The sequence below is a fragment of the Notechis scutatus genome, chromosome 1 (genome assembly GCF_049901735.1).
Source record: "Notechis scutatus isolate UNSWTSFEM ecotype Mainland chromosome 1, rNotScu1.2, whole genome shotgun sequence".
Taxonomy (NCBI): domain Eukaryota; kingdom Metazoa; phylum Chordata; class Lepidosauria; order Squamata; family Elapidae; genus Notechis; species Notechis scutatus.
The window spans coordinates 149,654,265-149,798,443 of record NC_142009.1 but is presented as its reverse complement, the minus strand read 5'-3'; the positions used below and the strand labels follow the sequence as shown (position 1 = coordinate 149,798,443).

Sequence of the window (144,179 nt, the reverse complement as noted above, 5' to 3'; positions counted from 1 at the left end):
TTTTGTTATCTTTTCAATTATGCAATTATTATCCTTAAAAGTAATTACATAACCTAATTTATCTAATACCCTTACTGAAAGCAAATTAAACTTTAGTTGCGGTACATACAACATTTTTATATCCTGGTTTATGTACGGACAACGTGCAAAACCTTGACCTTTCGCTTTCAGGTTCCAGCCATTTGCAAGAGATATATGTTGAGAACTTGTAGACATTTTTATAAATTTTGTCTTATCTCTTGTGATGCAGTGGGATGCGCCACTGTCAACCACCCATAAATTATTCTTCACATCAGAGTTGCTAAACGTGGCTAGTTCAAATGCTTTCTTTGGCTTTTTTTACATTCTGGCTTTTTCTCTTTTTGCAGAATCTTGCCAAATGTCCTCTGCCTCCACAATTAAAACACTTTTTAATTGTGTATGCCGATGAAGATAAATTCTCTTCTTCCAGGTGCTTTACTTTGCTTTGCTGGTTTCTTTCAAGCTTTGAAGATAATTTCTCTTCTTTCTTATCTTCTCTCAGCTCGTCACGCTCACGCCTCCTTCTGGCTTCTTCTAGTAGCCTGCCTGTAATCTCGGTTAATGAGAGGCTTTCTTTTGGCAATACTTCTAACGAAGTCACATAGTCATCATAGCTTTGATCTAATGAAGATAATATTATGTAGACTTGTTGCAGTTCATTAAATATAAGCTCTTTTTCTTGCAATTCTTGAAAAATGCTCTTCATACAGTTTAAATGAACTAACATATCTCCATTCCTCTGAAGATGCGTTCGAAAAAGCTTCCGTGTAAGATTTATATGTGCTCCTACACTGTCCCGAACATAAATCTTCCTGAGGTTCTCCCAGCAGTTTGCAGCATTTTCTTCTCCACGAATATGGACAAGCTGCTGATCAGAGAGAGTCAGTCCTATGATGCATAAAGCCTGCTCATTCTTCAGTTTAAAGTCTTGTAACTTTTCTTTATCATCATCATTAGCAGGATCCCAGCTACTCACATCTGGTGGGTTTGCTATAATGTCCCACAAACCTTCTCTACGTAGAAGTAAACTACATTTCATTGACCATGAAACATAGTTTGTTCCATCCAGCCTGGATATCATGGACAGTTGTGACAAATTTACTTGTGCCATTACTCTTCAGATATTTTGACTATTTTAAACTAATTAAAACAGTTTGTTTATACAGTAATGTGCAACTCACACCAACTCTCTCTGCTATATCCTGGTTAGTTAGACTATGCTGCTGGGCCCATAACCAATGTTAGGGTTTGAGGATTAACCCTAGCAGAGTATTGCAGCAGTAGTCAAGCCAGGCAACCAAAGGAGAGCGGAAGGGCCCCAGAGTATACACACACTGAACACAAACACTGTTTGTAGTTTAAATAGTTTTTAATCCAGTTAGAGTTTAAGCATTGTCATTCAGTCCATTAAGTCATTCACAGTATTTCCATCCAGTAAGACTCACTAGTATAGTCCAAGTTAAGAGTCCTTGCAATATCTTTATCAGCCGATAAAGATATCTTCTCCTCCTCCGGTTTCACTCTCCAGAGAAACAAACGCTGGATATTCAGCAAACAGTAGCAAACAATAACTGTTCAGTCACAGGCACTCACAGTCAGTAATCACAGTTAGTCGCAGTATCACACAGTAAGTCGCAGCAGCACACAGTTACAGCTACAGTCAGACAGTCAGTAATGCTTCCTTATATTGTAACTTCTAACCGCACCCTTAATCGGCTAATTGCCTGCTGCATTGTGCTTAAAGTGATAAGCACTTAAACCATGATATCTAAGTTTTATATATTTATTCACCCAAACCATATTTGGTATCAATGTTATACCTAACACTATGACTGAACCCATTTATTTCCTCCTCCTCCTCCTCCTCCTCCTCCTCCTCCTCCTCCTCCTCCTCCTCCTCCTCCTTGTTCTCCTCCTCCAAAGGAGGTTTGCCTTTGATTCTTAGAAAAGTCCATTTGTGACCTTCAAGAGAAGCTTGGCTGTCAGGAGTTCAGCAGACCAAATGGCATTGTATAGCAGTTGAAGGCCTTATGTTCCAAACAAGATTATTGTTGGCAGCCTATATGAGTTAATGGTGAGAGGGAAATTGTCTGTATGATGATGGACACACTGAGGGAATTCCTATTTGTTGAGAGTAAGAGGAGAGGAAACTTGGAGGAAGAGTTTGAATGCATCTGCATGAAATTATAGGCAAGTTATTCCCTCAAATTGCTGATTTTGTTCTATTATTTCACAGGGCTTTTATAACACTAAACAAGGTTAATCAAGGGACAAGGAAAAATTTACAATTTTAAATTCCTTTGGTCCTGAAAAATTCAGAGAAAATACATTTAAACTTTTCTTCAGATATGAATGCAGTTTGAAACATTCATACAGTACAGTGATGTTCGATTTATTTCCTTACCTTGATTATTAAATTCATTTCTTCAATTGAAAAGCATAGGAATCAGAGGTGGTATTCAGCAGGTTCTGATCAGTTCTGGAGAACTGGTAGCAGAAATTTTGGGTAGTTCAGAGTACCGGCAAATACCACCTCTGACTGGCCCCACCCCCATTTATTCTCTGCCTCCTAAGTCCCAGCTGATCAGCTGGTTCTTCTTTTGTTGCCCTGCACAGGAGAACGGATCTGGAAAGCAGGTTAGTGGGATGGGGAGGGAATGGATTTTGCAGTAACCTTCCCCCTGGAATGGGGTGGGAATGGAGATTTTACAGTATCCTTCCCTGTCACGCACACCAAGCCACACCAACAGAACCAGTAGTAAAAAAAAATGGAATCCCACCACTGATAGGAATCCTTGTTATATACATTTACTTTTGGTCTCTTGTGTCTGATTCTACATCCTTGGTTTACAGACTATTGTCAGCCAAACAACAATGGCAACAATGGCAACCACTATGTATTCTTCCCCATCAGGCATTGTCAGCAGGAATGAATGCTTGTAGAGATTCCTTGAAGATCAGTGAGAATCCATAAGAAGAGAAATATAGCTCATATTTTGTTCATGAAAAAAACCATATCTACTTTTAGGTGATAAATATTTTTACTTCATAGACTTGTCTTTCTTTTCTTTTAAGTGGACCTTGCCATGATGCTGGAATAACATTTGAAAGAAGAAGATTGTAATATTTTAGATTTATACTTACATAGGTAATTAACACACCATTATGGTAGCACATGTTACATTTTTATTGCACAGACTCCTTGTTATGCCAGTTTATTTTATCTCATCCATTTGATTTCACTTTTATGTTGTACATTTTCAAATCTTGCTGGTCTTTGACCAAATAAAAGCATTTCATTTCATTTCAAAAAAAAAAAAGCAGGGGAAATTTTCTCATTGTGTTTAACTTTGTAGACATTTTATTGGGGTAAGGCAGTTGGGATCAAGAGATGAAAAGAGATACAGGATACAATTATAATAAACACATGAATAAATAATAAGAGAAAGATGTATAACTCCTATTTGCATTTTGGATCAAAGAGAGTAGTGTGAAAATCCTGCCTTGCTGAAGCAGATGGAGAATAGTTGCCAAATCTGCATTTCCCCCCACTATTGAAGACTTTTAACTGATTATGAAAATTGCTCAAGTATGAACTCGTTCACTTGGCCGTTGTAGACCAGTAGGAGTAGAATTGATGTGCCATATCCAATCTACAAAATGGTCAAATGTGCATAGATGAAATATGCACTCATTTGAAAATTTACTCTGAACTGAAATCAGAACATCAAGCAACTCTAAGAAATTCTTTAATTCCAGTCTTGTGTCTGATTAAGCAGAAATCCTTTGGTATGAGACACATAGGTGCAACTTAATCTGTGAGGTTATATTTAATTTAATAGAACATAGAATAATAAAACTGGAAGGGACCTTGGAGTTCTTCTAATCCAACTCTCTACTCAAGCAAGAGACCTTATACCATTTCAGAGAAATGGTTGTCCAGTCCCTCTTTGAAAGCCTCCAGTCATGGCGCACCCAAATGTCTCAAGGCAAGTTGTTCCACTGGTTGATTGCTCTCAAATCACCCATTTGGTGAGATGGGGTGCTTCATTTTGAAACAGGGCCCAAAAGTTGGTTATGGATGCTTGTGTAATGGCATTCTCAAAGATCCATCTCATCCTGGGAACCCTTTTTTTGAACTATTACCATCTGGCAGACGGTACAGAATAATAAAAACAAGGACAAATAGGCTAAAAAACAGCTTCTATCCCAGGGCAGTAGCTCCTTTGAATTCTGCTGTATAGTGCAGTGTTGGTGTGGTGTCGGGGGTTTCCGGTTCAATGTGTGGAGGGTGAGGGATGTGTGTTTGTGTTTATTTTCATGGTCATGATGTGCACTGAAGATGGTGTTTGATTTCGTTGTGCGAGGTGCAATGACAATAAAGTAAACTAAACTAAACTAAATTTGGAATTATTGACTTAAATCTAAATGCAGTCCATCAAGCCTCTGCATAGCTTATTTTTCTGAAAACAATCAAGGCTAACTTGTCATCCTCAAGTTAGAAAGAAATTTTATTTAACAGCCAATTATGTCCTAACACTAAAAAAAACTTCATTTCCCTTTTCTTTTTGCCTGTTCTTTTTTCTTATTTTCCAGACTAGCATCCTATTGATTAATTTCTGTATCTTACTATAAAATTGGGTCTCTATTCAAATATTTTACTGGTGTGACAGGCCAATACATTTTGTTTGATTTCTGCAGGCTTTCCAGCCCCCCCCCCCCATTACCATAGCAACAGTGCCTCAATGTGTAATTCATCTTCAACATATACCCCGATGAAGGAGAAATACGCTTTGGTTTTAATTATCTCCTTTTGGAATACAAAGAGAAACTAAAAAAGTGCCTATCTCTAGGTCATAAGAAAAGATAAGAATGAATGAATGCTAATGACCCATAGTTAGCCAGAGAAGTTAGCATAAAACAACGTTGTTTTTTTTAAAAAAATGTCCTTGACTGTTTAAAAAGATAGGAAGGCATTTAATGTCACTGACCCATAAATGGCAACGAAATTTACCCTAATATCACCCAGTATTTATCATATGCTCTGTTGTCAGGGCTACAGTCAAACTTTGTCTATACGTTCTCCTTGACTTACAATCATTCATTTAACGTTTGTTCAAAGTATAAATAGTACTGAAAAGGGGGACTTGCGACCACTTCCCAAAGTTATAATCTTTGTAGCTGATCACTTGATCCAAATTCAGGGACTTGGCAACCAGCCTGTATTTATGACAGTTGCTGTATCCTGGGGCCACGTAATTGCCATCTGTGACTTTCCCAGCCAACTTATAACAAGTAAAATCAATCAGGGGAAGCCAGATTCACTTAACAATCTCATCATTCACTTAACAACTGCCATGATTTGCTTAACAGCCGAAGCAAAAAAAAAAAAAAAGTTCATAAAATTGAGTGCAACTCACTTAACAGTCATGTTGCTTAGCAATGGAAATTCTCGCCCCAACTGTGGTCATAAGTCAAGAATCTCCTGTATTCATTACTGCTTTGTCTGATAACATAGAGGAGATAAATCTTGTTAGGAATGTTTCTTACAATGTTCCCTTCTGGCTAGCCCTTTCTTAGAGAAAAAGAATTGGCAAGAGTCTTGTGGTTCTTTACCCGGATCTTACGGAGGTTGAACCAAGAGCCAATCTGATCTCACTAAGATGCACAAGGGCTGTTAAATGCCCATTAAAGACCAGTTCTGGGGACTTTAAAGACTTGGTTCTTCTCCCAACATTTGGTCTAGGGCGCTCTTATTGGGTGTAGGGCATGTTTGCTGTTGCTGTTGTCCAAATTTGTCATCCGTTTTACTGTTATATGTTCTATTTTTATATCTATCATCTCTCTCTCTCTCTCTCTCTCTCCCTATCTCTATCTCTCTATCTATCTATCTATCTATCTATCTATCTATCTATCTATCTATCTATCTATCTATCTCTCTCTCTCTCTCTCTCTCTCTCTCTATCTATCTATCTATCTATCTATCTATCTCTCTATCTCTCTCTCTCTCTCTCTATCTATCTATCTATCTATCTATCTATCTATCTATCTATCTATCTATCTATCTATCTATCTCTATCTCTCTATTTCTCTGTCTATCTATCTATATCTCTCTCTCTCTCTGTCTATCTATCTATCTATCTATCTATCTATCTATCTATCTATCTATCTATCCATCCATCCATCCATCCATCCATCCATCCATCATCTATCTATCTATCCATCCATCCATCCATCTCTCTCTCTCTCTATCTCTATATCTATCTATCTATCTATCTATCTATCTATCTATCCATCCATCCATCTATCATCTATCTATCTATCTCTATCTCTATCTCTATCTCTATCTCTATCTCTATCTCTATCTCTATCTCTATCTATCTATCCATCCATCATCTATCATCTGTCTGTCTATCTATCTGTCTATCTATCTATCTATCTATCTATCTATCTATCTATCTATCTATCCATCCATCCATCCATCCATCCATCCATCCATCTATCTACACACCATTAGATGGTGGGATCTAAGGTGAATAAAATAAATAAAAATATATTTTAGAGTTAAAATGTTATTGGTGAGTACAAAAGATATTGTTCACAAGAGCAGCCGCTTACTGTAGCAAAAACACACAACACTTTCAAGACGTGACTTTTCCATTCATTACACATTCTGATACATTTAATGTGGCACAACCTTCTATAGAAAAGAATGGATTTTCTACAGATAGTAGAGCGTATGTCCTACTGAATCAGAATGCAATGTGCCTATCCTCATTGTATCAGTACAATTATAGTTGGACTACCTCAGAAGAGGGATTCCCCAAAAATTTGCCATCACTCCTGTTTACACCTCCCCTGAAAATCAAAACACCAAAATAAACACAAATGAAAACTAAAACTTTATTTTTATAAAAACACTAAAATACAAAAGCAAACATTCTTCACACTTCCTTTGGATTCTGCCTACTCTCTGCAAGAGACATCTATCTCAATTTGGGATACTGTTTGACGTGATCCCCCCTACGCCTTGTGCCGGTCGGCTCGCTGGGCGCTGCCCTTTTTCCTCCCTTTTCCCCCCACTTTCTCAAAAGCGGCATAGCTGCTAGAAATGGCTCTACCGGAAAAGCTCATCGCCCCTCGCGCCCCCATCTTTGATAACGTGCTTCCGGTGGCTTTCTTCCCGGAAACTCACGGGGCGCTGGCTGCCGTGGCTTTCTACCAAAGCTCTGGAACGAGACATCTATCTCAAAACTTTCGCATTTGGGATGGACCCTGTTCTAGAAGATACCATGAGCAGAGGAGTTTGTGGATGGGGAGTAGGGTTGCATATATATATATAAAAAGACAAAGTGGCAGATACAACTGAATGCCTCAAGTTCCACTCCTTCTTAATGCACATTGGCCACGTGACACATGTAAAACCACTATCTTTTTAAATACCCTTCCTCCCCCTTGTGGACTGGTTTGGTTTGAATCTTACAATAAAGTTGCTATTGTTGTTGTTACTTGCGAAGTCGTGTCTCACCCATCGTGACCCCATGGACAATGTTCCTCCAAGCCTTCCTGTCCTCTGCCATCTTCTGGAGTCCATTTAAGCTCACGCCTACTGCTTCAGTGACTCCATCCAGCTACCTCATTCTCTGTCGTCCCCTTCTTCTATTGCCCTCAATCTTTCCCAGAATAATATTAGAATAAAGTAGTTACACTCAAACAATTCTATTGAAAAAAGTAATTGCCTCCCACTGGAACAACATTTAACATGGTGCAAATGTTTTGTTTTGTTTCAATCTAGAAACAACATTCTTGCAACATGAGAACTGGGAAGGCTCAAATAACCTGCTGGAATACTTTATTTCAAGGTTGCCTTGAAATAAACAGTAACCAAAACAGCCAAGATTCTGAGTTTTGAACCTGGGTCACACAAAGCAACTGTCTAAGGGTGAAACCTTTTGAATTTGATTTTTCCCAAAATCATTTCATATAGCACTCATGACTAGTCATCTTAATCTTATCTTCAATTAATCTATCAAATAAATCTTTAAATTATTTTCACTCACTACAGAAGATTCCTACGCCCAGACCACCCATCTTCTTGGGTTTTTTAAAGCTTTTTTCTATTTAGAATAGAATAATATTTTAAATAATATTTAATTTCTCTAATTTTAATTGACTTGTAGGAGTTTTTTTTTCAACTTTTTATTCTATTGTCAGCTGCCCTGAGTCTATGTATCAGTGAGATGGTCGGCATAAAAGTTTAATAAATAAAGAAATAAAATTTTGTGGCAACGAGTTCTGAGAAAAATTGCTTACTTTAGTTTATTCTGCATTTCCTGATAAACCATCTTATTGGGACATCCTCTCTACAGTATCTTGTATAATTCAGGAGAAGGAAGAAAACCTAATCTCTCTTTCTTACTGTCACACAATAATTCTCAGAAATGATTGGGAGATCATTTGTTATGGAGTACTTCCTATATAAAACTGAAATACAATTACCATCTTTAAAAGTGAACCAGAATGAGAAGTGTGTACAAATAGACTCTTAGCATGGATGAGGGAATAATGTAAATGCATTCTCTTTTTTCCCTTTTCAGGTTTTTCTTTGAGCAAACCTTTCTAGTTAAGTAATTTGGCAAATGAGTGACATTTTTACTTGCAATTATAAAGTGGCCGCAAGGTATTCTTGTCAGCAGGAATGCCAGCCAGAAGTCTTGTGGCTATAAAAATGCACAAACAGCAAACTTTCTTTTAAGAAACGTCATTTTTACCAAGCTTGTAGACTTTAACATTTTTATTTATTGGAGTGAAGAGCAATAGAAAACATCAGACCTATTGAAGTTCTTAAGCTTTTAGCACATTCTGTTCTCATACTTGATTTCAAAGGCAGGAAACAGGTCAATTGTACACATTCAGAAATCCCTAGAGATTGGTAAACACTTACTTGGTCCTTCCTAAAGAACTCTTTTAATTTACTTTAAACAAAAACTCAGCGTAAAAATAATATGTCCTTTTTTTGTACCTTCCATTCATTTTCTGTTTTTGTTTCTGATGACTGTCCTTTTGTAGAATACAATAGGATTCAGAAGCTTCAATTCTTCTGCTGTTGAGTGACTAGTATATATAAATACCCATCATGCTATTCCCTTTTTGGAATAAGCACTATATGTAAAGCATGGGGAAGGAGTAAGAAGGAGGGAGGGAAGGAGGGAGGGAGGGAGGGAGGGAGGAAGGAAGGAAGGAAGGAAGGAAGGAAGGAAGGAAGGAAGGAAGGAAGGAAGGAAGGAAGGAAGAAGTTTTTCACACACCACTTAATCTAAGATAGTACTTATTTAGAAACTGCCTTGTTTTGCATTGAGGACTTTTACAGGTCTATAAAGCAAAGAAAAGCTGAAACAAGCTCATACATACAGTTATTGTTTTACTCAGCAACCGCTTCACTCAACAGAGTTGCAGGTCCCAAAAATGGTTGCTAAACAAAGACTACATGTATTCTTTCATATCTTTCTGCTTTATCTGCTTCACCAATGGATTTTTAACTGTATTGATGTGTTTTTATTTATTTATTTATTTATTTATTTATTTATTTATTTATTTATTTATTTATTTATTTGTACATATAAGAAAAATAAAAAGAATAAGAGAAACAATAGGACAGGGACGGTAGGCACGTTGGTGTGACATGCACGCCCCTACAGACCTCTTAGGAAAGGGTGAGGTCAATAGTGACCAGTCTAAAGTTCAAAGTTTTGGGGTTTGGGGAAGAGACTACAGAGTCGAGATTGAGTATTCCAGACGTGACTTCTCTATTACACCAGTACAATATTTCCTGCAATCAAGTTGGTGCGGTTAACTTTGAGTTTATATTGTGTACTCTTGTGTTGTTATAGTTGAAGCTAGTATTCATTGTGGGTAGGACATAAATGTATATTTATTTAGGCGTAATTCAAGGTTTTTCTAGTTCTAGAATTCCAAGTTCTACCAATATTCTATAATGTTACTTTTATTGCTTTTATGAACCTTTTCTCACTTGCACCTACTGTAACACAAACATATCCCAGTAATGTTTTTGCTGTGCTCCAGGTTATTTGGCCTCTGATCCACACCAAAGGCAGACCTCAGTTGTCCTTAGCTGTTTCAGTTCTAAAGTAATGTATTTTGTCCCTTTTGTTCTGGCCACTGTTCTCTATATATTGATGAATTTTCCCATATATATTATTTATCTTACAGTGATACCTCAGTACCTGTCATTAATTGGTTCTGGGTGGCACAAGAGTACTAAAAATGAAGAGTACTAAACATACCACGTGACTTAACACATGACCCTTTGTTTCGACCAGGAAGGGCTTCCTGTCTAACCCTTTTCTTATGTCAGCAATCTTCCAAGATGGCTGACTTCCTGTCCATTTTCTGCAACTGATCCCCTCTTCCTATTGCAGAACATCAGGTACTGAACAAACAATGAATACCAGGACAACATTTTCACATAAAAATGCATCAAGTACCCAAATTCCACAATTTTTGAAGTCATTGAGTTCCAAGGTACCACTGTACTTCAGCAACTATTCTGCCAGTTATGAAGTCAGGTGACTTCTTGGGAAAAACAAAACTCCTACTGGCCACTTTAAATTAGTGCAATATGTCTCCTCCCCTCTGTTCTTTGGGTACTGTCCTCAATGGGTATTCTGGTTTGAGCAACAAGACAGTCTGGTTCTTTCTATTCTCCAACTTGGAGATCTGGATCAAACTGAACTGCAGCTCAACAACAACGGTGGCAGTATAGGAAGGGAAAGCATGAGGTGATGCAGGTGGAAACAAGAGAAGGAAATCTCTCTATCATTCTGCCACTTCACAGAACCTTGCCAAATCTTGCCAAAACGGCCAACTGTTCCTTGAGCTGCTTTGGAACATGGGCTTTAGGGCTCTTCTGGAGTAGTGCTAGGCATATGTTCAGCTTTTTAGTTCTCTTGTGGAAGAGCATGCAGTGCTTCCCCCTAAAATCCCTATCATCAGCTGATACACGGATTTTGACAAAGGGCTAAACCTGTGAATACTGCCATCTATTAAAATGTCCACCTCCCCTGCCCTATTCCATCTTAAGGCAAGTGATTGGTACACATTTTCTTAGTAACTGATGGTGTTTTATGAGAAGGAAACAAACTAATTATTGTCCTTGACACCAGGGGTGGGCTGCTATGGGTTTGCATGGGTTTGGGCGAACTCTTAGCTCCAGCAATCGGTTGGCCCTACCCACCCATCCCTGCCTTAGGATGTCCTTTATTTCTGCAGTTTTGAAGCCCAGCTGAGGTGCAGCACAGCGGATTACCACATCTCAGCTGTTTTACTCACCGGCATTGCAGTGGAAAGCAAATTGTAAAGTTGTAAAATGGTGGTTTTGTAATGTTCTGCATGAGCACAAAGCAAACCGCTTGTGAAACTGGTAGAAGCTCACCACTGCTTAACACACCCTGTACACCATAAAGAAGAGTGACACCATTTGTGGGCATTATGTGGAACACCATAGTACCATCATATTTTAAATCAATATTTTTATCTGGTGGCTCAAAGACAAATGGTTTAACTTAACCACAAGGAAGGCCTCTAAATCAGTGATTTACTTACATACTGATTTACTTCATTACAAATGCTGTCATAAAATATAAACATAGGCCTCTCGAAATTAGTGGCAGATGGAATGGTATAAAATAATAAAATAATGAAAAAAGATATTCTAAGAATAAATAATTCTTAAAATAAACTCCAGTTTTATTACTATAAATGCTATTTATCATAATAGAGTACTATGGAGCTGCATTTTTATCGGACACCATAACAGGTCAAGATGGATGGCTACATACTAACGTTTCTATTTGTCTTGACATAAAACATTTTAAAATGAGTGAAAACTTTAAAAAAAAAACCTAATGGAACAATCCAAAAGTAGGGATAAAGTCATAAGTCTCATTTTACATATTTCAACTGAAAATAAGAATGTGTGTGAAAGCTAGAAATAAGGAGTTGAATAAAAACAATATAATTTACAAAAAAAAAAGTAGCAACTACAGTGGCATATCCTTGTTTAACTTCAAGTGGCATTAAAATTTCATTAGCATGTTACAATTTGCATATAACATTTTTATCCAAAACAGATCAAAAGAAGCCAGTCAGTATTGAAGATGGCTAACTTACTCCAAAGCCTAGTCCTGGCCATCAAGTTATATGCAGGGAAGAAGGAGAGGTCAGCTAAAGTAATTGTGTAATGTTTCATATCCTGTTATAAAACCATCTTGTTCTTCCCAATATTGCTGCACCTAGCCAACTTTTTCTGGGCTTGAAAGGTGAGTAGAGTCAATCCTGGTTATTACTTGGCTAGGACACCAGTACAGAATTCCAGCCAGGAGGCTAAACCACAAAGCAAAAAGCCATCCTAAAACAAGGAAATAGCCAGCCACTTCTACACTGCTGCCATGAAAATTATATGATAATGTCCAAGGAGTTACTAAGATTTAACCTGAGCACATTGTTACCTTTTAATTCCCCAATTTATTCAATTGGTACTTGTATTTATTTTATTGTATTATTAAACATATGCTGCCCATCTCACCACAGGTGACTGTTTTGAGGCCAATTTAGTAGAAATATTTACAAGACTGTAATATAATCTTTCTTGAAAACAGGGGCAATGGTATTTAGGAAGTGAATTGTGTATGTTGATAATTGTTAAGGTAGCTAGTGCCAAGGACAGATGTTGCATCTGGATTTTACAATTTTTAAAATGCGGGTACAACATGAATGTTTGTGGACTCCTATTTTCCTTCTTAATATTCTGATCATGTCGATTTCAGGACTTTGGAGAGCTATAAAGGCATTTCTTTGTACTTTTCTCTGTAGCTTTCACTTGATGAAGGAGATCTGCAGAGGCTGCATATTGCTGATCTTTGAACAGGCTCAAGAAAGTTTGACTGAATTTCCTTTTTAGGCAACATCAGATAATTTATTGTACCTATTCTAAGGTATAGTATTCTATGGATTCTTGGTATTATAATAAAGGAAGGAAGGAAGGAAGGAAGGAAGGAAGGAAGGAAGGAAGGAAGGAAGGAAGGAAGGAAGGAAGGAAGGAAGGAAGGAAGGAAGGAAGGAAGGAAGAAAGAAAGACTTTTGGTTAATTCAGATTTATCTCATAGGGTACCTCAATATTAGAAGTTCCAATTTGTCCTCTTCTTCCTGGCAATGAATGCAAAAGCAACCATGGAAGTGGAATTTCTACACTTTTTACAATCTTCATTTGCTGTTGAAATGTTGAAAAACATGCAAAAAGAGTAAGTTTACAAATAACACCTGTTATTTAATATACTGAATTTAATTTCCTAGTGAATTGCAGGACCAAAACTTTAGGAGAAACTGTGATGAGTGAACTTTCTCTTTCAAGAACATTAGCTGATAAGTGTCATTGATGGCCAAGAAATCCCTACCCAAGTGACACAGCAGCATCTTGGCTTTTTTGCAAATTAATTTTCCTCCAATCCCAATGGCAAAATTGGAAAAGAATGGTCTACTGATCACATTTTGTGGGGTGATTACTCAGACAATGGAAAGAGTATTTGGGGACAGTTTGAAACATCTGTAAAACCAATCAAACAAACAAAAATCAACAGCTACATTAGTCAGACAGTTTTGTGAATTGTTTGCCATTTGAAGTTAAGAAATTGAAATTACTCTGTAATCTTCAATTGACACATGGGGGTTTTCCTTTGAGCTTTTACATCTGACAGCAACAATGATAACTGAAAAGCAAACCTGAATATGTTTAAACTCTTTCTTTCTCTCTCTCACATACAAATTAGCTATAGTGTGTCTGTAATATAATTTTTGCATGACAGAAGACAGAATTGTACATTCAATGATTTTAAAACAGTGGAATTAGTTAATAAACACTGGTGTTGGGGTGCAATAAAGGAAGGACTTCAGTTTACTCTGATTCACTGCAATGTTACCGATTCCTTCTCTTTTCTGATAACAGACTGGTGCTATTAGCAACTGATTCAGTGTTGAATGATATCTGGGAATGTGCTTATTTATATGTGGCCTGTCTGCTGACTAGGGAAATCACATTGCCAGAGCTGTAAATAATGCAGAAGTCTCACTAATAGTTAGCAATAAGATAAGCTTCACCCTGACATCCCCCTCTCCCCTCCTCCCAAGACTAAATGGGATTCTTGGTGAGACAGAAGTCTCCGTGTTTTCAAAGGTTCCTGGCTTAGTTAAAATGAAACAAATTGCTTTTCCAGTTACTCCTCTCCAGAGGGTAAAGGAGGCTGAAACTGAAGAAATATGAGTCTAAGGAGATTGTATACTCAAATATCTATCTACCGATCTATCCAAATGTGTGTCATTTAAATGGATGGCCTTTTAAAACAGAACCTTACATGCTAAAGAGATTCATTTATGTATATATGAATATATTGATATACTGCGTATCTATATCAAGACATTGATGAGTTCATTACAGGCACAGAAGGAAAATAATAGAGTTGTTTTGACAGATGTCCCATGAGATGTCCTTTCATTCTGATTTTTCTTAACTGCCAGTATGTTCCACTGTGGGTGTCCTTGTATAATGAAGATCTGAGGGATATAATATTTGATGGTTTGCTACTGTAGTGACAGATATGACAGAAGAATGACTGAACAGCATCATTGGTTGCTCTATCAACATCCTCGAACAACTTTCTTCATGTAACCATTGTTGAGTTGCCAGTTCTCCAGAATATCAGGATGAAGGAAAGAGAAATTAAGAGATTAAAAAAATCAGATAGATCCTAGTAATAGTGGCATTATTTATAGACTTTTGATTCCATTTAAATCCAGACTAGAGAAATAGCCTTCTCAGCCAGCCAGCCAGCCATCATGAAAGAACCAGTAGAAAACAGACAGGTTTAAATCTTTATGTTATTTTTTACTCCCTGGCCTTTCTGTCCACCTCATCACTTCCCAGCTCATGGAAATAAAGGTTTCTCAAAGATGATGCTGGTTACACATGAGTGATTGTGACCTTCCAACTTTCCATGGTCCTTTCCAGTTCTGTTATCATCACCTAGTGGTTAAAGTTATTTGATTTACCTAGAGGAGATTCATGTTCAAGACTCTTACGTCCATGGAAATTCACTTGGTGTCTCTGACCAGTCAATCATTTTTCCTCATTCCAACCTACCTCACAAATGAGAGGAATTCTCTGTGGAATCCATTTTGACCTCCCAGAAAAGAGCCAGCATATCAGCCTAAGATGAGGAGGTATAAGGACAGAAGCCATGGCTATTTTGTGTTTATTATGTATTTGTTTATTAAATTTGTACACTGTCCATTTTGCCAAGAGACAAATCTAAGCAGCTTACAATCATTTCTATTTCTAGTGCCATTGAAATTATAGTCTATAGAGTAGGCCTTGCTGTCATAATAGGACTAATTGTCACAAGTGAATTTTGGGAGCAGTCAAACAATTATAAAGCATAAAAAACAGAATGTCATTAATTTTTACAATACACTATTCTTTGGGCTTACCTGGCAAGCTTACTCTTTTCCCTAAGTATGAATGCTATCTGTGATCTCTTGCATAGCAACCCCTGTTCCTTCTCTAACACTTTGCTATCAGTACTTATTTTAATTGATTATATTCCTCTTTGCTCCTTGGGATCCGTGCATACCAGGATGTCCTTCTTCCCTCCCAACTTTCCGGTAAAATGATCTGCATAATTAAAAGTGAAAACTTACAAGCAATAGTTTGTCCTAGGAACTGACAATCTACAATTAAATTACTTTGGTGAATTAAAATAGATATTCACCCCAAGTGGACAGAAGCTCGTCACAGTATATTAATCTGAAGACGTGTAGATCCAACCAATCACTACCCTGCTCAGCTTCTGTGTGAAGATGGCCCCAGCCAGTTTGTCATCTGCTGAATCGTGTAAAGCTCTGCTCTATTCCAAAATAACATGATCTGAAACTATGATCAAATTAAAATGCTAATGGTCAGAATACAGTAATTTTAAAACACCAACAACTAAAGCAAATGTTGTTACAGAACAGGGACGATTATTAATCAACATTTCTGGGTAAAATTTAAGATCACAAAATTAAAGGTCTGTTCCAGAGTTCTATGTACTGCAGACATCAGGTAACACGAGATACTACATACACCATGTTTGGTATTCAAAATATTGTAGAACCATCAGGTAATTAAAAAAAAACTTTTCCGGGAAAGAAACAGGAAATGTTTACAGTAGAATAACTCTCTTTCTTTTACTATCATTCTCAAATAGCTGGTTAAGTAGCCCTATTAGAAGATGCTCCATAGATGTACCCATATCCATATACTTTCTCACAAAATGCTGAGCTCACTGTTACTTCTGAAGCTTGCCCAGCCAAAACATCCTATCGAGACAGGCTTCATCTGTCTCCTTCAGCCTTTGCTAGTATTAAAGATAAAGCAGATTCATCCTGCCTTCAATAGGGGATAAATCAAAGTGACTTCTGAGATGAGCCATAGAAAAAAAGGTTAGGGAAGGAGTTTGAGAATATGCTTCATAAACTTGTTTTGTAGCATCTCTAAATCTTGTTTATCTCATCCTCCATATTTCTGCAGCACAGAGCCTTTGAGTGTGATGCCTTGTGGTGAAAGCTTTAGTAAGATTTATTAACTAGCCTCCCCCAGAATAAAAGAACTGTGAGATGCCTCCACCATTTACCAAGCTGAGGCTTAATAGGGTCCAAACTATTGCTCATTCCAAGTATCTATCCCCAGTATCAACTGCTTGGCTAGGAAAGATGCCTTTCTGAAGTCCTATGAAATCCAGATAGATAAGTTTGGACTCAAAGAACCAAAAATCTGATTCACTATAAGGTAACTTTGCCAGTGGTCTGTACAGACATAGCCTCTCTCACCCATTCATCCTGAAAGAGAAAGAAGTAAGAGCATGTGGGCATACCTCTTGCTTAGTGTCTGGCACTAAGATGATTAACAGAAAGATTTAGATACCATCCCCTGTTCTACTTTGGCTTCACAACAAGATCATATTATAAAATCTGCTTCCTTCTGCCACCACAAAAGCTCAGGGTTGACTTTAATGGCCAAGGCAGGATGCCAGCATTTGTAAGAAGCCTACTAATCTAAAGAGAACCATCAGCAAGTGGTCTTGTATGAATATTTTGGTCTCATATGCTACCTTTCCTTTACTCTGGAGTCCATGCTGTAATCTGATTAACAGTTTTTGCCAAGTTGCTACATTCTCAATGGAATTTCCACTGCCCACTCAGCACAAAAAGAACAATGGATTTTAAACAAAGAACAATGGAATAAGTTCTGGGATAATGGAGAACCTGTTGCTGTACAGATATCGCTGAAATACAGCTTTGCACAGCCCTAGACACTATGATCAATGCTAAGTAATGTTGGATTTTAGAAATCTACCCTGTTTCTCCAACAATACGGCCTCCCCCAATAGGAAGTCCCAGCATGTTTTATAGGCATGAAATGAAATTAAGCCCCTCCCCCAAATTAAGGTCTATATTAAAACATGTGAAATGGGGGGAATGGTGGGGGGGGCTTGCCGCTAGGAAGTACTTTTGTTGCATACCCGGATATGGTGCTGCCTGCGTTGACCCCGATACGAAGTGCCCCACCAACGCCGAGGTCAACATCCAAGCTATCGCCGCCCACCCGCCTGAAGATGCAAGGGGGGGGGAATTAAGTCACCCCCGAAAAGACGACCTAGCCATTTTTTCGGGGCTCAAAAAAAAATAAGACCTGGCCTTATTATATGAGAAACACGGTATGTATTGTGGATAAAATCTCTTCACCTATTCTAATGATCAGTTTTTCTGCCTCTTTTCATTATACGGTTCCATGTTGAAAATGTAGCACTGCACGAAAAGTTATAGATGCCTCCCACATCTTTGTTTGCTAAGATTGCTAAAAATATTAATATAACAGGAGGAACCATAGCTGCCTAATACATTATTAATAGCTTAAAAGAAAAGAAACTTGGCCCAGAGTAGCTTTCGGATGAACCATTCACATTTAGAGTAATACCTCAGCTATCTATGAGGCAGGTTTTCCCATCCCCCCCCCCCCTTTTAATGCTGGTTTGAAAGTGAGTGATTTGTTAGAAACATGACACATTTAATGCATCCACTTGGGCCCAAATGACAAAACAGCAAGAAGCAGTTAAAAGCTTCCTGTCTGTCGTCAAAGCCCTGTAATTTGCTGCCTTTCTCCAATCAAGGGCTTTATTGACAAGGCCGGTTTCACTAATGACCTCGGAAAGAGCTTTTCATTCTGCCCTTCCTTGGCTAATCTGCTTGGGTCTTAGCAGGAGCTTCCAAAGAGCAGGTGTCACCTGCCCACTCTATCCAGAAGGAGGGCAAACAGATCTGTTTTGTTACCTCGCATAGAGGCTTTGTTGGACTGTCTAATTTCTCTTTTTTATATATGCACATATCCTTATCAGCCGGGGAGCATTTTGTTCTCCCTACCCTTCAAATGTTTATCTTCTCTCATTCCGTCTATTGGACACTGAAATTAGAGGTGTAGAAAAGCTATTAATCCATATTTCTACCCCATTTCAACATTGTTCCCCCAGGTAGCTTTTTCTATTAGATATCACTTTTAGTTCTTTGGGTGCAATTACTGCTAGTGCCTTTCCCAGATCAAATGACGCATACTTTCTCTCTCACATGCACACACTCCCCTTCATTTGATGCTTCATTTCAGTAAATTTGATTCCAAAAGGTGTGCTGGAAACAAGGCTGAAGCTGGTTAGCAATTTCATTTTGTTGCTCTATATCATTCCTCTTCCACCTCACTAACATGCAGTGCTAGATGGAAGAGATTGTGCCTAGCAGGAAGCATTACTCTCTTCCTTCTCTGGCATGATTGCCCTTGCTTTCCAACACCAAGGTGCCTTGCATAAAGGTGAAATTTGTTTCCTTTAGCAAGTACTTCCCTACCTGAGCCTAAGCTGAAATAAATCAAAACAGGGGACCTGATTGGCATAACAACTTTCTCCTGCTTGTGAAATAAAGCCTTTCTGTTATCCTCTTCTTCTTTGGCCTCTTTCTCAATAGTAGGTTAGCAAAATCATTTGTCCAAGGACTGAGGTGTCTAAAATTTATGTCAGCATAAATGGCTCTGTCCTGACATCAGATCTCCAGTCAGTGATAAGGCTGGGGACAATCTCTAGTCAGTGATGAAGTGTCAGTGATAAGGCTGGTGACTGGTTCAGTCCTTTCACTTTTAATCTGGGATACTGTAAAGGCAATGATTTATAGATTCCCCTGGCTGTGTTTTCCTTCCCATCAAGCATTACCCCTGATATGGAAACAAAATAGCCTTTCTTGGTGAAATGGGTTGGAATCACTATGGTAGCATGCTTATGTGATGTGGTGGAATATAGTCTGGATTCCCACGAAAGAGAGGCTGCTTTCCAGAGGGCAAAGAGACAGTGGAGCTTGGAAAGTTTGGCCAGCAGAAAGAGGGTAAAATGGCTCCTCCATAGCTTTTCCCAAAGTGCATTTGCAGTTACGCAAAAGGTTGCTTTAGTCAGGCAAGATTCTGTCTATAGTGAAAAAAACAATAAAGGAAACTACTCTTAAGTCATTCCACTGTCCTTCTTAGTCCTGATATGTGGAGGTTTTAACCACCTTTCAAATTTTCTGAGTAGCTGGCATCAGCAAGGATTCTGCTTCCTGCTGCACACTTTCTTCGCTCCATTAACCTGTCAGCTGGGCTATTTTGGGACATCATCTTTCAAATGATCACCATACCTCCCCCTCCACCCCCAAATCACTAGCATGGTGGAAAGACTGTGTGAAACAGCAGGTGAGCTTTCTTCTGTGTTTCTCCACTAGGATGTTCCAATATCCTTGCCTACCAAGACTTCTCCTCTTGGGCCAGCTTCTTGTAATGAGAGGTTTGATCACTAAAAAAAAAATTGGTTTGGACTTAATGGCAGCAGCTTGCCTGTCTGGTGCAAAGATTATGGACATCATAAGTCAGCTAGATAGGTTTGAAGAATAAAGTAGTGGGGGAGCACAATTGTGGTGCACATTGGCACCACTGATATTAAGTACAGGATTTCTCAAGGAGTATTCTCAAGAATGCTTTTCTGTTTATCAGAAAAGTCAGGTATGGGAGAAACGAGCTTGTTAATTCTTGGGTGAGATGGTGGTACCAGGATGGATTCAAATTTATTAGAAACATTCCTGGACATGCCAGCTCTATAGGCCTCTTCTGCTTAATAATAATAAAAAAGGTTACAAAGCAGCTTTTATACTGAACTTGGTTTGACAATCAATCAGAAGTTCCAACCAGTACTTCCTCTATGAATATTCCTCTGATTTGGGATAAAAGAAATAGAATTGGTACAGTGGGTCCTAAAGGAAATAAATATATCTGTAACGACCAGTGCATGGTAGGAAAGTAATACTGGACCAAAGGAATAACAGGTGGGCTAACAGAAGGAATTGTAGGAAAGGAATTATGCCTGTATGTTAATGATAGAAATCTGAGCAAAAATGGGAATATTTTTATTGAGAACAGTAAAAGTTTTCTAAGTACAAGCTACAGAAAGGATAGGGATGAGTCCACGGGGTAGCATTCAGTGTTACCAAGAAGATAGGTCCAATCAAATGGAAAGTATTGCAAAACAAGGCGACTGATAAGATTGGAAGACAGAATGCAACTGTTGAGTTTATTTGGCTTAGACAAAAAATGTTTAGGAAGCAACTTCAATTTATAAGTATGCATAGTAAAGAAAGTGGTAGTTTTCTCCATCTCCATCTCCTAATAATAGAACACCCAAGGACTAATAATTGGCCACCCTATGAAATTAACTAGTGTAAGATTTAGCACTAATAAAGAGGAAATATTTTTTTTTTCATATGGCAAATAACCAACCTGTGGCATATAATGCCCCAAAAACAAGTTCCAAGAGGAGAATTTTATCAATGACTGAGCTTGATGACTTGGAGTTTGGGGGCTCTCTATAACAGGAATACTGATGCCGCAATCTAACAGCTGCTTTGATGCCCTATTTGTGGGCTTCCTACACGCATCTGGTAAGCTACTGAGGCCTCAGTCTGTTTGAATGGGGCTGTTCTCATGTTTTCGTCACAGGTATTGTGTCAAGAATAATATTAGTTTAAATCAATTCATATAAAGGTGGAGTTAAATTGGCCCCACAACAGATTGGTGACGGGACAAAGGAAACATCACCAGGACACGTCTCTTAAAAAGGTTAGTATGAAAGTTTTGTGTTGCCAGTTAGCAGAATGTCAGGACCAGCCCTCCTACCCCCTCTTGGGGACATTTTCCATAATGAAACTTTATGTTGTTATTTCTCCTAGTGCCCCAATAAAACTTCCTGTGAAGAGATCTTAATGCATTTGTTATTCCCTTGAGTATCTTACAAAAGCACTTCTAGTCCCAGATTTTGACAATTTTGTAAACCGTATTCTTCATTGCTTTGATTAGAAAAGCTACTTTCTGCACCATTGTTGGAAACAAGCAAAAAGAGCAGCAATAAACTATTTTGTATCTAACATCCCCAAATCACTGAAATTTTAGCAGCAAAGTAGCAGAATTTTGGTAATGTAATTTTTGTGTCAAGATAGAAAAACGGAAATGCAAAGCATCTGGACTGTGAAATCCTTCAACTTCCATCCTTAAATCCTATGATGCTTCATGTTCATCAATAAGAGGCCAAAATGTGGCAATGGCTGTTTCCAGAGACACTACCAAATAACTGGAAGTTGTTCAGTGATCTGTTAATAGCCAGGAGACTAAGTCACAACCTCCAACTTTTATAGTAAAGTATGAACTGTAGGGGGGTAGGTCTATTAGGCTTGTGATGGGAAAAAATAGTGAATTATTTTGGCAGGAGAGCAAGGATTGCAGTTGGCTTTGTGATGATGCAAAATGGATTGGAAATTGTGCTTCTGGGCAGCATTGGAATTTCTGGGGCTTGGTCAGAATGTCTTATTTAAAAAAATAAAAACAGCATCCCCACTCCAATTGATCACCGGTTTTCAGTTTCATGCTTGCTTCCTGTCTCAATGTGATAGGAGACCGACATTCAGTGGAGTAGGTTTATAGATTGCTCATTCCTACTGTGATATATTGCATTTAAATTGTCCCCAAGCATTTGCTCTGAAAGGGATTACATACAAACCTCAAAATTTCAAAAATCCTTAAAATCTGATGCACATTCAATGCCAAATGTGGTACCTTGGATGAAAATCCCTTGAAAAGAATAAAAGATGCTGAATATTTTTTCTATGGTGCAAATATTGAAAGTGACATTATTGTAAATTACAATAGTACGTTTATAAAATGTGGTTTGAACTCAATTCTTCCTTTCTCATGAGGTCAAACAATATACACTAAAATCTCTATACTATTCTACTAACAGGTGGACCTAAACTTTGTTAACAGATACAACCAGTTTTTGTCAGAAGCAGAATGCCACTGACTTCAAATCGTTGGTCTTTTTAAAACAACCCAAGGATGTACCCCAAAGATTTCCGGGGTTGGTAAAATGAGGACCCAGATTGTTGGGGGACAATATGCTGACTCTCTAAACCGCTTAGAGAAGGCTGTAATGCACCGTGAAGTCTAAGTGCTATTGCTGTTATCATCCTCTGCTCCTACATATAAGTCTTTCTATCCTTGGACTGTTCATGAAACAGTCTTATATAGAAAATTTGTAATGTATGTATGTATGTATGTATATATATATATATATATATATATATATATATATATATATATATATATATGTATGTATGTATGTATGTATGTATGTATGTATGTATGGCATTCAGCTTTGTTCGGGTATTTTCCCACGTCATTGTAGTTGTGCTTTTAAAGTTGTAGCAACGTTTCGGCAGAATCTCATCTGCCATCATCAGGCTTCTGTATAGTGTTCATCTGTGAGTCAGACTTTGTGAGATGTGAGTCAGATGAACACTATACAGAAACCTGATGATGGCAGATGAGATTCTGCCGAAACGCTTGCTTGCTGTGGTCTTCTTTCATGAGCAATATCTAAAGCACATCAAGATTTACTGGTTTCCAAAGTCCAAGAAAGATTCTTATACAAGTGTTGGGATCACCCTCAAAATGTTGGGATCAACCCTCAAAAAGAAGGAATTCAAAACCAAACCAAATGAAAAACTGGAGGGTGGGGGAAGTTTTTCCTATTCAAAATTCTGTTTATTCATTTAAGACGGTTCAGAAGCATGCTGAAAACAGTTTAAGAACCAATTTCATTTTTATTTTTCTCTCAAATGTGATTATACACATTCATGTGTCTACTAAAATTCTACACTGTTACATTAAAGATACAGTACGGTAACATTCGATTTGAGGTACTTAGAATTTATAAACGTCCTTCATAAATAATGCCATTAGTTGCTATAGACAAGCACTATTCCAAACACAACTAGATCCAATTGTGTCTGAAATAACAGAGTTTAAATTTTTCATTTTTAGAAAAAAAACAACAGTGCTATAAGTACTGTAGAAATTAGAATTATTAGTTTAAATTATATGCAGATCAGCTCAAAATATATAGTACACTAAGAAATCCAGTAATAACTTTCTTTCCCTGTTCAGTTCAGCTTTGCAAGATGATATTCAAAATAATTTCAATATTGTCTATACTTTTTCTCAATCTCTGGCTCTTTATAGATAAATATATTGGATAATTCCAGAAGACTAAAGCAATATACAGGTAGTCTGTGACTTACAATCATTTGTTTAATGATAATTTTAAGTTATGACAGCAATGAAAAAAGTGACTTATAACTGGTCCCGGTACTTATCACCGTTGTAGCATCCCTGCAGTCACATGACCAGAATTCAGGCACTTGGCAACCAGCATGTCTTTAAGTCTGTCCCAGCATCATGTGATCCCCATTTGTGGCCTTACCAGGGGCTTCCAACAAGCAATGGGGGAAAGCCAAATTCACTTAATGGTTTTGTGATTCACTTAATAATCGTGATTCGCTTAACAACCATAGCAAAAGAGATCATAAAACTGGCATGGCTCACCTAACAACCACATTGCTGAAGGACAAAAGTCCCAGCCCCAATTGTGATTGTAAGTTGAAGACTACCTGTATTATAAATACATTATCCTAACAATTTAGGACATGAACTTTCAATTAAAGGGCATAGCCCTAATTTGGGGACAATTCTGTAAATCTCCCGAGTTATTTCTGCAGTACTAGTTGGATGCTGCAAATCTTCTCATTCTATCCACAATCTACATAAGGTAACAATAATCTGAGTTAACTGAATCCAATTTAGCTTGGATATAACAGAGTAGAAGATCAAAGTTAATATGCCTGATCCACTGCTGCTAGCAAAACACCACATGATGGAAACATATGAAGGACCATCCAGTTCAATTTTTTTAAAAAAACCCTCTCTGCTTCAGAAACGTATCCTCCATTCAGAACAACACTAAATTGAGTGAAGTGTAGGAAACTAGATTTGTTTTATTCTATTTGGCAAGGAAAATTTAAGTACTCAAAGCTCTTTCCAAGTTGCTCCCTGGGGGGGAAACAACAGATCAAAGGTTAGATAAATACAGTCTTAAAACTCATATATCACCTTCATAATAACATTGTTATTTAAATGGTTAAATCATCTTTTAAATTTCACTGTATAGTTACAAAACAAAATTTGAAAGTTTCTTCATTTGTAACATGCAAAGAAAACGTAGGTTTCCCTCTGCTTTTCATGTGTTCAAGAGCCAATACAGAGAGAGAAAGGGGGGGAGGGGCAGGGGCAGGGGTGGGGATTCTACCAGTTCGCACCTATTGGCTAGAACCGGTTGTTAACATTCTAAGCAGTTCGGAGAACCAGTTGTTAGAAGAAATTAATGTCCTAATCCTGTAAGGAAGGCAGGAAGGAAACATTCTGGTGTTGCTTACAGAAACTGCCTCTCCGTTAACCCTTATTACATTCTTGGCAGGACTAGATTTCCTGTCTCAGGAACTTCTCTTCTTTTTTCCCCTTCCTTGGCTGGTACTTTGCTTGTGTGGAGTGACCATTCAGAGTTACAATGGCACTGAAAAAAGTGACTTATGATCATTTTTCACACTTATGACTGTTGCAGCATCCCCACAGTCATGAGAGGCCAGGCGAGGAGATGCGTGCTTCAATGTGAGTGATATTGAGTTGGCCACACCCAGCCAATAACATGACCACCAAGCCATGCCCACCACCTAAGCCACGCCTACAGAACCGGTTGTTAAAAGTTTGAATCCCACCCCTGGGGCAGGGGGAGGGAGAGGGGGGAGGGAGAGGGAGGGAGAGAGGGAGAGGGAGAGGGAGAGAGAGAGAGAAAGAGAGAGAGAGAGAAAGAGAGAGAGAGAGAGACTGACTCATTACAGGTAGCTTTTTCCTGATCAGTGTATTAGTACTCAGACTCTTCGTTCAGATTTGATACATACTTCAAGTAGTCATTTATCTTAACAGCCTCCCAAAGGAGATCTTCTTGGCCCTATTATGCCTTGCTATTAGACTGGTAGTGAAGTCAATTTTTATTCCAAGCTTTTACAAAATACCCCTTTAAAACTGTCATTAACTGCAGCTACTACCTTTTAGTTTTTTAATTCTGATTTTCTCAATATTTTCTAATATTTAATATATGCTCTTTTAGAATTTAGAAAGGCAGGTTATGCATGCTGTAAATAATGAGCTAACATTAGAAGTCGTTCCAGATTCAACTAAAAGGCGTTATAATTGCAAAAAACAAACCCCCCATGCAATACACACTACATAGTTGACTGCTTAAGTTGCAGCTCCGCACACTTACTAAGGAATTATTCCTAGGGAAGCCAGCAAAATTGATGCCTGAACAGACATATGTAGGATTGCACACAGGGGCATTGAACATCAGGAAAAAAATACAAATATTCGGTGATATAAATATGGTCACACACTACTGCAGAGATCTTATTCAATGATCTTGTGAAATTCATTAATGTTTTTAGTTTTCATAGAGAAAAACTATAAATACCTTTCCAGTATTCATCCTTGAAAATAAGTCATTTCAAAACAAAACACAGCATGAGAACTGGAAATCTAAATTCAATACATTTAAACCTCTAACCCATCTCATTTTGCCCCCATTTGGGCTACTACAACTTAACTAGCTTACTTGGAGGTCTGCCTACTGCTCTATTTCTCAGGAGTAATTACTTGATTTTAGTGCAAGTAGGACATCCATGTGGCTACCATTTTTGACATCCGGGTGATACATGCTGATTTCACTGGCATTGCGTTTGTGGAAAAAATAGTCTGAAATGCAGGGAAGAACTTAAAGATAATTTAGGATTGCACTATTATATGAGAACTATTTATAAAGGTAAATTAAATATTTACCCATATTTATTCTGGCAAACTGGCTACTTGCAACACATTATGGGGAAAAACAAAGAAGGAAAAATTCAATAACACAGGTCTGTGGTCCTCTAAAAAAAGAGAGCTGAGCAATCTGGTGTCAGAGACATTTCATTTCTCTGTTCAGGAATGATTGTGATTATACTAATTCCAGTTTCATTGTTCATTGTCCACAAATATTTACCATAAATACCACATATTTTCCAGAATAAAACTGAGACCTGTGCTTCAGTGGGGGTAAAGCTAAAAGTAGCAGTGTACATCTGCCATCTAGAGGCCGAAAGGCCACAGGGCAACTGATGTGACCTATGTCTGGAAAATGGATTCATTTCACCTTAAGGTAATGTCATCAGTCTTCCTTAAATCATGCCATTCACAGTGCTTTTATTTGGCATATCTGAAACATGTAAATTAATTGGATTAGAGAAAAAAAAATAACTTAAAGAGAGGAGCATTTTCTCCCAAACAAATTATCCAGATGCTTTTATCTAGTAGTTCCTACAAGAACCTCGGGCAATATATGTGGTCTACCCAACTATAGCCTCATGTTGATGTGATGATGAGAGTTAGATTGAGACTAGCTTTTTCCATAAGAAATCAGGAATATGGAGCAAATTTTAGGTCTGAAAACAGCTTTGACCACTCCTCACTCTAGTCTAAATTCAGTGCTTGAATCATACTTAAAGTTGTGAGAATGTAATCCTTTACATTTCTTTGAAAAGCAACTTCATACCTCTGAGAAATGTAAATATTTTTTTAATCATATTATTTCTGATGATAAAAATGTAGGAGACACAGGAGTAACATTTGCTCTTAAGGACAGCTTCTGTTTTATGCTTTTAATATGCTGCACTGCTGAGAAACTGTTACTGCTAAATTTTCTCGTGTTCAAGTATTATTTGGGGTACCACATACACTTAATGAAACTAGGAATCAGGATTTCAAGACCCAAAATATTTACCGAGGCATTCTGCAAATGTTTTAGGACTCCTAATGGTTATGCTGGCCTGAGAATTTTGGACATTGCGGTTTGAATTCAATAAGAAACCGCAAATTAGGAAAAACTGATATGGGTTGGAGACTGGAGGCATCCACAAGGATATTTGGTAGCATGGGACGGGGGGCAGAATGACAAAAGCAATGTTGAATCACCATAATGGAAGCCCCATATGTTGTTACCTATACAAAGAATTAGAACTTGCAATGTGATAGTGTTTTTATTATTTTACTGAAAATTTCAGATTCTCTGGATGCCTCAGATAGAAATATTAAAGCTACTATTCTAATAGCTAGGACAATAAAATGTTGTGCTATGGAGCTACATTGTAGTGAGAAAACTGGGACAAATCTATTTCAAACTAATACATGTTATTTTCTAGACTGAAATACATAGGAGTTGCTGTTTTGAGAGAGTGCCTTTTATTTCACAAACATGGTACTCACCTATATTTTTACCATCTCTCTTTTTTTAAAGCTATCTGCCAACTTGAATCTTTTGTTAGAAATGCAGATAGTCCAACCAATTTTAAAAAAATCTGGAAAAGGAAAGCTTGACTGACAATTGAAAAATCTCTAAAAGTTAGATAAGAAATATTTGTCACAAATATCCCAGATTCTGCAGGGTTCCCAGTTCTGGGTTGCAAAAATCTCACTTGGTATTTTTGTTTGCTGCCACATGGCATTTTGCAGCCCAAATTTGATAGCCTTACTGTGTGCTGCACAAAACAAAACAGTAATTTACACTTGTGCTAAAAAGAATACTTCTGTAGTTAAAGAGAGAACTACCAGCAGATTCACAAGCAACCTTAATGGTCACATTTACACTTAACGATAAACTAAAAAATAAATATAGTTTGTTGAAGTCATAGTGTCTGATAAGTTAAGCAAATATTATTTTGTATGAGCCTGGCAGATTACAAATCCCTTCAATAATTCTGCTGCAACCTGTGTTAAATTACAAATACTAAGAATCCCTTCATCACACTGGCTGGAGATAGTGAAAACTATAGGATGTGGAGGGAATCAGATGAGGGGGGGAAAAAATAACATCTAGAAATTTGAGTGATGTTTCAAAATGTATAATTGGGTCAATATTCATATTCTAACCAAACTGCATAATGTGCAGTCTACTTGCTCATTCAAAAACAGAGCTTTCAAATCTATTTGCTTCAACTGTTTAAATGTCCCCCTAGTTAATTTAATATGTGAAGCATTAAAATATTCAGCTTTGAGTTCCATGGGAAAAAATGTCACTGTAGGGTACACTGAACAAATACATTCCATGGCAATTTCTAACAATTAAATGCTCCAAACATCTGTATCTTTACTAATCGGGGAAAAAAAACACCATGTATCTTCAAAATGGTATTTGGGCAAATAAAACTTACAAAACTCATTATCTGCTGATTGCTACACATTTTCTGACACTGGAAAAAACACAGATGATGCATGAAAGGCAGCCAGAATAATAGCTATTAGACTTGATTAAATGAAATGTATTTAATCCCTTGAAAAGAAAAGTAACTCTCAGAGAGATTTTGTACTAGTGTAAATGCCATTATGTAATACTTCAGAGCAGGCTCTCCTTGTATGAAAGGCTATAGCTGTCATCAATTCCTTTCCTGCATGTACACTGAAGATAGTAGGAACTGCACTAATACCAGCTAGGGAAGGCTACCCAGAAGTAATCATGGGCAAGCAAAAATGCATGAATGTATTTTTAAATATCAACAGTTTCCTTGAAAAAGAGCTTTCTAAAAAAAAAAAAAAAGATTAAGGTTAATTAAAAAGCAACTGTCCCCAAAGACCTTGAGTTTTTGCTGTTATCTTCTACAACATAAACTAAATATGAAATGCCAGTGTTTGCAAAGCAATTCATGGCAGATCAAACTTTTATCTTTTTTTCGATCAGTTGCTATGGCCTTCAAATGCTTTGCCATTTGAAGACCTCCTATGTTTCTTCTAGAAAACCTCAACCCAGGCATGGTGATGATGTAGCTAAACCAGCCTCAGTTCTAAGTTTACGTTGCATCCAAATGCCAAAAGACTAAAGATACTTTTAATTCCTAGTTGTTCTACAGCATAGAGGAGCAAAAATAAATAAATCATAAATCAAAATGACAGGAAATAGCAGCACAGTCGAGACCAGACAAGTTACGTCCCTTGACACACACTGCACAGAAAAAAAATGACAACTTTCTTCACTAATAAGGCATTCCATCTGTGCTAAAGCCGAAAATCTTTAACACTTAATTTGCTAGTTTGATCTTGGGAGCACGTAGTAGAAGAAATACATGTAGACAATAAAAAGTACAGCAAGATTTAAAACTGTTCACTGCATTTAGGAGTGTCCTACTTGAATTGACCAGACATATCTGCAGACAACAAGCTAAGCATGAAATTGGCCTGAACCGGACATAATACATTATAGAATCACAGAGCGTTCTGCAAACCCACCTTTTCCTTCAAGCATAAAAAATAAGTTCTGGAATTTGCCCTCCCTGAACCCCAGTGCCATTGGTGCTGTCTGAAGAACACTGGAATTGCACAGTCACTTTGCCACATTGGACTTCTGTCATTCCTTCTTGCCCAAAATAGCTGAGTTCATTACCATCCAAAATCACACTAGCCGTATAAAAGGTATCTGGTTCGATTTGCACTGGATACTCAAACCACACGGGGAAAGTATTACTAGATCCATCTGAGAAATACTTGCTCAAGTTTTGTCCAAGGATAACGCCTTGTCGCTTGAGTTCAATCTTAGCACTGTATTCTGCTGATCCGCAGCTGGAGCCATAGAGTCCAAACCCAGCAATGAAAACCCTCTTGTCAACAGCAAACTGGATGCTGTCGCAACGGCCCCTGTAGCGCCACTGGTTGCTGCGGTAGGCACATGACTGGAAGCGGTGACAGCGCTGAGGGACCAGGCCTTTGCGGGCATTGCTCACAAACTGCAACTCTGGTTTCTTGGCAGCTGTGTACCAAAGGAAGATATCGTTTGTTTCACTGAGGGTCAGAAGACCAGACTGAGCAGCCCCATTGGCGAAGTCATCCAGGGCCATGGTGGGTATGCGAATGAGATAGAGCGCCTTCCCGAGCACTTTGCGCTTATTTTCAATGCTAGGAAGCAACTCTTGCCGTTGACACTCCATTTCGGCCCAATTGAGGGCAGCTTCAAAAACCACAATCTCTTTGGCGTTCAGGGTCTCCCTCTGGAGAATGCTTTCAAGGGTTTGGAAGTCAATGTCACAGAAGCCTTCCGATTTCAGGGCCAGCTCGGCCTGTGCATCGATCACCTCCCAGCAACGCTCAGTCAAGTCCGGTTCCTCAAATAAGCAGCTTTGGGAAAGCAGCACACAAGCGTTTTTTGCACTCAGGCTCGTCTCTAGGAAATTCACACAGGCCCGGGCGAGATGAGGAACAATGTACTTCTTGGCGGCATAAAGAGTTGCCAGAACCGTATCAGCAGCCAGGTCAATTTCATCACAATAAATGTATCTGTAATAAATAAATATACATATTTTAGCAGATGGGGGCAGATAACATTTTTCTACAATACTGAAAATAGAAAGAACATGTCTGGGAAACACTAATATATTCTCTCAATCACAGCTTGTACACAGCAATTTAGGTTGCTGACCAAATAACATCCTCCCTATTTAACAAATTCTTTATCCTCAAAACTTGTCTGTAAGTGTAGGATAGATAATTAACAATCTATGCTGCAAATCACCAATAGAAGGCAAACTTTAATGTTTCCTTTTTTCTTCAACAATACTGTAATACATTGTTGGCTTGCATATACTTGAGTGATGATTCTTTTATATGGCTAAACTAATTTAGGCAGCAGCCATGACTTAAGCCATGACATAATGAATTTAAATTAGTCTGATGCTGTTTCACAAATCCAAGTGTGAGCTCACAGGAGCTTCTCCTTAGCTACAATCTGATCCTGCTTTCTTTGCACCTCTCTCTCGCCTTGAGCCTAGGCACAAAGGAATGGAACAAATGCAGTTAGAAAATGAAACTAATCTCCTGTATAATTCTGACTGAGCTAACCTAGTTTACTTGACAAGCCTGTCTCCCTAGCTTTGAATGGTGGAAAATTTAAAGGTAACACCTAATTGGTCTATTTACTGCACATATAACTTGATCCACCATAGCAGCTATTTTTGGCAAAATAATTTGGCAGCGACCACAATGTTAAAACTTCATTGTGGCCAGTTATATCACGTACAGCAGATTTTGCAGAATTTATCTTATGCGCCTTACAAACGAGCATATAATTCTCAGGATAGTTAAGAACCTGTCAGATTTTTTTTAAAAAAAGCCACATATATTTGTAGTGTTGCATGCTTACAGGGATGCACTAGCTAATAGTAAAGCAGAGGGATTTACGGTGATTTATCTGGGACTTTTTAAAGTAACATGTAAGATTTATAAATTCTGACAGGAACAACATGTTTTAAGATGTCGTTCACAAATCTCCCCATGCACTGCTTCTTTTGTATGTCAGCTAATAAAGGTGGTTGTGAGTCAACCATTTGAAGACCATAGCAACTGACTGGAAAAAAGGATTCTCCCATTTAATATCACGAATCTTTTGCATCAATTTGGTGAATAATGCCATGGTTCTGTAACTTGCTCTGTGTACATCTCTATATAATAGTCCATGGTCATATAGTAATATGCTATTTGACCTCCCCAAAAATGACAATGTGAGTTTAAGATAATCCCCTACCTACCTAATAATAAACAACTGTTTAGATGGTTAAAAAAAGAACTTTTGTAGTGCTGAATTTCTCCCTTTGTTAACCTTAGTTGCCGATTTCAGTTGAAACCAATGCTGGAGAAGGATCTCCTCTGCCATAAGTCTGTGCATGTGATGCTCTTGTATACACATATAAGCATGTATGGAATTTTTTTTTTGTCTTTTAATGACCCCATAATCCCTTACTGGGGTGGAGTAGAGGCAACTGAATGGAGCAGAATGTTTACTGGCCGGATGCCCTTCTTATTGCTAATGCAGAGTTTGCAGCAGATAATTACCGTATTTATCGGCGTATAACACGCACAGGCGTATAACACGCATCTTCATTTTAAGAGGGAAATTTCAGGAAAAAAAATTAAATTTCTAAATAAAAACTTTGAAGCAAAATAAGGGTAGCTCAGAACTTTTTTTTTTATTAATATTATTACCACTTATAAGGTAAATCAGTGGTCCCCAACCTTTTTGTACCAGGGACCGGTTTCAAGCAGAAATTTTTTGCAAGGACCGGGGGGAAGAGAAGAGAAGGAGGCTTCGCTTCTCTCGCTGCTCCACCATCCAAGGAAGAAACTGCTTCAAAGAAGCGGGGGCTTTTCCTGTCGCCGCAGCTATTCCAAGCGCCCGTTTCACCCCCACTCCCACCCGCGCGCGCGCTTCAATCCACAGTGTCCCATTCTGCCTGCCTGCCTGCCTGCCTTAGTTTCTGGTTGTTTGGGAGCAGCTTCGGCTGAGAATAATAACTATTCGCCTTTTACTCAGCCGAAGCTGTTCCGATTCAACCATTAACGAAGGCAGGCAGGCAGGCAGAACGGAGCACTGCGAGCGGGCGGGCGGGCGGACGGGGTGGGGTGGGGAGAAACGGGCGCTCGGCGACAGGAAAAGCCCCCGCTTCTTTGAAGCAGTTTCTTCCTGTGCTGGTGGAGGAGCGAGAGAGCGACTGAGAGAGCTGACCCAGAGAGAAGGACAGGCTTCGGTTGCTTCCTCCCTCCCCTTCTTTCATTTGTGTCCTTGATCCCGATCCCAGCAGCATTCACCGAAGGCTTCTTAACATATATCGGCGTATAACACGCATACATCATTTGCCCCCTATTTTCAGGGGGAAAAAGTGCGTGTTATACGCCGATAAATACGGTACTCATTGTGCCCAGATTGAGAAATATCTGCCATTACCTAGGATCGAGCTCACAGCCTCCTGATCGTGAGGCAAGAGCTCCACCTCTGGGTACTGCACCACTCATAAGCATGTATGGAAATATACCTGCCAAAATCTACATAACCTAAATAGGATTTTAAAAAATTGTATTAAATGAACTACAGGTGGGCTTGGGATTGCCGTCCCTAAGGAGTAAAGCCCAACATCAAGTGGCTGCAATCGCTTAGTGACAATCTCAGTAGCCACAGTTGCTATCACCACCCCAAGTTGTGTGTGGGGTTCATTAAGCGGGAGGCAGTGGGGAGTGGGGAAGCCCTAGGAAGCCCAGTAGGGAGAGGAAGATGTGGTGGCATTATGCAAGTGCAGGAAAAAAATGGGGTAGAGGGTGCAGCACAGGTGTAAAGAAAGGCCATGGGATAGAAGGCATAGTGCAGCAGAGTGCAAGAGGTAGGATTTGCAGGTATGAGGTGGAGGGCATGTTATAGCATGAATGCAGGAAAACCAGGGGAACTTACCAGAATGACTTGTGACTTTTCCTGCCAGCTTCCTCACTGATTTTCCTTATGAGGAAGCCAGCAGGGATGCCTGCAAATGTTGTAATTGTGAGCCAAGCAGCCAAGTGCCCAGATTGCAATCATGTGACTGCAGGAGTGCAGAAAACCACACAGAACTCAGAGGAAAGTCATACATATATATTTTTTCCAGTACCACTGTAATTTTGAATGATCGTTGAACTAATGGATGTTATCCAAGGACTACTTGTAAAAACTACTAATTAAGCCCAATTGCCTGTTAAATAAGATGCACCATTTCCAAAATCTGCATGTATGAACAGTGTCTCACAAAAGGAGATACACAAATTCCTCCAAAGAGGAAAATTAAGGATGGAGATCGGATAAGAAGGAAAAAGTCTTTGTAGTGAAAAGGGATGGAGAAAGAAAGCAACAAAACTGGATGGAAAGAAGAAATGTGGGAAGAGGTATTCAAGCAAGGAAGGAGAAAACCCTTGTCTAGTTGTTCCAAAATATCTAAATTTACCAAGGAAACAATCTTTTCAAAGCAGCACCTTCAGGTGATGTCTGGATTACTTGTACAGGTGAAACTCGAAAAATTAGAATATCGTGCAAAAGTCCATTTATTTCAGTAATGCAACTTAAAAGATGAACCTAATATATGAGAGACTCATTACATGCAAAGCAAGATAGTTCAAGCGGTGATTTGTCATAATTGAGATGATTATGATTACAGCTCATGAAAATCCCAAATCCACAATCTCAGAAAATTAGAATATTACATGCAATCAATAAAATAAGGATTGTACATAGAACAATATCGGACCTCTGAAAAGTATAAGCATGCATATGTACTCAGTACTTGGTATGGGCCCCTTTTGCAGCAATTACTGCCTCAATGCGGCATGGCATGGAAGCTATCAGCCTGTGGCACTGCTGAGGTGTTATGGAAGACCAGGATGCTTCAATAGCGGCCTTCAGCTCTTCTGCATTGTTCGGTCTCATGTCTCTCATCTTTCTTTCTCTTGGCAATGCCCCATAGATTCTCCATGGGGTTCAGGTCAGGCGAGTTTGCTGGCCAATCAAGCACAGTAATCCCACGGTCATTGAACCAGGTTTTGGTGCTTTTTGGCAGGTGCCAAGTCCTGCTGGAAAATGAAGTCAGCATCCCCATAAAGCTCGTCTGCGGAAGGAAGCATGAAGTGCTCCAAAATCTCCTGGTAGATGGCTGCGTTGACCCTGGACTTAATGAAGGACCAACACCAGCAGATGTCATGGCTCCCCAAATCAACACAGACTGTGGAAACTTCACACTGGACTTCAAGCATCTTGCAGTGTGTGCCTCTCCATTCTTCCTCCAGACTCTGGGTCCTTGCTTTCCAAATGAGATGCAAAAGTTGCTCTCATCAGAAAAGAGGACTTTGGACCACTGAGGAACAGACCGGTCTGTTTTTCTTTAGCCCAGCTAAGACGCTTCTGACGTTGTTTGTTGTTCAGGAGCGGCTTGACAAGAGGAATACGACATTTGAAGCCCATGTCCAGGATCCATCTGTGTGTGGTGGCTCTTGATGCACTGACTCCAGCCTCAGTCCACTCCTTGTGAAAGTCCCCAATACTTTTGAATGGCCTTTTCCTGACAATCCTCTCCAGGCTGCGGTCATCCCTGCTGCTTGTGCACCTTTTTCTTCCACACTTTTCCCTTCCACATAACTTTCCAATAATGTGCTTTGATACAGCACTTTGGGAACATCCAATTTCATTTGCAATTACCTTTTGAGGCTTTCCCTCCTTATGGAGGGTGTCAATGATGGTTTTCTGCACAACTGTCAGGTCAGCAGTCTTTCCCATGATTGTGATTCCTACTGAACCTGACTGAGGGACCATTTAAAGGCTCAGGAACCCTTTGCAGGTGTTATGGCTTAATTAGCTGATGAGAGTGGGACACTTTAAGCCTAGAATATTGAACCTTTTCACAATATTCTAATTTTCTGAGATTGTAGATTTTGGGTTTTCATGAACTGTAAGCCATAATCATCTCAATTATGACAAATAACGGCTTGAACTATCTTGCTTTACATGTAATGAGTCTATCTCATATATTAGATTCACCTTTTAAGTTGCATTACTGAAATAAATGAACTTTTGCATGATATTCTAATTTTTCGAGTTTCACCTGTACCTCATTTTAATTATTTTGTTTTCAGTATATTTTTACATTCTTAATACACATCCCAATTCACAGATTTAATTATCTGAAAGAAAAAAATAGGACAAATCTGCTTGGATGGCACAAAGTCCATTAGAGAAACATTCCACTGCCTTTTTGCTTCTGAATTAAGTTGCTGCTGGACATCCCATGGAGGGGAAGAAGAGAAGAAAAAGTTTTTGTTTTTACTTGCAACCAAAATCTCTGAGTACAGCACACAGATACACAGACCCATCTTTGCAGCCTCCTCATGGTAAAAGAGCTGAACATGCAGCAAAGTTATGCCAGTCCAGACTAAAAGATCGGTCTTGTCAAAGGACAAATCAAGATTGGACTTGGTTTTGCTCATGACAAAGACTGATTTGACTTCTTCGGTGGATCGCAGTTAATAGAAATACAAACTTTCTTATAAATGCAGCCACCATGACAGAAACAACCTAATAAAAAACTGAAACTAATTCCCTGCTCAACCAATTAATAAACTAAAGCTCTGGCAGCTCCATAAATTTTCCACTATGGTGAATTACTGTGAAAGTTAACACTGGGAGAGGGTGGTGGTGGAGGGAATTGATAACAATGTTCACTACCAACAAAAGATACTTCAGCCACTCAGTCATATGGATTGTTCTGCCACAAGACAATGCAAAGACCTCTGGCTTAGGTGGCTTTAAAAAGAGAGTAAACAGGTATTCAATGTCTTTCTGCATTCTTAGTTGATTTAATGGAAGCTATTAATGCTTCTGAATTCCAGGAGGAGTGGGAAGACAACAATTTCCTGAGTGACTGTCAAAATTTGCAAGACACTCAATTAATTTCTTCTCCTCCCCCATTAGGTGTTTAATCTAGTAGAGTTCTTATAGCCCTTATCAAAATTTCAGAACGCTCAAGGAACAGTATTAAGCTATCTCTGTCCTAACCAGCTTTTCTTCCTTATGAATTCAAGGGCTTCAGAGACCTTGTTTTATCACTGTCTACATGCACATTTATGAGAAATGCTCCAATTTGCCCTCTCAAGGGAAGTAGCTAGACTTGAAGAGATAGAGTAGGAGGATGGTATTCCCTAATGAGCTGTGCTTCAAAATGCCTGCTGTAAAGTAAGTACACTTTTACTGGTGCTTGTCATTTTCTGACTTCCAAATCCAGCCATGAGGCTAAAAGGAACATGGCAATTTGTTTGGATTCTTCTTCTGCAACAGTTCTGATCTTAGCTTTGCACAATCTTATGCAATCCATCGTTGAAGTGAAACCTGGCCAGGTTGCACACATTTAAAATTGGCATTCTATACCAGTTCTGTGGATTAGAATGGGAAATATGATTTATAACAAGATTAATGGTTACAAGGAAAAGATGGGAGAATCTGGTGTTGAAATTTGCTTGAGCACTACTGATTTCTTAGTGGGAAAAAAATGAAGACAACCATGCAACCTTTTAAACATTACTTGATATCTGGAAGTGGGAAAGGCTTCAAAGTGCAGAAGAAACGCCAATTTCAAGTAAGCTCTTATTTTAAAAAGTTCCATTCGTTTGCCTTTTTATTTCTGCTATTGGGCACTGATTGTTTATTTCTAGGGCAGTCCTAAGCTCCATTGAATACTGATGCTGCTGTAACCTATACCACCAACCTAAGGCTTTTCCAGAACACAAAGTTAATGAAGTAAAAGCTTTCCAAGCAGAGAAATTAACCTGAGTAAAAAGTGGGGCTTTCAGCTGAACATTCCTAAACATGGGTTATTATCTGCTAAAAATGATTGGAATGTAGTGAAGATGCTTCTTTGCTAGCTTTTGATGATGGGAAGAGCTATGCTACTGGGAAGTCTCCCATTGCATCTGCAGAAAAAACCCACTGTAGCAAAGCGTAAGACCATGAAATGAGGCACTCCACAATCTGTTTCTCCAAGACAGACTTGATTCAGACCCCTCAGTTATATGCCTGCAGAGAGCTGAGAGTCCCTCTCCGTTACCCCCAATGACTGGGAAAATAGTAATAAAAAAATATATATCTGCAAAGCTGAAGCCTAGCAAAACTGCTCCTAGACAAAATCAGTCTCATAATGGCTAGGAACTTTGAAAGTTGTCACTCTCTAATATATTTGCAGGGGTCCTGGTTTGGAAAAGCTGTTGACATGCAATTCCAACTTGTGGAATTGTGTTTTATTAGATGAAAAAAAATGTATAATACACCTAAGAAACATAATCAAGAGCACTGCTAAAGATTCCAGAACAATCCTGAAATCTATTATAGAAGTACAGTACGCTTGGCACATGTCAATGGTATCTCACCAAATACATTTCCTAATGCATCATAGAGCATTATGGTGTTGTTGAAGTCTACCAAGCAGTACTTCGGTTTTACTGAGAACATAACTATAAAAAAGTTTACTAAAGATAATTAGCTAAAGTTCATGCTTATTATCTAAATATATGGCAATGGTGGCAATCTTAGCAATTAAACCTAGCACTTATACTTAACTATTACAATCAACTTTGAGAATTCTCAATGTCGAGCCACATGTCATGACACAATGACATCTTATTGCTGGTTATCCTACTTTGTATAACTTATTTTCATGTTCCTCGCACATTGTGTGGTAACTGGTGATGCACTTGATTTTAAGAAAGTTACAAAGTACTTGTTTTAGTATCATCCAGACAATTTAATTAAGACATTAGTAGCTAAGAGATAGCTATCCAAAGTTGGGGGGGGGGAGGGGGGAAACCAACTCCCACAATGTTAAGATGTAATATGATATTTTTTTTTTAAATGAACAAATCGATGAATGTTTCTGAATAATAATAACTCTTTTCAGATACACCTTCTACTTGAATTTATAGAAAGCACAGTAAGAAAGCAACTTGTTTTTCTTTACATCCCACTCATCACACAAGAGAAGCAAGCCAGATGGAGTGAAGAATCGCTAAAAAAAAGAAAAATGCATGTTCTATCTTCAGTTCCATATTAAAATGCCTCAAATATATTTGAAGAAACCAATTGTTGTTAGCATTTTAGATTTTATGCAGCCGATAGGAAAAAATACTATCATGATGAATTCATTTGACAGCTTTATGTAATGACAATTGCACTGAAGAGGAATGGAAAAGCACAGTGTGCTTTACCCAAAAAAGTAATGCAAACATTTTTATCAGGAGACATATGAAATTATTTAGATTTTCTTTTCATGTTTTTAAATTTAGCATATCCCTCCTTTTGTATATAATATATTAACAATTTGCCTGAAAGTTGTAAGTGACATGCAAAATGTAGTGGGAGAAAGTGGGGGAAGACAGGGAAAATATAAAATTTACAAATTGAAACTAGTTTTAAAACTAACACAGGGACCATTTTTGGAGCAAAGATTGAGATATTTCTTTTTATAATGATACACACCTTTTAACACTGACATTTCTAGACCAGACAAACTAATTCATTTCTAATTCATTTCCAGCAACTGAGGAAAGATGCTTGCTTACTTTAGCATAGCGAGGAAAGCAGGAGGCTCCACATCTGGGATACGGATTTCATCTTTATCCTCAGCAAGCTCTCCGTAAAACATTGCGTGGAACACAGAACTTCCAACGGCTAAGACATACTGTTTTTTTTTCCAACAAAAGGAAAATATTAGTTCATGCTATAAAACAAAAATAAAAAGATATACTAGAGTCACAGGTGTATTAAAAAAGAAGGCCTAGTTGAAGGCAATGAAGATTTTCACCTTCAAAAACTAAGTAGGGGAAAGCTGGGTTTTTCTTTTCATCTTAAGAAATAGTTCTTCAATATATCTATTGCTTTCCTAAAAGAGCTTAAGGAAGTCATGCTGAGAGCCAAGCAGCTGTAGCATTTTGGAACAGGCTTCCGCATCTTGTGCCCTCCATGTCAGGTGGGCTATGATTTAACTCACCTCTAGCTCCCACTATCAATTACTATTATTAGAATTGAAGTCCATCTTACAGCACGTGCAGCAACCTTGGGTAAGACTATATCTCAGACTGTATCATAGGATTTTTGTAAGAATTAGAATTAGTTGTGGGGGAAAAGATGGTAGCAATCTGGAAGAACATTGGAATAGTGTCACAAATCACACATAAAATTCTGCAACAGATCTTCTATCAGTATTGCAAAAATGTGTTAACTAGAAAGGAAATTATTAGAACATTTCACAGGCAAAGTTATTTAACTATTTCTATGTATACCGGTTCCAGGATTCAAGCCAGTTATATGAATTTAAAGTGGGAATCATAGATATTCCCCTCACACTCCCATGCCAGTCCTGCTACTGCAGTTCTTGCTTACTTTGTGTCCTGGTAATCGCTGGGTCCCACCTGGTGGCCCAACTACAAAATGAACATCTGCCATCAAGTCGTTGTTGAACATCACTGCATTTCTATAAACAGAAGCAATATATTAATTGGGAGTGTTTAGCATCAAGCTTTACCTCCAAACACACACAATTCTTTTTCTTGGAAGCTCTTTAATGGTTTTCATTAAAAATCAAACCGAGAAAATTAAAACAGAAAGCAATGATAATTATGTAATTATGTTCAGTGTTTTTAAAATAAGGATACCATTACAAAAAACTTTGGGAAAAACTTTCATCAAAGTGAATGTGCCAAGCTGTGCAAACATCTGAAAGTTAAGACATAGAAAATACTTTTTTTTTTTATGAGCACAAACAATTATGAGCTTAAAATGGCTTGCATGACAATATATTTTTCATTACCAATAGACAAAAACTGCACTGTTGGAAAGGAGAAACCTTTCCCCTTTTCTCAGTTTTAATGAACAATCCTGTGCTAATAAAACATTTCATTACATGCTGCTCCAGGACTTATAAGCTCAAGAAAGAAATAGAGCCAAACTTCCTTACCTTTCTCGGATGGTGGGATAAAGCCCTTGCCAATTGGGAGCTGGAATAATATTGTTGTTATTGATATTTTGCTGGTGATACTGCTGGACAGCAGTTGTGTTACTGTTAGCCAGTTTCTTTCGGGGGAAAATATCAGCAGCCATCTTTTTCTTCTTTTTAGTCTTCAAGGTAATGATTTCATAGCACACTGGAGGTAATTTGCTGTTGCTGCTGCTGCTGCTGCCTCCACCGGCACCGCCGCTGCCGCTGCTACTGCTGCTGCTGCTGCTACTACTACTGTTTACCTTCTTCGAGCTTTTCTTGGACCTGTTCTTAACTGTCTCTGGAAGCATCAAGAAGAAGGTGAGACATTTCATGTTCTTTCCCTTGTCATCTACCATGAGTATCTCTGTCTGTGTAAGCAGAGAGCCTTACTTGGTAAACAGAGGGCGCAGAAGGTACAAATAAAAGAGCAGCAAAGCTGAGAGTGTGTGCTTCTTTCTTTCTTTTTTTTTTCCTAGCAAAGACAAGGTGACCTTTTCCAGGGTGCTGATCGGCTTTTAAGTTTGATCCAGGGCTTGACTGGTTAAACGTCTCCCCATCGTGATTCCCTTTTGCATTTGCTCTCCAGAGCTTTCTTTTCCTCTCCCCCCTCCCTCCAAAGGTCTGGAGGCTGATTCACCTGAAACCGCTAGGCAGTGGCAGAGCAAGTAGAAGAGCGAGGATGTGTGCTGCCTGCTCGTCAGCTGCCTCAACTTGTGTGCTGAAGGGATCTGCACACAGGAGGCATTAGAGCCCTGCAGATGGAGCCAGACGAGCAGCATCCTAGCCCAATCGCTGAAGTCACCAATAACAATTGGACTAGCAGCACAGTGACACCTATTGTAGATGTACAGTGCCCAAATATTAAAGAGCCAGCTATCGCAGTCGCACTTCACATCGTTTTTGAAAAGTAAGAAGCGACAGCACATGCAAACCCATGTGTGTTTTTCATGTAAATGCTAAACTAAATGAATGTGATTTAATGCCTCGCATGTGAGCAGAGGAAAATAATTTCAGAGAACAGCAGGATTCTGTCCTTAAAACACACACACACACTCCAGAAAAATATTTTCAAGCAGATGCGATAAGCCAAATAATGCAGTGCTAATTTCCCCCTCCCCGCATTTCCTCCCATAATTAAAATGGTTAAATGAAATTGGTATCCATGTGAAAGCCAATTAATTTGCAGCATAAAATGGACCGATACAATTTCAACGCTCTTTCTTCAAACGTAGTTTGTATTCCAGAGTCTTACCGAACAGAGATGAGGTCACCCCATTAGTTTTTAACTCACTATGTTTTCTACTAACAGTCTTTGACAGACATCTCAAATCACTAAGTACAGGCTAATTAGGCAAAACTATGCCAAAGATAATTGCAAAGCAGCCATTGAAAAGTATCTACAAATGTAGACCAGATACAAATAAATCAAATTTATATATGAATTGTTTAGAGAGAAAAAAATAATTTGTGTACATGCAAACAGACCATATTTTTGAACTAATATAATTACACTTCCATTGGAATGTAATTGCTAAAGTGGTCCAGAACACAGAGAGTAGTAAGGAAATTATATAACCACCGAACAAATTACAGGATCTGCACAGATGGCCCACACTTTTAATCATTTTCCTTCCCTCAAATAATAACAGCTTAACATGTAAGATTTGAACCGCAGAAAGAGCTACTGTGAGTATTCAAGCAGAGGCAGCCGGACAGCACCTCCACATATAACAGGATGTCACACAATCAGACAAGAAGAAGCAATGTGGCTAAGTTAGGGACAGGTTCTGTTCCTGCAGCCAATGAGTCCTAGACACAGGAGTTGGATTCTCACTGCAGCATATGCTTCATCATATTTTAATTTCTCTCTGTAATGTATCACTGAATGAAGGAAGCATACAAAGTGATAAAATGCTATTGTTAAATAATAACCTTTGCTGTGTGGAATGAAAAGGGGGGAAAAGGGGGAAAAACAGGTGAAGAAATGGCATTTGAACAAACAGCTCCTTGACTGTTTGAGCTAGCTGTTTTATTTTTAGCATCTTAATGCTATAGTACTTATTTACCTAAATACAATACCCTACATTTCAAGTATGAACCTGTACAGGTAGTCCTAGATCTACAATAGTTCATTTAGTGACCATCCAAAGTTACAACGGCACTGAAAAAAGTGACCTCTCACTGTTTTTCATACTTATGACCATTGCAACATTCCCATGATCATGTGATCAACATTCAGACGCTTGGCAACTGATTCTTGTTTATGATGGTTTCAGTGTCCCAGGGTCATGTGATCATGTTTTTTTTTGCGACCTTCTGACAAACAAAGTCAATGGGGAAATCAGATTCACTTAGCAATTATGTTACTAACTTAACAACTCCAATGATTCACTTAACATCTGTGGCAAGTACAGACATAAAATAGGGCGAAACTCACTTAACAATTGTTTCACTTAGCAACAGAAATTTTGGGCTTGGTTGTGATCGTAAATCAAGGACTACCTATATTATATCCTTGGACAATCCTATAAGCCATCCTGGCCATGAGCTGTAACTACCTAGTTAATGTAATGATCTACCTGGATACGTGATGGTCAACTCAATATCAAAATGTCATATAAATTAAATGGAAAAAGTACCATTTGTTTGCTAGTTATAATGTCAAGCAACAAGGAAAGATGTTCTGACTATTACTGCTGTAGTTTTTTTAAAAAAATATGTATTTCATTAATCACTTCAAGAATTTAAATCAGAGAACAAAAGCAAGGACACAATGCATCACTACATATAGATTGCAAATACAATTACCCATAATCCTATGGTTCTACATAATAGTAGAATGCAAATCTACCTTCCTGCTATAGCAGAAAAGTGCAGAATATACTAAGCAATAGGTAATAGCGTGGGATGTCTGTTTTCATTAACGGACTCCTCCAACTATAGATTAGTTAGTTCAAGATTTTGGACAATATCCTTATATTCTTAAAAGATCAGTTATATTATGAGAGAGAGGGCAATAATGACATTCACGCAATAAGAAATATCCTCCACATATTTTGGAAAGGTGTGTAAATTAGATATTGTACATGTTATATCTCTATATTTAGATGGATACAAAAGCATATACATTTAATTTAATTGTGTGTATTTAAAATTAGTGTATACTATATGTGTGTTAGTAATGGAAGTTGTATTTGGGGGGCTTCTATCTGCAGTTCTAATTACAAAAACATATACAAGTGGGCCTCGACTTACAGTCACAATGGAGCCCAAATTTCCATTGCTAAGCAAGACAGTTGTTATATGAGTTTTGCCCCATTTTACAACTTTCATGCCACCATTGTTCAGTGAATCACTGCAGTTGGTAGGTTAGTAACATGGTTATTAAGTGAATGTGGCTTCCCCATTGACTTTGCTTATCAGTTGGTCACAAAAGGCAATCACGCGCCCCTGGGACTGTCCTGAATACAGGTAATCCTCAACATATGACCACAATTGAGCCCACAATTTGTTGCTAAGTGAGAAATTTGTTAAGCGAGTTTTTACAACATTTCTTGCCACATTTGTTAAGTGATTCACTACAGTTGTTAAATTAGTAACACAGGTTATTAAGTGTATCATTCCCAACTGACTTTGCTTCTCAGAAGGTCACAAAAGAGGAACACTGCAAGAGCTGAAAATGTGAATCAGTTGTCAAACATCCGAATGTAAATCACATGACCATGGGGATGCTGCAATGGTCATAAGTGTGGGAAACGCTCATAAATCACTTTCTTCAGTGTCATTGTAACTTCAATTGGTCACTAAGTGAACTGTTGTAAATTGAAGACTACCTTGTATATGCTGGTTGCCAAGTGCCTGAATTCTGATCATATGACGTGGATGCTGCACCCGTCACATGTGAAAAATGATCGTAAATCATTTTTTTCAGTGCTGTTGTAACTTCAAATGGTCAATAAACGAATTGTTGTTAGTTGAAGACTACCTGTACCACATTTTGAACAGAATATAGATTAGACATATCTTGTTAGCAATTGATATTACTATCCAATCCATAAATATAAAATGTTCCCTTATTAAATTAAATCCTTTTTTAGGGCGATAGATGAAATATTAAGAAAATGTACATCTGCTTGTGGTTATAATTTTGTTTTTTGTGGGCTGTTGTTGTGGGGAAAATAGGAGGAGGAAGTTCACCACCTTGAGTTATTTATAAAGTAATAAAGGTGGGATAAAAATCTAATAAATATATTACAAACAGTAATGGAATCGCAACAGAGTCTCTCTTCTAAACTGAAATTTAATCCTGCTAAAATAAGAAATTCTTCCAGTTAGTAGAGTAACCAATCTAAGAAATAATAAGAGGATATTCCCCTTGAGAACATGGATTTTTCACTTGGGACACTCTTGGATTCAGCTTTGACACTTAGGTGACACTCAATGTCAGAAATACTTTAGTCATTACATATATAGGGAGGGGAAATCTCGCTATGGTAGAACATGCACAAACTACATTTTTCCAGGCCCAATTGAAAGTGCTAGTTATGACCTTTGAAACCTCAAATGTTTTAAGATGAAAGACTTTGAAGGACCATTTTTCACATATGTCCCTGCTAAATATTAAGAGGATTTCAAAATGATTATAAGGCCACATGTGCAAGAACAAAAAAAAAGCTTTTTGTTGGTGCTGTCAAAACTCTATACAGTTCCATATCTGAAAGTCTGTCCTTCCTTTTTTGAATTTCTGCCATCACAGGCTTATGATCTTTCTGTTCAGAATTTATTTTCTTTTGGAACCAGGGAGTGAATATTTTTAAAATAGATTTGTTTTCCCATTAGTACTACATTTAAGATTCAGTAAGTGTGTTTTATTGATCCCCCTATTTTTTCAATCATTTAACTTCAACTACTTTCAGAACTTTCATCTTATATATATTCTTCTACATTAAAAAGATGATATATTTCTAAAAGGCTTTGCATACTAATTGTAAAATAACTTTCTACTGATTTCTCTAATCAGTATCTTCCACTCTTGCTCTCAGCACTGGCTGTGTGCTGAGCTCCCTTTTGTATTCACTCTACACCCATGACTGCATTCCCTCTTGTCCCACTAACTCTATAATAAAATTTGCAGATGACACCACGTTGGTGGGACTCATATTAGGAGGAGACGAGATGGCCTATAGGTCAGAGGTTCTCAGACTGGTCTTGTGGTGTAAGAGTCATAACCTCACCCTGAACATCAAAAAGACCAAAGAACTGATTATAGACTTCAGAAGGTGCAAAGCAGAGCCTCTCCCACTATATATCAATGGAGACTGTGTGGAAAGAGTTCATAGTTTTAAATTTATAGGAACTCATATTTCCGACAACCTTACTTGGTCAGTCCACACTGCATTGCCACTGCAAAGAATTCCCAACAGTGCCTGCACTTTCTGAGGCTGCTGAAAAAGAATGGTCTGGGTGAGAAGTTGCTGGTTACTTTTTACCGTTCTACCATCGAGAGCATTTTGGCATACTGTGTAACGGTGTGGTATGCTGGATGCTCTGCAGTGGATAAGAAGACTCTCCAGAGAGTTATAAACACAGCACAAAAAATCATCGGTTGCTCTCTTTCTTCTTTGGAAGAGATTGCAAAGACCAGACTCCTCTCTAGAATACTAAAAATCTCCACAGACCACTCTCATCCTGGACAGTCATATTTTGAACTGTTACCATCAGGGAGGCATTATATGTGTCTTAAAATGAGGACTAATAGATTGAGAAACAGTTTCTTTTCCAAGGCAGTAATTGTCTTGAATCAAACAGTGCATTTATGATTTAGCCTTATTATTATTATTATTATTATTATTATTATTATTATTATTATTATTATTATTATTATTATTATTATTATTATTATTATTATTATTTTATTATTATTATTATTATTATTTTTAAATATTCTGTAGTCTGATTGTGATGTGGTGTTTGGGGCACTGTGCTGGAGTAGCTTTCAAATTTCATTGTATTCGTGGAATGCAATGACAATAAAGGTATTCTATTCTATTCTATTCTATTCTATTCTATTCTATTCTATTCTATTCTACTCTACTCTACTCTACTCTACTCTACTCTACTCTACTCTACTCTACTCTACTCTACTCTATTCTATTCATGTGTTTCTACTCTTTATATGTTCCCAGCCAGCATGGATGCTTTTTTTCTTCATTCTCCCAAAGGTGCTTTTTCCAGAGGCAACTGGATTTTCTTGTTTTTCTTAGAAGACATTCTGCTTCTAATCCAAGAAGCTTCTTCAGCTCTGACTGGATGGTGGGGAATGGAAGGATTTATACGCTTTGCAGACAGCTGCTCATTTGCATGAGCTGTTTGCAAGGTATATAAATCCTTCCATTCCCCACCATCCAGTCAAAGCTGAAGAAGCTTCTTGGATGAGAAGCAGAATGTCTTCTAAGAAAAACAAGAAAGCCCAGTTGCCTATGGAAAAAACACTTTTGGGACAACCATGTCCTGGATGACTGAGAATCTCCATTAACATTTTTTTAAAATTCTGTATTTCAGTCTGACATCTAAAATAACCTGTTTATATGATAGAATTCCCTCTATTCATCTAGCATTGTTCTGTATTAATTCCCACACCTTTCCCTTTCTTCTGAACAGGTTCATGCCTCTCCTAGCAATTGTCCTTTAGAAATATCCATGTCACACTTGGAAAACTTGAGTGGCACAAAATATGTAACTTTCAGAATTGAAACTGTTCATGGACTAATTAGCTTACAATCATTCTGTTCCACAAGACAGCACCAACTGGAATAGAATAATATTTTTAAGTCTCATTATTATGCTGCATGATTCTACCAGAATAAGAATGTACTTATCTTTCCATTGTGTGTTTGACAAAATTGCCAGAAAACACTTATAGTGCTAGTTATGCATAATTTGTTTCCTGACAATACAATTAAGAGGAAAGACAACTATTAATTTCAGAAACAAATACTGGAACAAAACAGATTTAGCACTATATAAATAACTCAAGAATTATTTTCATTAAAGTCCATAGACATTTTAAAGCAGCAGCAGTCATTTCTTTCACTTCAGGTGTGTTAAGATCCAGCCAATTCCATGGAATTAGCTTCTCAGTAGGTGTACATAGGATTGCACTGTTAGATAAAAGAGTCATTTTTCAAGCCACAAACCATTACACTACACTGCAATCAACTGAATTTATCATGTTCAAAATAATATCTATGTATTATTTTAGGAAAAGACTGTTCAGAAATGCTACTTTTACATCTTAACTGGTGCAAAATATCAATTAAATTTGAAAGGATCCTTATGACACTAAAGATACCTAAAATCTTTGACCTATGACCATTTATTTAGCAGTTGTTCAAAATTATGATAGTGTTGAAAAAGTGACTTACATCACTTTTAAATCCTGACTTAAGATGTGCCTTAAGCCCTTGCATTTATGACCGTTGCAACATCATGTGACTGCAATCTGGGTACTTTTCAACTGGCTGACACTTATGAACAGTTGGGATCACCAATCTTTCTAGCCGATTTCAACATGCAAAGCTGGCAAGTGCTCAAGTTGCAGTCACATGATGTCTCGTTTAACAAATGTGACTTAGACTTAGAGCTAGAATAACTTTATTGTCACTTTGAATGAACACTAATCGGCATACATTAAAATGAAATTTCGTTGCATACAGCTCTCAAAGGGTCCTTACCTCCAATATACACTACATAAACACTAAATAGATAGATAGATAGATAGATAGATAGATAGATAGATAGATAGATAGATAGATAGATAGACAGACAACCCGACAGACAGACAGACAGACAATTATGCATATACCCACATACCTGATATGACACAGAGAAACCACAACCTAGTTCGGATGTATACATGTACATGGCGAGAAAAATTAATCTTGTGAGTTCACCAGGTGGATGGCATAGGGAACAAAGCAATTACAGAATCTGGTACTCCTGCTAGATACTTCAAAAACTCCTCCCAGAGGGGAGCAACAGAAACAGACTATAAGGTGGGTGTGTGGAGTCTCTAACAATGCTTTGTGCTCTAAGCACATGTGGGTGATTCATTTAACTATGGTGGCAAAAAGATTGTACAATCTGATACGGTCACATGATACCTCACTTAATGATTGCTTAGCAATGAATTTTTTGATCCCTATCAGAAGTTGAGGACCATTTGATTAAGTGTAATACAATGCACAGTTTTGAAATGAAGTGTAGAAGGTCTTATTCTGTAGTGAGGCAAAGTTCAGTGAGAGTAGTGGTAGTAAAGAACTGCATATAGCCCAAGCTAGTGGGAACAATGAGTAGGATAATCTTTCAAAAATCCTCAAAATATTACCCTGTTTGCCTTTATAGATACCTTTTATACGTAGCCCCTGCCATTATTATTTTCAAAATGTTATAGTCATTTCCAACAGAATACTGTAATGTAACAGAATCCAGATCTGGATGAGCAAAAGGAATTGTATAGTTATTAAGCAGTAAATTTATGCAGAAATGTTTAGAAATTAATCACAAAATTGCCAGTACTAATGTTAAGTTTCAGGCAATGCTTAGCTGGCATGCATAATACCCAACTAACGAGATTACTAAAGGGATATTATTACATATTACCATGCTAAAATTAGGTCTACCATTTCAGAACTAAACTTTGGCTGAAAGCTTCTAACTATGACTCTCATTGTGGCCTGTCATATTTTTAACTCCTTTGGATAAGCAAATAGTACCAATACTTCTAATGAGAGATCTTTTGTGTGATAAGATGATATGGTCCCCTTGTTAGAATTGTTTTCTATATAGATGTTTACTTTTTTGTATCTTCTTCTTCTAAATATATAAAATGGGCGCTGGTAAATTTACCTGAGAACGCCCTTTCTATCTATGCTGCTAGAGAGCCCAGGATGGGTATGACTCCTCTTGATGACATCATCAAGCTGGGTCTGTCTAGTATAAAAGTAGCAGCCTGTGGGAGAAACCCCCCAGCTTTGGCGAAGATACTTGACAGACTTTAGTGAGTGTCTCTGAAAGCCAAAACAGAATCGTGAACCAAAACATACCTCCCCACAATCCAGACGCAACAAGGGAGGGGCTGGGCTCTCTAGCAGCATAGATAGAAAGGGCGTTCTCAGGTAAATTTACCAACGTCCATTCTCCTCCATGCTGCTGGGAGAGCCCAGGATGGGACATACCAAAGCCTTCATGTCCTCGGGAGGGTCCTCATCCGGTCTCTCACTCCGAAGTAGGCACCACTCACTGAAGAACCCGTCTGCCAAAAGCCACGCTTGTGGAGGCGTAGGAATCCAGGCAATAGTGTCTGATGAACGGAGACGGGGATGTCCATGTAGCCGCTCTGCAAATCTCCTCTAGGGGTGCCTGGGTGGCCCAGGCAGCCGAAGTTGCAGCACTTCTAGTGGAGTGTGCTGTCAAGCCGTGTGGTACTGGCAGAGCTTTGGCTTTGTAGGCTTGTGCGATGCAAGCCCTGATCCACCTGCTTAAGGTGGCAGGAGAGGCCTTGTTCCCCCAGTGGGAAGGGGAAAAGGATACAAACATAGTCTCTGTCTTCCTAAACGTTTGAGTGCATTTGATATAAATTCTAAGAGCCCTTCTAACATCTAAGGTGTGCAACTTGCGCTCTAAGGCATGGTGTGGACAGCAACAAAAATCAGGAACCACTATGTCTTGGGATCCCTTTTAAGAATCTCTGAACTGAAGGATGATGGGACAAGGAAGGAAAGGAATCCCAGGAGATGACTGAAGCAAGAGCCGCTACTTGACGGCGTAAAGTGTTAGGAGCCAGGCCTTTGTCAAGGCCATCCTGAAGGAAACGGAGGACCTGTGGGACCCCCGCTACTGTAGGAGAGAGACCTTCCCTGTGACACCAATGACAAAAAAACCCTCTAGGTGGCATTGTACATACGCGTTGTAGAAGATTTATGAGACGCCTGGATAGTAAGGATGACCTGGTCTGGGAGATTGGCTTCTCTTAACAGTTTTCTGGGGGTGGTGATAGAAATTCTAATTGTAACCCTGACCTTACTGTATTGAGTACCCAGGCGTCTGTCGTTGACTCCTCCCATCTGGAAGCTAAGGAGGCCAAACGACCTCCAATGGGAGGGGAGAATGAGAGATTATTTAGAGCGACAGAAGGAGTGACCCCCTCCCCCACAAAAGGGCTGTTTACCTGCAGCTTGTTGTCTGCCGGTAGCCTCATGGCATTGATCTTGATGCTGAGAATACGCTCTCTGAAGTCTGGAGAAGCGAGAAGTGTTTTCGGGCCTGAATGAGGGAGGCCGGTATGGGGTAGGGCGGAAGTCTGCCCTCTTTCCTGCTGATGAAAGGACTTTCCTTTTGTCTTTTGTTTCAACAACAAATGGTCAAGGGCATCTCCAAACAGCTTCTCACTGGTACATGGGGCAGAAGCTACTGTAGTTTCCACTTTCTCCGAGGCTCCGCTTGCCAATTTTGTAGCCATAGCAGTCTCCTAGCTGCCACTGATGATGCCATGGCCCTGGAAGAGAACTTGGCGGCATTGAGGGTGGCATCCGCTGAGAATTCTGCTGCTGCTATGATCTTATTGAGGTCTTGATGCGACCTACAGTCTGATGGAGGTATGCGGCCTTGAAGTTGGTGTAGCCAGCAGATGGAAGACCTTGTAAAAAATGATGCAGCAGTCGAGGCCCAGATGGCCCAAGGTGAGGCTTGAGGTTACGCTTCAGTGTTTGTTTGGAGCGTTTGTCCTCTGCCTTTAGTACGTCCTCAGGCTCAGTTGGAGTGCTTGAGGAGAAGGAGGCCACAACTGGGGCGTCTACTGGGGGAACTGCCAGAGCTATAGCTAAGGACCCACATTGTAGAACCGCCTATCTTGGGACGATGGGCAGGGGGGCTGCAGTGGGGAAGGCAAATTGTTCCTTGACTAAGTTAAGAAAGATAATGGGGGAGGGAAGGATCTCCGAATGAACAAAGGGTTTGGAGAAGAGGGAATCCCCATGCCTCGATTGTACCACTTGAGGCTCAGGGGCAATTTCCTCCACTGACAACTGGGCTGTTACCGGTGCCTTGTGTAGGAGAGGTTTGAATAAAGTGGATTTGAATACAGAAGCCGAAGAAGGCTGATCAGGCCTCAAATCTTCCTCTTCCTCCGAGAGGTTGGGGTCCCAGATTTCTCCCTCTTCCAGATCAGAATCAGGGGAGGGGCTGTGCTCAGATGATTCCTCATACTCTCCCTGAGTGAGGTCCACTCCTTCCGCATAGGAAAGATGGGCCCTTTGTACTACATGGTGAGGTAGTCCCCTTTGGGGAATCTGCGCTAGAGGAAAAGCTGGGAAGGAAGGCTGTGGTCTGTCTGAAGGCCTGAAGATGTGTTGAAGATCTGCCACTCGATGGAGGATCCGGGGGCCGAAGACCTGCTGCTGTTGGAGTAAAAGTAGCCTCGGGTCTTGATCGAGAGCTGCTTTGGGCCACAGATGGGATAGATGAAGAAGAAAGATCCCAAGGAGTCTGGGCAAAGTTGGGACCTGGCCTGCTCAAGTCTTGAGGTCCTGATTGGATTTCAGGTCGCTCTGGGGACCAGGATTGGAGGTGGCTAAGAGGAGCTGAGGTATCTTCCCTCTCCCTAGAAGTAGCTGGCTGAATAAATAGAGGATTGGCTGGTTGGGAAGCCTGTTGTAGTTGACCCCTCATTTGCTCAATAGTTTTGTTGAACTGCCTTTCTAAGGCTGCATGCCTTCGTTTCTCTGCCTTTAATTTGGTCTGGGATGTTTTCTTAGGGCCCAAAGCTCTGCCCCTAATCTTGGCCACCACCTTCCTTTGAACAGACTGGGAGCATTGTCTCCTTCTCTTTCTTTTGCCATCTTGGGGGCCTTGAGAGATCAGGCCTGAAGGCTCTATGTGGGCCTTGTCTTGATCCATAGTATGCATAAACTGACACAAAGGTGCTTGAAACGATCCTCACTATGTGTTGTCTGTGCAGTAGCCTGAATAGGAGCTTACGAATAGTAGAAGCTGGCCTTTGGGGGATGATGCCACCTAAAATGTCCGCTCGCTACTTTCTTTGGAAGAAGCAGCTTTCAAAATGGCCGCTCGCCACGTGCAGTTGAAGAAGAAGCCTCCAAATTGGCCGCTCGCAAGAGCTATAGGCTACGCAGGGGTTAAATCGCTCCTTAGGCTGTAAACAGCCCTGAACGGCAAAATCAGCACTTTGCTGAGAAGCGCTGTTATCGCTGATGCGATCTTTATGATTGTGGAGGCCGAAATCGGTGAGGGAAGACTATGGGGGAGGATCAAGGGTTACTCCTTACTTACAGTCTCCCTCGGTTGCAGGAGAGTGGATGCCAATGATGAAAATAGGTTTCACTTCTGCTGCTAACTAAACTGCTTTCAGAGATACCAGCTCATTGTCATCAAAAGAAACTGAGTCAAAGCTGGGGGGGTTTCTCCCATAGGCTGCTACTTTTATACTAGACAGACCCAGCTTGATGATGTCATCAGGAGAAATCATATACATCCTGGGCTCTCACAGCAGCATGGAGGAGAAACGAAATACCACTCACGCATCATCACCAAATCTCCAGAACCATAAAGCCTACAAACTTGAAATTTGGCACATACGTTCCTCTTGGCTTCTAGGTGCTTGCTAAGAAAGGATTTTTAGAAATGACCATCAGATCATTAGTATTTCTTATATTATTATTAACATGCTCTGATGCTAACGAGTTAGACATTCTACTCTCCCTCCCCATCTGAAATGAACTCTGTTCCAACTGCCAGTTGGGCATGGCCATGGCCAGCGTGTGACTCATCTGACCTGCGATTTAGAAATTTAGACATTCTACTCCCCCTCCCCACCTGAAAGGAAGAGAATGGGATAATAAAGGAGAGGCTTCTGTGAGGCAAGCTTGAGGGAGAAAAGGGGAGAGAAGAGGATCAATGGGGCCAGCCTGAGGGAGAGAAGGGGGATAGGAAAGGCTTCTGTGGGCATGCCTGAGGGAGAGAAGGGGAGAGGAGAGGCTTTTGTGGGGCAAGCCTGAGGAGAGAAGGGAGAGAGGAGGTCTTTGTGGGGCAAGCCTGAGGGGAGAAAGGAGAGGAAAGGGAGAGGAGAGGCCTATCATAACTACTCATTAATGTTCAAGCTTTGTCAATTTATCAAGCCCAATCACATCGTTCCATAGCGGAGTACAGGTATCCAACTGACTAGTATATTGTACTATTTTAAATTGTGAACCACACAGAGTCATTCTGGAGTCTGGATGAATGGCAATTGTTCTTCCTTTAGGCTCAAGCAGAGGGAGAAGAATTGCACTATTCTATTAGTTTTGCTGAAATACCAATCAATTCTGTCTGGTTTTTCTTTTTCTGAACTCAGTTCCCGCTGGGTTTATATTTTTGAGTATAAGGAAGAAAGAGTTGTTTTCGAAGCCATTTTGGGAGCTTTTTGGATGGAGAACAGGTTTACAATGCTATCTGCTTATAACTACACAAGCATTAGGATTTCTTCTTTTGCATCATCCTAGCTGTTATCCCTAGCAAAATTAAGGTCACACACTAAAACTAAGATCACAGAACTAGATTCAGTTTACACTTTTATCTAAACTTTCAAATAATGATAGGATATTTAAAAATGGCTTATGAGACAGTATCAGTAGGGAAACAAAGTTCATCCTGAAATTCATGGGAAAAATGAAAGAGTCCCGAGTTAAGTCAGTTAGATAAAAGTTTGCACCAAAAGGCAGCAGGATAACATATATCCTGTGCCAGATATAAACTAGGCAACTACTATACACATAGGCATTTCTATACAAATCTATATTTGGGTTTCTTTAGGTAAAGAAAATAGGCAATCTGAGAAATTCTAAATGTCTTTTGCAATCATAGAAAACATTAGCCTATTTGATCTTGAATTTTAATCATGAAAATTCTCACAAAACTAGCTTTAAAATGCCACAATGCAACATAAAGGAATCAATTTGCCATCTATAAAATGCACTTAAATTGTTTGTTTAATATTAATTTCATAATTTCAGGAAATTTGATAATTTCCAATTTGTATAAATCTCTGTTCAGACTTTGTTCTCACTAAATACTTCCAAGCAACACAGAATACTATATCAAACAGAATTTTCACCTGAAATGGAAAAAATTTAGCCTATTATTGTACATGTTAATGTTTTAGTCACAATCTTGTCTATTAATTATCCAACATTTTTATTACAATATCTCTTCGCATCACAGAATTGTTCATTCAATATTCAGAACTTACCAAAGATAAGGTACAGTTTTCTTAACACAATGTTTTGAAGTATGTGAAGATTATTGTAGAAATAATACAGCTTTTATAAATACAGTCTTCATGGCAAATCAACACATGACAGTTTATAAAAAAACAAATTTCAGACATGGATGAGAAGATTATTTTTTACATTGTGACCAGGTTCCTATAGCTATTTAATGACCAACAAATATAGGTTCACAAGATTCCTAAATGACACAACAGTTTTATCTTAGTAATTGCCTTATTGATGTAGTAAATTGTAAATTTCCCAATACAGTACATAATATGCTAAAATTCTCTTTTTGATGGGAATTCTGAAAGTTGCACTCCAGGGTAATTGTTAATTACAAATTGGGAGAAGCAGGACAATATTCGATGATCAAAGATTCTCTTACATTCAACAAATTACATTGCACAAAACCCAGTTAAAGAAACAAAAGAACCTGCCATACACATGGGGACACCACTCTCTTTTATTATGCAAGTAAACAATATCTCTGAGGAAGATAGAAGCTTGACTTTTAAGGTTTCAGTCCTAGTATACATTTACTTTCAACCCACTGGACCTTACAGTACCTCCAGTACTGTACTTTCTAAATTGCAAAAACTAGAGGACTGTTCATTCCCTGCACTAAAATTTATATTCTTATTAGCATTGCAATAGATGCAAAAAAAAATGCTAACATTTTTCAGGAGCATTTGGAACACAGTAAAATAGAGTGTATTTAGTATTTTCAACCAAATAAGGGTGTTAGTCAAATTAACTGAACCAGTTTGGTATGATAGAAAATGGCATCAGGATAAAAAATGGGAAACTATGAACTTAATCTTGCTTGAGGCCCAAAGTTGAGTAATTTTGGGCCAATCACTCTTTCCCAGCATTAAGAAGATAAGGACAAACCACTGTTGAAATCTGTCACAAAAACTGCGGGCAGTCTTGGTAGTCACTAGGAGTCAACACTAACACAGAGGCATAAACATAAAAGTGTTTTAAACTATCCCAAGACTGCTACTTGTACTGCTACTTTAATTAAAGCTTTGTACAGTGGAATTATTTTACTTTCTGATGCTGTAGATCTCTATGCAATCCTAAATCAAGGAGTAAACCACTGAACTCAATGTAATTCTTCTGAATAGACAAGCCTGCAATGCATCATTATCAAACAAATCTTTGTTGTTGTTTTTCTTGGTCTGTTTTGAAGGTGATACGGCAAATTTGTCTTCCCTGTACACTAATGTGACTGCCCCTTTATTATCGTAGTTCTTATTATTTTGTTGAATATCGTTATCTTGATACTCAATGTGTCTTGAGTTCTAACATGGACTAAAAATACAAAGGCTGATAACTTGGGCTGGTTTGTTGAATTCTACTGTATGCATATTGTTATATGCATGTATACATTGTTGTGTCTTATTATTCTAAAGTTAACATTCAAGAATAAATCACCCCCTCCCTTTTTGCAGCCCTGCACCCGTAGAACAGCAAATAAATCCCAAAGGGCAATACACTTATGTCTGTTTACAAGCTGCAAAAAAGGTACTGCTTGTTGTTACTGGACAAGGTAGTGGCAATTCCTAGAGAAAAATTGAACAACAAAGATAGTCGCATACAAATGGAAAATAGTACATCATGAACCCAATTGTTTTGTTTATCTTCAGGCTTGGGAGAGGTGCTAATTGAAAGGGATGTGAATGAGATTGCCACCTGCTCTGTTAATTTACTGGATCAACACCTCAAAAGTGTTTTTTTTTAAAGCACCGAAGATATGTTTCCAATGACACATTCTAATTTAAATTGACTCATTTTAGTAGGTGACAGTAGAGCTGGTTCGTTTTACTTCCATTTCTTTAATTGTTTTAAAATAAATATTTTTGCCAAATTGTCAAAAGGGAGGTAGTAGTGAATGTGAGTGTCATCTAGCTTTGGTATTCAAGAAAAAAACAAAGAAACAACGGGCATGGGGTATCCGCGTGATCCCCAACCTTCGCCCAGCCGGTACCAGCATTTCAACTATTACTATCTCTTTAATGTTTTAAAAATAAATATTGTTGCCAATATTTCTGCAAGTCAGTGTGTAGGTAGTAGTGAATGTAGAGTGTCAATCTACATGTTCTTATGGTATTCAAGAAAAAACAAAGAAACAACGGGCATGGGGTATCTACGGGATTCACTGTTTTCATAAAAATGTCAAAAAAGGCATTGCAACGCAACTTCCACCCCTTGTGTAACTTGCATGCAGTAACGTATCACAATGCACATACAAAACGTTAGAAACTATGGTACTGCATAATACTGCTTTCATCATTTGTCCCCTTTTTGTGCCTCCCCAACACTTCTGGCAATGGGTTGCTCTCAAGATCTCTTTTTTTCTGCTTCAATCACATGTGTTGATGTTTTCTTTGATGCTTGAGTTATTTCAACTTTTGTTGTTTTGGAATACTGCTAACTCAAAAGCTCTACAAAAAAAGTTGTTTTTCACTGTGTATGCATCCCAATGTTAAATATTACTTGTGTCTCTGTTAGTCACTGTATAAACTTCAAATTTTATGGGATATTTTTTTCTTAACTAGCATATGGAATCAACATTTCCGTACAAGCATTTGTATCCTTTCTATAATTTTAAGTGCTTCAATCCTAAGTATATTTAATATAAAATTAATTCTATTTCTTTGATTCTGCCATTATTGTTCTTATAAATAACTCAAGGGAGCGAACATGCCTGATATTATTTCCTCATAGAAACATAGAAGCCAACATTATGACTTAATGTGGAACCTGGAAAGAAAGTGAGCATGTAGTACAGAGGAATTAAGAAGGACAGGGGGTGATATGATAGCAGTGTTCCAATATCTCAGAGGTTGCCACAAAGATGAGCGAGTCAAGCTATTTTCCAAAGCATTTGAGGGCAGGACAAGAAGTAACAGATGGAAATTTATCAAGGAGAGAAGCAACCTGGAACTAAGGAGAAATTTCCTCACAGTTAGAACAATTAATCAATGGAAAAAACTTGCCTCCAGAAGCTGTGGATGCTCCAAAGTTGGAGCAAACTGGAAGTTTTTAAGAAGAGATTGGACAGCCATTTGTCTGAAATGGTATAGGGCAGTGGTCCCCAACCTTTTTTGTACCAGGGACCAGTTTCAAGCACAAACACTTTTTCAAGGACCGGGGAGAATCTGAAGTTTGGTGGTTTGCTTGCAGACGTTTCATTACCTGACTAGGTAACATCTGATGTTGTTACCTAGTCGGGTAATAAAACGCCTGCCAGCAAACCACCAAGTTCAGGGAGCGCCTCGGCCCTGCCTCCCTCAGCCCCATCCCTCAGGTGTCTCCCTCCCTCCCTCAGGTGTCTGCCTCGTTCCTCTCTCAGTCGCTCTCTCGCTGCTCCACCAGCCCAGGAAGAAACTGCTTCAGAGCGGGGGTGGCTTTCCTGTCGCCGCAGCTCCTCCGAGCGCCGTTTACCCCACCCCGCGCCGCGCGTTCAATCCCACAGTGCTCCGTTCTGCCTGCCTGCCTGCTTCTTCGCTTTGGAGCAGCTTCGGATGATAAAAAGAGGCGAATAGTTATTATTCTCACCAGAAACGAAGAAGGCAGGCAGGCAGGCAGAACGGAGCACTGTGGATTGAACCGCGCGCGGGCAGGCGGGGTGGGGGTGAACGGGCGCTTCGGAGGTGCTGCGGCGACAGGAAAAGCCACCACCCCCCCGGCTTCTTTGAAGCAGTTTCTTCCTGGGCTGGTGGAGCAGCGAGAGAGCGACTGAGAGAGGAACGAGGTGGGAGGAAACCGAAGCCGCTGAGCCAGAGAGAAGGACAGGCTTTGGTTGCTTCCTCCCTCCCCTTCTCTCATTTGTGTCCTTGATCCCCGATCCCAGCAGCATTCACCAAAGGCGAAGAAAGCCGCCATTTTTTTTCTTTTTTTTTTCTTTGCGGCCCGGTACAGAGTGCTCCACGGACCGGGACCGGTCCGCGGCCCGGTGGTTGAGGACCCCTGGTATAGGGTTTCCTGCCTGAGCAGGGTGTTAGACAAGACGGCCTCCAAGGTCCCTTCCAACTCTGTTATTCTGTAATCTTTTCTTTAAAAACCTCTAGTGATGGAGCAGCAACTTTGGTTATCTGTTCTCACTGTTATGAAATTTCTCCTTAGTTCTGGGTTGAATCTCTCCTTGAGACGTTTCCATCCATTACTTCCTGTCCAGCCTTCAGGTGCTTGGAAGAATAGCTTGACTCTTCTTTGTGACAACCCCTCAGGGGTGGGATGCTACCGGTTCTGCCCGGCTCTATAGAACCGGTAGCTCTGAAGAGCAGCAGACACAGAACCAGTTTGGCCCACCCGCCTGCCCGGGCTCTTACTTGTCCTTTATTTCCTGCTTTTTCAACCTCAGCTGCTTTGCGCGGCACAGCTGAGGTTGAAAAAGCAGGGAAAAAAGAGGCTTTTCAAATGCTGCGCACCTGCACGCAGGGCTTTTCAACTGTCCCAGTGGCACAGCTAAAGGTTTTCTTACATGTGCCCGCAGTAAGAAAACGTAATCACCGCACCAGTAGTAACACCGATTGAATCCCACCACTGCAATCCCTTAAACAAAACACTGCAGTGTGCTTCAACATATCCAGCCCAATTCTCTTTCTTTAAAATTCATACTGTGGGAATTATATTGCAGAAAGGAGAAAACATTGACCCTACAAAAGTTGCTGAATTACAATGCCCAGCACACGTGACAGTGCCAATATAATTCCATTCTGATTAGTGCTGCCAGATCTGGATTACACAACACTGGAAAAAAAATACCACATGCCAGAAAAGAGATACAGAAAACTCATAACCCTTAATGATCATCTGGGTTTTTCAGCCCAGTGCTAGTAGGATTTGACCTAGCTTTTCCCTAACATATTAATTTCCACGGCCTAGCCTTCATGAATAATATGTTCAACCTATATTGGAGCTGAAAATGGTGAGTCAATTACTACTTCTCCTAATAATTATATCTACATACCAACAACCAAATACTAATATGAGAAAAGGATTTTAGGGAATCCTTTTCCTTAACATGCTGGCTTCTATGCGCAGGAAAGTTGAAAATAAGTAGTTATTGATACATAGGTTTTCCTTGCTTCGTGTGCATTCACTTTATGTGAAAAAAAAAAAAGATGCTTGTATGCAATTTGTACTGACATACTGCATCAATGGTCTGGAAACATGCTAAAGTTTCTTCCCGCCATAAGCGCTTGAAAATTTTCCCACCAAATTCCTTAATCCTCTCACGCTTAACCAGTGTACAGTTATCCTAGTTGTGCATCCTATCTTCCTCTTATTTCTGTACCTGCAATCGCCATTACTCTTGGTCAAAGTTGTCATCAACTATTTGTCCAACCCCCTCATCCAAATGAGTAGAAACAAAGTTGGGCATACAAAATTGTGCTAAAACCAGTGAGCAATCCTTATTCCTAGGGCAAGGTTTTAATTTGGGTGTATCTATTGCAGCCAATATCATAAAAATGCTAATATATAAATGGTGGCCATTTCCTGGACTAGTCCCTGCAGTTTTCTTGGCAAGATTTCGGAAGTGGTTTGTAATGGACTCCTTCCTAGTTGTAAGACAGAATGACTGGTCCAAGATCATCCAAGGCAGGACTAGAACTCAGTCTCCCAGGTTCTGGTTCAGTAATTTAAGCACTATATCAAACAGGCGTTCAGACTAGAAATACAACTGTGAAAAAGATAGAGAAACTGCTTTTACTGAACACATAAAACAAGACAAGGAAGAAAACATGTTTATCAGCCTAGTACTTAAAATAAGGCTCTAAAAATATACCAACACATGTCAATGCACTTGAATAACGAATGACACCACACCTTGCAAAAACCATTTTTTTCCATTAGTTTTGTGTCTCTTTATGTAACGTTTTGGAAGAAATGTATTGGAATGTATTGCAGGATGGCCCCAATGGTCTTACTGATTATAAACAGATAGTCCTCATTGAGCAGCCATTCAAGATGGCGCTAAATTAAGGCGATCTTATAATTGATCGTCCTAACTGCAGCAGTCGCAGCATCCCTGCAGTTGCCAGCTTGCAACTGCAACAGTTGAGGCAACCCATGGTCACATGATCACCATTTGCCATCTTCACTGCAGACTTCTGAAAAGCAAAATCAATAGGGAAGCCAGCAGGTTACAAATATCAACCATGTGACTGCCAGATGATGGTCTGCACAGGACCCCATTTAATGAAGGCTTCAGGAATGGCTGCAGCTGCCACTATACATTAGCAGGGTCCTATGATGTTGTGCTTTATAACAATAGACTTGCCAGCCCCAATCACCACTGTTAATAGCAATAGCCTTTAGATTCATATACCACTTCATAGTGCTTTACAGTCCTCTCTAAGCCTTTTACATATTGGCCCCCCAATATGTATACATATGTATTTTCCTTCTATGGCATAGAAGGAAAAAAGGACAATAGCAATAGCATTTAGACTTATATACCGCTCCACAGTGCTTTACAGCCCTCTCTAAGTGGTTTTACAACCAGCATATTGCCCCTCCAACAATCTAAGTCCTCATTTTACCAACCAAAGGCTGAGTCAACCTTGAGCAAGTGATGGAACTGCGGACAGTGGGCAGAATTATCCTGCAATACTGCATTCCAACCCCCAGGGCTCCAGTGTTAAGCCAAGGCTATAATGCCCAGAAAGCATAGCCAGGGGCAGGGCATGCTGGGAGGTGCAGGTTATCCATTAGTATTGCAGGCTACTTTTTTAAAAAAAAAAATATTCTTGCAATCTGATCTCATTCAGACTCCGACCTCTGACGCGCAAAAAAACCGAAGCAGCTTGCCTTTGTCCGGCAGACCTAATCCGGTAGACCTGCACGGGACTTCCCACCTGCAGCCTCAACCAAAGAGGAGCCTGACCAAAGGCAAATGAGGCCCTCTTGGGCGGACAAAAAAATATCCCCGAAGGGAAGGGAAGGGAAGGCAGCGAGGCCTCCTGCTCCACAGAGGAGCTCTCCTTCAGCCTTCATTCTCTCCCTTCCTCCGGGTCGATCTGCCCGCTCCGCCGCGGCATCCCAGGACCCGCCATTTTCCGGCCGAGCCAAGGCCTCGCCTCCTCACTCTTCTCCGCACACTGCAGCCACCGCCGCCGCCGCCGCCCGAGACTTCCCTGAAGCCAAGGGCGGGCAGGGCGAAACCGCGGCACACGCCAGCCCGCCTCAGCAACCTACCATCTCGCTGCCCCGCCGTCCTCCTCCTCCTCCTCCTCCTTTTCCCGCAGACGGCGGCGGCGGGTCCCTTCCCCGGGCGGAGGGAAGGGGTGGTGGGGGTGGGGAAGGGCTGGCTGGGTTCGGCCTCGGGAGCGCGCCCGCCATCTGCACGTGCCCGCTCCCGTTGCTGGAAGCGAGGGAGTAAAAGCGGGACGGAGCGCGGGAGAGTTTTGCGAGCCGAGTCCGGGACGAGGGGAAACCTTGCGAAGCGGGGGCGGCTTTTCGTTTTTGCTTTTTGCTCGCCGTGGCCGCTGACCTAACCTGAGGGGCGAGGAGGGGGGGAAACACCGGGGCTAATGCACATCCCATCCCCGCTTCTCCTTTGCTCTCCAGCGGGCTCTTGGCGTTAAAGCAGATGCTCTCGGTGCCTCAGGGTGCGGGTGTCTCCGATTTCGCTTCATTTGTTTTCGGTTAATGTTTCGCGCTGCCGCTTCTTTCTTCCTCCGAGCGACGTTCCCGTTATGAGCCCTAGACTATTCCGTTTGGCAAAGAGGCTTGTTGACTATAGACGCACCGCCTGCAGTTCTATAATGTTGTTCCTAAATAAAGGTGGCCCTTGATTTACAACAGTTCATTTAGTGACCGTTCAAAGTTACAACCGACACTGGGGAAATAAATGACTCATAGCCATTTTCACACTTAACGACCATTGGGCAATTCCCTTGGTCGCTAGATCAAAATTCAGAAGCTTGGGCAACTGGATCATATTTATGATGGTTGCAGCAACGTGTCCTGGCATCCGGGATCACCTTTTGTAACCTGACAAGCAAAGTCAATGGGAAAGTCAGATTCCCTTTACAACATTTAATGAGTGTAGTGATTCATTTAACAATGGTGGCAAGAAAGGTCATAAAATGGGGCAAAATTCACTAAACAAATGTCTCATTTAGCAACATATGTTGGGCTCCATTGTAGTTGTAAGTCGAGGACTACCCGCACGCCAGTGTGATTTATAAGGCAACTAAACTCGTAGATGAAACCATCATGAACGACGCTTTAAAGGATAAAGTGCAGAATGCATGTTCATAAATTAGGCTGTCTAAAAATCAGCCAGAGTTTGACATTAATCCTACACAACTTCTAGAACAAAAATAAAGCTACCTAAGAAACGGTGGTGAATTCATCAATGGAAATGTAATAAAGTAAATGTTTAAAGTGTAATACAAGAAGAGATATGTGCAAGAGGAATAGAAAATGTGCATCAACAAGAAAATGTTGCAAGTAACCCTCCTCACAGTTCGTCAACAATCCCGTTTCTTCTTCAACTTGGGCTCCTGGACTTTGCCCACAATCACTTTTCTGAGTTCAGGATGAAATATACTTGTTGCTTCCAAAGATTTAGCCTCTGGCACATTATAGGACTTTCTGTGCTTGCTGACTCTTGTGTACATGCACATGGTGTTAGTCGGGATACAAAAACATCAACATTCATACCTAAACAGCAATAGCTATTATTAATGATTATTTAAACCTAAATTTTGAAAGTTACTGTTATGGTTTAATAGAAGTAGGATTGGGGAGATCTGGGATCAAATCCCCACAGTTAGGCCCTGGAGGTTTTGAGATCTCTCAGTACATCAGAATCTATTTATTTCACCTATTTACAGTGGAGGTAATACAGAATAGGTCAAATAGGAGAAGAAGAACTCTGTGAGTTATAATGAACTCAAAAGAAAAGCAAGACTTGCTTTGATTGATCTGGAAAATTGTACCTCCACTTGATTAAACCACTCCAGATGTTCCAGCTGCAATAGTAAGGTCAAATCTTTGTTAGCAATCTCTCAGTGGACAGTGTGACATAGATTGGATTGGATCCATCTACCCACTGATGGATTAGCATCTGGTAGTACTGTAATATGGTTTCTCTTTACCCTCTTTACTTGCAACTCCCCGCAAAGCTGTGCCATTTGCAGAAAGCCTCAATTTGGGGCATAAGTAGGGAAGTGCTGGAAAAAAACAGAAGAAAATAAGAAAAAATCCCATTGTAAGTGAGGGTTTGCTTAGGTAATGCAGCTGTGTGTTAATACCATACAGAACATAATCAGGTTTGGTAATAGGTATTTTTAAAGAATGAAATATGCATTATTTACCCAAAGATGCTGTTCAAAAGGCAACTGGACTTTCTTGGGGAGAGGGAGGGTTCCTTGAAAATGTTTCCCTTGTCATCCAAGAAGCTTCTTCAGTTGTACCTGAAGAAGCTTCTTGGATGAAAAGCTAAAACTTTTCAAGGAAAGAAATCCAATTGCCTTTTGAATGCACCTTTGAAACAACCATGACCTGGATGACTGAGAATATCTGTAGGCATCCATTATTTACAGACCACAGTTAAGACTATAATTGAAATCAAAGCAACATCAATTCCTATGCTGTATGGATATAATATAAACACTAGTTTAAATACAAGTTTGCCCTTTGCACCAGAATGTCAGGGACTTTTGAGAATAAAGCACTACTTTTTTCTTGAAAACATGGTCTTCAATTTCAGTATATATATGCTGTTGCCCAACAAAATTAAATATTTATTTATTTTATTTCTGGGGAATTAGATATAGTAAAAAAAAATCAATAGTCGCTTTTCAGCCTAACTGAAATATCAAAACCCATTTTCAGCCTACTAAAATATCAAGACCCATTTTTCAATAACCAGGATTCAGGTCACTTTAAAAAAAAATCCCAATTTTTAAAATTGCTGATGCTGTCTAAACACAAGGGAAATTAAAACATTCTGCTGGCAACTTATGTTGAAACACATGGCAAAATGATTGGCTTGTGGATTCATTTTGGAGAAGCATTTATTTCAACAGTGAATAGCCCTCTCAATTTAAATTACAACTGGCAGTCATTCACCCATATTACACATAAAATATTAGTGGATAGTTTTACTATTGTAGAATCATACAGTACTGTGTTGAATTAATAGTTTTTTTCTGTTTTATCTTGTCAGTTTTATTTAGAATCAAGTTACATTAAGCAGAAACCATCAAAATTGTACCGCACACTCACATTTTATAGCTATTGAGCCTCCTTACAAGATGAGTATATGTTTTGAATTACAGAATGAAAATGGTAGTTTAATTGAAGGCTGGCTAGCTCACAAAATATTCATTGTTTGAAGTGAATTTAAACTGCTTGCTTAAGATAACTGCTGCAATTTTGTCTTATTTTCTTATTGAAATTTAAAGCATTATTTTAAAAAGCCGAAATCACAGCAGGAGTGTCCTGTTAATAGTAGATGCCAGATGAATTTCTTATTAAATCATAGGATATACATACAAATGAAATATTACATGCTTACTTTTTTATTAGGCTATATCATAGACATAATTTTAACAGGATTGCTTCTTAAGCCTTTTATTGCTGCTTTCAGCTATCCCACAGCCATATGCACAGAATATGTTCCAGGTGGGTCTCCAGATTTTTGGGAAGGGGGGAGGCAGTAGAGAGGAGAGGGAAAGTACTGTAGACATATGTGCCATTTTGTCAAAAGCTGGACAAAGTTACTTTCAAGCCTATGAACCACAGGATATATACACATGGGGTACTGTATGTTTAGCTGTATTCTAAGCATTTTTAATCATCTTATTCTTATCCTCCTTCAAGATTAACTCTGCACTGCTAATTCGTATTCCAGTGAAAGTATGATGATTGTGTGGGAGGAATTGGAAAATGTAGAATAGCAAGTATTTCTTCAGCCATTTCAATATAAGTGTAAAAGGCCAAGTCCAATATCAATAAACTCAAAGTAAACTGCTCCAAACTCAATTGCAGAAAATCCGACTTCAGCAACAGAGTGGTCAATGCCTGGAACTCACTACCTGACTCTATTGTTACATCCTCAAACCCCGAAAACTTTAAACTGTCTACCGTGGACCTCACTCAATTCCTAAGAAGTCTGTAAGGGGGCATGCATAAGCGCCTCAGCGTGCCTACCATCCCTGTCCTACCATTCCCATTTATTCATACTCATTTATTATGTACATACTTACACCCATTTATACTTATATGTTTATATGTTGCGTTCATGCTTATACTTGTTTTCTCATGCAGGTTTGACAAACTAAACTAAATAAATAAATAAAATAAAAATTATAGATGTTTGGATTGCCTTTGCCAAGGCCTGTAGGAACCCAACCTGGTGGGAAGCACATCCAAGGAACCCGGTGAGGTAGAATGGTGAGGAAAGATGGCTGGGGAGAATTGCAACATCCCTACAGTCAATCATAAGGGTGGGTGGTTGCCAAGCACCTGAATTGTGATCACATGACCATGGAGGTGATACGGGTGCCATAATATAGGTTTCTTGCTGAACAAATGGTCGTAAGTCAAGGATTACTTACAGAATAGCACTTAGACTTATATACCTCTTCACAGTGCTTTACAGCCAGTGATGGGTTTCAAATAATTTAACAACCGGTTCTCTGCCCTAATGATTTCTTCCAACAACCAGTTCACCAAACTGCTCAGAAACTTAACTTCTCCCAGAGTGGTGCAAATTCGCTGAATCCCACCACTGTTTACAGCCCTCTCTAAGTGGTCTACAGAGTCAACAATCTGGATCCTCATTTTACCCACCTCGGAAGGATGGAAGGGAGTCAACCTTGAGCCTGGTGAAATTCGACCTGCCAAATTGCAGGCAGCCTGCAGGCAGCAGAAGCAGCCTGCAGTACAGCATTCTAATCACTGCCCCACCACTGCTATGGTGATAAATATCTACATTTACTGGTGATTGGAAGCCTCCTACAGACTTATACGTCCTTTGTCTCTCCTACATATCTTCCACTAGAAACCCTGAGTTTGACCACAAAATCCTTCAAAATGTTGCCACCGGACTGTAAAACTGTATTCGGCCTGAAATGGAATCTTTCAATACATGGGATGAGTACATTTATTCATTTCAATTAACTTTAACTTGCTATAATTTAAATTATTGTTACATAATTACATTTGTTCACCACCCAGAATCTCTTGGTGAGATGGGTGGCCATATGAATTAAATGAATAAATAAATCATTTTGTCTTGGTCCATATACAATTCCTGATATGTTACTCAAAAGCTCTAGGTTGCACTTACCTGAAATACGGCAGGAAGCCTATGCCTTCTGATTACAATTGGGGTTCTTTATTCTATGCTGAATAAATAGCATGCTCAGAAGGCAACAGTGGAAAATACATAGAGCTAACTAAGCCAATCTTGACTCTTATGTTGGACTGTCTTAGTCTATAATCATCTGTATACATGCATATGGTATATACACAATATATACCTTCATGTACCTATACGCACTAATCATGATGGATTCAATAACATAGTTTTTTTTCCACATGCACAGCATTCTAGATTAAAATATACCATGCATGAACAATGTTGCTAAGGCTCATGTTGTTATTTATGTGGGATGGCAACAATCACAACACTCCCTTTTAGGAAAGTGAATGCCAGCATTTTAGAATTGCCTGGGCTTTGCATTTTTTTTTTCTGTGTCAAAGAAGCCTGTCTGATTTATTCCTGCAGCATATGGACACAATCCTCATTAGTATTTCAAAGCCTACAAATGAGAGTTGCGGATAACCTGGACAGATCAATTCGTGATTGCCTTGTCTCTGTCAGGCTGTAATCCTAAACTACGTATTAGGCAGAGGCTGAAAGTGTAACTGAACTAATTAGGATACATTTCCAAATAAACATGTTTAAAATTAAGCTGTAAGTTCTGAAGATGACTATAGTATGTGAATGCTGAATGGTTTCTCTGACACCTCATCCATTTATGTTCAGCAGCCTGAAGATCATTCCCTTATATCTTATTGTAGTGCCTACCAGAGCTCAATTTCTTAAGACATAGAAAATTGAGTGACATACCTTCAACCTTCTTTTAGTTTTATTTATACTTCTAGTCCTTTCCCAAGCTCAGTGTCTATCAAGACTGTTGTCCTTTGAAGTGCTACATCAGCATCCATAGGGCCTTGCAATGTGATACTGTAAGCCACCTTTTTGAGTATGCAGGTAACGACACAATTTGCCTAGAAAAAGGGTGGGATTATGTTGTGACGCTGCAATATTGTTTACATCATTTGGGTAACCCCTTAACACTTCCATCATCCACAGAAAATGCTAATGGGATGCCATCCTCAGGGAAATATTCTCTAAATGAAAGTTCTTCCAGGAATGACCTGAACTATAGCAATCGATAGAGGAAGGAAGTAGAAACAAGATCCTGGAGATTATGCTTACTAGAACAGCCGGTCCTCTTGCTAAAATGAGATCAGGACTAAGGATCGAAGGATAAAGTTAAAGAGTTTTTAAAACCATAATTAGCAGCCATACTGGAACTGAGAGATGTGTCATCAGTAGCTTTATTTTAAACAACAGAGAGCACTGAAACTGAAAGCATTTTTGTAATATTTCACTTAACTGTAAAAGTTTTACATACAAAGATACGTCCCTAGACATAAACTTTCAGCAAGGACTGTAAGGTAAATGTAAAGGTTCCCCTCGCACATACGTGCTAGTCGTTTCCAGCTCTAGGGGGCGGTGCTCATTTCTGTTACAAAGCCGAAGAGCCAGTACTGTCCAAAGATGTCTCAGTCAGTTAGCTAGTTTACTTTATTGTCATTGCACCTCGTACAACGAAATCAGACACCATCTTCAGTGCACATCATGACCATGAAAATAAACAGAAACACACATCCCTCACCCTCCACACATTGAACCGAAAACCCCCGACACCGCACCAACACTGCACTATACAGTAGAATTCAAAAGAGCTACTGCCCTGGGATAGAAGCTGTTTTTCATCCTGTTTGCGCTTGTTTTTAATATTCTGTACCGTCTGCAAGATGGTAATAGTTCAAAAAAAGGGTGCCCAGGATGAGATGGATCTGTAGAGATGTGGCCAGCATGACTAAATGGTGAAGGCACACGGAATGCTGTTACCTTCCCGCCAAAGTGGTCCCTATTTTTCTACTTGTATTTTGTATTTGCCCCCAATTGCAGATTTCCCCTCAAAAAGATTAAGACAGATTTCTCTAAGTCGAGAGAGGCTTTCTTAGCTGGACCTTTCCCTCAAGCACCCCAGACATTTATGATCATGCTATAATAATTAATAAACACCGTAAAAGTAATGCTATGTGAAAAGAATCCTAGAATATTGTTTAAAAATAACTTTGTGAATATTAAATCTTCGTTTGTATAGGTACTCCTTGACTTGTGACAGTTCATTTAGTGACCTTTCAAAGTTACAATGGCTCCAAAAAGATGGTTTATGGCCATTTTTCAACTTATGACCATTGAAGCATCCCCATGATCACATGATCAAAATTCAGCAGCTTGGAAGATAAAGTGAGAGATATGAAGAAGTTACTATTGTTGTGAATTTTTTTGTTTGTACACATATACATTCTAAAATGTACAGTTGATTATTTAATGGATAATAGAAATGTATAATGAGAGTCAGTGGTGGGATTCAAATTTTTTTACTACCGGTTCTGTGGGCGTGGCTTGGTGGGCGTGGCAGGGGAAGGATACTGTAAAATCTCCAGTCAGAGGTGATATTTGCCGGTTCTCCGAACTACTCAAAATTTCCGCTACTGGTTTTCCAGAACTGGTCAGAACCTGCTGAATACCACCTCTGATGAGAGTACTTCATTCTGATTAAAATAGGGGAATGAAAAATTATTAAATTACATAGATTGAGGGGATATACCATGTGGATACTAAATATATTAGTTTATGTTAGTTTAGATCGTTTATTATATACTGGCCTAGAGAAAGCTAAGGATGATAATGATGTATAATGCAAATAAAATAGGTGGTAAACTGAAAATGGAAATAATACGGGATAAAGAATTGAAAATATATGTGTGGATGAAATGATACTGATATTGAATTAATGAATTGAACTATGAAATGGAAATTTATTTAAAGATAAGTGGAATGGATAATGACTTGAGGTGATATTATATAAGATAGATGGAAATGTAAGTATGACTATGTATAAATGTTGTAATCTGGAACCACATTGCTCATGTGAAGAGTTGTGTAAAAAGTAAAAATGAAAAACTCTTTGGAGAAAAAAAAAATCAGCAGCTTGGCAACTGGCACATATTTGTGATGGCTACAGGGTCCTGGGGTCATGTGATCCCCTTTTGCAACTTTCAGACATGCAAAGTCAACGGGAGAGCCAGAATCACTTAACAACCCCGTTACTAACTTAATAATTGCAGTGGTTCACTTACCAACCACGGCAAAAAAAAAGGTCGTAAAATGGAGCAAAATTCACTTAGCAAATCTCACACTTAGCAACAGGAATTTTGGGATTGATTCAGGGATGGGATTCAACCGGTGTTACTACCGGTTCGGTGACTACTTAAGGCTGTGCCGTCCAGACAGCTGAAAAGCGCTGTGCGTAGGTGCGCAGCGTTTGAAAAGGCTCTATTTCCCTGCCTTTTCAACCTCAGCTGTGCCGCACAAAACAGCTGAGGTTGAAAAAGCAGGAAATAAAAGACAGGTAAGAGCCCAGACGGGCGGGTGGGCCAAACAGCATCAAACACAGAATCGGTTCAGTGTCTGCTGCTGTCCAGAGCTACTAGCTCTATAGAACCGGGCAGAACCGGTAGCATCCCACCCCTGGATCGATTGGGATCATATGTCAAGGACTATCTGTACTGTTTTTTGAAAGGTGAGGTATAAATATAGTGCTGGCCAACATGCCACAATGAGAAAAGGGGATGTGGCTAGTTCAATTTTTTTTTACTTTTTTTCCTGAGTATTACACACAACTGATCCATTCAGTCTCTCACACCCATATATATTGCTGGTAGATAAAATAAAACAGCATGTACAGCCTGCATCATAATTTTTGCCAATATTTTCTTCTGTTTGCTAATCACTAGTGAGGCATTGTCTGAGGCAAAACATATAATTATTTAAGATGAGTCCTGAAGCTGACAGATGTTTCTAAATGCATTTGCAATATTATCATCATCTGTGTAGTTTTCTGTGGAATACAATAGGAGCTTCTATGACATTGCCCTGGAGATAAAGGTTTTCTTTCTTTCTTTATTTTTAAATAACTACTGGGGATATAGCCTGCCTGTCAAACTAAAGTAGTATGCTCTGATAATCAAACGTATCCCTACAATTTTCTGTTTTTTTGTCACATACACAAAGTCAGATTACTGCAGCCCATGTTAGGAAAAAAATAAAGCCATATTAAAGTGAAATACAGAAATCCATAGACAAAGGCTGGGTGTGATTTACTATCTCCCCAGGAGCCTTTAATTAAAGTGGAATCTTCCTCCCTAGCTGGCAGAAGCCCAGCTATATGAAGCATATAAAACAATTGTTTCAGAAGGTTTTGTATTTCTGTAGACAAAAGCCAAATGTTCAGCCAGGTATTTCCACCAATCTCATTTTCTATATCTTTCTGTAAATGTTAAAGAAACGAGTGTTTTATATTCAACTTTCATCCATCCTTTGGGCTATGTTCATTAAGTTATTATTTCTGTATTATCTTCCAAAATCTGAAATAGCAATTTGAAACTTATCCAGTATCTTCTCAGAGATTCCATCAGATAAATCTTCATTTGTATCAGACCACTGCTGTTTTGTAGTCTATCCAAAGCTTTATGTTTTCTTTGGTTTCATTTAACTAATTTACAACTTCTATATGCTATGATTTGAGCAGCTCCGTAATTCATCGCCCGCAAGATTAGATTTTTGCTTCTTAATAATTAAAATATAATTTGCATTTCCTTTTCTAACATTAATAATTTGTTTTGTTTCTTTCTTGTAAGATTGGTCCATCTCTTAAGAAGGAGAAGAAGGTCTGAATCATCTAGACGGCCTTGCTTCAATGTTTACCATTACAGTATTTCACTGTTTGATGTTTAATCAGTAGAAAGACAGCATATGGTACGAGAGTCTCATCTCTCTCACACAGCAGAGTTAGGATGTAGATGCAGAATGACAGAGTTGGAAAAGACCGTGAAGATCTTCTCATCCAATCTCCTGCTCAGCCAGAAAACCTTTACCCTTTCAGACAAATGGTTGTCCAATCTCTTCTTAAAAACTTCCAATGCTGCAGCACGCACAACTTCTAGAGGCAAGTCATTCCACTGATTAATTGTTCTAACTCTCAGGACATTTCTCCTTAGTTCTAGATTGCTTCTCTCCTTGATTAGTTTCTATTCATTGTTTCTTGTCTTGTGTTCAGGTGTTTTGGAGAATAGTTTGACTCTCTCTTCTTTATGGCAACCCTTTAGATATTGGAACACTGCTATTATGTCACCCCTTCTTGTTATTAAATTAGACATACCCAATTCCAGCAATCGTTCTTTATATGTTTTAGTCTCAGTCCCCTAACCATATTTGTTGCTCTTCTCTATAATCTTTCTAGAGTCTCAACATCTTTTTATACTGTTGTGACCAAAACTGAATGCAGTGTTCCAAGTGTGGTCTTACCAAGGCATTATAAAGTGGTATTAACACTTCACACAATCCTGATTCTATCCCTCTGTTAATGCTGCCTAGGATTGTGTCAGCTTTTTTGGGCAACTGCTGCACACTGCTAGTTAATAATTGGTAGCCAAGTCCCAACCTAAAAAAAAAAAAAAAACAGGTCAGGGAATGAAGACCCAGGGGGTTTCCAAGAGAAGAAATTATTGTGATGACCTGGGGCATGGCACAAACGCAACCCAGCCAGATAATAAGTAGAAGTCCCTTTATTAGCTGCAACTTTGCCCCCAATGTCCCAGTTATCTTCCGGTCTGGAGAAACACTCTCCCAGGAACCTGCAACCTCCTTTGGCTGCAGATATTCCAATCCAAAATGGTGTAAATAGAAAACTTTAAACTATAAATCCAACAAAGCAAGATAAGGTAATAAATCCAGCAGGGCAAGATAAGGAGTTTCAGAAGTGAAGTAACACGGTAGTAAATCCAATCAGTTGGGAGGAATTCAGGAATTCAGATAACTGCAGCCAATACAAAATAAACTCAATGTTTGTTCTTGACAACCACCCCACCTACCTGCCTCTCCTTTAAACACCATCCCCAGGTGTGCCTTGTGAAGGGAATCAGGGCCCTTTCCTCACTCGTAAGTCACACAACCCATGTTGCTCTCTTCTCCATTCTTCCCTGTGTGCCCTAGGATAAAGGGATGGGCCTTGGTCTTCCTCTGAACCCCCTTTCCCTTGTTCTACCTCTTCCCTGCTCTGTCCAGCCTGACTTTGCCCTTCCCCAGTTTCCTCCACAGCCAACGGAGCCACTCCCCCGCTCCCTGATGGCTGTTCGTCTTCCTCCTCAGATTCAGACTCTGGGGCATGACAATTATACTCCTCCATCTTTCTACCTATAGGCTCAGATATCCTGTATATCGGTATACCTATTTAACTACTAACTGCTGCTAAACTTATTATACAATTTTAAAAATGGTAAGAGAATATAGTTAGGCTAAGACTGAAACTTTTGTGGATTTCCTTTGAGATCTTCAATGAAAGTTAATGCTGAAGGCTTTCCAACTGCCAAAAGGCCATGACTTGTTTAAGTTTATGAAAAAACAAAGCACACAGAAGACCAGCTGATAATCAGCTTCTGGTATCAAGGTATGTGTTAATGTTCCCAGGTAAGCCAGACAGGAAACAGACTAAGTGAACTAATTCGGCTTTATTGTTAGACTGTAAGCCTCAAGATACAAACTTCCTGCTGTCATTTTTAACTACTGCAAAAATTAGGGCATGTTCTTCCTAAACGTCTTGCTCTGGCTATTAATCCATGGGGGCTCCTGCCTCACTTATCTGATAGTTTCTAATCAACAACGAGTTGACACTCCCTTCTTCCCCCAAGTTTACCCACTCATTCCATTACAGTATGAAACGAATGATAGAAGGAACATATTAAAAAAAAATAGCACTGTACTTTTTGTGATGCTGGATCTGTGCACTGAGATAATATGAATGTGAATTAATCAAAACAAACCTTACATTTAAAAACAGAAGATACCTTTTTCATCTCAATTTACAAAGCAGCAGATACAGTCTTCGATTTCATGAGGATTAAAAATGGAAAACAGCCAGAGTGTAGTCGGTGATTTCAAAAGCAGTAGTCATAAAAATATATATATAATTTTTCAAATATAGATGGTGACTTGGAATATAACTTCCCAATGTAAATGGTGACAACTTGGGACAAGAATGAACTAGCAGAATTTGATGCCTTACCCTAAGTTCCTCTAATTAGGGCCAATAAAAAAGAGTACTGTCATGATTTTGTCAGCCATAGTGTATCATTAAACAGTAAAGTGATTTTAGCACAATGCCATACTTCTTGCATTACCTTTTGTATTTCAGATTTATTTAGTGATAATACCTTTGTGATGTTTGTTCATTTTAAACTAGCTAGCAAAATTTCATGGCTTATCTTGATGCAGAGGGAATGGATATTAAAATAAGCGAGACAACTATGCAAATATTTGCAAAGGTATGCAATGTTCTGTCAGGCTACATGCATGAAGTTATCTCCCTGGTCATACACTGTAATAATTTTCCCTGGTAGTATTCAGTACCATATCAACACATTTATTTTGTCTCTATAGGAGAAGAGTTTAATCTTTGCTGGTTAAAGAACAACATAAAACATGATGGGAATTGATTGAGAGAATGGAATCACAACAATCCAGCTCTTCTCCTTCAAACTGTCAGAGTCGGGTCTGCCCTAACATCTCCACAGCTGAGGAGAATCCAGGCCATTTCTCCTGAGTCCCAGGAGGAAGATGATAGTGTCAGAGTATATTCATGAACTGGAACAGAGCATGGTAACAAGGTCAGTCAATAAATAGGCATAGCAACTAAGTCAGCCAATGAGGACTGTTTGGAAACTGAGACTAGAAGTAGCCTAGGCATGACTCTATGTTAAGCTCTAAATCTGTCTATTGAAAACAAAACTGCTTCTCTCCTCTGCTGTGTGTCTTGCTTGTCTGCTGAAGTTGAGTTGCTGTTCTGCTCTGAATCTGTAACATCTGCTTCTGTTTGAGTTTGCTCCATGTTGGAGAAATCTACAACTGGTATTGTAAAATTTACTGTATGTGTTTATAAAGAAGTTAAATGAAGCCTCAGCCATCTGTGTTTACTTATCTGGCACTGAATTTATGCTGCAATACTCTGAACAGATAGAAAAGGCAAATCCAATCACTGAACCATGTGGTCGATCAAGAGGAAGTCACAGGACATGGGTGGGCCATTCATTTAGGGACCATTTAAGGTTACAACAGTGCCGATAAAAGCAGTTTTCAATTAATCCTCTCACTTATGACTGTCATACTATCCCTGCAGTCACGAGATCAAAATTCAAGTGCTTCGCACCTGGCATATTTTTACAATGGTTGCAATGTCACGGGGCCACCTGATTGACATTTGCAACTTTCTCAATTGGTTTCCAACAAGCAGAGTCACAAGCAGATTCACATCGATGACCCCCCAACATGCTAATGTTAACAGCTACAGCAGAAAAGGTCTTAAAATCAAGTGTGATTCACTTAGCAACTACTTTGCTTAGTGATGGAAGTTCTAGGAGCGATTGTAGTTGTTAAGGTGAGGACTGCTTGAACACATCTTCTCACTAGACTATCCCCTCCAAGCATCTAGAGAACTGTAGCCAATCAGTATGAGGGAAGAAAATTGACAAACAGTAGATATCTTCTATGTAAGTGCATCATTTGAGATATTTGAAATTACACAAAATATTTTTTTTATGGCTAAAAAAGAATCAGCTGTAAGACTTGATTTTTTTTTCTCCCAAGAAAATATTCCTCCCTATATGACTAAAAAAAGCTTACAGAGGATGACATTGGCATTGATGGAAAAGAGCAGTTTTCTATTGAAATAGATCTTGATATTAGAAGTCTCTAAATAGATTTCAAAGCAATGTCACAGAGTCTAGAATCAAGAAGATTACATTGGACCAGAGACCTGTCATTGTACCATCCAAAGTATCATCTTGTACTTTGTCTTTCATTAATAAATACGTAGATACCAGTATTAGAAGAAGAATGTGGGCTTTGCTGAATTCTAATTGAACCTGAGAATGTTCAAGGATAATAAGCTGTTATGAAAACTGCCAACCTTTTCTCAGAGAAGAAGTTTTGGTTCTAGGATTTTGTGATATTTTAGAGTGCATTTTGCTGTCTCTTCTAAAACAATGAATAAGATTATTGTTTTTTGTGTCTCACATTTTTCCTAGCTATTATGTTGACTCATACTAAATAGCTCATTCAATTTAAAAAAATTAAAAATTACATTTTGCCATCTTGTATTGGATCCTTCTTCCAAAAGAATCCAATCTGAGATGGAGTATTGGGTCTTTTGTATTTCCACTATCCAAGCATCCTGGAATAAAACAGAATTCATGTTTAATTTAATGGATATTTTGCCTTTTTTGCTCAGGAGCTGAAGACAAGCATGCAATAATGCCCCCACTATCTATTTTCTCCAATAACAACAATAATCCTGTGAGGTAGATTCAGTGTAAGAGTGGGATTTGCCCAAAGTCACTTCAGTGAGATTCTGTGGCTAAGGATGGACTAGATTCTGTCTTTTCCTCATTTCTAGCACCTGAACCACTACACCATACTGGCTATATTAAACAGTAGACAGTCTTTACAACATCAGCAAAAAACTCCATAGAATCTTAAAAAGATTGATGCACATAATGCAAAATTCCTTGGCTCCAGACACCCTCCAGTGGGCAAACTGATGTCCTGGATATGCTGGCTTCCAGTCTAGGGAAATTCTTGAGGCCACTGATTCAGTCAAACATATGAATTTTGAAGTCCTGCATGCTTCCAATAGGAAGACATGTGCTTCAAATCCGTTGGAATCTCAAGGAGATATTTTGATTATCATTGAAATAGTTAATTAACCTTTAAAAAAAAAAACTAGATTTGGTAGGCTGGAATTCAACTTGGCACAATCTCATAAGTGCTGATTCAAAGGTAGCAAGTTTCCTTTGAAAATGAATCATGGGTGTACTAACCATAAGTGATCCTTTAATGAGCCCCCCCCCCCCCAAGCAAAATTTCCAGCTGGAAAACAGTTAGTGATGAGAAAAAGAAGGGGAAAAAGTGATGCACGTCATATGGAACATTATTTTAGGCTTCCAATACTGCCACTAAATTAGAGGAAGATGTGAATGTTCTGTTTGGCCCATAAAGTGATGGGAAATTACTCTTTTTGACATGGAAAGAAACAAAAGTTTTCTCTGCCTGAAGTTTAATAGCTGTAAGTGAAGGCTGGATGAACCATTTAATGCCAACTCAATCAGCAGGGGCTGTCTTGTCAGTAAATGGCATTTTCTGAAGATTTGCACAGCAATGGTTGTACCTTTACACATGGAGCAAGCTCCACAGGTGGGGAAGATGTGCAAAGATACTGCCTATCCCTTGGAAACCCAGCACAGGTGAACCACCAGACCTGAAATTCCATCAGACTTGAAATTCTAGACCTAGAAAACCTTGAATTATGCCGCCTTCGGTCCAATCTAAGTATATAGTATATAAAATCATACATTGCAATGTCCTACCTGTCAATGAATACTTCAGCTTCAACCATAACAATACAAGAACAAATTATACAAACTCAAGGTTAATTGCACCAAACTTGATTGTAGGAAATATGACTTCAGCAACAGAGTGGTCAATGTCTAGAATACTCTACCTAACTCTGTGATTTCTTCCCCAAACCCCAAAAACTTTAACCTTAGACTTTCTACTATTGACCTCACCCCTTTCCTAAGAGGCCTGTAGGGGGCGTGCATAAGCGCGCCAACGTGCCTACCGTCCCTGTCCTATTGTTGCTCTTATTTTTTTTATATGTATCAATGTATTCATAACTATGTTTTTACTTATACCTATTATCTTGTAAGCAATTGACAAACCAAATAAAATAAAAAAATTAAAATGAAACTGCAGACAGCTACTGCCTGCCAGAACTGATTGATGAGGATTGCTGATAAGAGGAACTTCAACCTTTTAGCCACAGTCAACCAAGTGGGAGATTGAAAGAAGGCTGGTGGCTAGGAATGATTCCATTCTCTCCTGTCCACTTCTCCAAGGTATGTTGAAGGAAGGAAGGAAGGAAGGAAGGAAGGAAGGAAGGAAGGAAGGAAGGAAGGAAGGAAGGAAGGAAGGAAGGAAGGAAGGAAGGAAGGAAGGAAGACCTACTCTTGTTTTCTAGCAAATAGCAGGGGTGGGATGGTACTGGTTCTGCCCAGCTCTATAGAACCGGTAGCTCTGAAGAGCAGCAGACACCAAACCAGTTCTGTGTTTGCTACTGTTTGGCCCACCTGTCCGCCTGGGCTCCTTACCTGTCCTTTGTTTCCTGCTCTTTCAAACTCAGCTGCTTTGCGCGGCACAGCTGAGGTTGAAAAAGCAGGAAAAAAGAGGCTTTTCAAATGCTGCGCCCCCACACACAGCACTTTTCAGCTGTCCGGGTGGCACAGCTGATGGTTTTTTTACATGCGCGTGCATCAAAATGTAGTCACCGAACCAGTAGTAACACCGGTTGAATCCCACCACTGTAGATAAGCAATAGCAGAGTGAGAGATTATCAGGCTTTAGACATTCTATTTTAATTATTTTGTGTCTAAAATAGTGTGCATACTTGTGAAGTTCATTACTTCAGAATAATATTAACTGTAGTTTCTTCCCCAAACCCCAAAAACTTTAACCTTAGACTGTCTACTATTGACCTCACCCCTTTCCTAAGAGGTCTGTAAGGCGTGCATATAAGCGCACCAACGTGCCTACCGTCCCTGTCCTATTGTTTCTTATTCTTCTTTTATTTTTCTTATATGTACCCATTTCATGTATTCACAACTATGTATACACTTATACTTATTATCTTGTAAACAATTGGCAAATAAATAAATAAATAAATAAATAAATAAATAAATATTAACTGCATCTCTTTCTTTTCACTTGGAACTTGCCATATTTTCTTTGTTTTTTAAAACTTTTCTGGATGGCAATGTTGGCATCCTAGAAAGGTTATTGGCCTTATAATGTCCTAAGCATAATAGGAGAAAAAGACAGAACAAAGCTTTACTGTACAGTACTGCCATTACTAAAACAGTTACTAAACAGAAAGAATCGTATCTTCCGAAGAATGTAAGGAGTTCTGTTTGTCAAATGCCTGACCTGTGGCTGTTTTATACTGCTCTTTTCCCCTCTGTGTTGTTGAGGCATTACAAATGCAACTTGCTGCTATGTACAAATCCACCGCCAAATACGTACATACCTTAAGTGGAGAAGCAAACATTGGATTCTTTCCCACAGGTTAAAAATGCTAGCAATTTGCATCAAATTGAGCAGACTGCAAAAATGGCAAAGCAGGAATCAATGAAAAATTGTGAGGATATACATCTACAACCAGACATATTGTGACATCCAACAATCTGACACTGACATCTCTTCCAGCGATAATGGCAGCTCTTCTAGCGCCATTAAATCTGAAATAGCAGTGGTCTATAAATGATGGGTAGGTTTCAGCTGATATGCAGCTGATGGGATAATGTCCATCAATTTGCATGAGCCATAGACAGCCAGAATTAATTGTGCATGTTTTGTGAACTAAGTAGCTGAGGATAGTTCAGCACTTGAGCTAAGTAACTTGATTTCATGGTTTTAAAAAAAAGTTCCTGGGGAAATAAATTGTGTCAAGCAATCCAGACTCAGAGTAAATTTTGAGTGTGGAATGATCAGATGGAAGCAAAAAAGAGGCAGGCACTTCAAAGTATATTTGGAGAAGACCAAAGTTAGAAAAAGTACTGTATATTTAAAAAAAAACACTCAAATTATGGGAGATATGAATTTTCCCTGCAGCCAGAAAGAATTTCTGAGAACAGAAATGTCTAAGCAGATTTAAATTTAAGGACATTTTGATTTGCTCAAAATTAGCAATTTTGTTGTAGAAAGATGTCAGATGAGTGCATTTCTCATGGTAATTAATACTTCCCACATTATTCATTGGGACAAATACCTTCCATTTGCAGTCATCTGTTTTTTACTGTTTGTTTTGCCTATATCTTCTAACAAGTAGAAAAAATATTTTTTTTCAAACAACCAGTTGGAGTGTTTAATCTACAGATTCCACTTTTCAAAAAGTTCAGGAAACTATATGCCACCTGCAAAGTCCAAGGTTTTTTTAAAAAAATCTCTATGAAAAGAATTTAACACCTAGTTATGTTGTCAGCTGTTTACTGCAGGATTCAGAACAGTTAAAATGCTAGACAAGAGAAAAATTGACTTTGGGGTTTGAAGATTAGACTGGAATGGACTCGAAAAATATTGTAGCTTTTTAAATATAAGGTTATCAACATTAGATAATTTACTATATCTTTATGAATATGGGTTTTAGTCAGAGGTGGTATTCAGCAGGTTCTGACCAGTTCTGGAGAATTGGTAGGAGAAATTTTGAGTAGTTCAGAGAACCAGCAAATACCACCTCTGACTGGCCCTGCCCCCATCTATTCTCTGCCTCCAAAGTCCCAGCTGATTGGCTGGGTCTTCTTTTGTTGCCCTGCACAGGAGAACGGAGCTGGAAAGCAGGTTAGTGGGGTGGGCAGGGAATAGATTTTGCAGTAACTTTCCCCCAGGAGTGGGGAGAGAATAGAGATTTTACAGTATCCTTCCCCTGCCACGTTTACCAAGCCACACCCACGCTCACCAAGCCACGGCCACAGAACTGGTAGTAAAAAAGGGACATTTCTTCCAACCAAGAGAGGTTCCTAATCAGCCTCACAGTTATATGGCCTGGGTTGGTTTTTTCTTTTTTCAGGATCTCTTGGCTTCGGGAGGATGGGGTCCACATCTCTATTGAAAGAAGAATTTTCCAGAATGCATCATAGTTAGTTTGGAATTACTAAATATGATGAAAACATTTCATGGAAATGATTAAATCCTGTACATAAACTACAGGATTTGCATCATTTCTATGTTATGTTTGTTTACTATAACACCTTTCTCCCAGATATTATAGCACTCAATGTCATGCTAAACTCAATTTAATTAATAAAATTAATATTTATGTTTAATATTAAATTATTAGTTCTCTGCCTTTTTAGGTTGTCAGTTCACTTGCAACCATAAATTTTCAACTGCATTCTGAACCAAAGGAAAACCTCTAGTAAAGTAAACGCCAGTGAAATATCCAAACAGCGTATGAGATTTATCACACATTACATTTAATGCTCCTTGAGACCCCAACCCAACAAAATTTTATAGCTTTGTAAATACTAACCAAAAAATATTATGTATACACATGAGAAAGCACAGCACCACCTCCGCCCCTCTTAGGGATTATGGAGTAATTTTAGAGAAGCACAAGTTTAAAATGCACATGAAAATTAGGACAATGTGTTAAAGTTTAGAGGCAAAAATAGTTTAATATTTTATACAGAAAATTAGAAAGGAAAATTACTCCATTATAATACACCTCTGTCCACTCAGCCTAGAAAATAATATTAAACATTTAGCGAAATTAAACTGGCAGTAAGAAAGGGCAAGATGTTAATACTAACAGAATTTTCATAATTTACAGTACAGTGACTGCACACTAATTCTCAAATGTCAGTTTACATATCTCAGAAGCTAGAATGATTAGGTGCATTATTTTTTATCATATTATAATTAAGAAACAAATTAATAAAAGACTGATATCAGGTATTTTTTTAATAGCATCCAGCTGCATGAGAGTGAAAGCTAAGCATAAAAAATGATTTTTCTAGATTTGTTTACTTATTATATAATTTTCCAGTTTATTCTCTTTTTTTCTTTCCAGGATTTTGCTGCCATATCATAATATTAATACTAAATATTTAAAGTCTTTTTGTTAGCTTGATATGTTTTTAAACAGCAATTTAGTAGGCCCTTAACCAAAAATATAACCTAATGTGATTTTATCTCGTCCCTTCTTTACAATTATTTTTATGAATATTTGTATGGATTTTTCTATTGAAACTCTCACAAGGCAGAACTATCTGCTCTGCTTTTAACTTTCACCATTCATTCTCCTCTTGGACTATTTTCTGTCCCCTTCTCACTTGTCAAAAGTAGCTAAGAATATACATGGAGTGATGATAATAGAAGTATTTTGTTACAATTTTGTAAGTACATTTTCACTGCTTTCTGTAAGACTTGTATTTTTTAATACCATGCATATTGCAATTTCCAAATTCTCTATTCCTCCATAAATGTTGGACAACAGTTGCCAAGACTTCTTAACTAGATATTGGGTATTCTTGTTCAATATATGTAGAAGACAGTTTTAAAAAACATATACATGAAAGAGAGACTGTTTTAATTAAAACGTAGAGAGATATTAATGTGAAATTCTTTTTCTTTGATGTACTAAAATCCATACTTGAAAACTAAAACCACCATGCCCTGGTAGTGATTGCTTTAAAAAAACTGAATCTTATTAACATCTTGAAAGCAATATCACAGACCCTGAAAGCAATCAAATGACACTGTTAACTATTAAAATCTGCTGATCCTATTTAATTATTGGGTTGGTAATCTTAAAGTGAAATATTTGAGGCTAAACACAGAAGAAGAAAACAGGGAAAAGAGGGATTGTTACAGCAGAAAACACACATTCTGAAAACACCAATCTACCACTTTATAGACTAGAATCTTGACTTTGTGTATCTCACTAATCCAGGATTGTTTCAACTGTGTTCACTGAATTAGCCACCAGATTCAAAGGGATCACATTGATTATTTATTTATTTATTTTATTTTATTTGTCAATCGCTTACAAAATAATAGGTATAAGTATAAACATGAGTAAGAATACAGAAAATAGGTACGATTAAATGGCGACAATAGGACAGGGATGGGAGGCACAATGGTGCACTTACGCACGCCCCTTACAGACCTCTTAGGAATGGGGTGAGGTCAATAGTGGATATTTTGAGGTTAAAGGAGTGGGGGTTTGAGGATGTAACTACAGAGTCAGGTAGTGCATTCCAGGCACTGACCATTCTGTTGCTGAAGTCGTACTTTCTGCAATCAAGTTTGGAACAGTTAACATTGAGTTTGTATCTATTCTGTGCTCTTGTATTGTTGCGGTTGAAGCTGAAGTAGTCATTGACTGGTAGGACATTGTAGCAGATAATTTTGTGTACTACACTTAAGTCCAGCCGTAGGCGGCATAGTTCAAGGTTGTCCAAACCCAAAATTTCAAGTCTGGTGATATAGGGTATTCTGTTGCAAGCAGACGAGTGTAATACTCTTCTCGTGAAATACTTCTGGACTCGCTCAATTGTATTAATGTCTGATATATAGTGCGGATTCCAGACAGATGAGCTGCATTCGAGCATTGGTCTAGCAAAGGTTTTGAATGCCCTAGTTAGCAATTCAATATTATGAAGAGTCACCCCCAACCCCAGTCCTTCTTCACCTGCCTTTCTATTTGCTTTTCTTCCCTTCCTAGAGTTTGCAAAATCCAATTGGGAGGTCACTAAGGCATGAGTGATTATGAGCCTCCCAAGTCAGGAACTGGACCACAACACAAGCCCACCCATGCTGCCACCTGTTCCTAAAGCAGGAGCTATGATCAGGAAGATCCCCATATTAGATCTGTTTCAGAGGTGGTATTCAGCCAGTTCTGACAGGTTCTGGAGAACCAGTAGTGGAAATTTTGAGTAGTCCAGAGAACCAGCAAATACCACCTCTGACTGGCCCTGCCCCCATGTATTCTCTGCCTCCCAAATCCCAGCTGATTGACTGGATCTTCTTTTGTTGCCCTGCACAGGAAACGGAGCTGGAAAGCAGGTTAGTGGGATGGGGAGGGAATGGGGATTTTACAGTATATCCTTCCTCTGGAGTGAGGTGGAAATAGAGATTTTATAGTATCCTTCCCGTGGAGTGGGGTGGAAATGGGGATTTTACAGTATGCTTTCCCTGTCACACCCACCAAGCCATGGCCACCAAGCCACGCCCACAGAACCAGTAGTAAAAAATTTTGAATACCACCATTGATCTGTTTCCCAAATATATCAAAATTCTTTGGCTGTTCATCTCTTCCTCTCCTCCTTTACATTTCCCATCATGTCAGTTTTGTGTTGTCTTTTTTTTTCTATTTGGAAAAAAAAATCTTGCTGGTCTGAGTCTGGTTCTGTGTTTCCAAAGATCAACAGTGTCTGGCTACTTTCCAAATAAACTAGCTCTAACCCATTCTTTTTCTTCTTCTTCTTTGGCATTAATTGGAACATTAAGGTCTGAAAGAATCTGCTTTCTGCCACTTCATAATAATTGATACAGTTTGTGTTATCTAAAGGAACAGGACTATCAAATGCATAGAAATTATGGAACATGAATATATGATATTTGAAAACAGCATTAAGGTTAAAAGTGCTAAACAAAATCAGGAATAAGAAAGTAAGGTAAGTGTAAATTAAACTAAAATTTAGTTGCATCTAACCAGTGGTGGGATTCATATTTTTTTTACTACCAGTTCTTTGGGCATGGCTTGGTGGGCGTGGCAGGGCTGTAAAATCTCCAGTCAGAGGTGGTATTTGCTGGTTCTCCAAACTACTCAAAATTTCCACTACCGGTTCTCCAGAACTTGTCAGAACCTCCTCTGTACCACCTCTGCATCTAACGAAATGAATGTGATTTTTATTTTTTAAGCTTAATTTTACTAATACTATTTGGCCTTAGTCTATCTTCATTCACATCTCCTGATTTATTTAAAATTTACAAAAACAACCATAAAACCCTTTATTTAAAATTGTACAAAAACAACCATAAAAAGGAGGCATATTTTTATTCACTAAGCATAAATTGGAAGCACTCCCAGCATACACTCTTCCCTAACATAAATGTTAATATAATTTGCACTTAGAACATTTTCATTTTTTCAGTCATTCTTGAAATGCTGTCATCAGCAGACTATTCATAGATTTGCTGTGTTCAACAGTCACGGGAAACTCATTGAGCATATTCCTTCAAGCTGCACTTTTCGATCAGGTATACATTTCTGTACAATGCACTTTTTCTACAAATTTGTTCTTTTAGGACATTTGAAAACAACCCTTGCTTTCTGAAACTGATGCCAAAGCATGTATGTCAAGTTTCAAAAGACTTTTGCTGTTGGAACCATTATCATATCTCAGCTTGCCAATAAACTATGGGGAGAGGAAGAGGGAGATAGAACATGCCCCAGACATCAAATGTTGGCATGAGAACAACAACATTTCGGCAGCTGTTTACAGAAGCCACAAAAGACTTTCCCACAACAATATTTTCAACAATGAAACAACAATTTCAAGGTGCTGGTTGTCACCTTTAAAGCCTTTCATGGCTTGGGACCAGATTATCTGAGGGAACATCTTTTGCTGGTCACATCTCCCCAACCCATTAGAGTGGGGAGGCAGGGAATGCTGCAGGTGCCATCCCTGGAGGAGATACACCTGGTAGAACCCAGAAGAAGGGCCTTTTCTGTGGTGGCTCCCTCTCTCTGGAACATCATTCCCCTACAGATTAGAATGTCCCACTCAGTAATACTCTTCTGGAAGGCACTGAAGACCTGGTTCTGCCAGTGGGCCTGGGGAACCCAGAGTGGGATGGAGCCCATCAAATGGCTCGTGGGATCTGCTATCATCGGGCGGGGTGGGAGTTGGGGGAATTCAAATTTTTTAACAACCAGTTCTGTGGGCGTGGCTTAGTTGGTGGGCATGGCTTGGTGGTCATATGACTGGCTGGGCGTGGCCAACTCAATATCACTCACATCGAGGCACGCTTCTCCTCGCCTGGCCTCTCATGACTGTGGGGATGCTGCAACAGTCGTAAGTGTGAAAAACAGTCATAAGTCACTTTGTTCAGTGCCATTGTAACTTTGAATGGTCACTCCACACAAGCAAAGTACCAGCAAAGGAGGGGAAAAAACTCCAGAGAAGTTCCAGAGACAGGAAGTCTAGTCCTGCCAAGAATGTAATAAGAGTTAATGGAGAGACAGTTTCTGTAAGCAACACCAGAATGTATCTTCTAACAACCGGTTCTCCAAACTGCTTAGAATGTTAACAGCCGGTTCTAGCGAATAGGTGTGAACCTGTAGAATCCCACCCCTGGTTGGGGGTGATTTTTTTAATTTATTTTTTTCCAGATTTTGTTCTATTGTACTTTATTAATTTATTTCTTTTTGTTAGTTTTTATTGTTTTTTATTTTAAATATGGTTTTACATTCTGTAATATAAATTACAATATAAATTCAATAAATAAATAAATATGCAGAGACCACATTGGGCAATGTTACCTGAGTGAATTAGAGGGTGGTATAATGTGAACTTTAACTATAGGGGTTAGCATGGGAAAAATCTAGAGCTGGTTTTGCCTTCAAATGTGCTGAAATGATGTACTCAATAAAGTTTTGCACAAAAATATTGGAGCATCTTGATCATGCTTGTTTTGTTTGGGTTCGTCTGTCGAATTTTGACAATGTACTAATTTAATGAACAAATCTTGTTATGATCCAGAAAATGGGCTTTCAAACAATTGCTAAGTTTATAATCATTAATTCATAATGTAAAAGAAAAAAATGGTATTGGGCACAGATGCAATGGAGATAGAAACATTGAGATGAAGGGACATCCTTCCATATATAACTTCCACATCTGGATTCCTGGGTAATGTGACTAAACTAGCACTTTTCGTGTATTGCTGTTCATTGACATATTTACTTAATATGGAATATTATGTTGGCAGGCAGGAAATCCTCCATCTCTGAATTAGTTGAGCCAATACCCTCATTCAGTTCCACAGAGTTGTGAAACAGATCAGACAGTTATCTGATCTTATATATATACCCCTGCTCTAATGTTAGAGTCCAGTTCAGGACAACCTGGTCTCCAGTCTTGTTATTTTACGGAGTATAAGGAAGGAGGCTTTGTCCCCATGAATCATTTTTATATGCATCACCACAGAAGCAGAGCATACAGTATAATCAACCTGAAATTTCTTCCCCATTGACATGTATTTGAAATCAATCCTTCTTGGGAGCTGCCTTTGTCTGTATAGAAGATAATAGCTTCTACTTGGGTTATTCCAGAGAATTTTAAGAGGATGATAGCCCCATGATAAAAGCAGTTAGAAACCACTTACAGTTTTTCTTTCCCTACTACCCTGTTGGTAATAGGACATGTCAACTTTTAGATACAGAGTGAAGAGATCTAAATATGATGCTATAGAATGTACTTGTGAAACAACAGAATCCATGTCTTCCCATTATCTCTGTTGGTTAATTTTCTGTCTGCATCTCTGTGCAGTGCAGATGTTCCTGTTTTATTTTTGTGTCTTCTGCAGTACCTCCACTCAACTTTTTGCTCCACTGATCTGGATTTTAAAAAAAAATACTGCCATCAGGGTTGTTATGTTCATTTCATGGGCATAGTAGAAGATGTTTTATTTGTGTAGGACATTTTGTAAGCTGCTTTCTGAAAAAACATGCTGCTTTGTAATATTTTGTTCTGTTTAGAATAGCTCCAGATATTGGCCAGGAGATCCTTTGGGATCATCTAGGAGAACATATACAGGGGACTTTGTAGTACTCTATTCCTCTCTCTCATTAGTTTGTATCTCAAAGCTTGGAACTGTATCACCTGTTGTTCTGCTTTTTGAAACAGATGGCATTGTGTGCTTTTCCTCAGGGCTCGATCTGGTCTCCAGTGCTTTCTAATAACTACGTGAAGCCACTGGGCGAGATCATCAGGAGACCTGGAAAGAAATTTGATAACAATATGCTGATGACATCCAAATCTGTTTCTCTGTAATATCACCACGTAATAGGCTGGCTCTCTTACATGTCTGCCAGGAGTCACAGTGAATTGGATGAGAGATAATGAATTAAATATAAAACCAACATAGAAATATTTGTGAGTGTGTATCTGTGCCTGTCACAGTTCACAATGGAAACAGTTGATTCAGAGCATGGGGTTATATTCTTCACCATTCAAGGAGCCTGATTCTACAAAGCCCCCATTCAGTGAAGAGGAAGTTTTCTCTTGTAGAATCCTATTTGTGGGAGCCGGGGTGTTCAACCTTGGCAACTTTAAGACTTGTGGAGCTCAACTGTCAGAATTCTCCAGTTGGTCCACAAATCTTAAACTTACCAAGATTGAACACCCCGGCTCTAGACCTACAAAATGAAAAAGGAGGGCACGCTAGCCTGGTGGTCCTTTTTTTCTTTCTTTTTTAGCAATTTACTTTCACGGTTCCCTCCTCTGTCAATTTATTATTATTTATTTTTATTTATTTGATTTGTCAATCACTTACAAAATAATAGGTATAAGTATAAACATGAGTAAGAATACAGAAAATAGGTTAAATGGGGACAATAGGACAGGGACGGGAGGCACGATGGTGCACTTATGCATGCCCCTTACAGACCTCTTAGGAATGGGGTGAGGTCAATAGTGGATAGTTTGAGGTTAAAGGAATGGGGGTTTGGGGATGTAACAACAGAGTCAGGAAGTGCATTCCATGCATTGACCACGCTGTTGCTGAAGTCATACTTTCTGCAATCAAGTTTGGAGCGGTTAACATTGAGTTTGTATCTGTTGTGTGCTCTTGTATTGTTGTGGTTGAAGCTGAAGTAGTCATTGACTGGTAGGACATTGTAGCAGATAATTTTGTGTACTACGCTTAAGTCCAACCGTAGGTGGCATAGTTCAAGATTGTCCATATATTTACTTGCTTTCAACACCAGATTCTTTTAAGCCTGTATTCTCTTGGGAATGAATAAGGGAGTTCAGAAATGAGAAACTAGGCTGAATCTCTGGAAGAACTAATAGTACAAAAGTCACCTGCAATGAAGATTTTATATTGGAGTGCATATTTTTATTCACTCCAGCATAAATTGGAAGCACTGCCCAGTATACACTCTTTAACATAAATGTTAATATAATTTGCACTTAGAACATTTTCATTTTTTCAGTCATTCTTGAAATGCTGTCATCAGCAGACTATTCATAGATTTGCTGTGTTCAACAGTCACGGGAAACTCATTGAGCATATTCCTTCAAGCTGCACTTTTCGATCAGGTATACATTTCTGTACAATGCACTTTTTCTACAAATTTGTTCTTTTAGGACATTTGAAAACAACCCTTGCTTTCTGAAACATGGAAACTGATGCCAAAGCATGTATGTCAAGTTTCAAAAGACTTTTGCTGTTGGAACCATTATCATATCTCAGCTTGCCAATAAACTATGGGGAGAGGAAGAGGGAGAAAGAACATGCCCCAGACATCAAATGTTGGCATGAGAACAACAACATTTCGGCAGCTGTTTACAGAAGCCACAAAAGACTTTCCCACAACAATATTTTCAACAATGAAACAACAATTTCAAGGTGCTGGTTGTCACCTTTAAAGCCTTTCATGGCTTGGGACCAGATTATCTGAGGGAACATCTTTTGCTGGTCACATCTCCTCAACCCATTAGAGTGGGGAGGCAGGGAATGCTGCAGGTGCCATCCCTGGAGGAGATACACCTGGTAGAACCCAGAAGAAAGGCCTTTTCTGTGGTGGCTCCCTCTCTCTGGAACATCATTCCCCCACAGATTAGAATGTCCCACTCAGTAATACTCTTCTGGAAGGCACTGAAGACCTGGTTCTGCCAGTGGGCCTGGGGAACCCAGAGTGGGATGGAGCCCATCAAATGGCTCGTGGGATCTGCTATCATCGGGGCGGGGTGGGAGTTGGGGGGGGGGGGATTCAAATTTTTTAACAACCAGTTCTGTGGGCGTGGCTTAGTTGGTGGGCATGGCTTGGTGGTCATATGACTGGCTGGGCGTGGCCAACTCAATATCACTCACATCGAGGCACGCTTCTCCTTGCCTGGCCTCTCATGACTGTGGGGATGCTGCAACAGTCATAAATGTGAAAAACAGTCATAAGTCACCTTTTTCAGTGCCATTGTAACTTTGAATGGTCACTCCACACAAGCAAAGTACCAGCAAAGGAGGGGAAAAAACTCCAGAGAAGTTCCAGAGACAGGAAGTCTAGTCCTGCCAAGAACGTAATAAGAGTTAATGGAGAGACAGTTTCTGTAAGCAACACCAGAATGTATCTTCTAACAACCGGTTCTCCAAACTGCTTAGAATGTTAACAGCCGGTTCTAGCGAATAGGTGTGAACTGTAGAATCCCACCCCTGGTTGGGGTGATTTTTTTAATTTATTTTTTTCCAGATTTTGTTCTATTGTACTTTATTAATTTATTTCTTTTTGTTAGTTTTTATTGTTTTTTATTTTAAATATGGTTTTACATTCTGTAATATAAATTACAATATAAATTCAATAAATAAATAAATATGCAGAGACCACATTGGGCAATGTTACCTGAGTGAATTAGAGGGTGGTATAATGTGAACTTTAACTATAGGGGTTAGCATGGGAAAAATCTAGAGCTGGTTTTGCCTTCAAATGTGCTGAAATGATGTACTCAATAAAGTTTTGCACAAAAATATTGGAGCATCTTGATCATGCTTGCTTTGTTTGGGTTCGTCTGTCGAATTTTGACAATGTACTAATTTAATGAACAAATCTTGTTATGATCCAGAAAATGGGCTTTCAAACAATTGCTAAGTTTATAATCATTAATTCATAATGTAAAAGAAAAAAATGGTATTGGGCACAGATACAATGGAGATAGAAACATTGAGATGAAGGGACATCCTTCCATATATAACTTCCACATCTGGATTCCTGGGTAATGTGACTAAACTAGCACTTTTCATGTATTGCTGTTCATTGACATATTTACTTAATATGGAATATTATGTTGGCAGGCAGGAAATCCTCCATCTCTGAATTAGTTGAGCCAATACCCTCATTCAGTTCCACAGAGTTGTGAAACAGATCAGACAGTTATCTGATCTTATATATATGCCCGTGCTCTAATGTTAGAGTCCAGTTCAGGACAACCTGGTCTCCAGTCTTTTATTTTACGGAGTATAAGGAAGGAGGCTTTGTCCCCATGAATCATTTTTATATGCATCACCACAGAAGCAGAGCATACAGTATAATCAACCTGAAATTTCTTCCCCATTGACATGTATTTGAAATCAATCCCTCTTGGGAGCTGCCTTTGTCTGTATAGAAGATAATAGCTTCTACTTGGGTTATTCCAGAGAATTTTAAGAGGATGATAGCCCCATGATAAAAGCAGTTAGAAACCACTTATAGTTTTTCTTTCCCTACTACCCTGTTGGTAACAGGACATGTCAACTTTTAGATACAGAGTGAAGAGATCTGAATATGATGCTATAGAATGTACTTGTGAAACAACAGAATCCATGTCTTCCCATTATCTCTGTTGGTTAATTTTCTGTCTGCATCTCTGTGCAGTGCAGATGTTCCTGTTTTATTTTTGTGTCTTCTGCAGTACCTCCACTCAACTTTTTGCTCCACTGATCTGGATTTTTTAAAAAAATACTGCCATCAGGGTTGTTATGTTCATATCATGGGCATAGTAGAAGATGTTTTATTTGTGTAGGACATTTTGTAAGCTGCTTTCTGAAAAAACATGCTGCTTTGTAATATTTTGTTCTGTTTAGAATAGCTCCAGATATTGGCCAGGAGATCCTTTGGGATCGTCTAGGAGAACATATACAGGGGACTTTGTAGTACTCTATTCCTCTCTCTCATTAGTTTGTATCTCAAAGCTTGGAACTGTATCACCTGTTGTTCTGCTTTTTGAAACAGATGGCATTGTGTGCTTTTCCTCAGGGCTCGATCTGGTCTCCAGTGCTTTCTAATAACTACGTGAAGCCACTAGGCGAGATCATCAGGAGACCTGGAAAGAAATTTGATAACAATATGCTGATGACATCCAAATCTGTTTCTCTGTAATATCACCACGTAATAGGCTGGCTCTCTTACATGTCTGCCAGGAGTCACAGTGAATTGGATGAGAGATAATGAATTAAATATAAAACCAACATAGAAATATTTGTGAGTGTGTATCTGTGCCTGTCACAGTTCACAATGGAAACAGTTGATTCAGAGCATGGGGTTATATTCTTCACCATTCAAGGAGCCTGATTCTACAAAGCCCCATTCAGTGAAGAGGAAGTTTTCTCTTGTAGAATCCTATTTGTGGGAGCCAGGGTGTTAACCTTGGCAACTTTAAGACTTGTGGAGCTCAACTGTCAGAATTCTCCAGTTGGTCCACAAATCTTAAACTTACCAAGATTGAACACCCCGGCTCTAGACCTACAAAATGAAAAAGGAGGGCACGCTAGCCTGGTGGTCCTTTTTTTCTTTCTTTTTTAGCAATTTACTTTCACGGTTCCCTCCTCTGTCAATTTATTATTATTTATTTTTATTTATTTGATTTGTCAATCGCTTACAAAATAATAGGTATAAGTATAAACATGAGTAAGAATACAGAAAATAGGTTAAATGGGGACAATAGGACAGGGACGGGAGGCACGATGGTGCACTTACGCATGCCCCTTACAGACCTCTTAGGAATGGGGTGAGGTCAATAGTGGATAGTTTGAGGTTAAAGGAGTGGGGGTTTGGGGATGTAACAACAGAGTCAGGAAGTGCATTCCAGGCATTGACCACGCTGTTGCTGAAGTCGTACTTTCTGCAATCAAGTTTGGAGCGGTTAACATTGAGTTTGTATCTATTCTGTGCTCTTGTATTGTTGCGGTTGAAGCTGAAGTAGTCATTGACTGGTAGGACATTGTAGCAGATAATTTTGTGTACTACGCTTAAGTCCAACCGTAGGTGGCATAGTTCAAGATTGTCCATATATTTACTTGCTTTTAACACCAGATTCTTTTAAGCCTGTATTCTCTTGGGAATGAATAAGGGAGTTCAGAAATGAGAAACTAGGCTGAATCTCTGGAAGAACTAATAGAGAGCATAGAGTCACCTGCAATGAAGATTTTATATTGGGTGCCATTTTATTTCCAGATGAGATGCGAAGTGCCGGGTATTAGTTTTGAAGTTGTGGTTTCTTCAAAATATTTTTTTAAATTTTATTAGGTTATACAGTATTATAAAATACAAAATTAAATAGAAGAACAATGGGGGGAGGGGATAGTGGGAAGTGAAGTGAGGAAAGATGGGGGGGGGGGAGAAGCATTGACTACTGACTCTCTCTGTTACAATAAAATAAGGCATTAATATCCAACCATAGCTTTTTGCTTTTCCATAATAGTATGAACAAGTCATTTCTGTAAAGATCTGTCTGTCTAATCTGTAAAATCCAAAGTCAGAGTTACATTTTTTTCCACATCAAGCATGAAGTTCAGAAGCAGTTTCCATGTGGAAACAAAAATACTAATGTTCTTTTCTTTAATCAAAGTGGTCAGTTTTGCCATTTCCACCAACTTCATCAACTTCTGCAACTGTTTCACCCATAGTAGGAGTCAAAGTGTCCTTCCATGTTTCTTCAAAATATTTTTGATGTATCACCAATGAGTGTTTCAGGAAGGTATTTGTCAACAGTTGCTCTGGTCTTGTTTAAACTCTCAGGTTTAAGCCATCTTTTGGAATAATCCTCTGCGGGGTTTGGGGTGGGGGCTTTCTTTTTTGTTTGCTTCTGAAAAGCTTAACATACATCCCTACAGACAGGGTTTTATCAGTTGATTAATTAACAGCATTTCTTCCTCCCACCCCCATTTCTATTTTAACTTGATTTTAGGCTATAGGATGTTTTATTTCCTGTTTTGTGTGTGTACGTGTGTGTATAATCTATTGAGAGGCCTTGGTAATTAGTGGTAAAATGCCTAATAAAAGAAACCATATTTATTCATATTATTTTGCTTCACTACAGGTCTTGGTCTGAAATAAGCAATATTCTGTGCCCTCTTGCAGAGATGAATTTGTCTGTCTGGAGCAATAGATCATAGTTATAATGATCAAAGTGGCCAATTAACTTAAGAATATAAAAAAGGGCACATTTTTAACACTGATGTTCTGTGGAATGAGTTGAATCCTCTGTATGATTCATTCCTTATTCAAATTACATAAGTGTGAGCAATAGCCTAATGCAATATAGAACTTTTTTCAAATTTCTTTCTCTCTCTCTCTCTCAATTCCAAAATGGATAGTAAAAAGATTTTATATTCAGAAAATATAATGCTCGTTTCAGTACATGGTCATCTTCTTCCAGAATGACGTTATTTTATTTTATTCTTTAAAAAAAAAAAAAGAATGACCCATTTCTCTGCAAAATTAAGTCCATATGTTGCACTATAAACCTATTTGGGTTACTTCTCAGAACACAGCCCAGTTTGGAACCATGGTTAGGATAATAAAACTTAGCAATAAAATAAGTAAAAATATGAACTTACATTTTTGGTGTATCCTGTTACACTGCAAAAAAAAAAAAAGTAATCCTCATAAATAGAAAACCTCCATTTTTATTTATTCTATATATTTCACAATAGAAAAATAAACTATGGATATTAAAGGCTGAAGTTTATTGTGTTATGTTGTTCTCTTCGTATGGTTTATCTTTTAATAAGCCTTCCCAGGGAATTGATCTAGTTCTATTGATTTGCCTATTGGGTGGGTAGTTCAATTTCATGAATGCCTGGTTTAATTCCATCAGATGAGTATCTGCCAAGTTGGTCAGAATGTAATTTACAGCCTGGCTATAAATAATAGATTTGGTAGTGAGGGCTGGGTGTAAACTGGAAATATGCATGGCAATCTGAAGGTTTCCTATATAACATGCTGTTTATTTGTTTCTTCCCCACTGTTTATTAAGCAGACAAAATTACAAAAGTTTGTTTAGTGACCAACAATGGAAGTGAAAAAAGCGATTTATGACCATTTTTCAGCCTTGAGACTATTGCAGCATCCTCATGGTCATGTGGACCTAATTCAGATGCTTGGCACCTGACTCATATTTATGATGATTGCAGTATCCCAAGGTTTTGTGACCTTCTGACAAGCAAAGTCAATGGGAAGCCATATTCACTTAACAACTGTGTTACTAACTTAAAACTACTGTCGTGACTCACTTAACAACTCTGGCTTGTGAAGGAGGGGGAATTCTCAAATAGGGTTTTTTGGATGCCAACCCCATATTGAAACAGCCCCTTTCCAGCGATGGGATTTAATTTTTTTTTTACTACCGGTTCTGTGGGTGTGGCTTGGTGAGCGTGGTAGGGGAAGGACACTGTAAAAACTCGTCAGAGGTGATATTTGCCGGTTCTCTGAACTACTCAACATTTCCATTACCAGTTCTCCAGAACTGGTCAGAACCTGCTGAATACCACCTCTGCCCCTTTCTGAAGATTATGCTGATGCCCTCACTGTTAGTCTTCCAGAAACTATTCAAGACAAAACTTTACTGGAGGACTTTGGTGAGTGAACAATCACCAAGTTGCCTGTTGTTTAACTGTAGATTTGTGTTTTATGTTTTATGTTGTAAATGCTAGAAGATTTTTAAAAATAGTTTTGTAATTGAACAGTCATTCAATCAACGTTAAACTAAGTTTATTCAATACATTCACCCATAGGTCTTGGTTTACAGAGCCCACCAGCTGGTTTCACTTAACACACTAAGCAAAAACCAAATCACAATTTGGCTCCCCTTAGTTGTATACATGCTTACTTTAGATGAAAACTAAACAGAGGCTTTCCTTAATAAGAACTCATGAATCTATTAAGAAGTCCTGGCAAGTAAAAGTCGTAGATGTGAGGAAATAGGAAGAGGTCAAATAATTTATCATTGTGGAATGCTGAAATGGAACGAATTGAAACAAACCTGGTACTTAACAGCAAACTTAAATATTTTATTCAATGAACTCTAGTGGTCTTCTTACCAAAGTTTTATAATCGTTTATTTTGAATTTGCATGGGTCTCTTTTCATTTTCTTTTCTTTTTTTCAAAAATACCTTGTACACCCATATCTTCTAGAATCTTTTAAAAGCAACCCCATCCCACCTCCAACTTCTTAAGAAATCATTAGCTGTCTGATGCAAGGGTTCCCAAACCCCCAGTCCATGTATCAGCACCAGTCCATGGCCTGCCAGAAGCTGGGCCACACAAACAAATGAAGCCCCTTCCGCGGGATGCAGGCTGCACGCGAAACCATGCCCCCTCTGGTTCATGGAAAAATATCTCTCCACAGAACGGGTCCCTGGTGCCCAAAAGGTTGGGAGCCACTGGTCTAATGAGCTGGTTGGGAGAAGAGCTATGGGCTGCTTACTTCAAATGAATCCTTGTTCTCTTTTTTTGGTATGACTTTCTTGGTTGGCTAATTTAGCTGTGATCAAAGTGATACCATGCAGTGGTTTCAAAATCAGGTCAATAGCTTCATGACTTTTGCTTCCCCCCGCCTTCTGTTTAAAAACATTCAGTGTCTCTAATTGTTCCTGTGCAGTTAAACTTTCATTTACCAGTTTTTTTTTATGTCTGCACCATCTTTTCCTGGCTAATTTAGTTGTTATTTTTCTGAGGCACAGGACACATGATTTGTATGCTGAAAATAAGGAAAACTGAGAGAATTGCTTGGTTCAAAAACCGAACTTTTTGGCTAGGCAATAAGCACGGAACAGTTTATTATTATAAATTCATGATAACTATTTTGGAATAAGTGGGGCTTTTTTTCCTCAGCAGAGAAGCATCATTTTTCCTCAAGTCATTGCTAGTAAATAATACATAGTTTAGCCTAATTAGTGTAGGGCTTATTCAGATTGTCTGCCAAGTTATAGCTTTAATAGCACAAATGTTAAATTATTTTTAATTTTATTGTTTAATTTTATAGAGATTAGCTACAAAGTAATCAAAGGAACTTGTCCAGTCAATGGGCGTGAGTCTGCTTTCTACGTGGAAGTGGAACACAAGATGCTACCACCACACTTCCACGTAGAAAGCAGATTCACACCAACACAGAAGATGAGACATGACCACGGACCAGAAGCCGTACCGCAGCTGCATCACTACCCGCTTCAAACCCCTCCGACCCATACATGAAGCGAACTGACACCCACCATGAAGATGTGGCACGACCACGAACGTGAAGCCAAACAACAGGATCACAGCTCACCAGCTCAAATCCCCCCACAAATAAGACTAACCTGAGCACAACCAAGCCCCCACCTGAACAGAATACACCCCCAGCCAATCAGAACACAGCCAAGCCCCCAACCAATCAGAACACAGCCAAACCCCCAACCAATGAGAACACACCCCCACCCAATGAGAACACAGCCAAGCCCCCACCCAATCAAGTCACACCCCATTAGCAGTTAAAAGGAAGAAGCAGCTGCAAGCTCACATTACTCCGAGAAGCACAAAGCCTGAAGATGATGAATGAGACTTCATTGAAACATCGCCTAGATACTTCCAATTTTACATGGGAGAAAACCCGAATAACCAAAGATCCACATACAAATACCCGCGAAAACCTCAGAATATATATTTACTAACAGTTACATAGCATTTTGTCATGTCCTTATTCTTCACCCTTGACTAGTTTTACTGTCTCTAAAGAATTCCAGAGAGACCCAATGCAACCAATTATAGCACCAGCATTTTTTTCCTCAGGCTTATATGAAAGACTGAAAAATGTAGGGCTGTTTTAATAACTAGCTGAGAGATACTGTGCTCACATCTGCATTAGTCGAGAGATGCTCTTTGGGAGCATTTCTGAAGTATGCCTAGTCCTAATACATGATGATATTACCATGGCTGAATGCTTAGATATGTATTTGTGGTTGAAATGTTAATTTTAGACCATGGTGTGAGATTAGGACTACAGTATTCATAGACTCCATGTTTATAATCAATTCTACTACTTCCACAACTCTATTCATAAATGGATTGCGGGAATCTGTCAGCATCCTCTGAGGAAGTGCTATTAGGAGAATACAGTCAACAGCTGCTAAGACAGGAAGCTGTTGTTTCATCACACGTGATTGCATTGTTCTCGTCTCAGGTTACCTTAGAACCTAACCAAGTGAGACCAAGAGACATTGTTGAATAGTACAGATTATTCAATGGTCTAATAATAGACATCCTCTTCCACAACCAAATGCTGGTATATTCTGAGAACTACAGAATCTCATTTCCAAATACTGCAGTATATAAAGGCTGGGCTAAGAAAGATCATGAATTGTCTTTGCTCTTTGGACTGTCATCTAGAGATTTTGATCAAGTTCAGTGTGACAATTGCTACGGTACTTGATGCTAAATTATAGATATGGAAGGAGTTATTAATGCCACTGAATCCAACCCTCAGATCAGGGATTGGAATCCAAAAGGATAACTTTCCAACAAATAGTCATTCTCTGCTTCAACACACTCAGCCTTTGCAAGAGAAGAGCTCAAAAAAGGTGTTGGTTGCAGCAGTACACTCAAAACCTCGCCCTGTGAATATGTGATATCTAAGATTAAGACACATGAAAGTGCCCAGAATCATTCAGGCCTAAAGAATGCTTGAAGAGATTTAAAGTTATCATTTAAAAAAACAGATTAGGCTAACAAAATTCATTTTTTTTCAGGTCTACTAGACTCTTTCATAAATGTTTTAAAAAGAACAATTTTGTCCTATTAATGCTGGAGATATAACAATGGAGCCAAGCATATCTTGGGGGGAAAGTGTTTCATAGCAGGATGACTGAGAAATTCTACTGTGTTAAGTTCGGAAGGTCGGGCCCATAGAGACGAGAGACTCAGATTCCGTGAACAACAGCTCTTTATTTACAGGCTAGATCAGAACGAACGAAAGCGCTCGTGGCGGCTCTTTTTATAGAGCTAGCCAATGACATCGCTTTGAGTCTCCCGCGATTGGTTTCATCCAATCGCGGTAGACTCTTAGCGAGCCAATCACAGCCATCTTGGCTGTCCAATCAGATAGTTCTCTTTGTTGACCAATAGGAATGCAGGGTTTCAAGCCTGCTTAATATGGAACATACTGCCTAGCCTGCTTCTCATGTAGTTCATGAGAAAGTCTTCACTAGATGTTTGGACTGGATGGGCAGTTTTATCCCAGAGGTGCTTTACTCCAAATAACAACTGGATTTTCTTGAATCTGTTTCACTTCTCAGTTCTAATTAACTGGTGGGGAAAGGAAAGGATTTATACTCTTTTCAGTCAGCAGTCATTAACAGTCAAAGAGTTGTTGAAACCACTTAGGGAGTTAATCTGTGTCCTCAGATCCCCTGAATAAGAGTGCGAACAAGTGTGGAACCTCCTTGGGACTTCTAAAAATAAAAGAAAGTCCAGTTGATGTTTGGAGAAAAACACCTTTGGGACAACCATGACATGGATGACTGAGAATCTCCATAGACAGGCAGATTTAGTTTTGATAAGGCAATGCCTAATGTGCCCTGGAACCATATCATGCAACCGTTATGTTGATGATCCCATCATCATGAAGATGCTGCAAAGGTTGTAACTGTGGACAATGGTCATAAGTCACTTTTTTCAGTGCGGTTATAACTTTGGTCACTAAACAAACTGTTGTACGTCAAGGACTACCTGTGTATTGTTTTAAGGTGCTCACAGATCAATTGCCTTATGATTTGCTTGATAATAGTTCTTGCTGCCTATCTCAGGCTGATTGCAGTTTCCTACTTTCTCCTCTTTTAAAAGATAGGAACAACATTTATGATCCTCTAGTAGTCCAGCCTTTATCATTCTTCGCTATTCCTCAAAGTTAATATACAAAATTCAGCCAGTTCATTAAGTTTCTTGACCACCCTAGGATAGAAACAAATAAATGATGAGTCTTCTCCCATCCTTTTGAATTTATAATAACATTGCTATTCTCATGTATATTCCACATTTTCCCACATATATAATTGTGCACAAGACCCAGTTTATACTGGAATGTGGTGGGAAAATATGAAATGTGCAGATGTCCAAACCTTTTACAGCACTGAGCACTGCTTTGGAGATTCAAGGTTATCTGAAGTGCAAGCATCATCTTGACAGAAATGGAAGTTGTCAAGAAGCATTAAGAGTAGGAAAGTTGAGGATAAGCACTTTCTTTAATAACAGCATTAGGTTGTCATTCAGACCACAGTGGGAATGCAGAAGCCTTGCTTTTGAATTACCAGGATGTCAGTAGCTTGCTTACCACATGCTGCTTTGACTGAAGGAGAAGGGGAAAAAACACTAATCGAAGCATGTCTTTCTGTAAAAAGTGAAGAGCCCTTTTAAAGGCAATAGACACCTGAGAAAGTCATTTGTGCAGCCAATTCTGGCACTTCTTCTGTTTTGGTGCTGTCTATATTAATAAGAGCATCAATGTATCTTGTGTAGATGGAAGTATTTGCTCTTCCTACCAAACAATCTGATTTATCTGCCTGATTTGTGACAGGTGTTTTATTTTTGAATAAATCTCAATCCCTGAGGAAGAGTCTGTGGAAGTTTGAAAGTTTTGTGATTTTTTTTTCTTCTTAAAATATGCTGTGGCAACAAGATTTTTTTCTTTTTTTAACTCTCAACTTGGAAGCTCCCTTAGCTGGCCATGCATTACTTTTTTACATAGCACATCATTATCCTGGAAGCCGGCCACATTTGCAGAAAGAAAGTGTTATTTTTAAAGAAAGAATACTAGAGCACAATCATTTGTAGTCATGTACATGTGAGCCGGCCAAACTGAAGCATAAAAAATATTTCAAGAATAAGAAAGAAAAATGCTGTAGTAACCAAGATTGGACTCCATAATCTTCAGCATACTTATGCTGTTGTGTTTCCTGTGGACACCTTATCTACCATTTTCTATTCACCTATGGTTTCTTTGAATTGTGAAGCTGTAGACCAGGTCTGTCAAACTCCCGGCCCGTGGGCCAGCTGTGTCATGCGCTAGCCACACCCACACCCAGTTTTGCGAAGAGGAAAAAAGTCCCGATAGCCACGTGATTCTATGACACCGTGAGTTTGACACCCCTGCTGTAGACTTTACACCCGAAGTGCACTGCTAATATTCTGTGGTGTGAAATAATTCTCAGGGAAGCCACTGGATCTTGTTATAAATTCCACATATAAGACCTTGTGCATCAACAAAGGCAATTTTTCTTATCTTTATTTTTATGGAGGCAAATCCCTCTGATTTATAACTCCATATTGGTCTCTTGAAGGCTTCCTGCAGTAAACAAGGCTTAATTGCCTTCCTGAGGGTTGGATTTGCCTTAATCACAGGGTCAATAGTGTTCATTGGGGTAACATCATTTAAGAGATAAACAGTCCAATCTTTTGGGAGACCTTTGAAGGCCATGGACATTTTCAAACAAGGTCACTAGTAAAGCACCAGACAAACCTAATTTCTGACAGCATTTTTGATTTTTGATTGAGAATGGATCCTCTTTTTATTATTGATGATGACAGAATGCTCATTGCCAATGTAAGTCTGCATTGTTCCGCACACATACACATACATATTTGTAAACTTTCCCACCTTTAAAATCTGTGCAAGTCACAGTTATAGTTACTCAATCCACAGTGCTGTTGATGGGATCTTATAATGAAGGATCAAACACTGGGGACATATCAAAATGAACTTTGAACCTTCAGTGTATGTTTGATTCTTTCCTACCATTTTTGTCTGAATCCAGTTGGTTCCTTATAGAGTAATTCATTTGCAAGTGACACGCATGGTATTTTTGGGAAGAATACATTTCTGTATGATTTGGCCAAACATACCTAAGAGATTATTTTCTTCCTTCTTTTGAAAAAATGCAGTACATAATTTTCAAATTTCAAGATACTATTAATCACTACAAATGTTTAAACCAATTACTATGAAAAAAATGTATAAGCCTCTAGTTGTTTTGTATTCTTACCTTTGGCTTTATTTTGAGATATGTTCATTTGTGTTTAAAAGCTTAGGATTCTCAGTGAATAGGAATTTAACTCACATCATATTTAGAGGAATTAATTTAGGTTGTAGATTTTACCTTGTACTATACTCATCTAAGATGAATGACTTTTCTTGCCACTTCATATATGTACTGGAATAAATTACCTATGTTCTGACCCAGGCTTCGTAAATCGTAATTATTCAGAAACTTGTTTTAAAACCAAAACCTATTTTGCTTTGCTGGGAATTGCACTGCTGGGGATGTTTTCATTCCCAGCCGGAACTAATCTTAAACAGTCCCCCAAGATAAGCACACACCTTTCAGTTCTGTGGAATGCTGCCAAAAACAGAAGTATCCAATTAACTATAAAAGAAACCAATCAAAATACAAGAAAACACCAACCAAAGTACACAGAGCTTCAAGGATGGCTCTGAACTGATAGAACTACTTTGCTTCCTGAAAAGGTCTTGTCATTTAGGCCTGTCTTTTATCCCTTATGGGAGGGGTAATCACCTCCCAGCCTTACTCCCAAGTCACCCCTTCTGCTTCAGCTGCTCTCGCCTTCCAGAAGCTCTGCGCACACGCGCACTGGGAACAGGCTCCCCTGGGTCCTCTGCCTTGCTGCTGCCAGACTCAGAAGGCTCCAAAGGCAGCACCCCACTCCCAAATGGTCCTGGCCCCATCCCTGCATTGGACGCAGGACCCTCATTCGAGTCCTCTCCAGATTCCCTGACTGGTCCCCTTTCTTCCCCACTGTCTGACTCTGCTGTTGTCTGCACTGGCTGCTGGTGAACTACAACAACCTGTAGCTAACCCCAAGCCTTTCTGTACTCCTGAGACAGATCCAGGAATGCATATGCCACCAATGCTATTTTATAAGTTTGATCTCTTTTCCATAACCTTCAAAGAAATAGGCTGAGATGTGACATGCATTTTTCTACTTCTGTTCTCCATATGAGCGATCACTCTTGAAATGTGTTTTCTTTGATTGGAGTTTATGTGTTTCTGTTTCTGTTACTTTTTGTTATTGTTGTAGTTCAAAAAAGCTCCTTATAACCTCCTCAAAAACAGCCATTGCTTTCAATCCACGCATCACACACTTTATCTCCTGTAGACAGTACTTTATCTCCTTCTACAGACAGTACTTTGCCTCTGAGCTAGACACCTGGCTACTGAAAATTTTCCAAACACATTGACACTGAATTATTATTACAATTATTGCAATGATGTTGTTGCTATTGCAGTCTAACTGAACCTGATAATTCCAAGTAATGTCAGCCTACCTGACTTTAAATGCTTGAGCTCGTTTGTCCTGCATTTAATTTCTTCAGCATTATGTGTATTTTTTATATTATAGAAGCTAATTTTAAATTCAAGTCAAAGTGAAAGTACTTTTGCTCCAATAAGTCTAGAGTATACACAGAACAATGGAGAAAAGTTAAACTGTAATCAAACTGATGTACACCTATATACTGTACATCTATATAGACATACACATCTTTATAGAAGAAGTATACTTCTATTTTCTTTAACTTCTTGAAAATTCTGAAGGCGTGATTCATAGAAAAGGTCTTTGTTCTTAGGAGAATATAACTGATTAGAATGTTTTATTTTTGATGGCTATCTGGCATAAAAGCTCAAGATTACTTAATTCAATAGCTCAGCAGAATAAGTTTTTAGAGAACACCAGTTGCTAATTAAGGGATACACCAGAATCATTTGTCACATAAGTATTTCTTCAAATAATGAGAAATAACATTTATTTGTCAGTCTATAATGTAGTCATAATAAGGGAGCAATTGTTAGTAATTTAAACCAATTGGTGTGACTGTATTTAACCTTCCTATCTGCTGCAATTCTTCAGATAATATTGAATGATAATGAGGGAAAATAAGCATTTCAGCTCTCAGTGAGGAGGTTTGTAGAGTTGCAGAGGCTCTAGAACAGGGGTCTCCAACCTTGGCAACTTTAAGACTTGTGGACTTCAACTCCCAGAGTTCCTCAGCCAGCAAAGCTGGCTGAGGAACTCTGGGAGTTGAAGTCCACAAGTCTTAAAGTTGCCAAGGTTGGAGACCCCTGCTCTAGAACAATGACTCCCAACCTTTTGGACACCAGGGCCTGGTTCCGTAGAGAGGGGTTTTCTGGGGACTGGAGGGGGCATGGTTTCATGTGCTGCCTGCATCCCACGGATGGAGCTTCGCTTGTTGCATGGCCCGGTTTTTGGCATACCACAGCCTGGTGCTGGTTCACGTGCCTGTGAAAGTGGGCGGTGCTCATGATGGGGAGGGGGAAGGAATTCGAAGGATGCCAATATTATGACTGGGAGGAGGAGGAGGAGGAAGAAGAGAAGGAGACATTTTTATTATCTTCTTCTGCTTTTAACAATAGAAAATACAGATAGCAGAACTCAAACCTGAAAATATAGGAGAAGGGAGCCAGCTGGTTAAAGAGGTAAAGAGGAAGGAGGAATATATCTCCGTGAACTGATTTTTGAAATGTCACGTGAATTATATAAGCTTAAGTTGCATTTCATTTCTTTCTGCAATCATGCCATGTGTTTGAGATGGGCAGCCATATAAACCTACAAAACCAATCAAACAACTAAATAAATTGTGTTAAATATAACTGCAATATAAGTAGACAAGGCTGATTATCTGCCTATGAATGAAGTATATTGTGATATACAGTCTCTCATTATAGAAATAATAGATAACATATCTTATTGGTTACACCAAAGGGCATTCTTACATAGCCTAAAATTCTTGAAAAATATATATTTTAAAAATAGAAGATTCACAAATGGCACATTCACTTTTCCAATTGTACCTCTTTCCAACAAGTATGTTAAAATAGATTTTAGTCATAATCACAATATATAAATTGGCAACATCTGCTAGCAATTAGAAATGAAACTGTATCCCAAAATAGAAAAAAGCAGTGAATTGTATAATGTGAATTCCTATCAACTTGACAATTAATAAAATAATGCACTATGTAACTCAGAAGAGAGAACCAAGAAAAATATTTGAGTGTGAAGACAGATATTACAAAAGAAATTTGTGAGCAAATGAAGTATCTTGCAGAAATTCATTATAGAACATACATTTTCTTGTTTTCTTGCTTGGAACTGATGCAATGTTATTGTCACAAGTTTATCTTGTTTTCCTTGTTCTTAAATGTTAGCCTAAGGGCAACACAAATTAATATGCATGGCACAAAAACAAAACTGTTGACTAGGAAAAAAAGCAGTACATTTTAGTCCCTATAGAGCTGCTTATTTATTTATACAAATATTGGAATAGCTTTACTCGAGCCAACTTATTTGAGTCTTTCAGAAAACCAAATTATTTTTTCATTGTTACTTTAACTGCTGATTTTCATTTTGATTTATTTTAATTTTCTGTTAATGTTTATTGTTGTGTATTATTGCTAGTGTGAGGACAGAAAGATGAGAAGTTTAAAAATAAATAAATAAATAAATAAAGCCATTTTTATTTCATTCAATGGTATCAATTTTATTTCATTCAACTAGTTCAATTAGTACATACAATTACAGAGATACATATAGAAAGCATTCAAAACATATTTTAAAATGCACATAAATAAGAGATGAGCAGATGTGAATACTTTTTGTCAACTCACTGAAACTAATTTATATTTTAATTTGTCAACTCACTGAAACTAATTTATACTTTAATTTTTATTTGATTATACAGATCTTTCATTAATCAGTCATCAGCCTTTCAAAAAGTCAATTATTTTTCACACAAAATTTCCCCTTAATTATGGAAATTTTCACAGCAAATGAAACCAACCAACCAGGAAGAGAAAGCTTGCAGTGCTTTAATCAGTCCTGGCAGGAGTGCATACATACAGTATGTGCTGGGGTCCACACAAGTTATTAAGCTGTAATGAAAAAGTTTGTTTGTTGGCTTGGTTTGTTGTATCCATAAATCATAATTAAGCAAGCCAATGTTAAGTGCAGTGTAGTGCATACCCAGTCAATATGGAGAAGTATGAGGAACAGGGGAAACACAAATGACCTCTTGCTTTATTATGTCCATTATGATCTTTAAAGCTGGAAACCTGAAAATTTATTGCAATATAAAATACAGAGCAATGGTGAAGGCTGGTAAAGCTCTAAGTATGGACATAATACTCCTAGCAGCTTGCCACCTCTCGTACATCTGGTTTCTTTAGATAATTTTGCCAAAATTGCTGATGGCATTCTAGTAAGTTCCCGCATTCTTAGCTGGCACGGAAGTACTTACTTGTGTCCTTTGGTAAAAGATACTCTCAAAATCCTTTCAAATTTAATATAAAATGCTGACCTTCACCTAAATCACAAGGGTTATCTAAATCAAGAAGCTGCCAATTTCTGAACTTCAGAGAATGGGGTTGGTAGAATCCATGACATTTCCTGAAGGGGTTCAGGTAGCCGCTTCTCCTATTTGAGTCTTTGGGTGATGGTGCCCAGCCTTTTGCATTATTCCTGGGGCTTCTGAGTTGGCATTACCAAGCACTTTCAGCAGGGCCATTTCACTGATTTTTTTCTGACCATATAAAGAACAAATGCAGAAGTATCATATCTTTGCACAGCACCCAGTTCTGGGCCTAGCCAGTTTCTGCTTGTAAGCAATGAAAAATGGCGATTCATTGCCAATTGGGTACTTGGGGGAAAAGAGCAACAACCGGTTCACAAGAATTGGATCCAAACATCTAGAACACATTCCTTTCCAAGTGGAATGCTTTTACAGACAAAATTAGTCTGAGAAAATAAACTGTACCCTCCCACCACAAGAAAAGATATAATGTGACTGACCAATTTTGGTCTCTTTCCCTAGAGTTAACCTTCTCTTAGTGGGAATGAATGGACAGGTCTCTGTGTTGGAAAGATATGTCCCTACTCCTATCATGTTTTTCTTCTCCCTCCAGCCATCACCAACTTCAGCAGCTCTTAACTCCCTTTGCTTCAAATGCTTCTCTTGAACTGCCAAATTAAATCCTTAATTATTGTTTCTGACTCCAAGAGCACAATCAGGACATTAATGCCAATCTACTTTTCCAAACTATTTCCCGAGAGGTTCTTGGGTGCTCTCTGAGCTTGGTTGTTTTCTTGCAGACATTTCATTATCAAATTAGGTAACATCGTTAGTGCTAGACTAGCTCCGATGATGTTACCTCTTTTGGCTGCAAAAAAGCAAGCAAGCACAAGAGAGCACCATTTCAATCCTGAGCTACACATGTTCTCCTTTATTAGAGTGCATTCTGTCCTGTCACAGCCCATCTTCCATTGTTCCATTAATTCTAAGGAAATACGGGCGATACTTTTTTAAGGCAGCAAATTAGAAAACAAACCCTATACCTATCCATGGAACTTCCTAGGCATGCTTAGAATTGCATTATTCATGAATAACATTAGCTTGGCAAGTGAGGTAGCCCTTGAAGGCAATGGCTCAAAGTGAAAGCACTGCAGCTGCCTGTGCCCTTGTGGGAGTTAAGCTTTCACGAATACATTTCATTTACCCACAGTTATAGGCTTCAATGCTGCATTCCCGTACACTTATCTAAGAATCCTTTGGACTTATCTTAAATGTTTTTTACTTCTGTTCAATTGGGTCTAATTCTCAGTCACAAATTCCTATAGGGTTTTTTTGGCAAGGTTTTTCAGAAGTGGTTTGCCAAAAGCCTCATTCCTAAGGCTATGAAAAAGTGACTGGCCGAAGGACATCCAGCTGGCTTCATGCCCAAGTGGGGACAAGAACTGTTTCCCAGTTTCTGGCCTGATGCCTTAACCACTGCACCAAACTGCCTCTCTGCCAATAGAATAAACATGTTTTAAAATTGGTTTATGGTTCCCCCCCCCCCCTCAAGCAGTCAGCCTGTTGTACAGTTAATACATCAGGATGTTTTTGTTATGGCTTTGGATTGATGGACCTTCTCTAGAATAGTTTCTTTCTATTTTTTGAAGTGATTTGAGACTCAGTGGAGGTTTTTGACATTTAAGATGTTATGTATGGTGTATGTACTACTAATTTCATCTACCTTTCTATATCCCCCAATGCTAGCTCCCATGCAGTTCCACAAGATATCCCAATTCCCAATATTCCATAAAAGAATTTGGGAAGATATTGAGAGTAGAGGAAAGAAAGGAAAGTGATGGACCTGTTCTTATCCCATTTCTACTGACAAACAAACAAATAAAAAGGACACCCCAGAAAATAATTTGCAGAACAAGTTGCCATCCCTTTCTTTTAAAGCTTTTATTGTATCATGGTAACTTCAAACGTTGTAAAACAGTTTTCTACGACCTTAAGTTTTTCCTCTGAAAGGAGATTGTCTTGCTTCAGTTTTGCAATAAGTGCTTCTATAGCTTTAAGTCTGCTTAGGGTTTTTCTCTCCTGGACTTCTAAAAGGGCTATCTTTGAGTGCAGCTTTGTAATTTTTTGCCAGAGTTGTTCCTGGTCTGTGTCTTGCCTACAGTATGAATGCTCAGTTTGTAGCACTTCAAGGCTGCTGCAGCTGCCGATGACAACAGAGTTTTCTGCTTCGAGATGGGTTAATAATACCTCTTCTGCTGATATAAAGGAGCCCTCTAATAACAAGGGGGTTCTTGACTCCTCGGAAGGAACGATAATGGTGATGACAGACTCCTTATTTCCACTGAGCTGTTCCAAAGCTTGTGACATGGACTGAAGCAACACAGAGCTTTCATCCATTTGTACTTCTATTGAGCAATTTGCAATGTGAGGATCAAACTGATCAGATTTAAGTTCGCTCATGGGTATGGGGGCCTTAGTGAATTCCAGAGAGGAATCTCCACGTTCCGGATGTGTGGCCTGCAAAACCGTGGCTTTAGAATTTGAGCTATGCTCAAAACATGACTGGAGGTCACGGACGGAAACTTGCAAATCTGTAGCGGCAGCGTTAAAAATGTTTTTGATGGTCCTACTATTTCCTGGAACATGGGAACGGATGGCTCCCGTTTTTTCCATATCAGATGTTGTTGTTATTTGGTTTGCTTGCTGCTTATTCTGTTTGGCACAGTTACCTGAATATGCAGTGCCATCTTTCACAATATTCTGTGATAGTCCTTCCGTTCTTGTTGAGCAGTCTGGGTTTGTTCCAAGAGTTTTTCCATATAGGCTTCCTTCAGGCAAGATATTTCTCTTCGGTGAACAAGATTTAAGAGAGGATGTTGTTATGCATGTGCTCATTTCTTTGATACCTTCTATTCTTTCCACTTGCGTTTTCTTCTGGGATAGTCCTTTTTCCTTAAAAAGAAAAAAAAATCTGCCTTGATTCAGTTGTTATTATGAAATATCACACAATGATTCCTTCTCTTATGGTCCTTGATAGTGTAATGGTGAGCCTATTCCTTATTCCCTAACAAAAGAACACAGGATTTCAGTCCTATACAGCAGGGGTCCCCAACCACCGGGCCCCGGACCGATACTGGTCCGTGGATCATTTTGTACCAGGCCTCAAAGAATGAATAATTGTGATTAAAATATATATAAAAATATGTTTTTGCTTCCGGGTGTCTTATTTTGAAGACAACCACTTCCGCCCTCGCCTAACTTCCGCGCTAGACTCTTTGGCGTGTATTTATCCTGCATCAGCAATGCAAGCTAGCCCTCGCAAAATGAGCCAGAAACAGAGTTCACTGGAGAGTTTTTTTGGAAAGGGTAAGTTACGAGTTCATCGCTTATTTATTTACTGTTATTAGAACCTACACGCCCCTACCCGGTCCTTGAAAAAGTGTTTCTGCGTGAAACTGGTCCCTGGTACAAAAAAGGTTGGGGACCACTGCTATACAGGTAGTCCTTGACTTACAACCACAACTGAGCCCAAAAGTTCTGTTGCTTAAGCAAGACAGTAATTAAGTAAGTTTTATCCCATTTTACAAACTTCCTCCCATAGTTAAGCGGATCACTGCGGTTGTTAACTTAGTAACACAGTTGTTAAGTGAAACTGGCTTCCCCATTGACGTTGCTTGTGAGAAGGTCGCAAAAGGGGACAACATGATACAGAGATACTGTAACTGGCATAAATACGAGTCAGCTGCCAAGCATCTGACTTTTGACCATATGACCATGGGGATGTTGCAACAACCATTAAGTGCGAAAAATGGTCATAAGTCACTTTTTTCAATGCCATTGTAACTTCCATTAGACGCTAAACAAACTATTGTTAAGTGGAGGACGGCCTGTATTTATTCTTTTTAATACTGGTCTTCAGAAAGAGTGCAAATAATGCCAATAAACAGCCTCTTCTCTTTATTAAAGAAATCAGATACCAATCTTGAATTATTTTATTGAAATGGTTTATGAATGCATATTACAATTAAAAATAAATAAATGCAAAAGAGATTAGCTCAAATGTAGCCCGGATTCACATAGCTTTAACATTTTTTAAAAATATTTTTAAATACATTTTATTAAATATAAACACTAAAAAAAACATTGAACAGGGTGGTCTTCTTTGACGTACATTTCAGTCAAAACATTTGACATTAGAAAAAAAAATCAAAAGATATAAATATTTATATACACACATATATATACATATATACATTTAAGCTTTGTATCTTTTTAGTTCTTTTTCTTATACCTCAGGTATGAGGTGTCTCACCTGTTTTCTATTTCATCTTAGATTCTTATTTCAGTTTTGTGAACTCCCTTTCATGTCCCTCCAATAATAAAATTTATTCTATACTTTATGATATTCTGATTTATCTTGTTCTTTCAATTCTAGTGTCAACCTATCCATTTCGGCGCATTGAAAAATCTTATCAATCATAGCATCTTCAGTTGGAATTTCATTTGCTTTCCAATTTTGGGCACGTAGCTTTAACATTTTTGAAAGCTCACTTTAGAATTAACAACTGTTACAATACACAAAGACGAGGGCCACTCCTGACAGAGCTAATCAAATTACTGCTTCATGTTAATGACCCCTTTCCTGGGGTGTGACTTCCAAGCAAAGAAGTTTCTCAAAGAGCAGGACATTTTGCCTATTTGCTTTCTATGATAGGCAGACCCTGGGTGATGAGGGTATTTCAGTATTATCTGATCTCTGAGAAAACATGAGCAACGCGTTAAAAAAAAATAGTCCTTATGTCCAGAAAAGTGGATACAGAATTGCAGCCCTAGCTTGGGAAAGAGATTTTTTCAGTTAACACATACTATCACGATAGAGAAGTCACAAGCAGCACAGTTGCTCTTTCCTACACCAAGATTCATGGGAGAAAGACAGCAATGCAATAATCATTATCAGTTATGTTAACATGTGTCTTTCCTAAGTGGTGGCTACAGATAACATGCTGTGTAGAAGCATGTTTGAAAATGATATTGTGAATGTCAAGAGGAATTGAACCGTTGCTATGAGTGTAGGTGAATGTGTCACACTTTAAACTTTGTACCATGATGGTGAGAGGTTCAGTTAACTGTGACATCCAGATAGTTTTTGCAAACAACGCTGCATGATAGAAAAGTTTTCAAAATTGCTTTTTTTCTGGTCACAACAAAATCTGCCTGTTCTGCTGCATGGTTTGTTTGTTTTTCATATCATTAAGCATCATGCAAAATAGATCTAGATGGCAAAAAGTATAAACAGTTTTAAAGAAGTGTTTTGCTTCAATGAAGCCTGGACTAAAAACTTCTCTTTGAAGCGTTACAGACCTGGGCAGTTGCACCTCGACCAATCAGATACTTTTGTGAATTGTATAAGCTGTCCCTCTACCATAGGAAATGAAGCATCAAGTGAGCAACTCAGCACATGGTTAACATATTATCAATCAAATTTGAAATTGTAATTATTTTTTCCAGATGCCAATGTACAAAGGGCCCATCTGTTTAGAATAGAATTCTTTATTGGCCAAGTGTGATTGGACACACAAAGAATTTGTTTAGCCATCTCTACTGGTGTGCTAAGATGAGCACATAAATAACTTTCATTTCAGTGAGCTATATGCTATTTTTTAGTAGTCATGTCATAATGGTTAGATATATTCTAAAGAAAACAGTATTTAAATTAAATTTTGAATCTAAAAATAGCAACATTTTAAACAAGACTAGGTGATTTTATTGATTTTTCTCCTATTCAGATCAACTAATAAAAAACTCTCAGTTTTGTATAATGTACTATACAATTTGTTTGTATAATGGAAATGAAGCATACATATTATGGTGTATGTTCCATAAACATATAGTGGAGGGTTTTTTTAAGTCCATGGTTGATCAGTACAAAACTAATTTAATTGCATGAGTAGACTGCAGAGGCTTCAAACAATCATAATGGCATGCCATAAATCCTTCTTCTCAATAGTAAACAGAAAAAGTACAAACGAATTAAGAATCTGGACAATATTAAAATAGAAGACATATTCTAATTGCCACAGAAACAAGTATGTTCTGTTTTCTTTTTTGGTTTAGCACTGTTCAATTTACTTACAACTCAAACTAATTGCATTTACTCATCCTTTGTCTTATTTTCCATATGCACAACTTAACATTTTACCTGGTTTTCAGAGGATGAAAAAATAGTTGGCACTGCAGTTGTCTTCAAATATCGAATACCCCATCGCACATCTAGAGAATCTGATGTAAAATGGTCACTGCAGAGGACTTGATGCTTACTAGGAGTCCAAGTGTCACGTTTCATATTCCGTAACCATTTCTCTAATCTTTCTTTATCATGAAGAGGAAATCTGCTTTAAAGAATATGCAAGAGGGGGAGGAAGGGAAGAGGGAGAGAGGAGGGAAATGAATGAGAATATGCTTCAATTAGGTGATATCTTGCATTGAGGCTCTTCAAAAGCATGTCACACTTAGCAGTAAAGCCCTGGGAAAGAGTACATGACAAGTATGTGGTTCACAGCAAAGCAGCCCTTAAAACCGCCATGTCCTCTGGAAGGCTTCATGAGTTTGGTTTGAAGACTTTCCCCATTGTCAGTATGAATACACACAGCTGCTCCACTGCCACTACCAACTGAGAACGATTCCTATAACAGGTATGCTTTGATGAACAAAAGAATCACTTAAAATTTCAATCTTATAAACACTGAGATTATTACTAGAACTCAAAAGGCATCAAATCTGATTCATTCCAATTTACAGAATATTAGAGAAAACAAACTTCTGTATTCCAGATGCAAGAACATTTCATTTCATTTCACTACATGACAGAATAGCATGTCTGGTTGTTCATAAATTGGAATAAGTCAAGTGCCATTGGGTCTTATCAATATTTTTAACATATTTAGTGACTGGGGGTCAATCCCAAAGGTGCTTTTTTTCAAGAATTGGACTTTCTTGGGTTTTGTTTTGTTTTTGAAGACATTTCACTTCTCATCCAAGAAGCTTCTTCAGAGACTCTGGGGGGTCAATGTTACGTTTTCATTTCATTGCTTATTGTAGCTTAAGTTTCCTAGAAAGCTTTTTTAAAGCAGTAAGTATGAACTATCCATTTTGATAGTTTTTCATATGAAAAAATACTTTAACAGATGGTCCAGGACTTCTTTCAATATTTCAATGAGATAAATGATTACTGATAATAACAACGAATGTCAGAATTCAATTCCTGCTTGGCTCAGCTTAAAAATTACTAACTGAACCCAGTGAACACTTAGCCAAGTAATAAGGGCTCTTGTTAATACCTGCATTTAATACTAAAGATTGGGATATTTTTCAGCCATTTTTCAGGAGGGAATAATGCAAAATTTAAAGGGTAATTTTCTGGTTAAACTGGGCCTTTGAAAGTATGAGTATTAAATTAAGTAAATCTTTGTAGATTTTAAACTGAACTTACCCAGATAGTGGGGAAATTTACTGTCAACAGTGCATTACTTAGATTTTGATGCTATTAGTGCAACTGAAATTACATATTTGTTAGAATTACATACTTGTTGGAATTTTGGAAATATGAAATGCGGCACTGTTACGTAAACCAGTAGCCCATTTTATAAGATGTAGAAGGCCTTAGATCAGACTACTGTTATTAATGCTGCATTTGGTATAACAAACTTTAATGTATAATTTATTTTAATGAGGGGAATGTTTGGTTTTTATTTGCTTTTAAGAAAAAGTGAAATTAGTTTTAATTAGCCGTGATTTTTGAAAGGCTCATGCAGATTGTCTGAAAACTGACCATGGGCCACTTCACTATGTTAGAAGGCCCAGAAGAAATATTGTCTGTAGATGCATGTGCAGACACTGCCCACTGGGAATAATTTTCAAAGCAGCTGTGTAAGCCTTGCAAAAGATGTGCCTATTTTGACACCTTGGAAACAATTGCATTCTTTGCATTTACATACTTTATGAAATTTCTTGTACAGTGCCTGCCCTCCCCCCTCTCTCCCTTCTTTTTCTTTGTTTATAAAATTATACATATATATCTAGTACTGCACTGCAGGCAACTTCTGCTGACTATCAGCTGTTCAAATCCCACCAGGCTCAAGGTTGACTCAGCCTTCCATCCTTCCGAGGTGGGTAAAATGAGGACCCAGACTGTTGGGGGCAATAGGCTGATTCTGTAATCCGCTTAGAGAGATAAAGCACTATAAAGCGGTATGAAAGTCTAAGTGCTACTGCTATTATAGCAAGCCAATCACAATTTCAACTTACTTCACCAATTATTCTGAAGTATGATACAGTTCAAGACTTTTTTGCTCATAATAAACTACTCTGTTAGCTTTCTTAACTAATATTAACCTGCCTAAGCTAGTTCATTTTTTTCCACAAGAAATTAATTTCAATGGCACTGCTATGAATTAATGTGCCTCATCTGTTTACTGAACAAAACCAATAGGTTATTGGTTACAAAGTTATTATTTGATTTATATACAGATAATCAAGATTATATAATCTATGACAGTAATTTACAAGCTTCTATCCACTGATATAAAGAAATATATTTACAATTATCTGACTGCTTATTGCACTTAATTATTGTGGTGGGGAGGAGTCTTTCAGACTGCCAGTCATTGCAACTACTACTCTATATCCTCTCTTGCTCCACTACTTGCTAAACCTGTTACATAAACAGACATGTCTGTCATATTATGTGGTTAAGACACTGTTTTCATGAATAGCCTCTTGTACAAGAAATGCATTGCTAGAATTTATTTTGCATTCTTATTGTAAGCAGAACTAACATAAATAAGTCTGGGAAAAAGTATTCCAAGTAGAGGCATCTATTGGATCCAATGTTGTTTCAAAGTGGAAACAACATTCTACCATAAACTCCACTCCTTTTGATTGGCGTATGGTGTCAAACACACACGTATGAAATCCAGAAAGTGGATCCTGTGAGGTTGCAAAGTGGCTTTTGTATCCCCCCTCTCCCCCACACCAATGGATGACTCCAGTTCAAGTAAGAGCTGATAGCTCTTTAATATTTCTAGTTTTGTGATAATATATTTCTTCTACATTAGATAAACTGTTCCAAGTAAGAATACTTAGTTGAGTATTTATTCAAGTTGAACAGATTATTTTTCTGTTCTATACACAATAACTAACTTATGACCCTTCCAATCATTTATGTGAAAATTCTACAACATCAGACAGTGAGCTGTATCTGAAAGCATCTTACTTCACCTTCTCCTAATTCAAGTGTGATAACAGCTTTGTCTTCCCACTATGTAGCCTAACACTGATACTGGATATAGTGGAACACAAAAGGATATATTACATTATACTATTTTAAATCATAGTTTTTTTTACAGAGTGCAAAACATTTTTGCTTTTCACTAGAAAGGACAACATCTACAGACAACCAGAGCATGCGCAGGGAAATTAAGTATGCCAAATTTCATAATGCAGTTTTGAAGTCTTATGGTTCTCTGACTGTAGCTGTTAGACACTTCCAATGTCTTTAGAAAGTTTGTAGGAATTCTTCACAAGCACAATTTGGCTGAGATTCTGTTTGTTCATCCTCAGTCTGTGACATTAGCAAACAGTAATAACATCTATCAAAATAGATCTTGGACAATGAGAAGACAAATAAAGCTGCCAAGATAAAAGAAAGACCTGCACAATAACATCTCTTACAATTATCTGATGCAATAAACCAAATGAATGATTCGTAGCAGGGATAAATAAACAAGGGAGGAAGGCTAAGTAATACTAGTCCAACCGAAAAATGGTTTTTATATAAACTGAAAGATTTTGTGAAAGGAAGGGAAGGGACAAAGAAGCAGAATGAAAAGTTGGTTAAACAAATAATATGAGGATGCTGCCATGCAAAATACACACACACACATACACACATATATGCAACAACAAAATCATAATAGAAAAGATGGAATATAAGAAGCACAATCACAGGAAATCTCAGCACAGTGAAGGATGAAATGAATCAATTTTAGATAGTTCTCAACTTACAATTCATTTGAATTGTATATTCATACAATTCATAGTGACTGTTCAAAGTTACAACATAACTGAAAAGCGACTTATGACCATTTTTCACACTCATGACCATTGCAGCATCCCCATGGTCACATGATCAAAACCCAAGCGCTTAGCAACTGACTCATATTTATGACGGTTGCAGTATCCATGGGTCATGAGATTACTTTTGCAACCTTCTGACAAGCAGTCAATTTGGAAGCCAAATTCACGCAACTTCTGTGATACTAACTTAAAAACCGCAGTGATTAATTTAATAACTGTAACCACAAAAGTGGGGCATAATTCACTTAACAAATGTTTCAGTTAGTAACAGAAATTTTGGGCTCAATTGTGACTGTAACTCAAGGATACCTGTACCTGTATACACTGATATCTAAGACACTGCTGAACTGAAATAGCCTAGAATTGGACATTAGCATTTTGTAGAGCAGCAATGACAGCCTTGGGAAAAAAATATTCATATCCTATGTCTATACCTATAAATAATTGTACAGGGAATAGTTCTCCTTGTGAAGAGGAAGTTAGATCATTGAAGAAGCAAGAAACATTAATGACACCTTTTAATGTTAGTTGTAGAGAAGACTGCTGGGACTATCGTGGATAGTTAAGAAAACAAACAAATGGATGATCCCAGAGTTCTCATTCAAGGCACAAATGAGTTTGGATACATGAATATGGAGCTCTTCGGAAAAGGCTCCAACTGGAAAAAATGGAAAGAAAAAGACGACGACGACAACCAGCAGCAAAATGGAGGTATTCAGAGGCAATGGAGAAACTATTGGAAGGTCTTGAAGGCCAGGTTGGGGAAAGATTCTCCTGGAGAAAATTTACATGGTTACTAACCAGTCGGCACCAATTTGATGGCACATAATCAAGCTCCCAAGTGAAATATTAGGGGTGGAAATTTGTAGAGATTTTGAATGAGAAACAAGGTGAATTAGAGATGTTCTGCCCTCCTTCAGTTGAGGCTTCAATTGAATACTCTTGCCCCATATCCCAGAAGTTTGCTAACTCAGTATATGTTTTGAATATGTATGCTAGGGTGTTACAGGAAGTATAAGGCATTTAAAAGCTATCAGATCGGGATAGGCCATTAAAAAAAAAAGCAAATATAACCTTAGTGGCGCTATGGGTAGATGTTGGCAGTAACTATTTGCTATGATTGAAGGAATCTGCTTATTGGCAAATGTCTATCAAGTAGCACACGCTTTACTACGATGCTTTACTTCCAAGGAAACACCATTGAAAATGCCCCTCCACCTTATTCGTGGAACCTATTTCCATGCCCACATGGTGAGTATTTATGTCGAGGATGCGAGAAGTTCCCTCCAGCCTCCATGGCCGCGGCACTCACGGGTAAAAGCTGAGCTTTCGCTGATCTCGGGCGCTTTGTCCCGCTCGGTTCCTGCAACAAGTGGCCGCACAGTACCGAGGCATGACAAAGACTCCACGGCGGCCACCAATTCCCCGTCCCAGACGGTCCCCGCTGACGGTGCCTCCTGCGATGGGTCACCCTCCCGTAGAACCACTCTCTTGCACTTCCGCTTCCGGGATTTTTATGGCCCTCCTCCTTCCATTTTGTGCCCCTTTCTCTTTCCAGCCGGAAAGGACGAGCGTTCGTTCGGTTGGAGGATCCAGTCAGTTGCGCGAGGCCACAACAGCCTTCCACGTGCACCAAAGCGGGCGGGCCACGTGACGGCCGGCGCCCAATCGGGAAGCGCTTCGTGTAGGACCGTCGTTCTTTGCTTGGCGCGCCGAGGTTATAAGGCAGCCCGGACGGGTTCGATTCAGGGATTGCGGGGCGAGGCCGGAGGCCGGTGAGTTGTGGGAACGACGGGGCAGGCGGGGGAGGAAGGGCAGCTTGCTGGGGTTTCCGTCCCAGGGAGCAAGCGGTGGGTTTGGCCGCTTCTTCATCTTTCTCCCGTCGCAGCGGGCCAAACAACCGAGAGCCGCTTGCTAAATAGGGATTTGAACCCGAGTTTTCCCACCTCTGGGCTCATCTCGGCAGCCTTCACGACACAGTACCTTTTCTTGTGTTCTTTGTCTTTCTCATACATATATGAGGAAGGGAGACGCCGTCAATGCTTAGGGAGTGAGGAAAAGGAACTCTGTATGTGCTCAGAGTCCGCTGCCTATATACTTAATTCCATCATACTTAACTCCAGCCATCACTTCTCTCTCTCTCTCCTTATCTATCTGTCTGTCTACTTATCTATCATCTATCTATTTATCTACCTACCTACCTAATCGACTGAGTTTATATATAATTAAGTATATATAAGCTTCTCTTGGTCGGGTTTGGAACATATATTCAAACTATATATATAGGCACGAAGGTTAAAGGAAAAAATGGTGTTACCGAGACCTCTAGGCTTAAACTCCATACCCGACCAAGAGAAGCTATCGAAACTAGCTTTTTCTCTGGCAGAAAATGCCTTGTGTTTCAGGCTCGGTTTCGGTTTCTTTTCTTTTTCTTTTTGGTGAGAAGATACAAATAGCGTTTTGGTCTCTCAAGTCAAGCTTTCCCCACATATTCTGTCTATGGGGACAGAAGATGGCCAACTAGTTTAACTGCTAGTTAAAGGTAAGGGGGAAATGCTTTCTTTTAAAACGTTACTTTAAAAGTTCACATATAATGTGATGCATCACATCAAATAAATGTAATTAATCAGTAGTTTGTTTAAGCCACAGGTTGAGCCAGTAATAAAAATGAGATCAGTGATTTGGAATGCAGAAGGTCTTTCAGCTTGTATAACATGCCACATGTATTTTCATCTATTACATTATGTATATACATTGTCCTTTGAACTTTTCTGTTCTGTATGAGCCTTTATGACCTAGGAGGGCTGGAGTGATAGCACCTATATAGTCTTTGGCTGCCAGCTCCATATTATATATGGATTTCTGGAAGTTTATAGATATGCTTACACTAAACTGTCCAGTGAGTTCTTGTTTTCTGTTATAAATAAGACTGAGAAAGCTTTCCTGCAACTTCAGTTACTCTAATATTCTTTAAAAAAAATAGAATGCTGTTTTAAATTTGAACTATGGTATGAAACACACTTTTCATGATGGTGTATGATCTTTATTTGATAGTGAAAAATTTTGACCTCTTGTTATTTTGAGTTTTATAGATAAGACAGTCAAAATAGTGATTCAGTTTGTTTATTCTGCGAATTTTGCATTATATTTAAAATATTGAACTCCATGTTCTGATTCTTCCTTGATCTGTCAGTCCTCACAGGTATCTAGGTCCATTATTCTTTCACTGATTAAACTCTTTAAAGATGAATTACACTATTCTAGTCTTCCATTGGTGGAAGTGAACAGATGCTGTGTATTTTGCCTAGGTTAATAAAGTGTGATGTGCAACAGCATTGTACTCTGCCCCTTTGGGGCATGTATTCAGTGTTGTGATGTGAAAAAGAGGTAGGACATGTGTTACAACACTGCTTGCATCATTCAACCCTCCCCTGGCTTCTCTCTGCAGATGCCAATTTCCATATGTGTATGTATACTATTCTATATTTGTTAACTTTCCTAAGATTTGAAACTTTAAAAAATTCTTGAATATGCTTGTTTTTTCTCTTCCCTTGTGATCCTTTTTTTCTTGTTGACTTGGTAACAAAGCTTTAGCTAGTCCCAAAGGTGCTTTTTCAAGAGGCAACTGGACTTTCTGGTTTTTCTTTGAAGATGTTTTGCTTCAGAGCCGAAGAAGCTTCTTGGATGAGAAACAAAACATCTTCAAAGAAAACCCAGAAAGTCCGGTTGCCTCTTGAAAAAGCACCTTTGGGACAGCTATGATCTGGATGACTGAGAATCTCCATAGACACAAAGCTTTTGTCTGCAATTATTTGTTAGATATGAGGTTCTTTAAATGTTCTAAAGCAACCTATTAGGTTGTTTTAGAACATTTTAAGAACCTCATATCTAACAAATAATTGCAGACAAAAATGCATAAATATGTCCCCACGAATCCTTTGATAGAAAGATGCTGTATAGTAGCTCCTCCGTAAAGTGTATCATATTAGAATGCTTGATCTTTTGAAAGAAGAAACATGCAGGGTTTTACAATGTATGTTTTAATATTTTTAAAATCAGACCTTTAATATTCTTGCTTTGAAAATGCTCTCTTTGTTGTGATCATGTTGTGATCGCAAAGCACCCGATCACCGGACCAGTGATCCCACCCCTGGACATAATGTCAATGCCGGTGAATTGCTGTAGGGTATAGATGACCAAAAAAGTTATCTCTCATCCCCAAAACAATCCCCAACCCTATCTTTGTTGAAATGATAATCATTACTCAAAAAACATTGCAACCTCAACATTTAATTGCACCTGATTGGAATATTAAGACAACCTACAACTGAACTGTTATCACTCATTCCTAAGGACATGATGACCATAATTATTTGCCAGCTCTAAATGTATATTTCTAAATCCAACCAGATTTTATGTTATATTTAACTGAAACAGCCCTGCCTGCTTTCATTATTACTCAGTGTAAAGTAATCACACAGATACTCAGAGAAATCACAGTCTTAAATCATGTTTTACATGTTCAGTAGTTCTGTCTACTATTAGGTTGGCATCATCCAGTCACATTAAATGGTAGAACATTAACAATAGAAAAGTGTGAACAGAGTTTCAGTAGACCATGGTATCTTTATAACTAGAGTTCTTCTCTAGTTTATGTGTTCAGTACCTTGTCTCAAGAGGGCTCTAGTAGAAAGGAGGAGGGAAAGACTGATAAAGAGGCAACTTGTTTGCTTCAATCTTGCCAACTGAGATCTGCTGGCAACGGAATAAAAAAACAGACATGTGCAGGCATATGCAGTAATTTGCATGTATTGTAAATAAGCAAGGTATTGATGAAGATATGTGCCTGTGTACAAATTAAAGTTGTAATTAGTAAGTCTTTACCTCAAAGCATGTTGACAATTCTAAAGAACAAAACAGTTTAAAACAGCTTCATTTTTATATCAGTGATTTATATCATTGTTCTGCTTTATTCCATAAACTCAGATTAGTTTATGGCAATTTAAAAATATGCTGCTTTGATAAGGGAGTCAAGATATTTCCTCTATTTGGATAAGAAAGCAAACTATAACAATACTGGGAGGAAAAAAGTATTTAAAAAAAAATTAAACTCAACATAGCAGTATTTGAGAACTTCTAGTTTGTAGATTAGAAAGAAATGACTAAAAAGCAAAACTTCTAGAATTCCCCTTTTAAACTTTTACAAATTTAATTCTGTTAATTAATTTAAGAGAAAAAATGCTGCTGGAATGTCATAAGAGTAAATATAGAGAAGAGGTAAAGATAATTATAAAAGCAGTTATCTCACTTTTCTATTGGAGTAGCAGCATTTCTTCTTACAACAGAGGCAGAAGATTGACAATAACTTTTATCATCTCTTTCTATCTCTGATTTTGTATGTATAATCAAAATAGTGTTACAGGTTCTACATTAATATGCTGAAGTCATATGATATTTCTTTGATTCTACTTCTTATGTGAAAATACTTTTAAGATAATTGTTTTTAGTAGGAATGGAAAATTATAGGAAAAAGTATGATGAAAAAACTTACCTGAATTTGTGAAAAAAAATATGTCAGTCCTTTGAACTCTGTAATGTCTAAGATATTAGCAGAAAATAAGGAATCAGGAATGAATTCCTTCCAACACATGTTAGAGAAATAACTGGATAAGAAGTTAAAACAGAAGAATCATTCTGATATTTTCTTTTTCTTCAGGAATCAGCAATGGCTACTACACAATCAATTTTCTTATTTGCACTCTGCATTTTAATGATAACAGAAATAATACTGGCTGCGGAGAGTTATTATGATATTCTAGGAGTTCCGAAAAGTGCATCTGAGCGCCAGATTAAAAAAGCATTTCATAAACTAGCAATGAAATATCATCCAGACAAAAATAAAAGCCCTGGAGCAGAAGCAAAATTCCGAGAAATTGCAGAAGGTAAGTTAAGTTCTGCTAAAAATTAACTATCATTTTCTTCTGTGGAGTAGAAAAATAGGATTAAATATATTCTATTATATTTGTAGAAATTCCCTGGTTTAGATAGTGTTGCTACTTATGCAGGATCTGCATCCTTTTCCTATTCAAAGGTAGTAATAGATGAACATAAATCTTAATTTCCTCTTTTAGGAATAAAGGTACTTCACACCATCATTATCACTTTAATTATCTTTGGAATATACATACATACATACATACATACATACATACATACATACATACATATATATATATATATATATATATATATATATATATATATATATATAATAAGAATTGTCGCAGGGAGAGTTAAACATAAAAATTTAGAGAAGCTTTGAATATTTTGAAAACTCAAGAGTAGCACTAGCATTGTTTATTGTTTGCTTAGGCACAAATGCAGTACAAGGCCTATTTTGCCTCAGCAACAATCCTCTGAAGTAGATTGGATTTGGAGAATATGACAGAGTAAGCTAAACTTGTGTTTGAACCTAGCTGCCACCACTCCTAATACCTTAACCACTAAGGTTACAAGAAGGGTTTAGCCATTCCAGTTTTATTTTATTGAAAAATTCTGCAAGTAGTACAGAAAAAGTATATTCTGTAATATATGGAGAACCCTTGCTAGCCAATAGAAATTACTGAAAAGGTAGACCAATTGATGTGATTCTGGCTCTTTGATAATTCTAATATTATTGATGAGCATACAGTATAGCAACTTTCCAGTCCACCCTTTCTCATTCTTGTTTTACCCTGGAGGAACCCTGGAAATAAAGCCTCAAGATCTCAGAAAACCCCTGCATAAGAAGATTATAGTTTATAGAAGATGGGCAGCTAAGTTTCAGCACATAATTCCTACCACTACAAGCAAGGGCTAGCATTCCACAGCAAAAGAAGCTAAAAAGAAATTTCAATCATGATCTGTCACATATTTCCAGTTGAGAAAGGTTGATCTATTCTTTCAAATTCTTAGCTCTGCCTCTTTTACCTGAGAATTTTTAAAGTTGAATTAACCAACCCACCATTATGTATGTAAAGACCTGTCATGTATGTCTTTACATGATTTTAAACAACTTCTTGATTTATTTTACAGCATATGAAGTTTTATCTGATGAAAATAAACGTAGAGAATATGACCAGTTTGGAAATACAGATGGACGACGGATGAATGGAAACCCCTTTCAGCACTCATTTAACTTTGACTTTGATCGCTTCCTTAAAGACTTTGATTTCTTTGGTGAAAACTCCAATGCAAAGAAAGATTTTGAAAATCATTTTCATAGTCAACAGGAGGCTGAGAGCAGACAAAGACATGCTTTTCCAGAATTTAAATTTGGAGGGGGACTGTTTGATGACATGTTTGAAGATATGGAAAAGATGTTTTCATTTAATGGGTTTGATAACACACAGCGGCAAACAATGCAGACTGGAAACAAATTCCATGGCTCTAGTAAACACTGCAGAACTGTGACACAGCGCCGAGGAAACATGGTGACCACATTCACGGATTGTTCTGGACAATAGTTACTTTGCAGTTCCTTTTGATGTATGCTGTAATTTCCTTTTGGCTCTATTCTTTGCTGCTGAAGCACAGAGGTTCTGCAAACCATGAATTTGTAGTTTAATCACTTTAAGTGCTGAAAATATGTTGTAGCTAAACTGATAAATATTACAAGTGCAACAAAACAAGATGGAATGACTACCTTATTCCTTCAGCTGCATAGAATGTGCATGTGGAGAAAATTTCCATATGACAGTGTTAGATTGTAATAACAGAAGCAAGGTAACCGAATTACCTCACTGTTCACTTTATATTTTACATTCAGCGAAGTGTTGTATACTAGATAATATTGTCAGGCTTCTATTTCTAGAAGTGTTAACTGGTGAGTGCTGGTGTGATTCTGTTCTTTATTAGCACAGAATTTACTATGTAATTCTGTGTTACATTGACAGTAATGACTTACAAATACAATAATATATTTAAATACGGTATATTTTGAATGGCATGATTTGATTTAACAAAACTGACATTTTGTACAGGTTTGTACACAAACATGTATTTAAAATGTGTATATAAATATACTGCTGAAAACCTTTAACCTTCAGATTGTTTGAAAGTTCAGATATTGGGGTGGAGTGGGGGATTGAATTTTTGGTAGTAAATATGCCTTGTGAATAAGGTAAGTTACTGTTTTATTTACTGTATTCAATTGCACAAAATGCTACGATACTGAAGAATAAAACTACCCCATGCTGGATTAGAGATAGTACTACATAATTATACAAAATATTTCAAATTCACAATAGTCTCTTCACAAGATTTATTCTGATATTGTTTCTGTCATACACTACTGGAAATATTTCAAGCTTGACACCAATTGAGACCAGAATGGTGGCTTTTAGTTTGGAACGCTCTTGGAGTAGAACACCATCAAGAATAGTTCCTGTAATGTTGAAACAACTCATTTCAAGTGTGAAGTCGCTATTTTAAACTTAAAATGAGATGTTTCACTTTTGAAGAAGTTTAAATTCATAATGTTTTGTATACTTTTGCAATGTAGCTATCTAGCTGAAGTGATTATATAGCTAGTCTGACTCCTGTGGTGTACTCTGGATAGTGCTTGAACAGAACAGACTGGCAATTGGCAGCCAAACAACTACCTTGTAATAGCACTGTAGCCTCCTGGCTAATGTAACATTGCCATATGCTAAATAAATATGCCACTTGATTAAAAATGCCACCTGTTCCGAATTTCAAGTCTCCTGCATGACTGCATATTATAGAAATAAATCTAAAGAAAAATAAATTACTTGACCACGAGCTAAATTTTTAACAGGTGAGAAAATGGCCGTCCTATATAGATGTTACCATTCATTGACTCTTATAAATAAGCATGAAAGAAAACAATGTGGACGCTAGGAAAAGCCTTCATGGATTAGTGCTTTATTCTTAGCTGGTAGGTGAGTTTTCTGCAACATCTAGTAAGACTTCAAAAATCATTTTTGGTTTATCTGCTATATATAAACATTTTTTCCTTGAGAATAATGGATAACTTCAGTTTCCTTCACCTTGGTAAATGATGAATATGCTATTGTAAGTAGTAAAGCACTATTGATATAAAAGTTTATCTTTCACTGTTGTAAGTCAATCCTTTCATAATGTTCTTATTGGAGAAAATAAGAGATGCTGGACAGAAATTTTCATGTTTCTTCTGTAGAGTTTCAATATTTTTCTGTTGCAACTGCTTAATTAGTCCAGCTTTAAGAACTCAGTAAGATTCTGCAGCTAATTATAGAATTATAGACATTCTATATGTAATAGGAAATTAGAATGCTTCACATCTAAGGTCCAGCCAATGACAAAACAGGCACTTTAATTGGAGCTAATGCATTTTTAATGAAGTTTTGTACTGCTATGTTGTTGACTTTGGAACTAATTGTAGTAATCTTTTCAAAACAAAATTACAGAAGGAGAATTGACACTAATTGTGTTCCAAGTATTTGGTACAACAAAAACTTTAGATCTTTCGAAAAGTCAGTATAAATAAATGAATTCTAGTTTGTGTTCCATATTAAGGGCACTTAATTCCCCCTCTTTTTATCTATTTAATGCCTTGCTCTATACAAGTAGACCTTGACTTCCAACCATTCGTTTAGTCACTGTTGGAAAACCATGAGTTATGACCAGTCCTTGCACTTACAACTGTCACAACATCCACATTGGTCATGTGATCAAAATTTGGGTTCTTGGCAACTAGAAATTCTGGTCCCAATTGCGATCATAAGTCAAGGACTATGTACTAGGAGGCTTAATGGAAGTAAACAACTGTTTGGAAGTTAAGCTTTTGAAAGGAGAAAGAAGTGGTGAGAATGAAAGGGGATGTGTTAATTATGTGTCAAATGGATGATGTTCATAGATGAATCTGCATGTTCTACAATAACAACAAACGGTGCACCTGCGTAATTCCCTTAAGTTTATATACCCAAACTTCCTAAATCTGGCTCACTTAAGTATTTGGAGGCTGTGTTCTTATCTGGCAGTAATATGATTGGATCTCTGAATAAATGAATAATTCCATTTCAGAGATTGTGGCTGGAGAAATAACCGTTTAGATACGTTTGTTAGGCTCTTCTGTTCATTTGAAGCAGGAATCTTGCCACTTCATAATTTTTCCCCCATGAGTGCAATCCATTGAATTTTAACGTGTGTCAAATTTGTCAATTTTCAAACATTAGTGGTACTCAAAAGTTGTGACATGCCTTGGGGATTGTAAAGGAATTTTGGTTACTTTAATTTAGATGCACTTGGTAATTGTTGGAAGAAATATCCATCTGGTTCAGTTCCAAGCTGGGAGAAAGACACTGGAAAACATGGAAGCTGATTGGAAAGATGGCTTAATGGTAGAAAGGACCACATGGGTTTATGGTTCTGGTGCAGCTGACCAATTGGTTTGATTACATGGATTTTTATAAATTTCAGAGATGCTGTTAGGGTTGTGCAATGTTTGAAATGCCCTTAGGTGATTGTGCAATGTAGTGAGCTCTATTATAATCTTACTATGTCCCGAAGGATCATATCCTATTAATTCCATCGTCCTGGAGCTGAAGATTTTTTTGTTTTGTAGATAGACTGGCCCAGTCTTTCTTAATGAGCACAAAATATCTACTGGGGTTTATTAAGAAAGATTGAGTCTGCTTCCTGCCTATAAAAAGCATGTTTCTCCATTTCTCATTTAGAGAAATATAATCTGCCTTTTTTAATGTTCCCCAAAATATTTCATTATTCTAGGAGTGAGGTGCTGGGGGTGCTTCCCACAGTAAGTTAACTACATAAATATAACTTTTTAACATTGTGTTTGTTAGGTGTAACAAAACATATTTATGGAAAAAGAGTATTATGGATGGCACTACTAATTAACCTCAACTAAACCTACCACTAACTAACTGAAACTTCTATGTTCCCCAGTACTAGAAACCCTCATTTTTTAATTAGCTATCAATAGTAGCATTGTGGCTTATATTTGACATATTCACACTGAGTGATACTTTGGAAATTCAAGATTATTGAAATGTCAGTAACGTCTTGGGAGAGATGCAACTTGTCATAAAGCATAAAGAGTGGGAAACTTGAGGATAAGTACTTTTTAAAATAACAGCATTAGGTTGTCATTCAGATTACAGTGGGAATGTAGAACTCTACTCTTGAATTACCAGGATAGCTTGCTTACCACATGCAGCTTTGACTGCAGGAGGGAGTGGGGGGGATACATTGGCCATCAATGGAAATAAGAGTTTTTATATTTATTGGCATCGGGTAGTTATTTGTGCAATTATATTCGCTGCTAACTTTAGTTCAAGTCTGATCTTTTTCAGTGACAACCTGAATGCCTTTTGCAAAGGTGAAAGTATGAAAGCACAGTATCAACATGCTTAACCACACCTAGTAAACGGCAACAAATGTTTATTTTTTTATATATAGTTCTACTGGAGAAGAGAGTTTGATACCCACTGTACTTCCTAAATGTGTGCTTAAGAGTTTATGCTATGAAATGTTCTAAGGTAAATGGTCAAAATTCCTTCCATTGTCATTTATTTTTTATATGGTATTGGTAATAATTTTACGTGTTTTTCTTGAAATAGTGAAGACATGGTTGCTTCTTGAAACTACTGGAACACTACAGGCCAAAGAATAGTATATTACAAAAGTGATATGTACATAACATGCAGTGTTGGCAACTTTGCCCTTCTGTCACCAGTTCTCTTGATTTATTTATAATGCCCTTGACAGAATTCTAGTATCTCCTGATAACTTAGCCATTTGTGTTTGCCTAGTATTTCTCATTTATAAAATGTTTCTTATGCTGAGAGCCATAAAGGTGTTTTCAGGCACGAGCTGGATTTGTATCACTTCCATGTTCTTCATAAATCATGTGTTTGCTGGAGTAACCTTATTTTTCTCTTGGCTACAAGCATTACAGTTTAAATACTTGCTACAGGGTTTCAATTTTACTCCCTCTGACAATTCAACAGTTTGCTTGAGCATTTTGAAATTAATGTGCCCTAGACGTCTATGCAGTAAATGTATACATTCATCATGTGGCTTAACATTGTTATAAACTGAGTTAGCCATCTTCAACTGGTCATCATGTATCACATATAAATCATTCTCTAATGTAGCAGTAACACTTTTACCCTCTTTCTCTATTACACAGTTATCTCCCCTAAAGGCTACTACATAACCAAGATTAACTAAAGCCCTTACTGATAACAAATTAAATTTCAGTTTAGGTACATATAACATAGTTGAATGCTCGTTTATACAAGAACAATATGCAGTACCTTCACCTGATGCGTTAATCTACCATCCATTTGCCAATGATGCATGTTTACTCATGGACATCTTTACAAACCTTTTTCTATCTTTAGTAATGCATTGCGATGCTCCACTATCAACAACCCACAAATCATGGTTTACAGTTGAATTGCTAGACATAGTTAAACTAACATTCTTCTTAGCCTTCTGGTGATTACCAGTATTCTGTTGTTTTCCTTTCTTACAGAATTTAGCTATATGTCCCCTATCCCCACAAGAAAAACATTTCCTAACAATATAGGCAGTTGAAGACAAATCTTGTGGTTGTTTCTTTCTCAGTTGGTCTCTATCCAGCCATCTTCTTGCTTCTTCTAGCAATCTTCCAGTTATGTCAGTTAATGTCAGTTTATCTCTGGGCAGGACTTCCAGTGAAGATGCATAATCATCATAACTTTCATCCAATGAGGAAAGAATGATGTAAACTTGATGCAGCTCTGAAAATATCAGTTATTTTTCATGTAGCTCTTGAAAAGTTATTTTCATGAAGTTCAAATGAGCTAACATATCTCCACCTTTCAGAAGACGTGCTCTAAACAGTTTACGTGTAAGATGTATGTGTGCACCTACACTGTCACGAACATAAATCCTCTTCAAATTCTCCCAACACCTAGCAGCAGACTCTTCTCCACGAATATGGACTAGCAGCTGGTCACTCAGTGTTAGTCTAATTATACAAAGAGCTCGTTCGTTCTGTTTAAGGTCAGCAAGCTTCTTGGCATCATCCTCATTAGCTGGATACCAAGCATTTACATCCGGTGGGTCTTGAACTACATTTCATAAACCTTCTCTACGCAGAAGTAGACTGCACTTCATAGACCAGGAAACATAGTTTGTTCCATCCAACCGGGTTATCAGTGATAGACTTGTTGAAGTGTCTTATGCCATCTTTATCAGGATAGTAAACCACAATTAAACAGTAAACAGCTGTCTGTATACAGTACAGTGCATTCACACCAACTCTCAATTATCTGAGCCTGGTATGGCCTGGGCCCATAACCAGTGTTGAGGTAATTCCCCGTTAGGAGAATGAGCGCATACAGGGAGACGTATTTGAGAGAAGTGTTTGAATAATACACACACAGCACACACAGATACACTGTACAGTAAATGTAGGTTTTTACTTCCAGAAACGTTAAGCAAAGTTCAAACAAGCAGTCCAAAGTCATTCACAGGTAAGATCAGTCAGTTTTTAGTTTCAGGGATAATCCAATAACAAAGTCCAGTGTCAAAAACAGTTCAGTATCAGACTTATATCAAATCCAGAAATAGCAATCAATTAGGAAAAATGGAGGAACAGCAAAACTCTCCAACAGAAGGAAAATAGAGACTCACTGAGACACACACTCTTCTGAGACTAAGACTAAAACAACCCAGGTTTCTGGCTCCATCTTATGGCGGTTTGAGAAACTACACCCAATTACACTTTTTGCATTCTTAAAGATACAGTATTAAAATGTTTATCCTGGTTTATATCTTTCCAACCCAAATAGCTGTTAGGTGACTTACATTCCTAACAAGAATGTTGGTAGTTCTTTCTGTATTTATTTTCTGAGCTGCTTTACCCCAAAGGGCTGGGTAACTCTCAAGCCACTACATATGGAAGTAGAGATTCCTTCATGTAGGTGGGATCCAAACCGCCTAGGGAATAATAACCACTTTGAATTTGACTTGGAAATCTATTTGGAGACAATGCACTTTAGACAGAACGGGTGTTGCTGAGAGCCAAAGCCTTGAAAAGACCACTTAAAAAAGAAAAAAAATGCTTCTATGCCATGGCAAGCATCACTTCTCAAACTGATCATTTACCTCTGGATACAATCTATAAGGGGAAAAAAGATTCAGCTTTTCTCCCTGATGTGTAACAAATTCCATTATTTTACACTTGAAAAAAGAATTGATGCTTCTCTGACTTTGCTTCTGGCACACAATCAGCAGGAATGTTCTAAAATACAATCTGTCAGAACCAGATGAAAATAGACTGAATGCTGAATTGATATACTAGTTCAATTCATTTATTCTGATTTAATAGTTCAGGCCAAGTCCAAAAAGACAGCTAAGGGAAATGTAGCCTGGACTTTTCCTTCAGTGCTGTTTATTTGGAATTGAGCAAAATGTGCCTTGTATTTTTCCATTATATTTCTGAAGAGAAATTGGACTTCGAACATGCAGTAGTTTCTTAAACCATATTCAGTCATCCTTGGACAGCTAGTAGTGCCCAGCGGTAATTTTATTCTAGGAGAGACTATCTTACAAAATGGCAGTTGATGACACAAAGCTGCCATTGATGTAATGGATGTACAGTAGAGCTGATGGAAAATCTACTGAAACTGATGAAAATCAGATTGCTGAAGAACTGTGAAAGGTTAGAGCTTTATTGCAATATTTCAGTTAGCTCAGGTGAAGTTGGTTATAAATAATATGATTTTTTAACATTCAGGTAGATTTAATATGCCCTCCCCTCAGGATATCAGTTATCAACCTTAAAACCTTGTGGTAGTTTGTTATTTAAAATATGAAACAACCCACCATAACTCAGATGCTATATACCTGTATATCAGAGCTGGGGCAACCAGGGGTGTTTTTGGTGACACATCATTAAAAATCTTCAATTTATTCTTTTTTATCCTACTATTGCATTCTGTTGTATAATTGCCCTTGGAATGGCACTCAAAACAGTTTTTTTTTTAATTGAATCCTCCCAATTTCACTATTAACATCTTCCTTAATTCTCTAACCCCATAGAAAAATAGGGGTAGGAAGAATCTTGGGTTCAGCCATCCTGTGAGCTGAGCTCATGACACTTATTTACAGCTCTAGACTAAAAATGTTGCCACTTCCTGATACATAGTTTGCAGTAACATATTCAGTTTTGGTTTACAGTTCGGTGCAATGGAGTTAACCATGGTTTCGCGTGCTTCCCGTTGCCCTCTCTCTGGTTAGCCCACTTCACAGAATGCTTATTGTGAAGAGAAGTCATCCTCACCAACAACTATCTTGAATTCCTAAAGAAAGATAGAATGTAAGTAGAAGTAAATAAGTAATCCTTTATACCACTATAGCAGTGTTGGCAAACCTTCTTGACACCGAGTGCTGAAATGGATGTGTGCATGTGTGCATGGGGGAGCACCGGAAATCAGAAGAGCAGCTCCCTAGCGCGTATGTGTGCACTGGGTAGTTGGTCTTCCAGTTTCTTTCTTTCTTTCTTTCTTTTATAAATATAGTTTATTAATTTTTACAATTAAAACCAGTCACAATACATACACAAATAAGCAAAAGAAAGAAAAAGAAAGAAGAGAGAAGAGGAAGAGAGGGAAAGAATTTTGAGAAAAGAAAGAAAAAGAAAGGGGGAAGAAAGAAAGAAAGAGGTTACAAGATAAAAAGTATTCTTATTTTAACAGTTTGCAAGATCTTCTTTTGTTTTCATAACCTTAACTTGTGTCATATAACCACACCTGTTTTTAACTTATATCGCTACCTCGTTATTATGGATTGATACTTTTCTTTTATGCCTTATGATATATATATACATGCCTTATGATTATATATATATATATATATATATATATATATATATATATATATATATATATATATATATATATATATAACACACACACACACACACACATATACATATTTTCTTTTATGCCTTTGATATATATATATACATGCTTATGATTATATATATATATATATATATATATATATATATATATATATATATATATATATATATATATATAATACATATACATATACATATACATATACATATACATATACATTACATATACATATACATAACAATACACATTTTAACAGCGGCCAGATTAGCCTTCGCTCAACACTGGAAACAACATCAAATTCCATCAGAAGAAATGATTATTGAAAAAATCTCAAAATGCGCAGAAATGGATAAATTGACTTTGGCGCTAAAAAACAAAGACACTTCACTATACTACGATAGCTGGAATTGTTGGTATAATTGGATTGACCAAAGATAAATTATAGGTCTTCCAGTTTCTGGTGCACATGTGCATGCAAAGATCAGCTGGCTGGCACACCTGCATGTGCCGGAACCCAGAAGAGCAATAGGCGATGGCTGGCGTGCCCAGAGAGTGGCTCTGTGTGCCATTTGTGGCACGCGTGCCATCGGTTCGCCGTTACGGCACTAAAGTAATTAGACAAGAAAGTAGGAATTTATTCTGCTTTTCTCATTTACTAATTTACAGCAGAAGATATTCCCTGGAAAAATTCAAAAAATGGTTGGAGATAGAGATGACACTGCTACCATGGACAACTCTGATCTGCTTCAAATCTTTCCACTTTAAAAATATATTTTGTGATCTGTACATTCTGGTTCCCAACCTGTGAGCACCTTGCAGATCTCTTTCTTCTGCAATGAATTTTGACTGCAGAAATCCCTAATGTGATTTTTTTGGGGGGGTGCTTTTAATGAGATATTATTTCCAAAATATATAGAATAAAACCCAAATCCACCAAAATGCTATAGTCTCCAAAAGCTTTGCAATTTAAAAGCAATCAATAAAGATATATATATATCTGGACATTGCAAGGGGAGCAGCATGTCTGTTGATAGGGGAGAGGAAGAGAGAGAGAGAGACAGGGAGGGAGAGGGAGAGAGAGAGAGAGAGAGAGAGAGAGAGAGAGAGAGAGAGAGAGATGGAAGTTTGCTACCTTTTCCACCTTAAAAAGCATAATCTTTTGTGAACTGCAGTTCACTTCTTAGGATTCCTGGAATAGCAATACTAACCTAGGACTTAATTAGGGTTAATGAAGAGGGAAGAGAGGTGGCTATGCACATATAGGTGACATGCATATCAGATTACAAGTATTTTAGCAGTTCACAATTACAATGTCATATAGTGTCCTTGTAATTTAAAAATAATTGGTAACAGTATCCATCCACTGCAACATTCTTCAAACTAGCAAAATCAATTTCTTTGCCCTCCGTTCCCACAGCTAATGCTGGTGCTTCTATTAGCAGAATGTTCTTCAGGGGCTTCTGTCTTGATAGACTACTTAACAATAAAAAGGAAAAAGGAAAAAAAGGCTACTGTAGTAATATTAGATATTGGATAGTATTTATTTAGTGCTTCAATGTAAATTATAGCCCTTATCTCTTAACAGGCATCATCCATCCAAATAAGAAGATGCCTTTATTTGTTTTCTAAGATGGCTTTCTGAGGTCATATGCTGGAGAATTCTGGGAGTTGAAGTCCACAAGTCTTAAAGTTTCCAAGTTTGGAGACCCCTGTCATAGACAATTGAGATTTTGGCACTGTGACAGACTACTGACAGGCTATTGAGCAATATTTGGACCTACCAAAATAAGACAAGATGTTGCATCAGGGGGAGATGAGTGGATTTCAAAAAGAAATGGTGTTGATGTTCCAAAGTACCTATGATATGTTGACAAAGAACCACAGGAAGATAAAAGACTTAATGCATGACATTGTGGGGAAATCAGAAAATATTCAACAAGGGATAATGAATAAAGATAATAAAACATAGGAAATAGAGGAGATAATAGAAAGACCAGAGGAAAAGATATAACAGATAAATCAACAAATAAAACAAGAGAAGAAGGAGAAGACAATAAAGACTTATGAATCAAATCAGGGACAATATGTATTAAGAGATCAAAAATGGGATTGGATAAAAAGAAAGATATTTTTGAAGAGAAGATAGCTTGGGCAGATCCTCTGGAAGTATGGCAGCAAAAGAAAGTAGAGATGGAAGAAATATTTGGGATAAATAGGAAAGATGCAGACAGAGATAAAATCCAAAAGGAGGAGTTTGGGAGGCAAGTCAAAAAAAAAATGAAAGCAGACAAGAGATGATGGCTAGAAGGGGAATGCTGTTTAATATAAGATTGGCTTCATTGGGAGATAGAATAGAGGTAGAAACAAGATCAAGGGGGAATATTAGTAGATATATTTTTATATAATATACTAAAGTAATAACTAGACGTAAAGATTAGATGTTGAAAGATGGCATTACTATGTATGTTTAAATAATATTGTGATTGTTATTGGAATGGTGGACAAAAACACTGAACAACTAAACAATGAAGGAACACACTCTAATACAAATATGTATAACAACACCATAATTACAAAAGTATGACTAATGTAACAAATATTATTAGTATTAGTATTTCTATTTAAATGAAAACCCAGATGCCTCACTGTTCATATGATAATATTGATGTATATCCAAAAATAAAAAAACATTACCTCCCAAAAAGAAAGAATATGCCTTTATTGCTGTATTTCTTCTAGGAGCAAGGGGGAAGTGATGTATCACTGAACTTGCATCTGAATGGGAAATGACCATTTTGTGGATCAGCAGATTCTGTAAAGTTGATTTAAAAACAAAACCAGAGCAGTGCCAGAAAAAGTTGGGGAGATAGGAATCTTTATTGCACTAAGGTGACCTTTAAATAGTTCAATGTGCTCTGCCAATATTTCTTCCTATATATTTATATAAACTTACATTTCTTTTGTTCTCTTATCAAAAGCCTTGTTTTGAGCTTCCTGGGCACAGTGCCAAATTGCAGGTACTTGTTGATTCATGATTTGGGAAATTCCAGCTTTCAATAGAATCCTTTGTAGAAGAAGAAATGTATTAATTGATGGTGGCAAAAAAAAAAAAAATCATCAGTCTTGTCCCTTTTCTGATTAATACATTTTTATTAAAAAGCATAATTTTTCATAAAGCTACAGCTGATTTCATCAGATGCTTGGAATGAAAAATGTAATTTGCCCAAATATATTGACCAGTGGGTCCGCTTTGTTTTTCCAGATCAACCAAGTATTGCTCTTTGGAAGTGGTGGCTAACCTTTTTGGGCTCCTGTGCCAATAATTGTGCATACGCTTGTATGCATGTGCTCGCATGCCAGCACCCAGAAGGCAATGTGCGTGGGTCCCTCCATGCCCCCTGTGCATGCGCACGTGACCCCTCCCCACTGCTGCGCATGTATGCACATGCGCGAGCGACCCCCCTGTGCCCCACACATCTCTATGCATGCACAAGTGACCCTGTGCACGCACCACGCATCTCTGCACATGCGGACGTGTCTCCCGCACACACCCGCCCCCACTCATGCACACCAGCTACCCAACAATCAGCTGTTGGGCCATGCGCAGTAGACCTGCTCTGGGCAACGGCTCATGTACTGGCAGTAATGGCTCTGTGTGCTACTTCTGGCACGTGTGCCATAGGTTCGACATCACGGCTCTATGGGATGCGACAGGAATTGACCAACCAGCTTATCACCCAAGCCTGACATGCCTGGTTGAGAGAGAGGGTCTGTTTTTATGACTAAACTGGAACTGCAATTCACTATCTCCTAGTTTCAGCCTTGGACAAACTGGCTCTCAACCTTCCTGGATTTATATTGCCTTCAAACAGATTATCCAATGACATTGTACACCCTCTGACCTTTTGATCAGTCAATGTTAATAAGTTCTTTCCCTTTTACTTCATTCTGTTGAGCTGGTCATTCAGTAATTCCATGTACGCATGGCATTTGATTTTCCTTTCCCTTTCCCTTTCCAATAGCTCTGAACCAGGGGTGGGATTAAATTTTTTTAACAACCGGTTCTGTGGGTGTGGCTTAGGTGGTGGGCATGGCTTGGTCATGTAACTGGGTGGACATGGCTTGGTGGTCATGTTAATGGCTGGGCATGGCCAACTCAATATCACTCACATCGAGGCACGCATCTCCTCGCCTGGCCTCTCATGACTGTGGGGATGCTGCAACAGTCATAAGTGTGAAAAAGGGTCATAAGTCACTTTTTTCAGTGCCATTGTAACTTTGAATGGTCACTCCATACAAGCAAAGTACCAGCAAAGGAAGGGAAAAAAACTCCAGAGACGTTCCTGAGACAGGAAGTCTAGTCCTGCCAAGAATGTAATAAGGGTTAATGGAGAGGCAGTTTCTGTAAGCAACACCAGAATGTTTCCTTCCTGCCTTCCTTACAGGATTAGGCCAGTAATTTCTTCTAACAACCAGTTCTCAGAACTGCTTAGATGTTAACAACCAGTTCTAGCGAATAGGTGCGAACTGGGAGAATCCAACCCCTGCTCTGAACCCTGAAAATGTTTTCTTCAAACTTTTGTTGTAACTTTATTTGGCATTTCCTTTTCATTTAAATTGAATGTGCATATGGATCAGATCATACTCGGCACAAAACCAGCTGTATTCTTGCTGCAAAAACATTCTATGCCTTGCTTACAAACAATCAGGTATATTTTTTAAAGTTTAATGAATATTTTCTTTGAATTGTTCTTAGTTTTAAAGAAAGGGGGTATTATGGTATAATCCCTCCAAACTGTAATAGTGGAGCAGAATATGCTAATTTCTCATACACACAGAGACATAAAAAAAACAAATTAATTCTTCATGCCACTCATTTGTGTGGTTTACCATAAAAAGCAGTCATTCCCATTGAAATCCTTGAATCCATACTCTTATGTTAGATGAAGTGACCTGGTTTTAATTCTGAACTAACGGATGTCACTCTCCACCTGGTGGTAGAGCATTAGAACTGCAACAGAACTGCTCAAATTTTTCCCTAACCCCTGAATGTTATTTCATCACAAGCCAACTTCCTGTAGGCTAAACCTTGAGTTTACTCCCATCTGTAGCAGCATCTTTTTAACCAGAGTTTGACTTCTGGCAACTTCTCTCCTCTTCCATCATAAACTGAATATTTGGGTGGATATTATATAACTGGAGACACGTTATTTGTGTGTCCAATCACGCTTGGCCAATAAAGAATTTGATTCTTTTCTGTTCTTTTTATTTATTTGAACTTAATTGATTGAGTTCTTTTTCACCATGATTCCAGATCATGAAGGTATCATCCACATACTGAAACCAAGTAGATGCTTTAAGGAAACAGCGTGTGGTGGACAGTATGGGCTGGTATATATTGGAACCACACATCAAATATTACCCAAGTGATCACCTCACGTGCAACCCTTTCATACATGCTCTTTCCAACGCAGTTGTTAAAGGAATACATGGATTGTTAAATGGAGCATCCTGTACTTGACTCCCCACCTCCTGAGTTCCCTCATGCCTTGGGCCTACTTCCCGCTCCACACCCTGCTCCTCACCCTGCCTCGCCCACCACACACCTTTCAAATATCTCCAAAGGTCCAGAGCTTGGGTTAGGGAAGCAAAGCACACTGCTTTGTTGTTGGGCTACCCGGTGTGATTGTGGAAGTGGCCATCATTTCTCTGAGCAGCCGCAATTCAATGAGGCCACTTGGAACATGGCAGCCACTTCCAGGATGATGCTGCGTGGCTTTGCTTTCCTAAGCCGAGCTTTGGAGCTCCAGAAATCTTCAAAAGGTAAGTGTATGATGAGTGACATGGGGTGAGGAGGAGGGTGTGGCAGAGGTGATATTCAGCAGCTTCTGACCAATTCTGGAGAAATGGTAGCGAAAATTTTGAGTAGTTTGGAGAACCGGCAAATACCATCTCTGACTGGCCACGCCCCCATCAATTCCCTACCTCCCAAGTCCCAGCTGATTGGCTGGGTCTTCTTTTGTTGCCTTGCACAGGAGAACAAAGCTGGAAAGCAGGTTAGTGGAACGGGGAGGGAATGGGATTTTGCAGTAACCTTCCCCTGGAGTGGGATGGGAATGGAGATTTTACAGTAGCCTTCCTCTGCCACGCCCATCAAGCCACACCCACAGAACCAGTAGTAAAATAATTTGAATCCCACCACCGGGATGTGGGGACTGATGAGGTGAGACACAAGCTCCAAATCCTGTAGGGACTGGGGCGGGAGGAATAGGTGGGGGATAGGCAGGTGTTATCATAATTTTGTGTGTGCTGCAGCATCTCTGCAGTCAGTTGTAAGGGCAAACATCCATGTTGGGTTGTTGCAGCAGTCATAACTTTGGGACTGCTTGGGGCTCCGTATTTTTGAAGAGTTGCTATACAGCCAGTTGTAAGTTGTAAATTTACAAATGTTTACTATACTTTACTGTAAAATATATAAATGTTGCTAGAGAGAATGCATAACAAGTATTGCCTATGCAGATTTTTTTTTAAAAAAAAATATGAAATAATATTGGCTCTTTTTCAAGGATGCCTTAGGGTTAAAATATGAGGTTTGTTGATCCCCTCATTGTTGCTAGCTCCCCCTCTCCATTAGATGGGGAAATATGATATTTTGATTCATATGATTTTGACATTGGACTAAAGCAGCAAAATTAATCGTTTGGCAAGTGGATAATGCAGTTGCATAATTTTGCTTTTAATACTATGGCTGCAGTTCATTATGTGTAAATTGCCCGCTTGTGATTAATAACCAAGCAACTGGGAAAAAGCTGCTTTATTGCAATATATTTATCGAAGCTACACAAGCATCTGTTTGTGGGTTATTTGAAACTATTGTGAGGTTTCCAGCAGAGGGCAACAGCAGATCACATTTCCTTGAGACTTAATGCGGATTAGCCCTTTGTAATACATCTTCTTTTGTACTATTTTGTGACTCGAATATCTCTTTTCTATCCATTTATCTCCCACAGCCCAACCCACCTCACGGGATTGAGGTTGTGGGGAAATAGGAAGAGGGAGGAGTATTAGATATGTTCACCACTCTGAGTTGTTTTATTGTTTTTATAAAGGTGGAATATTCAATAATAATAAATATCTAAGGGGAAATCTAGCAAATTCTCGTAAGTTGCACTCTGAAAGTCTATCTAGGTTGAGATCTTAGAATTTGTTACTTAAGATGACGCTAACGGTGACCTGTTCATGAGAAGAATGGGGGCAAACTTCATCTCTGGTGGTAACATGTTCCAAAGTGCAGGGGCAACAGAAGCAGAGAAGGATGATCCTAGATCCTGCCACTTGAAAACTTTTAACTAATGGGATCCACAGCATGCCCTCCCTCTCCCAATCGGGTGGGACGGGTCAATGTAACGAGTCAGTTCCTTAAGCAATTTAGTCCCATGCCACGAAGGCTTTAAAAGTAGTAATCAAAAGCTTGAATAAAACCCAGAAGCAAACTTAGCATCCAGTGCCAGTTATCTAGCAGAGATGTTACATTGCACCATCCTAGTGCCAACTAAGAACGCTTGTGCCACTGTATTCTGCGCCAGTTTCTGCTTCCAGAAAGCTCTTCGAATATAGTGTCGTTCGAGAGATGTTTACGGCGTGAGTGACTAAAAGGGGGGCTTCTCAATCCAGGAAGGAGCTTAACTGGCACACAACCCAAAGTTGAGCAAAGGTCCTCCTGGTAACAACTGCCATCTGTTCCTCAAGCAGGAATTGTGAGTCTGGGAGGACAGCCAGATTGTGCTTCACCCCATCCAGGACCAAATAGGGTAAATCCCCAGATGGTGATGAGCCTCCCGACCACAGCCACGCCATTTTAAAAGAGTTCAGTTGAAGCTTGTTGTCCCCCCATCTAGTCCTCCATAGTCTTCAAGCACCGAAAAAGGACATCCATAGCATCACTTACTTCATCCAGGATGTAGATATACATCTCGGTATCATGTGTGTACTGATGATACTACCTCATCCTGTAGTGATGGATGATCCCGCTCAGCGGCTTCATGTAGATGTTAAAAGGAATTGGAGAGAGAATCAAGCATTGTGGCATCTCCCAATCCAATGGTGGAATTCAATTTTTTTTATTACCGGTGGTGTGGGCGTGGCTTGGTGGGTGTGGCAGGGAAGGATATTATAAAATCTCCATTCCCACCCCACTCCTGGGGGAAGGTTACTGCAAAATCCCCATTCCCTCCCCACCCCACTAACCTGCTTTCCAGTTCTGTTCTCCTGTGCAGGGCAACAAAAGAAGACCCAGCCAATCAGCTGGGACTCAGGAGGCAGAGAATAAATGGGGACAGGGCCAGTCAAGGGTGGTATTTGCCGGTTCTCCGAACTACTCAAAATATCCGCCACCGGTTCTCCAGAATTGGTGAGAACCTGCTGAGTACCACCTCTGTCCCAATCAATACCAATTACACCAGTCCTAGAGGAAGTTGAACCAGCATAAGACTGTGATGCCCATTCCCAGTTCCTGGAACTACCCCCCAAAATATACCATGATTGATAATATTGAAAGCTGCTGAGAAGTCAAGAAGAGCCAGGAAGGACACACTGTGTTCTCATTCTGCTCCTACCAGAGGTAATCCACGACTGTAAGCCTGGGGAACTCCACAGACAACCCTGAAATGGCCTCCAGCATCTTAGGCAGGGAGGTTCCTACACTGCAGGGAGCATAGAACTGGGAGCTGGAACACAACAGTGGTATTAAACACTTGGGTTTTTCCCCAGGAATGGTCTGCTCTCTATCTCGCATTGAAATACCCCTTGTCCATCATCACCTGAATATACTGACCTGGCCTAAGCCCACTAACATGCATCCCCTCCCCAATTCTGGTATCCTGGCTCTCCTGACTAGGAAGCCCTCCATCTTTTTGTATCACTTAGTCACTCTCCTACCAACCCCAGGGTTAGTAGCGACATTTCGGCAGAATCTCATCTGCCATCATCAGGCTTCTGTATTGTGTTTGTCTGTGAGTCAGACTTTCACAGCCGTTTCTGTTTTAAATTTGGTGCTAGCCTACTGCTGTGCCAGAATGGTTTCTTTCTTCATCCTGATTGGTTGGGAGTCTTGGTCTGTGTTTATTGGTCTTGGAGTTTGCTGTGTTCTGCTTGATTGGTGTTTCTAATATCTTCTGTCTGTTTTGTAGCTTTTTTTTTTTTTTTGTCTTGATTGGCTGGCAACATTGTGTTTCCTGTATTGGAGGCTTTTAGTGCGGCTTGGCTCCGAGTAAACAGACGGCTATCGTTTATTAGGAAGCTAGGTTTCATTGGGGTGCCTGGTTGGGGTGTGTTTGAGCTGGAGGTATCAGGGGGAGTCTGTTTGTGCCCAGGTGTTTGCCTGGCTTGTGGTGTGGAGATTTTTTTGTTTGAGAGTGCAGGCTTCCAGATAATTGACAGTCTGGTGGAGTCATCTCTTCTATTTATGCTTTCAGATCTTTTTTCAATCTCTATGGCTTCTTTGATAATTCTGTAGCTGGGGTTTTCTATAGTGGCTAGGGTTTTGGTGCCATTGAAGTCGATGCTATGACCTGTGGCTTTCATGTGTTGGACTAGTGAGGAAGTGTGTTCCAGCTTTTTTACTGCATTTTTGTGTTCATCTAGGCGGGTACTTATTCTTCAATTGGTCTGTCCAATGTATGTGGCAGGGCATGATGCACAGGGGACTTCATATATGCCTTGGTTTTCCAGGTCAATTTTATCTTTGGGGTTTCTGAGGATGGCTGCTATTTTTCTGTCTGTTTTGAAGGCAGTCTTGATGTGATGCCTGTGTAGTATCTTACTGATTTTGCCTGTAGTATCTCTTATGTAGGACAGGACAGCTGTTCCATGGGTCTGTTCATCTTCTAGGTCTCCATTATGTCTCAGTGTATTTTTGTGGATCAGGCCAGTGATTTTGCCTTTGTGAAAGCTGTTGGCTTTCAGTACTTTAGTCAGGGCGCATAGTTCAGAATTTATGTGTGTCTTGTCTGCCAGGAGTTTGGTTCTAGCAATTAGTGTTTTGGCCACGGAGTTTATCTGTGCTGGGTGGTGGTGGGATTGGGCGTTGAGGTAGCGGTTGGTGAGTGTTTTCTTCTGGTATATGGTGTGTCCTAGTGTGCCATCTGTTTTTTTGTAGATTAGTACATCTAGGAATGGTAGTTGTTTGTTTCCATTTCCATGGTGAACTTGATTTTGGGGTGTGTGCTGTTTAGGTGTGTTAGGAAATTGTTTAGGTTTTCTTTTCCATGGGGCCAAATAACAAATGTGTCATTGATGTATCTTAACCATAGTTTGGGTTTGTGGGTGGCATTGGCTAGGGCTCTGGATTTGAATTCTTCCATGAACAGGTTTGCAATAACGGGTGACAGTGGTGATCCCATAGGGGCTCCTTCAATTTGTTTGTATCTTTGGAAAATACCCGAACAAAGCTGAATACCATATATACAGGAGAGGTGTGTGTGTGTGTGTGTGTGTGTGTGTGTGTGTGTGTGTGTGTATTCAGCTTTGTTCGGGATATATATATATATATATCCCGAACAAAGCCGAATACCATTCTCTCCCTCTCTCTCTCTCTCTCTCTCTCTCACACACACACACACACACATATATCTCCTGCTCCCTCTCCCTCCTGCCCTCTTTCTCTCTCACACACATACACTCCCAACAATCTCCCACAAGACTGACAGCCCCTGGCTCTCATCCTTGGGAAGGCACAGCCCCTCTTGTCACATGGGGATCCCCCACAACCAGGCTCTTACAACCTCATGAGGAAGTCTCTGCTGTTTAGCTGGGGTCACTTGTTTGGGCCTACTCACCACTTGCCTGCTCACCAATGGCCACCCACTGGTATTGCTGGCTTACTCGTTAGCTGCTTGGCTATCTGCTACTGCTGTTGTCTTGTTTCCTTGCCAGTGACTGGCTTGCATGCCCATATTATTTTGCCTGATGTTAGGCATTCTCGATGTAGAATTTTGAGAGATGGGTTTTTCTATTAGTAGTTCTGAAGATGCTACATATTATTTTACCTTAACAGGTAACAGAAAACGTACTGAGTTATATCCAATGGCAGTTCTTTAGTAACAAGAAAAACTTTCAAATTAGGAAATAATAATTTAAAAAAAACTCAGTTTCATCAATTCATAGATAAAACTTTGTCATTGAGTTAAGTAACATTCTTTCTTGAAGTTGAAGACAGAGCAAAATCAAACACAGTACTTGGCCATGGAGGTTTTCGAAGAATGGTCTAATTTAAAACAGCTATTGGACATAACTACAGAAAGTTCCAGTTTTAAACAAAGATTTACTTCACAGAAATAGAGAAATGTTTTGACTGATTACTGATTGACTACATTCATCAAATTGGTGTCAGCT

The 144,179-nt window shown here is 38.6% G+C and overlaps 3 protein-coding genes across 7 annotated transcripts; 1 reads left to right on the top strand and 2 right to left on the bottom strand.

Annotated features, from left to right (window-relative positions):
- Positions 1-23,326: 23,326 nt before the first annotated feature.
- BTBD3 (BTB domain containing 3) lies at positions 23,327-62,625 on the bottom strand. Of its 2 annotated transcripts, XM_026668505.2 has the most exons (5): positions 62,547-62,625; positions 40,990-41,311; positions 40,416-40,506; positions 39,596-39,714; positions 23,327-30,985 (listed from the first exon to the last, which is right to left on the bottom strand). In XM_026668505.2, exons 2-5 carry the CDS (start codon positions 41,130-41,132, stop codon positions 29,953-29,955), a joined length of 1,386 nt encoding a protein of 461 aa, XP_026524290.1. In that variant the 5' UTR covers positions 41,133-41,311; positions 62,547-62,625; the 3' UTR covers positions 23,327-29,952. The 2 variants fall into 2 exon arrangements, with proteins under 2 accessions (XP_026524290.1, XP_026524289.1); XM_026668504.2 differs by lacking the exon at positions 62,547-62,625 and having other exon boundaries at positions 40,990-43,845.
- Positions 62,626-108,660: 46,035 nt separating this feature from the next.
- Positions 108,661-118,508, bottom strand: THAP5 (THAP domain containing 5). Its single transcript, XM_026668507.2, has 3 exons — positions 118,181-118,508; positions 112,934-113,123; positions 108,661-109,686 (listed from the first exon to the last, which is right to left on the bottom strand). Exons 1-3 carry the CDS (start codon positions 118,261-118,263, stop codon positions 108,676-108,678), a joined length of 1,284 nt encoding a protein of 427 aa, XP_026524292.1. The 5' UTR covers positions 118,264-118,508; the 3' UTR covers positions 108,661-108,675.
- A 107-nt stretch (positions 118,509-118,615) lies between these two features.
- Positions 118,616-125,590, top strand: DNAJB9 (DnaJ heat shock protein family (Hsp40) member B9). Of its 4 annotated transcripts, none has more exons than XM_026668508.2 (3): positions 118,616-118,643; positions 122,585-122,810; positions 123,943-125,590. In XM_026668508.2, the coding sequence occupies exons 2-3, from the start codon at positions 122,594-122,596 to the stop codon at positions 124,371-124,373; spliced, it is 648 nt and encodes a 215-aa protein (XP_026524293.2). In that variant the 5' UTR covers positions 118,616-118,643; positions 122,585-122,593; the 3' UTR covers positions 124,374-125,590. The 4 variants fall into 4 exon arrangements, with proteins under 4 accessions (XP_026524293.2, XP_087804709.1, XP_087804698.1 ...); XM_087948583.1 differs by having other exon boundaries at positions 118,616-118,718; XM_087948572.1 differs by having other exon boundaries at positions 118,616-119,410.
- Positions 125,591-144,179: the final 18,589 nt, after the last annotated feature.

Excerpts from the sequence above, each read along its gene's own strand:
- DNAJB9 (XM_087948551.1), top strand. The coding sequence starts at position 120,263 with ATGTGTTACAACACTGCTTGCATCATTCAACCCTCCCCTGGCTTCTCT. Across the intron at positions 120,335-122,584 it reads AGATGCCAATTTCCATATGT|GAATCAGCAATGGCTACTAC; the intron begins GTATGTATACTA and ends CTTTTTCTTCAG. Across the intron at positions 122,811-123,942 it reads ATTCCGAGAAATTGCAGAAG|CATATGAAGTTTTATCTGAT; the intron begins GTAAGTTAAGTT and ends TTTATTTTACAG.
- BTBD3 (XM_026668504.2), bottom strand. The coding sequence starts at position 41,369 with ATGGTAGATGACAAGGGAAAGAACATGAAATGTCTCACCTTCTTCTTG. Across the intron at positions 39,715-40,415 it reads AGCGATTACCAGGACACAAA|TATGTCTTAGCCGTTGGAAG; the intron begins GTAAGCAAGAAC and ends AAAAAAAAACAG. Across the intron at positions 30,986-39,595 it reads GCTTTCCTCGCTATGCTAAA|ATACATTTATTGTGATGAAA; the intron begins GTAAGCAAGCAT and ends TATTTATTACAG.
- THAP5 (XM_026668507.2), bottom strand. The coding sequence starts at position 118,263 with ATGCCTCGGTACTGTGCGGCCACTTGTTGCAGGAACCGAGCGGGACAA. Across the intron at positions 113,124-118,180 it reads CGAAAGCTCAGCTTTTACCC|ATTTCCTCTTCATGATAAAG; the intron begins GTGAGTGCCGCG and ends TCTTTAAAGCAG. Across the intron at positions 109,687-112,933 it reads TTTCATCCTCTGAAAACCAG|GAAAAAGGACTATCCCAGAA; the intron begins GTAAAATGTTAA and ends TTTCTTTTTAAG.